General features: G+C 36.6%; 1 protein-coding gene across 1 annotated transcript; it reads left to right on the forward strand.

Moving 5' to 3' along the window:
* Positions 1-20,636: 20,636 nt before the first annotated feature.
* Positions 20,637-78,598, forward strand: cdh2 (cadherin 2, type 1, N-cadherin (neuronal)). The gene is made up of 16 exons (XM_051138210.1): positions 20,637-20,873; positions 23,626-23,734; positions 53,603-53,811; positions 57,115-57,255; positions 57,421-57,576; positions 60,238-60,382; positions 60,468-60,640; positions 62,854-62,991; positions 63,080-63,265; positions 63,840-64,093; positions 65,471-65,613; positions 69,183-69,416; positions 69,500-69,733; positions 71,714-71,853; positions 73,233-73,397; positions 76,554-78,598. Exons 1-16 carry the CDS (start codon positions 20,826-20,828, stop codon positions 76,758-76,760), a joined length of 2,682 nt encoding a protein of 893 aa, XP_050994167.1. The 5' UTR covers positions 20,637-20,825; the 3' UTR covers positions 76,761-78,598.
* The last annotated feature ends 65,581 nt before the right edge of the window (positions 78,599-144,179 follow it).

Raw genomic sequence — 144,179 nt, forward strand, 5'->3', positions numbered from 1 at the left:
AAATAATTTGGGAGACAAACTTTTTCAAATATTAATGAACAGTTAAGCAGTTTTGTTACTGTATTTTCTATATATTCAATTAATATCTAATAAATAATAATCAAAGATTGTTAATGTGTTACTTAATGTTTAATTTTAAGATTAGTGTTTAATTTCAAGTATTTCATTCTGATGTGTTTAATTTTATGCACCAAAAAATATCAAAATTACTTATATTAAATTACCATATATTAAAGAATTAATTTACTCCAGAATAAAAATTTCCTGATAATTTACCCACCCCCATGTCATCCAAGATGTTTGTGTCTTTCTTTCTTCAGTCGAAAAGAAATCAATGTTTTTGAGGAAAACATTCCAAGATTTTTCTCCAAATTGTGGACCTCAGTGGTGGCCAATAGGTTGAAGGTCCAAATTGTAGTTTTAGTGCAGCTTCAAAGAGCTCCACACAATCTCAGCCGAGGAATAAGGGTCCTATTTAGCAAAAAGATCTGTCATTTTCTAAAAAAAAAAAGTACTTTTTAACCACAAATGCTCATCTTGCACTAGCTCTGTGTCCACGACTTCACGCATTACGTAATCACGTTGGAAACGTCATGCGTGGTGAGTTCTTCATCTGTGTACTTCGGTTCAAAAAGGTAAGGTTTGGGCAAAACCTCCCATCCCACTTTATAGTAAGTGGCATTAACTACTATGTACTTACATCAAAAAATAAGTACAATGTACTTAATGTGGTCATATTGTATTGCAAAACACTTTTGCTGCTATTGAGGTGGGATATGGGTAAGGTTAGGGAGAGGTTTGGTGGTATGGCTAGGTTTAAGGGTGGGTTAAGGGGTCAACAGTGTAATTATAAATGTAATTACAGAAATTAATTACACATGTAATTACATGCAGGTATTTTTTAAAATCTAAGTACAATGTAAATACATGTACAAAACCTTAATATTTCTTTTTCTTGACATGGGGGTGAGTAAACTATCAGGACATTTTTATTCTGGAGCGAACTAAACCTTTAAAAACCTTTATAAACTGCATATTTTAAATAAACTGAAATCTGGATAAAAAAGAAATGAGCATCATCTCATTGTCCCACATATAACACACTTCTGTTAACCAAGCTACAGTCTAACCACAATGAAAATTCGCAAGCTGCCTGTGAAATCTGAATTAAATATAGGAATATGTAACAATGTGATTTAAGAACTGAATCCTCCAGAACCTCCAGCACTATTTGCAGATTTTGAAAAGCTTATGACAGACATCACTGTCTTCACATGCCGCCTGGTGTTTTTTGCCTCTCATTTGCATAAACTTGAGTGTTTCTCAACTTTTAAAGCTCAGTGCTGTCAATTCCACAATACCCCACATGAGCCTGTCACTCAGCTGCCACAGAGAACAAACTGAAAATGCCTGCTCAGCTCTACGCCAGTGAACACGTACGGTTAGCCAGTGACCAAGGTCAGAGGTCGAAGGTCTAATACCAGGACGTCTGATAATGCTGATAACAACCAGGATGTCTGATAATGCATAATGGGGAGGGGGCTATACGTGCAAGGAGCTAAACTGCAAAAATTATCAGAAAAAGGTCTAGTGAAACTAAAAATAACTGAAGAGTAATAATAACATAAAACAAAGAATGTGGTGGTATTGTTACAAAAGCAACATCTGCAGACTCGGTTCGGCAGTGTATAAGTGTAGTATTTGTCATAATGTATGTGACTCAAAAGATGTCATGCAGTGCAACCATCAAGCCAAAAGTAAGTACTTTTCTCTTTCTTCTTTTTCTCTTATATTTCACTTTGAATATGTGTGATACATGTCAGTGTACACATCAATTAAATATATTTGTTTAATACAGTTTTGCTGGTTTTTAAAATACTAATAAGCAGTTACGCATTTTTTTTTTTTTTTTTTTTTTTTTTGGTGAGTTTTATTTATTTATTTTTATTATTATTATTATTATTATTATTATTTTTTTTTTTTTTTTTTTTTTTTTTTTGGTCTAAAAATGTCATGCGGTGCAACCATTAAGTAAAAAGTAAGCACTTTTTTTTCTTGCATTCATTTTGAATATGTGTGATACATATAAGTAAAATGTATTTGTGATTAAATATATTTATTATTTTTATATTTGTCACGTATCCTTATTGTCATCGTGTGTTTATGTTGTGATTTCACCATGTGCTCCCTGGACTCAGCCCTCTCGTCACCCTAGTCACGCCCTCCTTGTTTCTTCCTGAGTGTTTCATTGTCTTCACCTGTGTATGTTCTGATTAGTTTGTGTATTTAAGTTCCTCCTTGTGTTGAGTTCCCTGTCGGTCTTTATTGTTGCATATTGTTGATTAGTGTGTTTCTACGTGTGTGGATATCGCTCTGTGTTCCTGTCTGTTCCTCGTGAAAGTAATTAAAATTAGATTTGTTCCGTACGTTGTATCCTGTCTTCCATCCTGCAGCAACAACGTGACAGAAAGACCGACCCTATAAAGAGAAGATGAGTTGGGCTGAGGACGCTTTGTGGAGACTGCGGCAGGACGGTCGTGAGTTGGAACGGTATGTGGAGGAATTCATCGAACTCTCCCACCAGGTAGGCTGGCACGAAACTTCTCTTGGCGCTGTGTTTGTTTTGGGGCTGGATGATGAGACAATACGCTGCGAGCTTCCCACTTGTAGTTTCCCCTTGATCGAGCTAATCAATCTGATTCTCTATTTAAACGGATCTGATTTTGAAGTAGAAGAAGTTCAGAGTCCGATTAGGTCTCATCCTCCAGTCTCCTCCCAGACACAGCGCAACGCGCCCGCCTGCCCTAAGCCGAGAACCTCCACATACCGTGTCAACGGCTCGAACCGTCAGCCCAGTCCCAAATCCCCAGTCACCCTCCAGAGCTCCACCGCTGTCCTCAGCCCGATGCGGCCGGCCTCATCCCCGCGCTCTAATCCGCCGGCCACCGCCCAGAGCCCTGTCCCTCGGGCCGCCACGCCAGCGTCTGCTCGCAAGATGGCCGCCACGCCAGCGTCTGCTCGCAAGATGGCCGCCACGCCAGCGTCTGCTCGCAAGATGGCCGCCACGCCAGCGTCTGCTCGCAAGATGGCCGCCACGCCAGAGCCTGCTCGCAAGATGGCCGCCACGCCAGAGTCTGCTCGCAATATGGCCACCACGCCAGAGTTTGCACATAAGATGGCAGCCGCCACGCCAGAGCCTGCTCGCAAGATGGCCGCCACGCCAGAGCCTGCTAGCAAGATGGCCGCCACGCCAGAATCTGCACGTAAGATGGCCTCCGTTCCTGAGCCCCCGGCCAAGATGGCCTCCATTCCTGAGCCCCCGGCCAAGATGGCCTCCGTTCCTGAGCCCCAAGCCAAGATGGCCCCCAAGCCTGAGTCCCCAGTCATGATTGCTGAAATGAACATTATGGACAGGGCAATCCCACTGGAGTTCACTGCTCCTATTATCTCCCCTAATTCTCCTGAGCCTCCGCTGGTTCCGTCCAGCCTTCCTGAGCCTCCGCTGGTTCCGTCCAGCCTTCCTGAGCCTCCGCTGGTTCCGTCCAGCCTTCCTGAGCCTCCGCTGGTTCCGTCCAGCCTTCCTGAGCATCCGCTGGTTCCGTCCAGCCTTCCTGAGCCTCCGCTGGTTCCGTCCAGCCTTCCTGATCCTCCGCTGGTTCCGCCCAGCCTTCTTAACCCTCCGCTGGTTCCACCCAGCCTTCCTGAGTCAAGTCAAGTTGTAGCTGTGTTCCCCGGGTCAAGTCAAGTTGCAGCTGCGTTTCCCGAGGCAAGTCAAGTTTCTGAGTCACGTCAAGTCGCAGCTGCAGCTACTGAGCCAAGTCAAGCCACGGCTGTGGTTCCTGAGTCAAGTCACGTCACGGCTGAGTCAAGTCACGTCACGGCTGAGTCAAGTCACGTCACGGCTGAGTCAAGTCACGTCACGGCTACATCTCCTGAGTCAAATCAAGTTCCTGGTGCTTCTCATAAGCCGGAGCTCTGCCCAGCTCGCCCTCCAGAGCCGGAGCTCTGCCCAGCTCGCCCTCCAGAGCCGGAGCTCTGTTCAGCGCGCCCTCCTGAGCCGGCTCCTCCTTCAGCGCACCCTCCTGAGCCGGCTCCTCCTTCAGCGCGCCCTCCTGAGCCGGCTCCTCCTTCAGCGCGCCCTCCTGAGCCGGCTCCTCCTTCAGCGCCCCTCCTGAGCCGGCTCCTCCTTCAGCGCACCTCCTGAGCCGGCACCTCCCAGCGCTCCCTACGGCTGGCAGTACAGTAAATTCCCCCAAGAAAATTTTGGGGGGCTACCCGCCATGGCCACCTGAACTGTCTGTCCGGCCATGGCCTCCTGAACTCCCTGATCCGCCATGGCCACCTGAACTGTTTACCCGGCCATGGCCTCCTGAACTCCCTGATCCACCATGGCCAACTGAACTGTTTACCCGGCCATGGCCTCCTGAGCCCCCAGATCCGCCATGGCCACCTGAACTGTTTACCCGGCCATGGCCTCCTGAGCCCCCAGATTCACCATGGCCTCCTGAACTCCCTAAACCACCATGGCCTCCTGAACTCCCTGATCCACCATGGCCTCCTGAACTCCCTGATCCGCCCTGGAGGTACGCCCCTAAGTACCTGGTGTCTGTCCAGCACGGACCTCCAGGGCGCCCACCCCCCCACCCCAGTGTATGTGTTACGGCGCGAGTCGCGCCTTGTGAGAGGGGGGGGTAATGTCACGTATCCTTATTGTCATCGTGTGTTTATGTTGTGATTTCACCATGTGCTCCCTGGACTCAGCCCTCTCGTCACCCTAGTCACGCCCTCCTTGTTTCTTCCTGAGTGTTTCATTGTCTTCACCTGTGTATGTTCTGATTAGTTTGTGTATTTAAGTTCCTCCTTGTGTTGAGTTCCCTGTCGGTCTTTATTGTTGCATATTGTTGATTAGTGTGTTTCTACGTGTGTGGATATCGCTCTGTGTTCCTGTCTGTTCCTCGTGAAAGTAATTAAAATTAGATTTGTTCCGTACGTTGTATCCTGTCTTCCATCCTGCAGCAACAACGTGACAATATTTAGTTTTTGGCCAGTCATAACACACCACATTTTACAACTACAATTTCCTGTTTAATGCATGTTGCATTACATCAAATGACTTTAATTTGGAAAGACAAACCAAATATTAATAAGCAGTGAAGCATTTATTTATTTATTTTGTTATTTTTATATATGATTCTAAAAATGTCATGCGGTGCAACCATCAAGTTAAAAGTAAGCACATATTTGTTTCACTTTGAACATGTGTGATGCATGTGAGTGTACACATAATAAATAAAATATATTTGTTATTAAATATAATAAATTATTTTTATATTTAGTTTTTGGGCGGTTATACCAATTCAAATTTTACAACTTTAACTATTATTTCCTGTTTAATGCATGTTGGTCCTATCAAATGACTTTAATTTGGCAGATAGACAAATGTTTTTCAAATATTAGAAGCACGTTTATTTATTTATTTATTTTTATATATGATTCTAAAAATGTCATGCAGTGCAACCATCAAGTTAAAAGTGCATAATTTTGTTCTCGTATTTAACTTTGAACATGTGTGATACATGTGAGTATACACATAATAAATAAAATATATTTGTTATAACTATTATTTCCTGTTTAATGGACGCTGGTCACATCCACTTTAATTTCGTGAATATACAAATGTTTTTCAAATATTATAAGCAGGTCTGTTTATTTAATTATTTATTTATTTATTCATTCATTCATTCATTTATTCATTGTTATTTTTATATATTATTCTAAAAATGAATGTTGGTCACATCATCACATCAAATGACTTTGATTTGGTAGACAGACAAAAAAAATGTATGTATATATATATATATATATATATATATATATAGATTCTGCCAAACTGCTTTTCATTTCTTTCTTTCTTTCTTTCTTTTTTTTCTTTCTTCCTTTTTTAATGCAGCTTTTTTCCTGCATTATGATATCAGGGAATTTTTTTTAATTTATGCCTGCAAATGTGCACATGTGCAATAATGCTATATGCTTGGTACAGCAGCGTATGAGTGTAATAATAATATTTGTCACTCTTATATATGATCTTCTTCCTGTAGGCTGGTGGTTAAAAGATGTTTATCCCCAAGGCAACTCCTCGTAGCCTCCAGCAATAAGAACCTTGTGTATATATCGGTGCAGTTTCATTGCTTAGCACACTGAAGTCTCCTGAGCTCATTTCTAAAGCTCTCAAATCACAGAGACAACGTTCACGTGAACAGTAAGCCTCAGATATCAGCCTTAAATAAATTCACATACAAGTTTTGAGTCTTTCACAGATTGTCTTTTCTCCGTGTTTAGAGTTGTTCCACGTCTCAGAGAGAGGCTGACAGAATGAAAAGCTCAGAAGAGGGAGATGTGAGAATCCTTCGCCTAACCTCAAAGCTACGCTGATAATTAGGCTGAAGAAAGAAGTGTGTAAAGTGAACAGGAGAAAAACGGGGGATCTGTTCCTTTTCTTCTCAGCTCTTTTCTTGTTCTTTACTGCTCCGGTGTAATTATCTGCTCAGAACCCCATGCCACCTACCTAAACCTTGTGTGAGCGGGAGAGTGTGTGCTAGTCGACACACACTTATGTGTTTGAGAGCTCACCAACCTCCAAAAACAAGTCACCTTAGTACAGTCAGCTGAACTCCTTTGCACAAGGCTAATTAGGCTCATCCAGAGAGTGGGAGATGCAGAACGAATGGGTGCCACCATTAGTGAGGCGACGGAGAGGAATACGTTGAATTATAACTAGTTTTGTTGGCTTACAGAAATAGTTCACCAAAAATAAAACTTTTTTGAGAAATTTAACATTGTCACTTGCCAACCAATGGATTCTATGCAGCAAATGGGTGCCATCACAATGAAAGCCCAAACAGCATAATCCACTCCATCAATTTACATCTTGTAAAGTGAATAGGATTACTTGTGGATTATTGTGATTTTTTTAATTAGACTGTCATTCTGACCATTCTGTCATTGGTGAGCAAATGATGTACTGCTAAATTTCCCCATATCTGTTCTTTTGAAGAAACAAACTCATCTACTTGTCAAAAAATTGTTTTTTTTTTTTTTCATTGAACTATTCCTTTAACATGATGCACAACATGTGCATATCAATGTCCCAGACATTAAAAATGGAACTGAAAATGAAACCTCAAACAGTGTGTTTCTGATTCAGCAGTATGACTTTAAGATACAACATTTGCTGAATCATTTTAAGCTGAAATGCTGAAAATTGTCATTTTTTAAAATTAGAAAATGTTATTTAATGGACAGTAAAAAAAACTCTTATCAAGAAACATTTTTTGCTGTAAGGGATTTTTGAGTTTGCTAAGCAGTTCTTTGGAGATTAAAAAAAGTTGTTTCATGCTACGTGTCAGCACATTCAGGTACAGTCAAAGCCAGTATTGCTGATATCAATGGACCTTAGTCAGAATAGCGCCATATTTAATTTTTTGACATGCATGAAAACAAGGCTGTGAGGGATAGAAGTACAGTGCGTTCAATGTACGGGTGTTTGACAACATACTAATTGTTCAGCTGATGAGCTGTTTTTCTGAGAGGAAAAAAAAAAAATTTCAGGAGACACAAACTCCATAAAATACTTTTCAAACTTGTGAGTCGGTGAAAATAAAAAAAAGCTGTCACTGGAGCATTAAGCATTAATCATTATTAGCATTAAGTGGAAGTAAATTTTAAAATGTCAGTTCTTTGTTTTACATTTATTAATAATTAGATTATGATCAATCAACAACTTCTACATTTCTACAAGTCAAACAGCACAAAAACCTATCAGCCCTTGCTGTATGGAAGCCTATTTGGACCACTGAATAAAAAACAATACAAAAAAAAATTTCACAGTTCTGAGATATGAACTCGCAATTGCGAGTTATAAAGTCAGAATTACGTGATATAAACGCACAGTTCTGAAGAAAATTCACAATTACAAGATATAAACTCACACTTCTAAGACAAAAAGTCACAACTGCGATATTTAAAGTCAGAATTGTGTGATATACATTCTTAAAAATAAAGGTGCTTAAAAGGTTCTTCACAGCGATGCCATAGAAGAACCATTTTGGGTTCCACAAACCATTCAGTCAAAGGTTCAACCATCTTTTTTTTTTTTACCTTTCTATAATCTGAAGAACCTTCTTTCACCCCAAAAGAAGAAAGAAAGGTTCTTCAGATGTTAAAGGTTCTTTATGGAACCATTTAGAGTGTAGTTTTTAGTTTTTTGGGGGTTTTTTTGCAAATACGACTTTTTTTCTGATTTGTGAGTTTATACCTTATATAAAATTATAAAGTCCAATTCTGAGGGGAAAAAAGACTGATATGTTCTCAGAATTGCGAATCGCAATTGCGTGTTATAAAGTCACAATTGCAAGATATAAACACACAATTCTGACAAAAAAGTGACAATTGCGAGACATAGACTTGCAATTCTGAGAAAAAAGTCACAACTGTGTTATATAAACTCGCAATTCTAAGAAAAAAAAGTCAGAATTGCGAGATATTAACAATTCTGAGAAAAAATAGTCATGTTTGTGAGATATAAACTCACAGTTCTGAGAAAAAATAGTCACAACTACGAAATATAAAGTAAGAATTGCGTGATATAAACTTACAATTCTGACGAAAAATAGTCAAAACTGAGATATAGAGATATAGAAAAAAAGTCAATTTACAGATATAAACACAATTCTGAGAAAAAAAATGGTCACAATTTTGAAATATAAACTCACAACTCTGAGAAAATGATCACAATTTTGAGATATAAACTCAGTTCTAAGATATAAAGTCACAATTGCAAGATATAAACTCACAACTCTGAGAAAAATGGTCACAATTTTGAAATACAAACACAATTTTAAGAAAAAAAGTCACAATTTACAGATATAAACTCACAATTCTGAGAAAAATGGTCACAGTTTTGATATATAAACGCAATTTTAAGAAAAAACTCACAATTTACATATATAAACACACAATCCTGAGAAAAATGGTCACAATTTTGAAATATAAACTCACAATTCTGAGAAAAATGGTCACAATTTTGAAATATAAACCATTTTAAGAAAAAAGTCACAATTTACAGATATAAACTCACAATTCTGAGAAAATGATCACAATTTTGAGATACAAACTCACAATTCTAGAATATAAGTTGTAATTGCAAGATGTAAACTTACAATTCTGAGAAAAAAAAGTCACAATTGACTTCATAACTTGCAATTGTGAGTTTATTTCATGCAATACTAACTTCATTTTTCAGAATTGTACGTTTATATCTCACACTTTTAACTTTATAACTCGCAATTGCAAGTTTATATCTCACAATTCAGAGAAAAAAAGTCAGAACTGCGAAATGTAAACTCGCAATTGCGAGAACAAAGGAGTGAAAGAGTTTTCAGTGGTGGAAACGGCCTTCCATACAGTTAGCTTTATCATTGTTTAGTGAAGTGAAATAACTCCATCTGATGCTTCTTTTTGCTGTCATGACCTCTGGCAAGACCTCTGTTTGAATGAGTGCTGTGAGTGTGACTGAACGCTGTCTGACTGCTGGTGCTTTTCAGCATTTTTGTGACCAGACAAGCGGAAGGACAAGTTGTTCTGATACACAACTAATGGCTAGGCATCGCCATCAAAAACCCTTATCAACTGGCATAATTCATGTTGACAATATCAGCACATTAGAATGATTTCTGAAGGCTCACGTGATACCGAAGACTGGAGTAAAAACAGTTGAAAATTCAGCTTTGCCATCAAATAAATTACATTTTAAAATATATTAAATAATAGTTCACAATATGACTGTTATACTAAGTTTCTGATCAAATGAATGTCAATCAGTTCACTCATTGCTAGTATTTGTTCTAAGTATCATCTGTTATGGGAAAAAATAAAAAATAAAGCATTCCTAGTTTGCCTGAACAACGCAGATGGTTTTCTGATGAACAACTGAGCATAATAAAAATTTTCCTCTGGCATCAGACTGTAAAAAAAAAAAATATCTTTTTGTAATGTTTTTGTTCATTGTTTTAAGGTGTAGGAGTGTTGTTATTATTTAAAAGTGTCTGATGATATTTCCAGTCACTGTTATGACAGATTTCATGTTTACAGCCTGGATGTGACAGGCCAATATTGCACACAAATTGTCAGATGGTAAAGCAAATCCACTTCATGTTTAATATACAAAGATGCGAAGCGATGCTTAAAGGCATGTGAAGGTGAGCATGTCATATGAGCTTGTAAGATGATGGTTTACAAATAGTTATAAAGAGTGGAGCATTGAACGCAAGTGCATTTCTGCAGCTCACTCTCTGACAGAGACACTTGACATTTAGATCAGAACTGCAGTGCCATTGTTGTTTTTTTACAGTCGATATAGTGTGATACTTTCTTTTGACTGTGACTTTTAGAAGATTGTTATTAATCCTTTCAAACTGGATTGTCTTTTTCAGGTTTCTTAGTGCTTCGAGGCCTAAAAGGTGAAACTCTTTTAAAAAAGTAAGCTGGAGGAAACCATGAAAGGGAGAGATGCTTTGATGGAAAAAGGGAAGGAATAGATTTAGAACGTCGACTGTTAGACACACTGTAGTGAAGTGTACGAGAATGTGACCCCACTTAGCTCAACGCACACACACACACGCATACGCAACATGCAGAGCATCTCAAACTCACTAGAAAACACACAGTGGCATGCTAATGAGATAAGTAGGAGATAGGATCAGAGCTTACTCATAACTTACCTCCCTCAGGGAACAATCGCTACAGAAAAAGAGAGGAAGAGAACGAAACTGAAGTCATTGACCGTATGTAGCCTTAATCGCATTTAGTCTTAAAGGGATAGATAAAACGAAAATAAATAAATAAAAATTCTGTCATCATTTACTTACACCCATGTCGTTGTTTTGTTTTGGACCCCACTGACTTTCATTGGACAAAAAAAAACTTTCTTTAAAATATACCCTCAGGCCATCCAATATGTAGATGAGTTTGTATCTTCACCAGAATAGATTTGGAGAAATTTAGCATTGCATCACTTGCTCACCAATGAATTTTCTGCAGTGAATGGGTGCGATCAGAATGACAGTCCAAATAGCTGATAAAAAAAAAGATCACAATAACCCACACAACTAAATTAACAATTTGTGGCTCTTTCGCCACGGAAAAAGTCATTTTGTCTAAAGCAGGAGTGAAAAATACACAACTCATGCATCATTATAAGTGTAAACAGTCCAAACATTTTGATGTGAGAGGACAACATGGGATGGACTTTTTCACTGGGGGAAGAATTGTTATGGATTATGGACTGTTATTTTGGCCCGAAGTGGTGGTTAAAGTTAAAATGTCTTAATTATTAATTTGGTTATCACAAGCACACAGCTTTTCACTTCACAAGATGTTAACTGATGGACTTGAGTGGTGTGGATTATTGTGATGTTTTTATCAGCTGTTTGAACTCAGTGATGAGCAAGTGATGTAATGCTAAATTATTCCAAATCTGTTCCGATGAAGCAACAAACACATCTGCATCTTGGATGGCCTGAGGGTGAGTACATTTTTTCTCCAAATTTGGGTGAACTAAAACATGAATCTGGTGAAAAGCAACACAATGGTCACATCCATCTAATTAATGCATGTTCACGCAGGAAAACAACTGAAAAACACCAAGGATAGACTCATGAATGCTGTGAGTGTGAATGGCCGCTTATTCCCATGAAAACAGTAGCTGAAGTTTCTCCGCAACTTTCTCAGCGAGGACCCTATTGACATCGCTCAGACTCTTCTTCTTCTTCTCCAAAATAAATCACATTTTTGAAAGCCTAAACATGCTCGAAAACTCTGGCACACACTGGCAAAAGTGAAATGGGTTTCAGAAGTGGGTGTGGCAACCTAGCGCCACCTATAAAATTTCAACAAAGTGCCCCTCGGGTTATGTTTCACGTACATGTACGAATTTCGCACCAATACCTACAAAAAATTCCCCTGGTATGACGATATTTTCTCAGCAAGTTTTATGTTTTTTGCCATTTTCAGGTGTTGTATTTAAACAAACTCCTCCTAGAGATTTAAACAGATCAACACCAAATTTGGTCAGTGTAATCTAAAGCCCTTTGTGATGTTAAATCTCAAAGATCTTGAGTTTTCATTGAAGGGCGTGCTCGTGGCAACCTGACAAACTTCAATGTTTTGCCATGAAAAAGGAAATTGTTATAAATCAGGGCATACAAATCTGCACCAAAATTCAGATGTTTGATAAGAGTCCTGTCCTGAACACATGCCCATGACCATATTCACTTACATGTATAGCCATAGCGCCACCTGCTGGCAACAGGAAGTGACATGTTTAAGCTCTAAAAGCCTTTGCAATGTTCAGTTGCGAAGATCTTGGGTTTTCGTTAAAGGGCGTGTCTGTGGCAGCCTGACAAAGTTCGATGTTTCGCCATGGGAATAGAAGGTGTTGTAACTCAGCCATACAATGTCCGATCTGCCCCAAACTTTACACATTCGATATGATTCCTGGCCTGAACACATCTAAAGGCCAATATTGCGCTACATGCTGGCAACAGCAAATGACTTGTTTTACACTAACTTAAACATGCAATGTCTATCTGCACCAAACTTTACATGTTCGGTAAGAGTCCAGGCCTAAAGACATCTAAAGGCCAATATTCAGTTAGAATTATAGCGCCACTTGTTGGCAACTGGATATGTCATGCTTTGCACTAACTCAAACATACCATGTTCTATCTGGTGGCAGCAGGAAGTTTAGCACATATAAATGACTTTGACATACTCCTTCAATATTTACCACTTTAAATGCATATTGCCCACCGTTCGCTGTTTTCCTAAAGCCACCAGATGGTGTTGAGCCCTGGTGCGAGGGCCCTTTCAACGCTGCTTGCGTTAATTTTCTCTGTTCATAAAGGTCCACTGAAGGGCTTTAAAACACACAGCATTATACTATGTGTTGACGGAATTTAAACTAAAACAGGAAGACAGGACATACCATGCAGTCCCACCCCCTTTTTTTTAAAATAGCCAATAGTGTTTCATTTATCACAGCTTGAGCAACAGTTATTGAACTGGGTAAAGCTGCATGTGACAGCGTATGACTGCTACAGTCTCATCCATATTGCTATAAAATATAGCATTCTGTGTAGAATTCAAATGGTCCAATACCTTTTGTGATCTGTCCCGATTCACGCATATGATCCGCACTATGCTATCATGTCTCTGGATCAGAGCAGACTGTGTACGTGCTGCAGCAGTTTGCATGACATGTTTACATGCATTTGTAATCGGATTGACGGCTCAATCGGACTGAAAAGGCTTCAAGTAAACACCTTAATCGGTCCGATTGAGCTTGATCGGAATGAAATTTCGATCGGATTGAACGACGTGTGATGTGCGGAACAAGCCGTTCTTCCTTTTTAATAAAATGTTGTATAAATGCGTGTCCTGTTATTATAAAACTGTGAAGTGGAGCAGGACAACGTCCCACCTTGTTTCGGATTCTCATCCACAGGCAACCTATTTTAGGTGCAGAGAGAGGCATTTTTACTGCGTTATAATTATGAGCAGCACAGCACAGCGGTTTATGTATATTTATCCAGAAATGGATACATATTAATTCTGTTGTTAAAAACAATATTAACAGTGAGAAACTCTATATCTGTGCAGTGTGCGCATGTAAAAAAAATCTGCTTTGAAGCTCGTGACATATAAATACGCATATCAACCTGATCACTTTATTTAGTGTTTATGTAAACATTACATTCAGATTCATCAATCGGAATGAATTCAGTCCGATTGAACCAAAAATTATGCATGTAAATGTAAAACCAGACTGTGAAACCAGACTTATTTTGCCTCAATGGAAAGCATATTTTATTTATTAATCATTCCATATCCCCTATATCACCATACAGAAAATACTAATTCTGTGAACAATTAACCAATTTTAGCCGCAGCTTCAGCATCTATTTATAGTGTACACTGTAAAAAAACTATTTGTTGAGTCAACTTAAAATAATTTGTGACCTGGCTGCCTTAAAAGTTCAGTCAACTCAAAAAAAGATTATTCAACTTGAAATGTTAAATTATACTATGTGACAACTTAGATATTTGAGTTGATTCAACTTAAAATTTTAAGGCAGCTGGGTTACTTACCCATTTGTTAAGTTTAGCAAATACAAATATCTTGATACTTAGTAAAACTTAACATTTCAAGTTGACTGAACTTATTTTAGTTGACTGAACTTAAAATTTTAAGGCATCAGGGTAACAAATTATTTTAAGCTGACTCAACAAATGGTGTTTTTTATTTTTTACAGTGTAGGGGATTTCGGGACACTTCGGATTTTAGAGAGCATTTGATTGGACAGAAAGTCTGATGAGAAGCTGAAGTGCATGGTGATGTCATCAAAATTTTTGATCTATCTTGGCGGAAGTGAGAGACTGTAAGTTTTGAATGGTTATATCTTGCAAATTTTGTCATTGTTTTGGAGCACACTAGCTTATAGATACTCTTAAGGCTAACATATTCATACTAAAAGCCAGAAAACTTGGGTACTTTAAGTATCCTGACACTGTTTTACAAACTGGTGAAGCACATCAGACGTGTCAGTGAGAAAGCAGTCGGAATGAATGTGAATTGATTCACCCTTTTGTAAACCCTTTGGTCAATTCACTGAAAAGAACGAATCAAGTCAAAAGAATGAATAATTCAAAAAGAAATTTCACCATTTCAGTTGACAACAATATGGGACACACATAATAACTGTTAAAATATTCACACAGAAAACATTTCTCGGGTCAGTCAGAGCACTCATGCACTGCAGGCGCCACTGTTTGGAACGATAAATGATGACAGATTGTTTATTTTTGAGTGAACTATCTCTTTAAGACTGCCCTCTGTAAGACAATAAACTATTGAAAAACATCTCGTATAAGCTCTTATGATACAACACAGAAACACTCTCAGCGCAACCTTTAGCCCTAATAACTGTTAAAGTACTCTAATACATCCATATCCATCCCTCAGCGGACCAATGAGACTCTGCGTCCCCATTCAAAAGCCAATCACTGTGAAGTAAATTAATAATGAGCTACAGTTTCCGGCATGTCTCCTGCATCATTAATGCGTGGATTCAAAATATCTCTAACTCATGGAAAGACCAGATAATAAATCTCCATATATCTGTATGGGACAGTGTAATATTTACACAATTTCACTTTATTCATATAGCAGATGCTGTAGTTCAGCATGACTCATGACTCAAAGGGACGCCAGGGCATGGAAAACATGGTCTGGTTGAAATATGGTTCGGGGCATGGAAAATGTAGTCTGGAGGAAAACAAATTATTTCTGGAGACTGTAGGGAGTCTGAAGCTCAAGTGAGGGCCGGCCTCCCATGAGGAGTGATGGCTAGTTAGCTAGCTGACCATAATGTTCTGCTCTGACCATAATGCTTTTAGCATTACAGGAGTAGTGGAGTGCATCTACATATGGATTTTGAGAGGACCTTGCTGGTCATTTGTTCCCAAATTATTCATTAAGCAGCTAAATACGTGTGACTATTAAGTAGTCGCTGTTATTAGTTGTACATAATGGGCCAGTCAACATTTCAACCTCAATGAATTGCCATTACCATAACAATTAAGTAAGGCACGAGACTGCAGAAATGCATGTCTTAAGAATTGAATTAAGAATGTCTGTTAAATTCCAATTCACTTCCTGAATTTGAAATGAGGTGGACAAACAGGGTGCAGAATTGCAATCTGAGGTTAAAGAGGTAGAAATTAAATTAAATTAAATTAAATTAAATTAAATACCTGAAAATTAATAAATGTTAACTGAAATAAATGTAATATAATACTTTTATTTCAGCAACATTTATCATTTTGATGTACTAAAATAACTGAACTTAATTATATAACTTAATTATAGACAAAATTAATATAGACATTTAAAAAAGAAAAAAAAAAACTACCGAAAATGACTAAAAGACAACAAAATTGCTAAAAATAAATAAAATAAAAAATGAAAACATGAAATGAAATTATTTGATTAAAAGTATTACTAAAACTACATTAGTATGTAAATAAAGTAATAATAAAGTTTTAAAATCTTCTCTATTCAATTGCTACAGGTATAGGTTTTATGGGGTATTTTTTAGAAAGATTAAATTAAATAAAATTTACAACTAATGTTTAAAATTCCTTGTATAGAAATATGTATTTGTATATATTTATTTGTATTAATTGCACTACATTTACACTATTTGTATCATAAAATAGGTTAATATAATAACAGAGAAATACTTTTAAAAACATATATTTAAAAAATGTATTTTAAATAATGACAAATATAAAAAATAAATAAATATAATAAATATAATATAATAATCATTTTATATTAGTAATTGAATGTATTTTAAATAATATGACTAATATAATATAATATAATATAATATAATATAATATAATATAATAAGAATCATTTTAAATTAGTAATTGAAAAGTGCAGATTTAGGTGCAGTTTTTTATTTTATTTTCTATCTATCTATCTATCTATCTATCTATCTATCTATCTATCTATCTATCTGTCTATCTGTCTATCTATCTATCCATCATCTATCTATCTGTCTATCTGTCTATCTATCTATCCATCATCTATCTATCTGTCTATCTATCTATCTATCTGTCTATCATCTGTCTATCTATCTATCTATCTATCTATCTATCATCTATTTTATTTTATTATTTTTATTTATGTATTTATTATCAGTGAAATTATTTACTGGTACTTACTATATTTAAAGAAATCGATTTAAAAATGAGTTTTCTACGTATCAGGAAATATATTTGCATTATCTGTAAATTGGGGATGTATTCAGTGACTGTATTGAAATCCTTCGAATAACAACAGAGAAAAATCCTCTTCTTGTCATTGCCATTCAAATTACAATTCAACATCCTGTGGAATGAAACCAATTGAATTCAAATTCACACTCATTATATGAATGGAAGCTGGTTCTTACATTCAGAATTTTGCCTAATCCTACAAGGCAGCACTTCTTTATTAACTTTCCAGTATAAATTTGTATCAGGTAATGAGCTGATAGAATGTAATAAGGGTCCATGAAGCAGCTTCAGTTTCCTTAATGAGATGGAAGAAAGATAATATTCCAGCTAATTTTTTGGTTTGCAGTCCAAGTAACTTTAAAACCCTCGCTAAGCCTTTGTGTAGAGAACACAAGATATCACTTGTCCATTTCTTTTAGTATACTGGTCAAAAAAAAAGAATTCAGAGAAAAATAACAGTGCCAAAGACAATACACAATCATAAAACATACGAATGTGATGAAACTCTCAGGTAAGACCGACGTACAAAGGCAGGCTTTGTGAATAGACTTTTTGAAAATTCTGTCATCACTTACTCAACCTCACGTCATTCGAAACCTGTATTTCTTTCTTTCTTCAGTGGAACCCAAACGGCAAATTTTTGGGTGAATATCTTCACTTTTTCAGTTGTAAATGTCTAAAATAACAACAACAAAAAAAGCCATAAATGTATAATAAAAGTCTTAGCTTTGTTTTATTTTTTAAAAATTCACCCTGTTGCATAAGAAATAAATTCATGTGGGTTCTGAAGGAGTAAATACTGCAGTTTTCATTTTTGGTGAAGTACTCCTTTAAAAATTGATGGTAGGACTACAGGTTCCCCTTTGTTCCTCCCTCTTTATCGCTTATCTCTCTCGCTCTCTGTCAAGGCCAACCTCTCTGACGTCACTCAGACAGACCGGCGGCTGCACGGTTCGTGTGTGTGTTTGTGTGTTTCGGCCGGGCCGGTAATGATGAGCAGATGGTGGTGCGCGCTGATGACCGGAGACTCTCTCAGAGCGCACAGGACATCTGCTCCGTAGACATTCGCTGCTGTCACAGGCACTCCAAGTGCCAGTTTCCCCATCCCTGTCCCTGCCTGTCACGACTAGAGACGCAGTCATGCCCATAAGACAGCAGTGGAATAAGACATCACCTGAGCAAATTCCCTAATCAAGTTTCAGCACTGTCATAAAATCCATTTACATTGTCAATTCGCACTATTTAAGATTCACAGCATAAGACAAGCATAATTTTCCCCATCTGATACTCATGAGATTTTTGGCGTAACTAAAACCAAATTGGCCTATATTGAATTACTTTATCTGAATTTATTACAGAGATTGCTGAAATGCTTGATTCTGATTCTGACCATTCATCTCGAAAACTAATGATCACTGTGTATGAATAAAGGTTCTAAGTGTTGATGGTTCCATAAATAACCTTTAACTTCCATGGAATCTTTCCATTGTATGCTCTTAAAAATAAAGGATTCAATAAAGAAACTTTAACATTCATAGAACCTTTCCATCATGGTGGAAAACAAGCTTTTTAAATGATTAAAATGTTCTTCACATTAAGGGGAAAAAAAAAATTCTTTTAGGTTCCTCTGAGAATTGTTTTTCTATTGCATTGCTGAAAATAATAATAATAATAATAATAATAATAATAATAATAATAATAATAATAATTAATCATAATAATTAATAATAATAATAATAATAATAATAATACATTTGTGAGATACAGTCGCATTTGCGAGAAAGTTTATATCTCGCCTTTCTCACAATTGTGAGTTTATATTAAACAATTCTTACATTATAATTTGCAATTGTTAGTTTTATATCGCAATTCTGACTTTATTTCTTGCAATTGTGAGTTTATATCACACAATTCTGACATTATAACTCACAATTGCGAGTTTATGTCTCAATTTTGAGGGAAAAAGTCAGAACTGCAAGTTTATATCATGCAATTCTGAGAAAAAAAGTCAGAAATGTGATATACAAAACTGCAATTGCAGAAAAAGTCAGAATAAAGTTTTTATTTCTCGCAATTCTAAATTTATTTCTCACAGTTGTGAGTTTGTTACGCAATTCTGACTTTATAACTTACAAATGCTAGTTTATATCTCACAATTTTGAAAAAAAAAAAAAAAAGTCAGAATTGTGAGTTTGTATCATGCAATTCTGAAGGACAACAGTCAGAATTGTGAGATAAAAAGTTGCAATAACATTTTTTATATTTGTTATTCAGTGGCGGAAACAGGCTTCCGTAGAAAAAAGGTTATTTAGATTAATAAAATATTATAATATTATCAGATTATATATTCACATTCGATCATATAGATTATATTATTATTTATATTATTATATAATTATATTATTTATATTATTATATATTATATTATTATATAACTATTTTATTATTTATAATAAAGGGGAAAAATCTTTTACTAAAAGGTTCTTTGAGAAACCTAGAAATAAAATTTGTTTATTGGCACTGATGGTTCCATGACATCCAGGGGAAACTTTCCATTACACATAAGGTTCTTTATGGTAGAAACAGGTTCTTTATCATTCAAATGTTCTTCACACTGTTCACTGAAAGGCTCTTTGTGGAACCAAAAAAGGTCCTTCTATAGAATCACTGTGAAAACCTTGTTTTGAAACCTTCAATTTTAAGAGTGTAAGGCACTGCTATTGAAGCCCGTTTTCACCACTGAAATGTAAAAAAAAAGGCAATTGCGACTTTTTATTTCACAATTGTGACTTTTTTTTTTTTGCAGAATTGCATACTCACAATTGCAAAAAAAGACTTGAGATATATACTCACAATTGTGCAAAAAAAAAAAAAAAAAACCTCAGATTTGCGAGACAAAACTCATAATTACAAGAAAAAAAGTCAGAATTCTGAGATACAAACTTGCAGTTTTCAGAAAAAAAGTTTTCCTCAGAATTTGACAGTCAGACAGTTTGTATCATGCAATTCTAAAGAAAAAAGTCGGAATTGCAAGAAGTAAACTCTCAGTTGCGAGGGTAAAAATACTTGTGATATGAAAAGTCACAATTACCTTTTAATCAGTGGCAGACACAGGCTTCCATACATTGGTGCCAAAAAAAAAAAAAAAAAAAAAAAAAAAAACATTTTTGAAGCCTTTATTTTTAAGAGTGTATATGTTTCTACAAATTCCATTTCATCTCCATGCATTCTAAAATATACCTGTAATAAGTACAGTCATTACAACAACATAAACTTCTCGTCAGTGTCTCCTCACATAATAAAACAATCTGAACTCCAATTCCAGGTGCATATATTTATTTATTCTGTAGTAGATGAACTTCCAGAGGGTCTTGATTACCCTTTCGGGTTTATTTTGCAGTAACGACCGCTGACTGTGCATTATTATCCCCCACATGAGGTCGTTAACAATGCTTTCAGAATGACTACCACAACATTAGATTTTCAAAATAGCCCACCAGCATGAGACACATGCACTTTAAATCCAGGAATTCTCAGTCCCTCTTGCCGATTAGCGGGCATTAAGGGGTTGGGTGGGGTTAAAGAAAGAAGATCTTCCTTTTGTTGTAGTGAAGAAGGCGGGGTCTTGTCTTCTTCGCTGTGACTTCCGGAGGCTGAAGGGGGTGACATAAGGAAAGGAGCCCCCTCTCCGGCGCAGTACCACTAAGCGCGGATAGAGGGCGTCGCTGAGAGCGCCGCTCTGCCGTTGAACTGCACGAACGAGCGGAGCTTCAGTACCAGACCGAGAGCAGCACGGATCAGTGCCAGAGAGAGACGGAGGAACGATTCTGTCGCTACATGCCGCCGCTACCCTACGGAACATTATAACGCAGCGGAAAACGGCCAGCTCTATCGGTTACTTCACAAAGGACGGAATTTAAACGATGTACCGTTCGGGAGGCGTGATGCTGGGGCTTCTCGCCGCTCTGCAGGTAAAATTGAGGGTCCGAAAAGCGATGTGCGCTCGGGCACGAGCTGTGCGTTGTAGCGATGCTGCTTTATGTTTGGCGTATTTGCTATTATTTGCGCTCTGTGGTGTTTGTAAACTGTGGAGGGATTATGTGTACGCGTTTACCAGTCAAAATACAAATAAACGATTTTGCTTAGTGGCAGAATATTTAAATAGAGCGAGAGTCCCTGGATCAAATTCAGTACTATGGGTTCTTCGGTTTGTCTCGAAGGGTTAAAGACTTCATGTCGCATCTAATTTGCTTCCTATGCAATTCTACAGAGTCTTTATTGTGTTATCATTGCTTCCGAATTATTCACAAGAGATTTCGACTCCGTGTGCGATGGCTTTATGTTGTGTAGCCGTTAGGTTGTACTAGCAGCCCCGTTTAAACCGTCCCGTGCTGAACCGGAGCCAGTCGCAGATGAATGCGGGTTTTCAAACGCGCTCTCGCTTCTTTTGGCACGAGATGGAAAAGTTGCCCTCGGGGAGGTGATTAGGTCACAATGGTCCCTTTCCGACTGATGAAACAAATGTAACAATAATCAGTTAATGAACAGCTCATTGAGGTGGCCGCGAGGCGAGTGATGTCCTCTTCCGCTGACTCTGTCTCTTTTAGATGTGCAAATGCGAAATCTCACGGCGAACAACGGCTCTGCGCGTAACCCAAATATGACAAATCACTCTGACCCGAATCAGCGATCGGAGAAATGGATCGTGCTGTCAGGTTTTGGGTCTGCTGATCTCCGAATTGCTGAAATTAACATTTTGAACATAGGGAGCAGTCATGCTTTGTTTTCATTAGCCACAGATGAGAAATTGCGAGCAAATTGTTAATGTTGTGAGGAAACCAAACGTGTGAAATCTGCATGGCAATAAAGTTACCATTTGGCCATCGGCCATTTGGCCCGGGGTTCAATGTTTGTATTGTATTTGTGGTCTGCAGCCGCAGAAGTTGCAGTCCTGACCTCGTAAATGTCTTATTGCGGCATGTTTTAAAGTGTAGCATTAATGTCGCGTTTTACTACTGTTTGTGTGTGATATAACGGTTCCACATGTTTAAGAACCCCTAGCGATGTCCGATGGTTGAACGAATCGTTCTATGGAGTCGAATCTTTCCAGTGAATCTTTTGAACTGGTTCTGTGAGCGAACTGGGCTGAGTTGTTTTCGAGCCAACTGCTCAGTGATTTATTGAACCGAGAACCGTCCGATTCACAAACGTGCTGAAAATAGACTTGTTATAGCAAAAACGTTTTCATCCAAAAAACACGAATGATTTTTGCATTGTTTAATGTGAATACAAACCATATTTACGTTCTAAATGGCTTTTTATTACTTATTACTTAGATTTATTAATAGCAGCATGATTAATGGAATGTTTAGAGCACTGTAAGTGATGACGTAATTAGTGATGATGTAAATTAGATTTTAATTTTAACTTATAAACACAAATCTCATTATGATTGTCAGAAGCCATAGTGGCTGTCTTTATATGATCACCATTGGCTTTATAGCGTCTGCTGCCTCTGATTCTTCATGTCAGCAGGGCCGCTGGTGCGGCTCCATCTAGAATCGTTCGCTCTGTGTGGATGTGCCGAGGCAGCATATTGCTAAGCAATTGCTGACAGGACAGTTTAAAGTCAGATTTTCAAACACACCCCTGTAGTGCCAGCTTCATATAGGCGTTCTGCAGATACATCATCAGCGGGGCAGCTGGAGATGACGACATCGAAAATCTGATCAGCTCACGGTTGATGATGATCTTTGTTAGCACGACAGCAAATGCTTGATGGGTCGTTGTGCGTAGGACATTAAGTCAGCATCCACCGAGATAACAAGTAATTAACATGTTTGATAAATTGACTATGGGGCCGTTAACAAACACAGCCAGCCGTCTTCTTCAAGCCTCTGATCTTATTCCAACACAAAGAGGCTGTTTCACAGTGGACGTCACCTTTGATCTTCTCAAGCCTCTTTTAAAAACCAAATTCACCTATTTGCCTACACTGTGATCCTGAGTTGTGTCATATCAGATGCTATCAAGACGGAATGGCTCAAAGCTGGTGGTTTATTTTCCTAATAAACAAGTCAAGAATGAATAAGGCTTTGTCCTGAGCGTCAACCGCTAGGTGTAAGCCATAAAGGAGGGTTTGTGACTTGCTTTCGCCAGCTGTGTGAGTGTGTGTTTGTGTTTTTATGTGATAAGTGCTCCAGCAGACCATGCCATTCAAGGTAGAGTATGCGTAGCCTGGTCAGCTCTGCTTTTCTAACGTCTCGCCCTCCTGACCTCATCAGTCTAATTACACCCACCTCAAAATAACAGATGCCCGGAGGGGGAGGAGGTGAGATAGAAAGCCCTCACCATCCTCGAATGAAGAGAAATGGAGCAACGCAGTAAATCGTCATGCAATGAACCTTATTTAATTTTGCCGATCTGCTGCAAATTAGCGAGTAATCGGTGAAAAATACAATAGCATTGCTAATTCAAAGAGTTCATTTGGAGAGTGATCAATGGACTCGGCGGCTCTGGAAAGTCTCATCACGGTGCTTTTCTTGAGAGGAGTTCTGCCTCATTTCCTCTGTTTATGGTGAAAGAGCGTGATCGTTATGTCCATCGATTCCTCTCGGGATTCTGGATATTCGGCTCTCACCGTGGTGTAGGTTGGCTCGTGCTGTTTATTAATCACCATTAATCGGGGGATTAATTTGTCTGGTGCTTTTGTGTTTTTGGCAGGTGGCGGTCCAGGGCACGGGGGCGATGCCGTGCCAGCCGGGTTTCACCGAGAATGAGTACAACGTCATGACGGCCGACGTCATCACCGAGGGACAAGTTCTGCTTAAAGGTAAACAGAGATGTTTATTCTCCTAATAAATGCCAATCGGACTCCAAACGCTCCCTCACCAGGCTTCGGTTTCCACCCTGATTCTGTTGGGAAGAGAAAGAGAGAGAGAAGGGACTATGGGGGAAGGGTGGGCTTTATGTGTGTATGTGAAAGAACGAGATGGGGGAGGGGGGTTAAGTGTTAGGGTTGCTTTAGCAGGGGGTGTTTATAAAGGGGGATATGAGAAAGAAAAAAGCAGGAGGGGGAGAACGGCTCAGTGTTTTGGTGGAATGTGTTTTGAAGGGTCACAGTGTGAAATATTTGGGGGGCTGAATCGCCCTCCACCACCGTGCTTGAAACCCCCCTGTTGTGATCAATAGCATTGATTAGACCAGCTCGTATCCATACAGTCAGTCGATGGCACAGATCCCAGTCAGCCATCTCAATACATTCAGTCAATCCGGCAGGGGCCACATTTGTGCTGCGGTTGTAAACTTTGGAGGCCTTATAACATCCGTGCATCACGTCTAATTACGACGCCGTAAAAAAACACAACTGTGTTTTGCATTTCCAGTAGATAAACGAAACTAAACCACCAGTTACACCAGTGGCATGTGATTGAGTCGAAATATGTTATAGCAAAATTAGTGATGCACCAAAATGAAATTTTTACCAGGACATCGAAATGTTTATTTAGCTAAATTAAATTTGGGTAATTAAACTGTGCCTGCTGTTTACGGTGTCGTGTTCTCTGGTAATGAATTAAACCAGTCAGTTCTTTGGCGCATGCTATCTCCTGATATGAAACAATGGTGAAACAATTTTTACTCAGAAATTTCTAGTTAATTTCACAAATAATTACAAAGAAATAAGGCAACACTTTGTAATAAGGTGTCATTTGTGGTCCTGGACAACAAGATCAGCTATAAGTAGCATGGGTATGTTTGTAGCAATAGCCAACAATACATTGTATGGGTCAAAATTATCTAATTTTCTTTTATGCCAAAAATCATTAGGATATTATGTAAAGATCATGTTGCATAAAGATATTTTGTAAATTTCCTACTGTCAGTATATCAGAACGTAATTTTTGATTAGTAATATGCATTGCTAAGAACATTTGGACAACTTTAAAGGCGATTTTCTCAATATTTAGATTTTTTTGCACCCTCAGATTCCAGATTTTCAAATAGTCTTGGCTAAATATTGTCCTAGCATAACAAACCACACGTTAATGGTTATCGAAGCTTATTTATTCAGCTTTTAGATGATGTATGAATCTCAATAAAAAAAAAAAGACCTTTATGACTGGTTTTGTGGTCCAGGGTCACATTTGTTAGCATTAGTTAATGTATTAACCGACATGAGTGAACAACAAACAAAACATTTATTACAGTATTTATTAATCTTTGTAAATGTTAGTTAATTAAAATACAGTCATTCATTGTTTGTTCATGTTAGTTCACAGTGCATTAACTAATGTAAACCCAATGGTGATTTTAGTAATGCATTAGAAAGTGCTGAAATTAACATTAACCACTACAGCATTAGTAGCATTAATAAATTCTGTAGAAATATTGGTCATTCGTAGTTCATGTTAACTAATGTAGCTAACTAATGAACATTTAGTAAAGTGTTACGGAAATAACACATTAAATGAAACATTGAAGAAATACAGAAAACATGGACGGAATTGCGGAATCCAGTCATAAAAACAGAATTTAGTGTATAACGTGGAATATGTCTAACTCTGAATTAATTAATTAAAAGTAGGTCATTACACTTAAATGAAATCATGATATGGACTAGTATCTGTGAATATTAAGCCGCAAAATTACTATTTTAATATGAATCCTGCATTTCTGCATGTCTCTCTGAATGAATGAATAAAGTTTGTTTAATTTCCAGTAATTAAAACAAAAATTATACAAATGTTTTATGCTTTCATTTGATTAACCAGAAAATTGTAAGAATTTCTGACGGGAAAAAATGTTTCAAAAGGCTATTTTAAAAATAAATTGTAATAAATTAAATTGATTTTATGCATTCAAATAATTAGATTTGCTAAAACAAAGAATTTGGTAGCAATAAAACATGGTGGGAAAAAAATTAAACTTTTCATGGGGCCCTACACATGCAATTTTGTTAAATTATTAATAAACTAATGTGAAATTGTATCTATTTCATGATTTTAATTAATAAGACATGCTTTTTGATTAACAATATTTAATATAACCACTGAAAAGGAATAAAGAGAAATTAAAATGGAAAAAGCTAAATCCAGGAAAATTAAAATGGAAAAACTCCAGTATACTCCATACTTATACTCCAATAAACTTCCAAAAATCATTTTTTATGATTCATGGTGAAATGCGTCCACACTGCTGACACGTTTGCCTGTTGAAGGTAATGAAGTAGATTCTGAAAGAGTCAAAATGTGCCATCAGAGTCATTGATTTCTGCCCTCAAAAACTACTCAGTCTGAAACCAAAACTGCTTTTTTTGCTGTTTCGGCTGAGTATTTTTTTGGTTGTGCGTCACTAAGCAAAATATTTTTGTCCCAAAGAGCCTCGGAGTTGTTCTTTCTCTTGTCTAAAAGTGTTACGCGACTTCTAACAAGCGACATATTTTTACATTTCCATATCGTTGACTTATTCATGGGTTACTGTGGAAGAGAGAGTCGTGGAATATGAACAGACGGTCGCAAGCTGTAGCTTTGTGCCTCTTGAGGTCTATTTGCGAACTATGGGACACACACTCACTCACAAACACACACACACCTGTGACAATTACAATAAAAGTGCTAACACTTGCTTTAAATTTCACACTGAGAGTCGACATATCACACCCTGATAGGAATTTCCCAAGTGAGTGAGTGTGTGTGCGTGTGAGTCAGGAACTGCTGATGGCCGAGTTGTGTCGGGCTCACAAAGACCGGTCATTGGATCTCATAGTTGACTCACTGATTCACTTCCTATGTCCTGTTCTCTGGAAAGGTGAGCTGTATCGCACTGGCCACACGAATACAAAAGCAGCTCTCGTTTCATTTCCATTTCAGCCTGTACGGTTAGCAAGTCAATGTGAACTCTGTTACGCACGGTGGCTTTTGCCAAAGGACGCAAAAATTCGCTTCCCATCATTCTCCTCCCTCCCCCATCACTCTTTCTCCATCTCCCCCCTCCTGATTGAGGAACGGGGGAGTCTCTTGTTAAACATGAGGTGGATGTTTTGTGCCGCTGACATTCATTCATCACATCCTTTTTAGGCAAATGACTTAGGGATGAAGACTTTCTCTTCTCCCCTGCAGCCTCTCTTTCACTCTCTCTCCCCCTCGGTCCCTCCTTTTCTTTTTAAGTGGGACAGAGGAATGTACAGTTAGTGCTGTCTCACTGAGCCCACTTGGTGATTCCTACCCAAAGAATGTGCTTATGCAGTCTTTGCTGCGCTAAAGGATTTTAATTTGTTTCCTGTGGGTCTGGAAGATGTAGATGCAAAGTAAAAACATGGCTTTTTTTTTGTCTTTTGACTATTTATTGTATTTTGAATACTTGTGCGTCAGCTGACACCAGCCATTGTGCTAAGTAGAGGTAAAATGTGTGATGAAATGTGTAAAAAAAAAATCAAAGCATGATTTTTCCATCTCTTTTCTTATTTTTAATAGACATTCTCATTTATGTGCATTAATATGCATGCAAATAAACAGCAATATTTACATATAAATACATTTATAATTATATAATGTTTTTATTTTTTGAATACAGCGCTGTTCAAAAGTTGCATTTATTTTGATCAGAAAATTGTAATATGAATATTATTACACTTTTAAATAGCTGTTTTCTATTGTAATATATTTTTAAATGTAATTTAATGCTTTGTCTGCAAAGCTGAATTTCAGCACATGATCCTTTAGAAATCATTCTGAGATGCTCTTTTGTTTTCTTTGGTCAAGAAATGAGTTTTGTTATTATTTTTTTTACATAATTTTGAAAACTGTTGCATGGCCTAACATTTTTTGTGGGAACTGTGTTTTTTTCAGGATTTTTTGATAAATTGAACTTGTGTCCTTGATTGTGATTTTTATTTATTCATTTATTTATTTATTTACTTTGTGCATATACAGTAAATTATATCACAAACAAATGAGTAATGAATTAATTGGACAGTTTAGACAAGAGAATAATTTGTGGGAAATTAATTAAAAATACCAACTCACCAAGTCAATTTTGTTACTTTAAAGTTAAAAATACTAGGTCTGATACTTGATGATCCTTTGGAAATCATTTTAATATGCTTATTTGGTTTCTTTGGTCAAAAAATGTATTTTTTTTTTTTTTTTTTTTTTTAAGTAATTTTAAAAACAGCTGCACTGTTTTTTTGTGGAAACAAAACATTGTTTTATTTTTAGGATGGATTTTTTTGATAGATTGAACTTGTGTCCTTGATTTTTTTTTTTTTTTTTTTTTCTATTTATTTTTATTTAATTTTTGAATACATACAGTACAGGATGTCACAAACAAATGAGAATCAGTAATGAATTAATTGGACAGTTTAGACAGAGGGATAGTTAAAAATCATTTGTGGAAATTAATCAAAAATACCAAGTCACCAAGTCAGTTTTGTTACTTTAAAGTGTAAATCTGAGACATTTAAGGTAAAAAATTAGTCTATTTTAGTCTGACATCCTTTTTTCGGAAACCTAATGGCCAAATAAAGCTCGTGTTAAAATCTTTGTGTTATCCAAGTTGCTTAGGTTTGCCAGCAAAACCATCTGAAACATATCATGAATATTCATGGTATGCACAGCCCTACATGCCAGTAAACCATTTTTTTTTTCTTTTGGGTCTCCTAAGCCTCCTCTCCAGCTTTCATCTGTTTTTCTTTTCCTTATATAATTCTCCCATCTCTTCTGAACAGAGATACTGCTTTGAAGTTTTAAGACAAACTTGTTTTACTAGACGAGTCATTTTGTAACTTTTTTCCCATGAAATACCTTACTCAAGCCTCTTTTAACCACTGAGAATGTGCACTCCACGAATTTCTCTCTCTCCGTGTCCTCCTTGTGTTCACAGGAACCTGTTTTTTTACCTCGTTTGATCTGTTTTAAAACAGGAGAGAGCAAATGATCAGAGGAAGATGCAGTAGGTGAGAGGTGATTACCGTATCGCACGCAACGCACCGCGCCGGAAGGCGGTGTTTGTTTTTGATCACTTCCGATCAGAGCGAACGAAACCCAACTTTCAGCTCTGCCTGTTTTTGTGAACACGTAAAAGAGCTGAAAAACAATAATGAGTCAACACAGAGAAGGGGGGGGGAGAGAGTGACAGAGACAGAGTGGCTTTTTTGTCTGGCCCATGTGGGGGCTGTTGGTCACTGACATTGACCAATCAGATCCCGGCTGTGAGGTCATCAGCATTCGGTTCACTGCCCCTCAATGGGCTGACTGAGGTGGAATTAAACAAGGGTTACGGGAATACAGAGAGCAAGGGGAGCGAGTGAAAAAAAAACACACTGAGAGAGGTAGATTTGGGGGGGTGGGCACTCTTGGTGCTTTGTCCCTTCAGTGTTTTTAAATTTAATATGAAGTACCTAATGAGCTGTCTAAAGATTACCAAGCGTGCTATTGTCTTATTTGTTCAGGCACTGAAATTCTTTGTTGTGTGCGTATACATGTGATAATGAGCTGACATTTTTAATTAACCAAAAAAGAAACATAAAAACCCTGGGTGAGAAGGAGCTTTGCAGGAGTGGATTGTTCTCTACTTAGTGTACCATCAAAATTTGAGTCACAGAGTTCAGTTCAGTCCTAATTCACCGTTTACTTGAGTGACAGCACGAGTCACCCAATTTGGCCTTTGCTGTCATAGTTTTTAAAGATCACACCGCCAAGGACTATGCTTTCAATCTTCATTTAAATCCATAGTTCACCCAAAAATGAAAAATGAAATCATTTACTCAACCTCACTTGTGTGACTTTCATTTTCAAAAATAAAACACACACACACACACACACATATATATATATATATATATATATATATATACACATACATATATACATACATACACACACTACCAGTCAAAAGTTTTTGAACAGGAGAATTTTAATGTTTTTTTTAAAGAAGTCTCTTCTGCTCACCAAGCCTGCATTTATTTGATCCAAAGTACAGCAAAAACAGTAAAATTTTGAAATATTTTTTAATATATTGTAAAATTTAATTTATTCTTGTGAGTTTAAAACTGAATTTTAGCATCATTACTCCAGTCGCATGATCCTTCAGAAATCATTCTAATATTCTGATTTGCTGCTCAAAAACATTGTTATTATGTTGAAAACAGTTGAGTAGAATTTTTTCAAGTTTATTTTGGATGAATAGAAAGTTCAGAAGAACAGCATTTATCTGAAATATTAATCTTTTGTAACATTATAAATGTCTTTATCATCACTTTTGATCAATTGAAAGCATTCTTGCTAAATAAAACTATTAACTTCCATACTTTCTTTCCCAAAAAATAAAAAGTAAATAAATTTGACTTCAAGCTTTTGAATGGTATAGTGTTATTGTTAATTGTCCATTATTTTGGGGGTAAATTAATTTTGAACATTGCAATTTGAGTCTCAGTTTAAACAGAGTTCGATCTTCATTTAAAGCGATATAACGCTGGATAAATAAGCTTTTTATTGATGTATGGTTTGTTAGGATAGAATAATATTTGGCAGAGTTACAATGGTTTAAAAATCTAAAATCTGAGGGTGCAAAAATCAAAATACTGAGAAAATTGCCTTTAAAATTGTCCAAATGAAGCTCTTAGCAATGCATATTACTATTCAAAAAATAAGTTTTGGTATATTTACAGTAGGAAATTTGCAAAATATCTTCAGGTTTGGAACATCATTAGAGTGAGTAAACAAGAACAGAGGTTTAATTTTGGGGTGAATTAATTTTGAACATTTTGAGCAGTTCTGAACAAACAAAATCTCTGAATTTGAGTTCAGTTCATTCCAAATTGGCCTGTTTACTTGAGTGACAGCGTGAGTCACCGAGTTTGGCCTTCACTGTCACAGTTTTGAGAACCAACGACTGTGCTTTTGATCTTCATTTAAAGGGACAGTTCACCCAAAAATGAAAATTCTGTCATCATTCACTACCCTCATGTCTTTCTGAGTTAGTTTGACTTTCATTTTCCTGTGAACACAAAAGAATATGTTGTCAAAAAGACAATGCTGTCATAAAGTAATACTGATTTAGTTTTCATTTTTGGGTGAGCTGTCTCTTTAAGAGTGAAAAAATGCACAAACCTGCACAATTCTTTAAATGCAACAAAAGGACGGGACGTGCTTAATTAGTGGTTGTGTGGAGAGGTAGTCTGTGTTAAAGAGGTAAAGTAGAATGGATGAGAGTAAAACGTGACCTCTCTAAAGCCTCAGCTCTGATCTGTATATGGTCAAGCCTCTAGGCTTGACAACCACTCTCTCTCTCCCTGTAGGATTTGGCCACATGGACTTCATTACCCTAAATCGATCTGGCAAAACAAAGACCCTAAGAGTATTGATCACAGCATGCATATGAAAGAGAGCTGATGCATGTGAGAAACAAAAGAAAGAGGGATGAAATAAAAGATTAATCTTTGGTAGTGAACCTGGGAAAGACAAAAAATGGACATTTGGATGTTATAGTTTAATATAAATTCGGGTGGTCTGTAACAGACATAGCAAGATTACTGTGAATTCCGGCGCTCTCTCATTAGCGTCTGTGTGTACGTGCACCTGTTAATGTTGCGTTAAATCGCAGTAAAAATCTCAGTTTCAGCACCGCAATGTTTCTTTAGTCAGCTGGTCTCAAGGTTTGGTGGCGCGGGGGGAGGCGTGGAAGCCGTCCAGTGTGACATCAGCCCTTTCCACAGATATTTTTAGTAGTGCTTTGCTCTAACACATAAGCTGTATTTTCAAAGAGTAAAGAATGACATCAGACACGACTCAAGCTGTGTTCGATGGTTATCATTGGCTGCTCATGGAGCTGGATTGTAGTTTTGGCAAAGCTTAAGCAGGGATCATCAATAAGGATTTTTTTTTTGTTTTTTTCTCTCTCATGGCCCAGTCTGGCCAGTAGATCAGATTTGCACTCGCCCTGCCAACATTTTCACTGGGCCCACAACAAATAAGATTTCTGTTTTTAGCTTTTCTAAAAACAGCAGAGTGTAAAAGTGTCAAATAAAATAAATAAGTAAAAATTAATATAATATAAATAAAGTATATAATATAGATTATGAGCAACAAAAAAAGTAGTAAGTAAATTGTTTAATTTTTAATATTTAAAAATTTGGTAATGAGTTTAGCTAACATTAGTTAACTACTTTAGTTAACATGAACTAAGAATGAACAATCATTAACAATAGTTAATGATAATTTCAGCATTTATTAATGCATTATTAAAATCAAAAGTTGTGCTTGTTAACATTAGTTAATGCATTGTGATTTAACATGAATAAAGAAACGACTGTCTTTCATTAACTTACATCAACAGAGATGAATAAATACTGTAATAAATGTATTGTTCATCGTTCATTCATGTTAGTTAATACATTAACTAACAATAACTAATGGAACCTTGTTGTAAAAGGATTACCAAAATTTTTAATAAAATCATTTTAAAAACATGGAGAGAAAAAAAAAAAAAGTCAAGCTGTAGCATTACCTACCTGCATATTTAAATGTGCTAGAAAATATGAATGTAAAATATAAAGTTTATTATAATTAAATGTAAATATACTATAAAATACATTTAAATATAAAATGTAAATATAAAATATTTAAATATATGTATATTCAAAAATTAAAAAAATAGGAATTAAATATGCATTTACTGTAAATTTACCCAAAAATAGTAAATGAAAATAAATGTTTAAATTAGAAATTAATATAACATAAAAATATTATATACTAGAAATTATGAGCAACGAATGTAGTAAATAAATTGTTTAATTTTAAATATTTGAAAATTTTAATAAAACCAAGGAAAAATATGAATGTAAAATATACAATTTATTACAATTAAGAATATAAATTTACATATAAAATGTCTATATAAAATATTTTATTATATTTATATTACATAAATGTAATATATTAGAATGAAATATAAATATACCATAATATGTGAGTTTTATAAATGTAAAATATATATACATTTAAATATAAAATACCCATATAAAAAACTTTAATATATTTATATTAAATATCATTTTTAGAATTAAAAATAAATATACTATAATATATGAGTATGAAATATAAATGTAAAATAAAAATATGTAGTATTTTAATATATTTATGTTAAATGTAACATAATATAGTAACATAATATAGTAATATAGTTATATATTGTTAAAAAATTGCAAACAAATCCATAAAGTTTATCATTTTTAACCTATTTTAACTTGCGTAAGACTATCACGATGATTATAATTAAATAAAAATAAAATAAAATATTGATATGAAAAATACAATATAATAAAATCAATATATATAAAGTAATTATTCAGAAATAAAGTACATTTTATATAATATATTTATATTGATGCTAATATAAAATATTTTTTTTAATGAAATAATAAAAAAGTTTTAAAATCAGCAGTATTCAACAATCATGTTCAGTATATCTCACACACACACACACAAAAGGCATAACAACACCTGAATAACGAACATAATATGTAGTGACAGTGCAACAGTGGACCGACCATTAGAGCAAGTGACTGTCCTGTCAACTGGCCTGAAACTCTCTCCCACTGGGCTCTTTATTGTTGAACCCTGCTTGAGGGTGTTGGAACGCTAAGCAAACACAACGCCAAGTCTTTCCGTCCTTCCCTATCAGTCTCTCACGTGCACACGTAAGCCCCTTTTGACTGTTGGGGGATTATTATTGGGTGCTTTGGTGTCATGGCAACTGTCTGATTCCATTCTTTCAGGCTTTTTGTTGTCAGAGGTCAGGTGACCCAAAAACTCTGTTGTCTCTAATTTTGCGCATGACTCTATTTCTCACACGCATACACAAGCACTCACTCACACACGCTTCAAACGCACTACGCAAGTTCGTACGGGATGCCCTAGTTTCCGTAGTAATGATGGATTCCTTCCCACTGTGCTGACCATATTGGATGGAGGGGAGGGGTGGAGAGCGCAAAAGAGAGAAACGGAGGAGAAAAAAGAGGAAACATGGGTGTGGTTTGAGTTTACGTACTCAGAGGATTATTGATCGTTGAACAGAAGGCATTTTAGACATAATTTGCGCAGTAATGGTGTTTAACCACAGGAAACGGGTAATTATGTGGCGTGTATGCTAATCGTAGCGTGGTTACGCGGTGAGACTAAGAGATCCCCATCGGATCGCGACTCTCGCTCTGTTTCCGAGCGTGTTCGAGTGCGTGTTTATGCAGTACTGGCTGTAAAAAGGCTGTTTTGGTGTGTTCGGGCCACACTGTGTCATCGTAGGCTGACCGCTGCTAAACAGAGCCCGCGGTTCAGAAGCCCACTGCTCACGATCTCTCCCACACACACACACTGGTCAGCACCGCTGACCTCTACGTGCCTGGAGTTTGCGGTTGGGTGCATGCCTGGGTGACTGCGTGCTGGAGCGCTGGGAGAATGCGGGGGTGGCTGAACAACACTGAAGTCTGGTTTCAATCATCAGGCCGAGGCAGGGGCTTTTGGGGGAGAGCGTGATTGAGAGATATGAAGGTTTGATCCAAATGCTGGAATGGAATGGAGAGCACAGGCAGGGTTTACAACATGGGATCAGTCAAGTCAGTTAGTTGAGAAGTAGTTCATTTAGTTTTTCATATGTATAACAAATTATATATATATATATATATATATATATATATATATATATATATACACACACACACACCCACAAATATTAAAAAAAAATTGTATTTAATGTCTTAACACACACTTTGTATGTTTATATCTCTATATTGATGCAGTGCAGAACAATAGTAGTAATAATAGTAATAATAATAATAATAATAATAATAATAATAAAATAGATCAATTACTTAACTTGTTAACCAGCTAGTTTTTTTTTTTTTTTTTTTTCATGGTTTTAAAAGAATTTAGTTACTTAAATGAAATTAAATGAAAAGAATAATTACTAATTCATATGTATATAACAAATAATAATAATTTAAAAAATATTAATCTATTTTGTTCATATAATAATAGTAATAATAATAATATAATTTAATAATAATTTGAGTGATAAGAAAATAAAATTGTAATTTAGATAAATAAATCTAGATGTGGTTGAATTTTTTAATCATTCTAATTCATATTTATATAAAAATATTTTTTAAATATATATTTTTTTCTGTAATATTATTAAATTTATGAAATATTTATTTTTTTACTCACACATTCTATGTATATATCTTTATCTCCGTCTGTCTATCTATCTATCTATCTATCTATCTATCTCATATAATACTAATAATAATATGTATACAATATATTTTGTTCATATAACAATAATAATAATATGATTTGAGTGATAAGAAAATAAAATAATAATCTAGATAAATACATCTAGATGTGGTTGTGATTTTTTTTTTATAATTCTAAATTATAATTATATAAAAATAATAAAAATAATATTTATAAAAAAAAATTTGTGTCAGCACACATTCTATCTATCTATCTATCTATCTTATACACAGAGATCAATTACTTAACTAGTTAACCAACTAGTGTTTTTTAATAGGTTGTGTTTCACATTTCTAGTTAAAGGAAAGAAAACAGTTCACAGGGGGGAAAAGGCAGAAACAAATGACTGGATTTAATGTTTTTCTTGTTCGTTTTAGATGGTGGTTGTGAATTTATGAATCATTCCTAAATCCTGTTAGTGTGTCGCAGTTACATGGAAAGGCCAATTATGATGTCATCAATACCATCCCAATGATTCACAATGCTCATAAACAACACACCACAGTGCTAAAACAGCCCACTGAATGGAGCCATGCTTTTCTCCCTATGTCTGTGTGAGTGTATGTGTGTGTGTATAGATGCGCTCCTATGGCCGTGGTCTATTTCATGCTCTGCCAAATCTCTCCTTCTCCTATCCTGCAGAGGGAAGATATGGGACACACACTCTTAGTGTACAGTTGTGTGTGTGTGTATGTGTTGGATGGTTTAAAATGCCTGGCAGCAGCTCTTTTAATGTTTTATTAGTGTTTATGTTGCCTTGACTTGTGGCGAGTACGGCTACCGCAGACGTGAAGAATGCAAGTCGGCACTCTTCAAATACACAGACATTCCAGCGAACCCAGCAGACGTTACCCCGTCTCCGTCTCCGTCTCGCCAACCGTCCAAAACACCCTCCTCCCCCTCACCTCTAATCTGGCTGGTATTTGTGTTATTCTAATCTTCATCCATAAAGGGTTACAGCCGTAGACGTAATTGTGCATGAGCGTGCGAGCTATTCAGGCCGTTTATTCGATAATGGTGAACGACGGGTTAATCCCGTCCTAATGGCATCTGACAACAACGCTGGATTTCCGTTTTGCACATATGCATGTGTATGTATCTGGACGTATAATGCCATCAGAGCCCACCGGTTGACAGCTGTAAGTACCCCCTACCCTCAAGCCCCCCGACAATCAGGATAAGCCTAGATCGGTATGTCTCAGACAAATGCGTCATTTTTTCCCCCTCCGTCTAAGTGTGTGTGTGTGTGTTTTTACAGGAGTTCAGATAGGCTGCATCAAAGAGGGGACAGCTGGACTGGCATGTGTCCATCTCCGCTTCAATACGAAAGCTCTCTTCCCCTCATTATTACACTCCTCTCATTCCCCTTCTTTTCACACCTCTGCTTCTGCTATCAGCTCGCGCACCGATTTAGGTGTGTCAGCAGCTAAGCGAGGGGAGAGAGTGTGAAGTGGAATTCTTGCGTTTTCCCGTAAGATGGAGGGATATATTTGGATTGGGGTAAAGCTAGCATGACCTTAATACAGGACAATGGATCGCAGCTGTGCCCGATATGGGTCCGCTTCTTTAAACGCACACACGCACAACAGGAGAGGAAGGAGTGGCGATTAAAAATGATTTCTCTGGTGTTTAATGAGAAAAGACATAGCTGGCACAGGAGTTAGCGGGTGCAGAAGGTGATAATTGGACCGGCTCATGTGACTTCTGTTCTCTGGCTTAAAGCAGTAGCTCACCCAAAAATCATTTACTTAGCCTGGTGACAGTCCAAACCTGTGTTGTTTTCATTTCTCTGGTGTGACATAACTGAAAGAACTGAAAGTCAATGGTAGTTTGTAATGTCAATCTTTGAAAAGCACAAAATCATCAGAAAAGTGTCATAGTTCATACTAATTGTGTGTTGTGTTTCATATAAATCTGAAATTATTCAGTATATTCTTTGTTTTATGTCTGGTTACATCCAGCATTAAAAGGCGCATGTTGCCATATTTTGGCCTAAATTAAGACTGACATACTGACATATTTAAACTTGTTTCATATTTGTCAGTCTTACGTAACAGGTAAGAAACAGGTTGGATTTCTGTAATAGGCTAATAGGACCCCCATGATTTCCGCGATGCGGAAAACGCGGACGGAATCGCAGAATCCAGTCATAAAAATTTACTGTATAATGTGGAATTTCATGGAATTTGACAAATTTTGTATGGTCACTACACTTAAATCAAAATGCAATATGGACTAGTGTCCATGAATGTAAAGTTGCAAAAGATTTTAAATGTGAATGTTTTACCTGTCTCTGTGTGAATGACTAAAGCATGTTTGTCGCTGCACCTCAGTATATAAGGACATAAATAGAATTTGTAGAACTGCTCTGAGAGTCACTTAATGAGCATTTACCATTTCTTTAGAAAGACTGTCGTTACATCATATACAGGTCTTCACAGCAACCCGTCAAAATAAAAGTCAGGTTTAACTAGAAGAAACTGTGACAGAAATATATTAGGGCTACTTAATGCAACATTGTACTACTGCTAATAATAAAATTATTATTAAAACCATTTTTAAAGAATATTTACCAGAAAAAAAATTAAATACACAACACTTCTGGGAATGAATGAATGAATTTTTTTTTTTTTACAAAAATCAGTTAGTTAGAAATGCTTTTGATGATTAAAATAATGAAAATTAAAATGGAATCCAAAAATGATTGGAAAACACAGAATTTGGGAAAATAAAACTGAATTTGAGAAAAAATTCAAACATTTTATAGGGCTTAAAAAATAATTTTTGTTACATTTTTAATAAATTGTTGTTAAATTGTGTAAGTTACGTGATTTTAGTTAATTATACATGCGTCTTGGTGAATATTTTTTAATTTAGCTGGAAAAAGTGGAATCCAGAAAAATTTAAATGGACAAAAACAGAATTTGGAAATAATAAATAAACTTTGGGAAAAAATATAAATATTTCATAGGGTCCTAGACTAATAAATTGCATGTGTTTTACATACTCAGTAACCATGTCTGTATTTATCATCAAAAAATCTTAACTTGTTATTAATCTTATACATTTTAACTATATAATTCTTGCTTGTTTCGCAGCAAGCCATATTTTAGCTATGTTTATATTTTTTAAGTGAATTTTTTAAATTGTTTTCACAACTTCACAAATTCATGCAAACAAACTATGCCATGATTTTTATGAATGCACATACTGTAAGTGTGTAGCCTCATTGCTTTCAACTCATTACACAAAATACTGTTAACTGTGTATTTTGTGAAAATTGAAGAATCACCTTATTATTTAGTTCTCCCTGCTGGTCTTAGCCGGCCATAGCTGGTCAGCAGGCTGGTTTTAGACCAGCTGAAACCAGCTACCTCCAGCTTAAACCAGCCAACCAGCTTAGGCTGGTTTTAGCTGTTTTTTTTTTTTTTTTTCAACAGGGACCTGATTATCACAAAGTTTTAACAATCCCCTTATATTCAATTTTCTTCCTGTTTTGTTTATTACTTGAAATTGTATTCTGTAGCCTATATTTTTATATTTATCTTTATTACATGTTCTACGTTTTCCCTACATTTACATGTTTCCCATTCATCTTTCTGTGATGAACACTCGATAAAGCCAGTTACATTTTCACACTTGATTTTAAATATGTCACATTACAATCATAGTAATTACTGTAAACATCTTCCTGTTGGGGTTTTCAAGATGGCTGCAAAGTGAACTGGCATATTTGATTTGTGAGCTGCGAATTTTCTTCTGTTCCTTACAGTATTTTTCAAAATAAGACTTAGATAGCATTACTGTTGTGGTTTTTGGCATTATAAATCACCATTCACTTTCGCTGTCTGAGAAACGAACAGCTTGGGCCTGGATCCGTCTTTCCTCAGAGGGGCCATCTCAAAACTTACAACGCTGACATCATCTCTGTCTGTCTGATCGCTGTGTTTCTCTCTCTCTCTCTGTCTCTCACTCTCCCACTGCCTGTCTCATCCTGATATTCTCGTCTTTGTGTTGTATTGTCTCACCCTTTCCTTTGAAGCGTCGTTTACTAGTGTACGCTCTTGCGGTTTTTACACTCAAAGGAGACAAGCTTTTGTGTCTTTTGTTACATTCTCCGTCGCCCCTTCTCCGAGCCCCGCTTTTATTCGGCTATCACCTTTCCGTCTTTTATTTTCACGATACTCTATCACCTGTGCGAATGCCACGGTTAATACGGCGCCGCCCGTGTGCTGCAATGTTTCACCTCGCATGTCTGTGCCGGCCGAGCATCGCGGCCACGTTATTGCGATGTTTCCCATATGGCCGGAGAGGTGAGAGAGTGGGCTTCCCTCAAGCGAGATTTATTGGCCCCATATTGATGTCCTTGGGCGTTGCCGATTGATTTGACACGGCCGACATTGTTTTGCGAGCCTGGGGGGAGGTGTTTTGTGAGAGCATGCGGCCGAATGAAACTCTATTCCGCCCCTTTGCGAAAAGCCTTCCCAAGCTGGAGGCCTTGGGGTTGTCAGGGGCGACCAGCATGGCGCTAGGCAACCTGGCCTAATTCGTCCCATTTGGCTGAGCTCGGTTGCGCAGGGACTATTGTTCCTGAGTCAACAGAAAACTAGCCAGGCGCAAACGTGACCGCACAGCCGGAGGAATCTTTGACGTCCACTGCAAATCAAAAGCGTATGCTTGTTCGCGAGGGATGTTTGATAGTTTTATCTGCGTGTTACATCTGCGCATAGTTATGTAATTTGAGAATTTTGAAATATATCTCTTGCTTATTTTTTCTTCAGCTCGGTCGGCGATAATCCCCACACACACACGCACCTCCAGGCACACATATCAAAGTACTAAGTCCGCCCTTGTCCGCAATACTGTATCCCACTGTCTCCCCAGCTGTCACCGTTCACACACAGAAGCTGACACACTTATGCTAACAGACACCAAACGCGTTTGTTCTTCTGCTCGCAGCGGATGCTCGAACGTCCGCTAAAACAAAAGCACATGTAACTTTATTCCAGACATTTGCTTTCTGGTGCTTGCAAAGGCAAATCGCAGTGCGTTTACACCCTCACACACACACACACACACACACACACATGCACACTCCTCCACTGCGGGCTTGGTTATCTGGGTCAGTGCCTGTACAAATCTCATTACACTCTAGTCTGCCATCCTGATGCATTATGGGTAATGTAGTTCTGACCCAGTATTGGAAACAACACCTCAGGCAGGCGCATTACTTTTTTCGCATGGGGTTCGATTTGCTTTTAGCATTTGTAGTAGGCATACGCCCTCCCTTTGCCTTTAAAAAGGTATCGAGTGTCTCGCAGAGGAGCGTCGATAATGAAAGACGATCCTCCTTTGCTCATTTCGCACCGTGTGTGTGTGCGCGAGCGCATTTGAAACCTCTGTAGGCTCGCTGGAGTCGTGTTTCGCGTATCTTTGACGCACCTGAGGACAGGTACTTGACTTTCCCACACACCCTGTTCAAAAACATTTTAGCTTTATTTTTTAGTGGCCACAATGGGGATGTTTCTCTCTGAACTGCAGGATCTAATGGGCATCTGTTATGAACAGGAGGTTATGGATTTCTGCTAGCCAAAAAATCAATATCCGCAATTCTGCACCCTCACCACATCCGAGTGTGCGAAAGAGCAAAGGTGGTTCGTTCACTATTTCGTTTGCATCGCGTTCGGGCCTAAGACGCTGTATCGAAAATATCGTTCCCTCAGGGTGTTTTCTGTGTTTTGTGTTACGGTTTGCTTTCTTGTTTTTGTCTGTGTGAACGTACCTTTATTGACACAGGCGGTTTTATCACCCTCGTCCTCGGCTGCTGCGTGTCAGATGAAGAGATCAAAGAGGAAGAACCTCTTAAACAAATAACGCCGGGATGCCAACACACATGCCACGCACACACTATAAATTTAATCAGGGCTTGAGCACAAATCACTATTATTTTCCCGGGAACTCAAGATTTGAGGAAGTCTAATCCTGCTTTTGTCTTTGTTTGTTTGCCGTTTGCTTTTTCAATCTGTGCTTTCTAAATACAGATTAAAAGAAGCAGGTACGGCATGCAGGTACATACACAAATACCGGCATGTTTTTTTGATTATACAGTCTGTCGCAGATTGAAGTGGCTGTTTTTTACAAGGTGTGTTACCACAGCAGTCAGATATGTTAACACACACTGGAATTTGGTTTGTTGAGCAATCTTGGTGAATTATAGTATCATCTGCATTCAGCGCTGTGAGAGGGAGTGCAGATGTTTGCAATTATTTACTGTTTGTTATTTCCTGTCAGTCTTTGTGATACACAATGAAGAGCGATTACAGTGGTCAACGTTGCTGACCCGAGGGAGTCTTCAATCACTCACACACACATAATCTGAAGCCTGTATAATCCCCTCCTCCCTCCATCAACCTCCAATTAATGATTCCTGTGGCTTACCATCCATTTTGCATCAAACTCTGAACACTTGAGAGAGTGTATGTGTTTGCAGGTTCACAACATCCCAGTAAATGACTTAAAATTATTTATATACTTCCCTTTTTTGAACGGTATTTACTGTTCTCATGGAGAAACTGAAAATATCACAGTTATTATTGTTTTACATAATAACTGTATATTATAAAAGAAAATAAATTAAAAAATATATAAATTATATTTATTATTTAAAGGGTATTTACTGTTCTCATGGAAAAACTGAAAAAAAAAAATATTGGTTTACATAAAAAACTGTATATTATAAAATAAAATAAATGTAAAAAATATATACATTGTATATTATGTTTATTATTTAAAGGGTATTTACTGTTCTGATGGAGGAACTGGAAATATCACAATTTGTATTATTTTACAAAATAATAATTGTATATTATGAATTAAAATAAATATATATTATATGTATTATGTAAAGTGTATTTACTGTTCTTATGAAGAAACTGAAAATATCACAGTTTTTATTGTTTTACATAATAATTGTATATTGTAGATTAAAAAATATATATCATATTTATTATTTAAAGAGTATTTACTTGTTTTTATTGAGAAACTGAAAATATATATATTTTTTATTGTTTTACATAGTAATAATTGTATATTATATTATTTAAAGGATATTTACTGTTCTCGTGGAGAAGCAGAAAATATCACAAATTTTTATTGTTTTACATAATAATAATTGTATATTATAAAATAAAATAAATGTTACAAATATATTATTTATTATTTAAATGGTATTATTGTTCTCATGAAGAAACTGTATAGATCACAATGATTGTATATTATAAAATAAAGTAAATGTAAAAAAATATATTATATTATATGTATTATTTAAAGGTATTTACTGTTCTCATGAAGAAATGGAAAATATCACAGTTTTTATTGCTTTAATAATAATAATAATCATCATCATCATATATATGTATAGAGAGCGAGAGAGAGAGAGAGAGAGAGAAAGCGAGAGAGAGAGAGTTCAAAGGATTTAAAGGGTATTTACTGTTTTCATGAAGAAACTGTTTTAAATTTATTTTATATAATAATAATAATAATTGTATATTGTATATTATTAAATAAAATTAAATTTTGAAATATAAATATACATATAATCTTAAATCCATAGTAATTTCTTCAGTGAATATTTCTGTAGTTATTTTCTTATTTATATAGTTAGAATGTTCTGGTCTGATCAGCTAGATATTGAGTAAAGCTTTTAAAAAATTAAGATAAATATGTTTGAAAGATCAAAGTGGTCTGAATAAGTTGTTAGTGCATAAATCCATATTGTAAAGGTCATTGAAAAGTCATGGAAATTCATTGGTCAAAGGGGGTGGTTACCCGTCTGTTTTATTCTTGTGCTTTAAGTCAACATGTCATTTTTTTTTCATTTATTTATTTCCTCCTTTGTTGCTGAACAATCATAAAAGAAAACCTCTCCCTGAGTTACTGCAGTAGCCCTGTCTTTGTAACAATGTCCATTCATGATACTGCAGTGCTTTGTGCTGCTATAATGCAGCAGATCAGTGTTTTTTCTGTCGTGTCACTGTCATGGTTCTCCCGTTGTGCTCTGATCCTTAAGCAAAATCAGGGCTGTTACCACCGTAGACATCGAGAGGGACACATTGATATTCAGATCAATATGGTTTTCAATGAACCATTCTATAACTCGTACATTCACTACAGTCTTAGTTACATACTTGCTTTAGATCAAACTACAGTAACCACATTTAAGAAACAGCAGCAGAGAGATGCTTTAAAGACAAAATGAAATCAAAACAAAATTTACTTTATTAATAAACATCAATGGTCATATTGCAAATCAGTGTCAAAGAGAAATGTGCGCTTTCATTAAATTCTAGGCCTTTTCAACCTTTGAAACATACCCAAGGCCAGGTGCAAAATAATATTAATATCATAATCTAACATGTTTTCACTTTGCGTGATCCAATCAAATACTGAGAGATGTAATCCTGCCCTACATTATCGCCAGCTGAATGTTCTGCTTCACCCTGAAATACCCTCATTACCGCACTTAAATGAGTTGTGAATGCCGTTTTATGTTATCTTTAAGTATGCTTTTCTGAATCCCTAATAAGAAGAGATATTTCTCACATTTTTATGCTGTATTAAATGTGAGTACTTTAAGTGTGTAGGAGACATGATAACGTACAGGAGGCAGGGGAAGAAGGTTGCAACTGTAATGTCTGTCCATTGACGCGGCAAATTTCGTGACCCAGTCAGCGTCCCCACAGGCACCGTTGTCACAAAAGCAATTTTCTGGCTTTTCAAACCCAAATAATAGTAATTGTCATGGACGTTTGGTCACACATTATAATAGGCTCCATGTTATAGAGCAATTATATGAGTAAATACAGAGTGAAAGTCTCAAACAACATGTAATATGGAATTATGTGCTCTGTAATGAATACCATTGCAATTAATTTGCCTAAATGTTTGAATTAGCTCACAAAAGATGGGGCCATTTGCTGTTTTTAAGGCCCAAGATGTGGTTGACAATTAGCCAGAGGCCTTAAACATCATTTTTGTTTGTATATTTTCTAAAACAACAGTTTTTCTGTATATGTGAGGACAGACAGCAAAGGAATGCGCTGCCCGTTTTAGGTCCTCAGGATCGGGCTGGCGCGGCGCCCCTGCCATATGCTGCATGTGTGTGTGTGTGCTTTAGTGTGTGTTTATGTGTGTGTGGCTCTGCGCACGGCCATAAATCCTAAGTCCTCCCAGACACCACCAATCTAGCGAGGTCAGAGGTTAAAAAGACTTTGCACGCATGCGTACATACGCAAACACACATGCAAAACTGGAGCGTCACTCAGAGAATTTATGATTGAAAAAGTAACCTAAAGGCCTTTAGTGCTATTATGATGCAGAATGAATAATTGAGTTTGCCTGTGACAGGGATTATCTGGTGAATGCCAGAAAATGTTTTTTTTTTTTTTTTTTCACAGCGTTTAGTATCGCACATTTTATTCGTGTCTATTTTGGAGGTGTGATTTATGGTAAGAAACTGACAAGTGCTGTGCATGTGAAATGTGGTGTTTAGTTGTATTCTGCATTTTGTTAAGCATCCATGTTTTGTACAAAACATTACTACACACCTTCTTCCAGTGGAAAGCATTTGTCAAAACTCAGAATTTGCATGTGAATCCAAAATATTCAAATGATGATGTCAGACTTGTAAGCAGGGAGTAACCAAATGACCCATTCAGAAATATGCTGTGGTGCAGTGACAGATCAGATGGTAGATGGTAATTGGATTACCATATGGTATTTACATGGTACTCATTACATTAATATAAAGTCCTGCCATGGTACATGGCTCCATGGCTCAACAATTTGTAGAAATTACAATGAGTTGTGATAATCTTAGAAGCATCTGTAAGAATGTGTCAATTTCATGGAGTTAAAGTTATATAATATACTATATAACTACTGTTTAAAATAAAACATAACATTTAATTAGGGCTGCCACGATTCCTTGAATCAATTTGAGTACACAATATAAAAAAAAAAACTCGACTACAATTTGCCCGTGTCGAGTAACCGGCAAAATACCAGAAGTGGCGCATTCCATGAACAGGAATCCATGAAATGGATTTTTAAACCATGTTTGACTCATAATGCTATTGCGACTTCACAAACACTAACATTCAGTTAAATAAATATATGCAATGCAGGTTTAATATATGTGTTTTAAGCTCTGTTCACAGTAAATGCTGCTTCACACAAACTGTTAGCATTTACTCGTGTGGACCATCTCAAACTTCATCTCTGCATATTGCTGTGAGTTTGGGTTTATTATAAAGTTCATCTGGGAACGCAACATGTGCCTTTTCATCAGATTTGTAAGGTAAATCATTTATAAACCTAAGCAAACACAAGAGAATACATCAGTGTTTTTCTAAACATGCTAACAGTTGATCACTATTTCAAAATAAAAGCTTAAACCCTCACATTTACACGTTTTGATGTCCACAAATTCAAGAGATTGCAGTGGCTATAGCATTTCTGTCATAAAGAAATGGCCAAATATTAAAGATAAAGTGGACATTTGAATTAAATGTTGTTTAGTCAATATTTAGCAAGTATTAGATCGCACAGTAAATTGTAAAAACAATTATCAGGCTGTTGGCACACTCTGCAGTCATTTGTTATAATGTAAAATGTACATTAATACATCATGTATTTTAACAGTTTTGTTCAATAAATCCATATGATTACTTGCTTCCGATTACTTTATTTAAACTAATTGTTATTTCTATTGTATTTAAGTCATTTAAAAGTCTATTGTTCACCTACACTGTAAAAAATAAAAAAACACAATTTGTTGAGTCAGCTTAAAATAATTTGTTACCCTGCTGCCTTAAAATTTTAAGTTCAGTCAGCTAAAATAAGTTTATTCAACTTGAAATGTTAAGTTGTACTAAGTAACAACTTAGATATTTGTTTGCGAAACTTAACAGATGGGTAAGCTGCCTTAAAATTTTAAGCTGATTCAACTCAAATATCTAAGTTGTCACTTAGTATAATTTAACATTTCAAGTTGAATAAACTTTTTTATTGAGTTGACTGAACTTAAAATTTTAAGGCAGCCAGGTTATAAATTATTTTAAGTTGACTCAACAAATTGTTTTTTACAGTGTAGGTATATTTGTATTACCACCATATATATATAATTATCCGATTACTTGATTAATCATTAGTATAATCGTATAATTGTAGTTACAGCCCTACAATTAATGAAGTTACATTAAATTGATATAGTATAGATATTTGTTTTATTTTAAATAAAATTTAACATTTCATGGTACAGTATAACTTCTATTTTTTTTTAATTATTTTATTCACTGCTGTTTTTATTTTAAACTAATATTTTAATGACAACAATGTTGTTACAAATAAAAATGATGAACACCTCCTGTTGAGCTATATACAGATCACTCAGTCCTGTGGATGAATTAAGTAAAGCATTCTGTTACACTGACATTACATTAGTATGAGGAAAAAGGTACGAGGCAGAAAATGAGTGTAATGTCGCCGTTCACATGTATTTATTTGAGCGCGCATGCATTTGCATGTGATCAAGTCATTTAACAGGTTGAGATCGAGCTTAATCAGCCGTGAGATTCACCGTGTTCTTTTGATCTGAAATATAAATCTGAACAAATGAGGAAAGAGACGAGAGGATATTTTAAGAGGGAATGTCATATTCTCTTTCTATGTTTTACTCTTTGCTTTGTTTTTTGAGGGGAAACAGCATGAGGCGAGTAGATACGATATGTTGTTAGTTGTACTTTTGCATCAAAGGCTTAGATGATTCACATTAACAGAGGAACACATAAAAGCAGCTGTTACTCACCATTATAACATTTTGGCAACTAATCAATAGCCATTGGCTCATTATAGGAGCTACATATTGTGCAGCTTTCCAAAAGAGATAATGAATCCCTTTATGAGCTGAAAAGCTCTAACAGTTTAATGCGCACTTTGGTTTTCGAATTGATTTAGTTCCCATTGGTGCATTTTCTCAGTCTGTGTTTAGGTGTGTTTGTGAATGTGTCTGTCTTTGTGTGTGTGTGTATTTTTGGCAAGAGAAGTGCATACGAGTTAAACCTAAGTTGCCATGCCCACCGAGGGATGTGTCTGAGCGATGTGGCCATTAGAGGAAGCTCACCCTTAGAAAAGTCATGGAAAAAGGGCAATTATAGGCAGGCGGTACAAAAGACAGCTCTGCTCGGTGCGGAGTGGGGTCCTAAGTGCCACATCCATCTGAATTCTTTCACAGGAAGGCTCAGTATGTCTCGGAGACCATGAAACCCCAAACGACGACATTAAGACAGCTATTTTACGCTCTCTCATGGGGGCGGTGGGCTAAACAAAACTATTTTTCCATTACTTTCCTCATTTATGTCTTGCTGTTACTAAAAGCTCATACCAGTTGAAGCCGGCTCGTATTAAAACGAACTAAGAGTCCCGTTGGGAGGGAATAGCGGGGACATTTTGAGTGGTAAAGATGTGATGTTGGTGTTGAATGCTAAATGCTAATGGGAAAAAGAGATTGCTTACAGAGCACATCACACCTCTGCTGGCTCACCAATTCAGCACTTCGCCTTCAGTGTGCGCGCGTTGCCAGGTCTTCATTTGTGATTTTGGAAAAGTATGAGATTCACCTAATGTCTTATGTCACCTTTTTTTCGGTGGCGCACAAAATAGACATTTGTTACACAGCTTTTGTCATACTACAGCAGTTTAAAGGCTGTCAAACCCAAAAAAGCAGTTCAGTCTTTCTGAAGTTGAATTATTCACTGAAAGTTTTGTGTTTTGTCCATGTCCACAAAGTTGGCTAGAGCTTCTGGGAAATGACTGAATAATGACTTTTCAGCCTGTTCGTCACATAAAGCCCACTGTAAAAAATAAGTAGTTGAGAAAACTTAAAATGTAAGGAAACTTGATGCAGTAAGACTTTTGAGTTCTCTCAACAATAGTTTTTTAGTTTTTCTCAGTAAAGTTACTTTGTCTTACTTAGCCAACATAAATTTGTTTCTTCATGCAACGTCTTGTTTTGCTAATAGAAAAGCCAACAATTACTTTCGCTGAGTAATTCATTTTTCTATGTGTTAATTTTTGGTTTATTTACAAATGACAAACAGTGAATTGTTATAGAATCCTTAATGGATAACTAATATGTAGACAACATTGTCTTTGTTTGTAAAACATCTTACAAGACTAAGATATCCAACAAACAGATATAAATGGTTGAACATACTCTAGGCCTCAAAACTAGACACACAAACCTCAAGAACGGTTGCAATCAACAAATGTTAAAAGATGAGCTCTTTACATCACAGTGCAACAATTAACTAACAGTAATGACAAAACAACAACGAGGAGTTTAAATTAAGTCAGCAAACAGCAAACAATAGTCCTATAACAGTAACTACATAATTCATTCATGCTGCAGTGCATGCTGGGAACTCACAAAGCTTTAACTTTTCCACAGTATGAAATTATTTGTTCAGACAACTGTGTTGTAGACAACATTTGGGGTAATTTTGTTGGTCTGACAAGGGTTTTTTATGTTGTTTCAAGAAAATAGCACTTTTGAGACTTGAGGAAAATATGCATTTGCATTTTTAACAGTGAGCTGTTGTGTTTCTTCAGAAGAGTTGGGATACAGTACACGAGTCATATGAATAATACTTTTTATTGTGTTTTTTGTCCTTTTTGGAGCTTGACAGCCTCTGCTTACAAAACAGTGTGGTGTAGGACAAGAATTGCGTAACAGTTCTTCAAAGATTTGTACTTACGTGCTCCTTCAAAGAAATAACAGCATACAGGTTTGAAATGACTTGATGGGTGAGTAAATAATGACAGAATTGCTTTAAATTCTCAGTTCCCCTTCAGTCTGCCTCTTAAAAATCATTCCGGTGATTTTCAAGAGACATAGTGAAGGGCAACCGACTCTCGTCTTGCTTTTCAAACACGTCTGTGGTGTCTGATCACCTTCTCACACATGCGCATATCAAGCCTCCTAAATCTCCAGCTTGCATTTAGCACTTTGACAAATTATTTTTCATCTCGGCGGTCAAGCTGACAGAAAATAGATCTTTTTTTTTTTTTTTTTAATTGCCTCTTATTTAGATTGTATCAGTTCATTACAGATAAATCAAGACCTTGTTTGTCCCATGATTTTGTAGCTGAAGGGTTGGATTTTTATTGTTGTGCATTCTACATCGTCAGTACTTAAATCCATAAATGTCATACTCACACACTTAATGACCGTCAGGTTCACATTAAATGTACCCGGAGAAACCTGGTTTGTAGAATAAAATCTTTTCACTGAAGACACATAAATGCGCTCATTTGTTGAGAAAATCCATGCAAGCTACCTCAGATGTAAATGAATGAATTATTTTAAGCAAACTCTGCCTCACATTAAATCACCCTTATAATTAAATCACTTTCCACTGTTTTTGCCGTAACTGTGTTTACTTGCGAGACGCGATGAGTAATGTGGCTTTTACGCGCCGCATTAAGCCGAGTTTGCAGGGACGCGTAAAGAGATAGCGACGAGAAGAAAGACTCAAAGACACTGCTTTCTCCGTTTCATCCGTTAGAAGAGCAGTGCTCGGTAATGGAAGGAGACAGCGTGGTAGACATATAGCGCTCGACAACACCCTCCCCCCGTCCTCATGAAAACTGCACAAGAAAATGCAGCTGCAGGCGAAACTGGTGCAGCCATCTAATAAAACGTACTCGGTGCACTTCGTCAAGCTAGACTGACACGCACACACCACAAGCACCTACCTCACACCTGCCGAGCGGCACATCTTGTGCCATCAGGGCAATCGCGTTACATTAAACGCATTACTCCGTGATGGGTACCATTGCGCCAGGGGCCGGCAAGAGGAGTCTTTTAATTTGGAAGAACTAAAATTAAACAACATAGGAGGCGCTTTACGCAAGTAATGCACAAGGACACCGGGACTACCAATATTAACAATCAGATAAACGTAATAATTGCTTACCCCCTTCAGCAGGTCTTTATCCAATAATCAGTAATAAGGTCTCATTGGTTGCCATGTCTAATAATAGTGAACCATTTTTTTAGCCTACTGTAATACCCTGAGAGGTCCTCACATAATAAATGGTGATTAACACGAATGAAAGGTGTAATTTACCTACGGACCTACCTAATTGCTATACAGCAAATCAACGTTTTGCCTCGCACATATGCGTGAGAGCACAGAATCGCACTTGCGAAAACAACGCAGCACACACGCGCTGAAAGCAGATGGGTTGAAAGCCACCTATGAGAGAGAAATTCATCTGTGAGGAGGAAGTGTAGCCTGTGCTCGCTGGTGTGTGTTTCTCAGTCAGAGAAAGGATGGAAATTTCCATGGAGATGGAAAATTGGCTTTTGCACCGTTTTTATCGACAGTGATAGTAGAGGAAGGACAGGAAATGTTCAGGGAGTGACATGAGCTCAACTTCCTGTATGAGCATCAGGACTCAATGTGTTACTGCTAGGCCAAGGCACAATTGTCGAGCTTTGTGTAAAGCAAACAGTTGTTTGTATAGATTTGGGGTACCATACTCCACTAATCGCATTGATTCACTAAAAGGATTCAATTCATAAGAGTCATTTCTTTGAAAATTGGACTACATTGGTCAAGGCCTGTGTGTGTTTTTGCATGCAAGACGCAAAGACTGCAAATTAAATTTGTGAAAATGTAATTGTATAGTTTGTAGATCTGTGTATCAATACAGATTTCCTGATTCGATTTAGATTCAGAAAAATTTGATTCCATTTGATGGCAATTTTTTTGGATGCGTTTTTTTTTTAGTTATGCTGTCCATTTTTTCTGATATGAAAGAAATTCTCATTCTCTGCTACTCATGTAAATTATACTTATATAGGCTAATTTGTTGTGTTTTAGACTAATTTAGTCATTTGTAATTGACTTTTTGAAAAAGATCCAGTTCATAAGAGTCATTAATTTGGGGTATCAGACTACACTAATTGCACTATGTATTTTTGACTCACTAAAAGATTCGCTTCATGAGAGTGGTCAAGTTCTGTGTGTGTTTTTGCATGCAACAACCAAGAACTGCCAACTGAATTTGTGAAAAGTTAATTGTATAGTTTGTAGAGCAGATTTCTTGATTTGATTCAGATTCAGAGGATATTGATTCAGTTTATTGGCAATGGATGTATTTTTTTGGTTCTAATGTTCATTTTGCTGACATTAAAGAAATTCTCTGTCTGCGACTCCTGTAAATTATATAATTTGTTGTATTTCAGACTAATTAAATCTGTAATTGACTTTTGAAAAAGATCTGGTTCGTAAGAATCATTAATTGGGGGTATCAGACGACACTGGTCACACTGCGTATTTTTGATTAACTAAAAAGATTTGGTTCATAAGTGTCATTTGTTTGTAAATTGGACTACATTGGTCAAGTTCTGTGTGTGTTTTTGCATGCAACATGCAAGAACTGCAGACTGAATTTGTGAAAAGCTAATTGTATAGTTTGTAGAGCAGTGTATCATTATAGATTTCCTGATTCGATTCATATTCAGAAGATATTGATTCAATTTGATGGCAATTCATTTGGATGTATTTTTTTTGGTTATAATATCCATTTCTCTGACATGAGAGAAATTCTCTCTCTGCTACTCCTTTAAATTATATAATTTGTTATATTTCAGACTGATTCAATCTGTAATTGATTTTTTGAAAAAGATCTGGGTCATAAGAGTCTTTAATTTGGGTATCAGACAACACTGGTCGCTCTGTTAATTTTTGATTCACTAAAAAGATTCGGTTCATAAGAGCCTTTTGTTTGTAAATTGGACTACATTGGTCAAGTTCTCTGTGTGTTTTTGCATGCAACACACAAGCACTGCAGACTGAATTTGTGAAAAGTTAATTGAATAGTTTGTAGAACTGCGTATCAATACAGATTTCCTGAATCGATTAAGATTCAGAAGATGTTGTTGCAGTTTGTAGCCCATTTATTTGTGTGTGTTTTGGTTACACTGTCCATTTTTCTGACATGAAAGAAATTCTCTCTGTGCTACTCTTGTAAATTATATAATTTGTTATATTTCAGACTGATTCAATCTGTAATTGACTTTTGAAAAAGATATGGGTCATTCATTTGGGGCATCAGACTACACTGGTTCTGTGTATTTTTGATTCACTAAAATATTCAGTTCAAAAGACTTATTTGTTTGTAAATTGGACTACATTGGTCAAGTTCTGTGTGTGTTTTTGCATGCATCACGCAAGGACTGCAGACTGAATTTATGAAATTCTGAGAAAATATAATGTTATTTGGTTAATTTAACTGGAATCTCCAATTTTAAAGTAAATTTGGAAAATTTACTGCAGTGAGCCATGTGATGGCCATTTGTTTATAAATTTTACAGGCGAATAGCTAATTAACTCTGACTCGTATCTGCCCACACATGACAGATTTCATGTATATTTCAATGATTAGCCTTGTAAACATTCTTGCTAAATGATATGCAAATCAGTCTATGCATATTTGCATCAAGGTGGCCAAAACTTTAAGTAGCAAACCCACCTTAGTGTACTCACAGGTGTTTTTATTAATAGTTCATGTCCTGACAGGACTGATGAGCGGTAAAATGAATCCCTGTCAGTAATCGCACATCCACTGAAGCTATACCATGTCACGTTAACGCTCAGCGAGAAATCACGTGCGCCGTCCACCTGGCCTGGATAATGAGAGTTGGCGTTCTGCTTGAAAGATGAAAAATGTCAGACAAATGAGCCCAGTCTATACTAGACTCCTCGCAAACAAATGCGTCCTGATAGGAGAGCGTCCCGGCGTCTCTCTCAGTTCTAGGCGTGTAATTGTCTGTCTGTGTTCTCTAATTGCGGCATAATAAATAAAGCACATTCATTTGTTTATGTCTGTACTTCTAATGCGATTCCCTCCAGTGCTGTGCCGCAGATACCTCTCAACTCTGCTTTTTCTCCATTTTCTCTCTTTTTCCCTCCCCTCATCCCTCTCTCTCTTTGTCTCCTCGTCCTCCTGTTCCTCCGTTCCTCAGCACACCTGGGGGCCTGCAGGGGATGTCTCAGCATGAATAATGCAGGAGAGCTTCAGAAGTTGTACCTGCTCTCCTTTCCTACCATCTCTCTCTTTTCTCTGCTTCTTTCTCGATCTCTCTCTCTCTCTTTCTGTCAGTGCACACTTTCCATCTCTCGCTCTCCTTGTCCTCACTTTTCAAGTAAAACCATTATTCCCTTGCGGAGGAGCGGAATGTGATTTCCTGTGTGCTTGTTTTTTGTAAAAAAAAAAAGATGTTTGCAGTTTAAAAACAAAAGCAGGCCTGCACTCAGTCCACCCTCTCTCTCTCTGTTTTGCAGTGGATTTCGTGGACTGTGGCAGAGGTTCTGGCTTGCGTTTCGAGAGCGGAGACCCTGCTGATTTCCGGATAGAGGCCGATGGGACGGTTCTCGCAGCGCGAACCCTGCAGCTCTCTGACAGGAAGGGGCGGAGCTTAGAGATTAAGGCCAAGGACGTGAAGTCTCAAGAGCAATGGCTGGTGCACGTCAACTTCACCCAACCCAAGCAGGTAGGAAGTCATGCGCTCTCGCGCGTTAACAAAGAACACCGTCTGCGTGACTGCGAATTCACACTAATTATAACCGTGTCAGATCGCTAACGGCGCATGCCGTTTCTAAACTAGCCTCACGCTGCAATTACACCATCAAACAGCCATTGTGCGAATGTGAGCTCACAAAAATGTCTCTCTTCATCCGTAGGCCCTCTGTGACAAAGCCAAAGCTCTAATAAAACTATATTAGAAAATTAGCAGAGCACTAACACGTTGATAGTAGGGCTGTAATTAATGTTTAACGATGCTAAAGAGACATTAAGGCAGGAGGATACATTAGACAGCGGAGATCTGGACCCTCAGCTTGGGAACACTAACCATATGTCTCATAGCCCTGCCTTCTGCTCAGAGACATGGAGAATTTACTCTTTATTACTGATACACACATGCCCACACACTGCCGCCAAGGGGAAGGAGGACGAGAGGAGCCAGCGGGGGAGAGAGAGCGAATAGGGGACGCGATAAAAGGCTGAGATGGTCGAGGAGGCAAATGAGGAGAGGGTGAAGGGTTTAGACTAAGTCTGTCCAGTCACGATGCATTCCCTGCAATATTTAAACCAAACAACACTGGGAATATCACTGTGTTTTTAATGAGCTTTTAATTTGGCCATTAAGTTTCCTAAAGAACGTGTCATTAGACTAGTTTTGCAACCGGTCTCCTTTCTTGTCTTATGAGATTTAACTGCGTCTGTGATTTAAAGTAGCAATGTTAAAATGGGTACGTTTGATTAATTTGTGTATTAATGAATCGATTCAGAACTTAACGGTTCATCGTTACTCAAATGTGGTATGAGTCTGCATGGCATTTTTTTGTGTATTCAACTGGATTAGTTCCGTTCCAGAACAAAAATTGACAGATAATTTACTCACACCTTTATCATCCAAGATGTTCACGTCTTTCTTTCTTCAGTCGTAAAAGAAATTATGTTTCTTAAGGAAAACATTTCTGGATTTCTTGCCATATAATGGACTTCAGTGGTGCCCCCAAGTTTGAACATCCAAAATGCAGCTTCAAAGGGCTCTAAATGATCCCAGCCAAGGAAGAAGGGTCTTATCTAGTGAAACGATCGGTCATTTTCAAAATTTGATCTTCTTTGCATGTTCACATTGTAAACACTGGGTCGGTACTTCTGCAGCAATGTAGGATGATTTTGAAGTTGGGGAAGAAAACAAGTTTTTCAACATGCCTTAACTGTCTTGAACCGGAAAAAAAAACAGAGTTCACACAGAGCTAGACAAGACGAACGTTTGAGGTTATGAAGTATATAAGTTTGTTTCGAGATAAGACCCTTCTTCCCCAGCTGGGATCGTTTAGAGCCATTTGAAGCTGCATTTAAACAGCATTTTGGAAGTTCAAACTTGGGGCCGCCATTTAAGTCCACTATACAGAGAAAAATCCTGAAATGATTTCCTCAAGAAACATAATTTCTTATCGACTGAAGACAGAAAGACATTAACATCTTGAATAACAAGGGGGTGAGTAAATTATCTGTACTTTTTTGTTCTGGAAGTGAACTTCTCCTTTAAAGAATCAAAAATTCCTGATAATTTTCTCACCCACATGCCATCCAAGATGTCCATTTTTTTTTCTTTCTTCAGTCGAAAAGAAATTAAGGTTTTTGAGGGAAACATTCCAGGATATTTCTCCAAGTAGTGGACTTCAATAGGAATCAATGGGTTGAAGGTCCAGATTGCAGTTTCAGTGCAGCTTCAAAGGGCTCTTCACAATCCCAGCCAAGGAACGATCGATAATTTTTTTCTTAAAAAATACAAATTTATATACTTTTTAACCACAAATACTCATCTTGCACTAACTCTGCATCCACAGCTTATGTAATCACTTAGGTCAAATGTGATATTGGCTAAAGTACCAACCCAGTGTTTACAAAAGGAACGTGCAAAGTCAGTCAAACGCCCTTTACAAAAAGGTAAACGATGTTGGATGATGAGTTTTTCACCCTATTCTACCTTTTTGAACCGAAGTTACCTTTCCAACTTGATTACGTAATGCGTCAAGCTGTAGACATGCATCGCAGAGCTAGTGCGAGATGAGCATTTGTGGTTGAAAAGTATATACATTTTTATTTTTTTGAGAAAATGGCAGATTGTTTCACTAGATAAGACCCTTTTTCCTTGGCTGGGATCGTGTAGAGCCCTTTGAAGCTGTATTGAAACTACAATTTGGACCTTCAACTCCCCATTGAAGTCGACTATATGGAAAAAAACGTTCAAAAACCTTGTTTTAGACTGAAGAAAGAAAGACATGAACGTCTTGGATCTTTGCTACTTGCATCGCGTATTCTGAATGTTTACTGCCAATGAGATGTAATCTCAGAGTAATTAAATAAACTAAATAAATTAAATACCATATATATAAATTGAATATTATCAAAAGCCCAGCCTTGGTTTGTACAGCTAGAGATAACAAGAAGCAGAGAGGCAGGAAATGTGAAATGAGAGTGAAATGGGAGATATGAAAAGTTAACGAGAAGGAACAGAGGGGAAAGGTGTTTTTCCATCAATTCAGTTGATGTTTATGTTGTCGGTGAGTTCGTTTGGAGGGATGGTGCGACTGTGAGAAGGTACAGGGGTAATGAGTTAGCTCATCACCTGAGTCACAGTAGAGAGAGAGTATCTACCTCGCTTTGTCTACACCGAACTGCCACCCACCCTCAAGTGTCTGTCATTACCAGCAATATATCACCACCGAGAGGAAGAGAGAGAAGATGGGTCAAGAGAAAGCGATGCTTAGGTGATATCAACTGAGAGGAAATATTGAATCACCTTATAACGAAAACACTTCGAGATTTTGTACTTGCATAAAGAATTCAGTCTTTGTATTGTGCCTTTAGCTGGAAATGAACTCTTAAATGGACACTCGGAGGGGTTTTGTTCTCTATAACAGTAAGAGCAGGGCAAATGTCTGGTCAAGCACATCTCTGACTGCCTTTGGCTCTGAATAACAAGGCTCAGGAAGAAAGAAAATGGAACAATACTGCAAACTCGACACACACTCTCACATTCACTATGTGGGTGTTACTGCTGTGGGATTTAACGATGGAGCCGCAGTGATATTTATGACCCCATTACAGAGGGTAAAATTAATTCTGTAATTATTTGGGGCCGGGGCAGATGTGTTGAAAGTGCCGCAGTGTGGATGTGTATGTGTGTGTGAGTGTGCATCACCTAATGTACATCGAGCGTGTGGGTGTTTGTGAATGTAACTGTTGTTCTTTTCACTGTTTTTTTTTTACTTGCCAGGTGCCAGAGATACTGTTTCCGCGGCACAGTGTGGTTGTCAAGGGCGACGGCAGTGTGAATCGCGTGAAAAGAGACTGGGTCATTCCTCCTGTCAACGTGCTTGAGAACTCCAGAAAACAATTCCCTGAAGAGCTTGTGAAAGTGAGTGTGTACACAAAGACAAACAACACTGGTTCATCATGTAAAGTGTATTCGAAAAAATGTACGATAAAAATAAACGGTAATTCATTCATCGGGTTGTTACTCAAGTGCAGAGTAACTCAATTTTGTTTATCCTGCAAACTTGTGTGCTTGTGTGTGTTTCAGATCCAGTCAGATAAGGACAAGAGTAACACACTGCGCTATAGCGTGACCGGACCCGGAGCCGACCAAAACCCCACCGGCCTGTTTATCATCGACCCGATTACAGGAATCCTGTCCGTCACCAAACCACTGGACAGAGAACACATCCCAAATTTCCATGTAAGTGTGTGTTTATGACTCCATGTTCTGAAAATCTACTTTTGTGTAGATTTCATCTAAAAATATTTATGTTTGCAACATTTTTCAGATTTATGAAATCTTATTAAATGCCTGTGTAAGGTTTTTCTCTTAAAATATCTTTTTAATGGAAGATTCCATACTGAAATAACCACATATTTTTCTATGCGTGATCATATAATTTCATATGCATATGCATCCAGATATGTGATGCAATGCATTTAGCAGTATTAAAACTGGGAAAGTAGGTGATACATACAGATGGTATGTCAAACGTGCCCATAAATATACATTCAAAATACATTCACGTTCAACAGTTTGGGATCTGTAAGATTTAAAAAGGTAATATTATGAAATATTATTGCAATTTAAACTAACAGTTTTCTATTTTAATATACTTTAAAATATAATTTATTTCTGTGATGCATCATTACTGTCATTTATTGTCACATGATCTTTCAGAAATCATTCTAATATGCTGATTTATTATCAATGTTGAAAACATTTTTGCTGCTTAATATTTCTTTGGAACTTGCAATAATTTTTTCAGGATTCTTTGATGAATAAAAAGTTCAAAAGAACAGCATTTATTCAAGATGGAAATCTTTTCTGATTTAAATGCCACTATTTTAAATTGCAGTAATATTTCACAATATTACTTTTTTTCTGTATTTTTAATCAAATAAACGCAACCTTAATGAGCAGAAAAGACTTCTTTGAAAAAGCATTGAAAATATTACTGATCCCAAACTTTTGAACGGCAGGGTATATCATATTTATGCAAATATATACTGTATTATACTTAGAAATTCTTAGTTATTTCCCATTAAATATCTATATATATATATATATATGTTTTTTTTTTCAAATGTATGAAACCTTATGAATATCTGCGTAAGATTTCCTTTATAATTCTGTTTTAGTGGAAGATTCCCTAATGACTATTACCATATATTTTACTATGCATGACCTCATCTGCATATGATTTCTATATGCATATTAAAATCCAGATATGTAATGCAATGCATGGCTGTATTATAATTGTAAGATAAGATATATGTATTATACTTATAAAAAATATATTTTTCTCAGTAAATTACAAAAACAAAAATCAAGATCTATTACCAAATTTTCATTTTTATAGCTGACTTTCTAATCCATTTTCAAATCATTAAATAAAATTATGTCATTTTATCTCCTGCATGATGATAAAAGTATAAAAATGGCATTTTATTATAAAAGTTGTGTATGAAGGTGAAATGGATAGTTTTGTATTGTTCAGTTCAGTATTTGGCCACCAAATCACCCAGTAAAGGGTTAATTTCTTTTGATTTTAAAGAGGACATTGGATGCCTGTTTTCTACAAGTTGGTATGATTCTTTAGGGTCTTCATGAAATATCTGTAACATACTTTGGTTAAAATTCCTCAATGGTTGTGTGAAACGACATCCGGTGCATCTCTCTTCAAATGATAATTTTTGGTGTGTATTCGGTGTTGCGTTACAAAAAAACAAGACTAATCCACTATACCCTCAGTGGCTCTGATGTTAGGAGCAAATGAAGACTCCTATGTTCACTTTTACATTCAACTAAACACCTGCATTGCTTACGAGACATTGTTGAAGCTATAGCTGCGCGAGCGCGGAGAAAATGGCAGATAGCATACCACTGGCTGAGGGAAATATGCTAATACGTAACAGTTTGACATCATACTGCTCAGAAAAACAGCTTGATAATTGAGAGTGTTTAGGTTTTTAGAGGATTAAAAAAAAAGAGTGAACGATGCTTGCCAATACATTTTTTTATGCAAACACTATGTAAAAGTGATTTTTGCATCTGATGTCTCCTTTAAAGTTTTTTTATAAATACAAATGTATGCATAAGATGGCGTAAGTGCTTTCCAGTGCCCGTTCTGAGCGCACACATTGTTTAAAGATCAGACCTTTGTTCTTTAGATCCATGCATTCCATCTAGGATAGAGAGAAACTCTCTAAAACTCCCAATAAATTATGTGTGTCAGGGTTACCATGGCAGCCAGTCTGAGAATGTGACCTTTGACATCCCTCTAATCCACTGTACCATGAAGAGGAGAGCAGACAAAATTAAACTCGGAGGAGCTTATCCTAGCACTAAGTCACACACACATACACATTCATTCATTGTGCTCGCAGGGGGGCATTCCCTAAATCTGGCTTTTCCTAAGTAAGAACAATCCTCAATCTCCCCTGGAAGTAGTTGCAAACTTTTCCTGCCTGGTTTCAATACCCTTTCACTTCACTACTGGACCCGAGAGGCTGTTAACCTCCCTCAGTGTCCACCTAATCCACATTCAGATTCAAATTATGCAGAGATTACATGAATATGAAATGATTTGCTTCCTAATGGTGCCAAAGGTGGAGCATCAGGCTGCTTTCTGTTAGCTCATGCATATATGCAGCAGACCTAAGACTGCTCTAGCACACAAATTGCAACCGAGTTAGCTGCAGCAGTTGCTTAACGTGAATAACCGCTGTAAATAAGTATGGTGGTTAAGAGCCTCTTCTCTGCTGACAGTGTGTCAAAAATTGTGTAACTGCTCAGATTGAGTTTTGTTCTTCATGTAGGCTAAATGGTGACTTCACAACTGTGTGTTTGTATTCACAGCTACGTGCTCACGCTGTGGACATCAATGGGAACCAGATGGAGAACCCCATCGACATCATTATCAATGTCATCGATATGAATGACAACCGGCCCGAGTTCACACACCAGATCTGGAACGGAACCGTGGATGAGGGTGCCAAACCAGGTAACACACGTCCACATTCACGTTTTTAATACACAGTTTATGACACCAGTGAAGTGAAAACTGACATTTCTTGCTCTGCTTCTAGGTACTTTTGTAATGACAGTGACCTCCCAGGATAAGGATGACCCAAATACAGCCAATGGGATGCTTAGATACAAGATCCTCTCCCAGACCCCAGAGAGCCCCTCCTCTAACATGTTCACTATCAACAACAAGACTGGCAAAATCATCACTGTGGCTGCAGGTCTAGATCGTGAGGTATGATGTCAACAATATACAACAACAATACTGTTAACCAGGGGTACACAACTAGTGTTAACACCAAGAGCAATAAGTATAATGATAGCTATATTAGTGTTCACACTAATGAACTAAAACGCTGTATGTATTATGAAGACTTATTACTTTTAGAGGCGCACTTGCTTTAAATGCTCAAGCTCAGGTGGATTCTGATTGGCTGTCAATGTTTTTAATTGTTAATTAAAAATTAGTATTGGGAGTGATTCTAACAATATTGTTTCTCTCTGTCTTTATTGTTGTAGTTGTAGTGTGGACTTCTTTATTTTTGGAGAATGATTATTAGCAAGGGTGCACATAAGTGGTTCGCAGATGCGTATGCGTAAAAAAAGTGCTGTGTAAATAAGTTCAGACTGCTCGTTTGACAGCTGTAATATTGTAATATTGTATAAGACTTCCATAAACTGTAAGCATAAATCTAGGCTATGCGCTGCCAGTTTCAGAGCAAAATGCAAAACTGACATTTAATTCACTGACACGCTTCAGCACTAGACCCAGAAGCACATACACTTACTTGTTGGCAACCCACCAAAATAAAAGCTTGTTGATTTTAGGTTTGAAAATGGTGACAATTCATTAAAAAAAAAAAAAAAAAAAATATATATATATATATATATATATATATATATATATATATTTTAATATATAATTGAAAACAAATGTATTTTTTGATACATTCTAAAATATAATAGTATTATCACACTTTATTATTTTGTATATTAAAAAATAAAACGTAATAAATAAACTGCAGTAATGTTATACTATTGTTGGTGCTTTTATAAGAACCACGCCAAAAAACGTATGTGCACCCTCGATTATTAGAACTTATTGTTATAGTTATTTTCTTTGGTATAAACGCACATTGATTTTAGTATTTTTTTCATACTATTATAGTGTTTATTACATTTTTACATTTTATTTTGTTTATGAACTATCTATTATTTTTATATTTTCAGTTTTTATTTATTCACTTTAGTTTAAGTTTAGTAATATTGTTTGTCATTTTCGTTATTTTGTTATTTTTTATTTCTATTTATCTTTGATGTATTTTCGCTTCAGTTTTTAAGCTTTAGTAATTGTAGTACTTCAATTTAAACTTATTTTATTTCAATTAATTGCCAAAACAACATTTTGAACATTGTTTTTGTGTAAGTTTTACATCTAATATACACTACCAGTCAAAAGTTTTTGAACAGTAATTTTTTTTATGTTTTTTAAATAAGTCTCTTCTGCTTATCAAGCCTGCATTTATTTGATCCAAAATACAGTAAAATTTTGAAATATGTTGTAATTTAAAATAACCGTTTTCTATTTTAATATATTTTAAAATGTTATCTAAATTCTTTTCTAAATATTCAACATCATTAACTACATTGTCACATGATCCATCAGAAATCATTCTAACATGCTGATTTGCTGTTCAGGAAACATTTTTTTATTATTATTATCATCATCAATATTTAAAACAGTTGAGTACATTTTTTCAGGATTCTTTGATGAATATAAATATCCAAAAATCAGTATTTATCTGAAGTAAAAAGCTTTTGTAACATTATACACTATATACCACGTGAAAGCTTGGAGTCAGTATATTTTTTTATTTATTTATTTAATTTTATTTTATTTTTTGGAGGGGGGGAAGAATTTCTAGAAATTGCAAGGAACTTTCTATTAATCAAAGAAACCTGAATAATTCAACATAATATCAATAATAACTGTTTTTTGAGCAGCAAATCAGAATATAAGAATGATTTCTGAAGGATCATGTGACTGGAGTAATGATGCTAAAAATTCAGCTTTGATCACAGGAATAAATTACATTTGAATAGAAAACAGTTATTTTAAATAGTAAAAATATTTCAAATTTGTACTGTTTTTGCTGTACTTTGGATCAAATAAATGCAGACTTGGTGAGCAGAACAGACTTAAAAAAAAAACTTTCGACTGGTAGTTTATGTTTTATTTCTATTTCAGCTTTATTTTAATTACCAAAAACTATTTTTAATTTTGGTTACCAATAACAAAACTGTTATCAATGGTGGGTCGGAACCAAAAAACATGCCGCTAGTCTGTTTCTAATTGAGTGAAGTAACAAGATGCAAACATGTTTCTCAGTTCCCTCATCTTGTGTTTTCAACCTAACTTATCTCAATTTTGTTTTTGTTGCCGAGCAGAAGGTGCCTCAGTACACCCTGATCATTCAGGCTACTGACATGGAGGGAAACCCCACGTATGGTCTGTCCAACACCGCCACTGCTGTCATACGCCTGCTGGATGTCAATGACAACGCTCCAGAGTTCACCCGAGAGACTGTGAGTGACACACACACACAGACACTTGAACACGCGTCTCGCCAAAGCCATCTTTGCTGAAAATCGATCTCTCTGTCTGTCTCTGTAGTTCCATGGTGAGGTCCCGGAGAACCGTGTGAATGTGATAGTGACGAATCTCACCGTGACTGACAAAGACGAACCAGGGACTCCCGCCTGGAACGCAGTGTACCGGATCATATCAGGGGATCCGACCGGACGCTTTTCCATCCCTACTGATCCCGTCACCAACGAAGGCCTCGTCACCGTCGTCAAGGTAACACTCACAATGACACATTAAAAAACTTGTCTGACAAACGGACTGGAACAGAGTATGTAAGTGCTTCCGCTCCAGGTTTTCCACTTGCGGGCTTCTCATGAGAGACATCTGAGCTGCAGAAAATCACTGTACTTCCAAATACATAACCCTCACATAGTCCACTCTGGAATGTCATAAACAGAAAAGCGGAGTGATACAAACAGTGAAAAGTCCCAGGACTCGGCTCAACCAATCAGATTCATGGACCGGAACTAACTGTTGTATAAATGCTTTAATTGGGTTGCGCTGCTATTCGCTAGATTCTCGCTAGAGTCCCTTAGGCACGGGTTCAAATACGGAGCAAAAGACGGTCTCCATGGAAACAGCTTCCACCTGCTGTTCAGCTGAGTTAATGGTTTATGTCTCTTAATTGAGAATGAGTCATTCATTAATTATTATTCAAACATTTCTCCTCTGTGTATTTAATTGCAACACGATCCATTCATTGTATCATTTTGATTCTTTTTCCTGACAGATTATGGCACTCTGTTAACTTGATTGTGTGTGTGTGTGTGTGTGTTCTTGTGTACAGCCGATTGATTTTGAGATGAATCGATCATTCATGCTGACTGTTGTCGCTGAAAATGAGGTGCCGCTGGCGAGCGGGATCCATCGCACACGCCAGTCTACATCCACCGTGTCCATACGTGTCATCGACGTGAACGAAAGCCCAAATTTTGACCCCAACCCCAAACAAGTCAAACTGGAGGAGGGCCTTCCACAGTGGTCGATGCTAGCCACTTTCACAGCTCATGATCCAGACAGATACATGCAACAGACTATTAGGTACCGAAACACACACAAGCTCTTATTATGCATTTTAGAAAGGATTTTTTTTTAAATAGCAGAGTTTGATGCACTGTGAAGACCAAAGCAAAGCCAGAACATTTATGGAAACTAAGCTGCAAAAATGTATCGTTCAGTCAATCATATCAGAAGTTATTTACATGTAAAATATATTTTTTTAAATATGCATTATAACTATACGCAGTACACACATAAATATTATGAAACAAAATCTTTTATTTTGGATGCGATTAATCACCATTAATCATTTGACAGTACTAATAAAAGTCTTAAAGGTGCAGTAGCAAAAACAGATTGCAAAATAGTCATATAAAATGGATGGTCATGAATATGGCATCTTTAATTAATTGTTAATGGCTTTGTTCTGGAAAGAAATACTACCTTTCACGTACTGAATATTTCATAATATAAGTTTTCTACTGGCTAACGTTTTAAAAAATATAACAAAAGAGTAGGTATAATGTAATTATAAATGTTTAAACTACTTTTTTTGTCACATGACCTCACTATTTATTTTATTTAACTGATTTCCAGTAATAAAAAATCATTATGGAGTCATTATTGATAAACAATATTTCTAAAAACATTGATAAGCATTTTTTAATCAAATATAAAATAATTTAATGTAAAAATGCCATTTGACAGTGCTGTCAAATAACAGTTTAAAATAAAATGTTAAAATTGATTATATTTCTGATTCATGCATCAAACTGATTGTCATTTTAGTATTATTTATATACTAGTATAGTGTTTATTAATAATTTGCAATTAATTAAATTTTTTGTATATTTTCAGTTTTAGTTTTAAGTTTAGTTTTTAAGTTTTAGTAATTTTATGGGTTTTTTTTATATTTCTGTTTAGCTTTCATTTATTTTAGTTTCAGTTATATCTAACTTAAACTTATTTTATAAATTTCAAAAATCATGTTTTTTTTTTTATTGTTGTTCATGTTCTTTTTTTATCATGTTTTATTGTGTTAGTTAGCTGTATTTTATTATTTTTTTTTTTTTTTTTTTTTTTACTTTAGATCAAAATAACCCAGCTGCAGTTTGATTAAAATTAATTGGAGTGCACAATGAAAAAACATGATTTTCAAAAACTGTTAAAAACGGAGTTATTACAAATGATCTCTTCAGATAGATAGATAGATAGATAGATCAGAAAGAAAGAGTTCAGTTATTCAATTGCCAAAAAAACATTTTAATAGTTTTAGTTATAACAATAACAACACTGGTCACACTGAAAAAAGGTCAGGTTAAATGTATTGCATTGTTGGATACATTCCCCAGTTATTGTACCCCTTTTATTTTGACAAATGACCTAATGTTAACCACTTTTGTGTTGTTTGTTTTAAAGTTACTCCAAATTGTTTGACCCCGCCAACTGGCTAGAGATCGACCCTAACAACGGACGAATTTCCACCATTGCTGTCCTGGACCGAGAGTCTCCATATGTCAAAAACAACCTCTACAACGCCACATTCATGGCCCATGATAACGGTAGGAGCAACTGTGTTGGAATGTGTATATATGCAGAAGCAGTTGAGATTGAGTGATTCCATTGATTTTAGCTCTAGGGAGGAATTGCAACCCGAACAAACTGCAACCGAGATGCACACATGCCCACACATCCATGTTAATGATCAAACCAACAACATATGCAAACTCATTCTGAATGTCTATGCGTTCACTTTCTCAGTTTTTTTTTTCTTTTTCTTTGAAGCAACCTCTCCCTCTCTTTCTAACACACACATATGCACATACACTACCCGCTGTGTGAAAGAGTCTACAGAAGTCTGCTAGGCCCTATTCTGCTGTGGTGTTTAACATTCTCGCTGCATCAGAGCTGTGAAACAAACCCCCTCTCACACACACGCTGTAAATTTAAAAGCTTGTCTCCAGAAACAGTCACTAACAGTTGTGCCATTTTTGCATGCGGTATTTCAGCGGCAAAACCGACCTGTAATCCAGTTTAACCAGATGCTAAACGCAATGAAATAGCGATGCACAGTATGTAAATTAAATCATTGTCATTCATTTTAGCACAAGAACATTGTGTAAATTAGGCTTGTCAACACGGAAGTAAAGCTGTGGACGAGACTTCTGGTTAATTATCCGCTATAGGGAAATAACGAGAGGAATAACAACGTGCAGTAAATGGTAAAACTGTTTGCACTACAAACCAGTGTGCTCAATAATAAATTAAAATAATATGTTAAGACACAGCAATTGCAATATCAAGCAGGAAAACAAGTTGTTTTGTACCGCTAAAAATAGCTTGACATGGATGAGACCGGAAGCCAAACCTTTAAAAAAAATTATAAATGATCGCTCCCGCTCTTGCATGAAAAATAGGTGGATAGATCAGCACTATTTGTGCAACTCAACACAGTTGCAAGCCCAATTATCACTGAGCTGGAAAGCAGGGGGTAAATTTATGAAACTATTTTATTCAATTTCAAAATTAGACACGTTTTTTAGTTGAAAGGGTTGTTTGTGTACATTTCCTAGTGATAACTACAGCTGTAATTCATGAATTCATGATGGAGATTAGTGTTATATTCAGCTGTGAGGTGTAGTCAAGTGCACTTTCTAAATTTTAAAGGTATCTAGATTGCAGTGGAGGAGTGATGTTGTACAATTACTGCAAAGTATTTTATATTGTAGTTGTCTGCTGTATCCACCATAACCAAGCACCAATGATTATTGGCTAACTATGGGTGCAAGTTCCATCGTTACCAACATATTTCAACGATCCAGTGTTACATGAACCCATAGATCAACATTCTGTGATTAGTTTCTTGATAGAACAACACAAACTTTTAGTTGTCAAGAGAGAAAGTGTGATTTCTTAATACCCCAGAGCAGAGTAAGACCCTGTGATTAAATCAAACATCTGTAAATAAAGCAAAACAAAATTAGCGAAGAAGTACTGTGAATTATCCAAAGGATAGTTCACCCAAAAATGAAAATTCTGTCATTGATTACTCACCTTCATGTCATTCCAAAAACTGTAAGACCTTTGTTCGTCTTCAGAACACAAATTAAGATATTTTTGATGAAATCCAAGAGCTTTCTGACCCTGCACAGACAGTAACACAACTACCACGTTCAAGGCGCGGAAAGATAGTAAGGACATCGCTACAATAGTCCATGTGACATCAGTGGTTCAACCGTAATGTTATGAAGCTAAGAATACTTTTTGTACGCATAGAAAACAGAAATAAAGACTTTATTCAATTTCTCCTCTTCTGTGTTGGTCTTCAACGCACGTTCACGAGCATTCCCTGAATGTGTCAGTTGCGTTGCTGTCTACGCAGGGTCCAAAAATCTCTCGGATTTCATAAAAAATATCTTTAATATTTATAATTTGTGTTTTGAAGATAAACAAAGGTTTTACAAGTTTGTAATAAAGTATTTAGGTACGTATTTAATGACAGAATTTTCATTTTCTATCCCTACGCTAAAATTAAGCAGACAGTGTGTGCAAATACACAACACTAACTTAACATTCTTAATGAATTCTTATCTCAGTTCCTCTGAGTCCCCTAAGTCTCTGAGCTCCTCTCTGCAAGTAGCAGTGTGGTGCTGATCGGCTCTTTTTCCCACATAGAAGCCTTTTCGCATCTCGTTCAATTCTGATTCGCACACCTGATTCAATAAATTAAGGATACTTAGTTGTACTTGAGTTAGTTGTTTTCAGGGCTGGAACGGATTAAAAATGTGTTGTGAATGCCAGGAGTAGAACAGAAACCAAAGCCACTGCTCTGTCAGCCTGCCGCACTGCTCTGCCCGTCTCTTGTTCTTTGTTTAAAGATCAGTGAAGTTGAAAGGTCTTGTTACTCTTGTTGAAACAGAAACTAAGCTCTTTCCTAAGTAGCAATGGTCCAGTCTGTGCTGGGTAAAAGGGCTCGTGTTCGCAGATATTTCATGGACGTGGGCAGGTTGATTGGATCTTATAGGCTGTGCATTATGGGTTATAAATGAGTTATCATACCCAAAAGAGAGAGACATAAAGTCGTTAACTGCTGTAGTTCGTCTGTATCGTCAGTTTGCAACTATTAGGCTTGAGCTCAGATGTCACGCCCACTAAACCTTCACGGTCATGATGCGTATTGCACACAATAACGCCAAGAGCTGTATGGAATTAGTTTCCAGGACTCCAGATGCACAAGTTTTGTTAATAATCATCTTGTCACGTAGGTTACATTTTTTAAGCTACGTGTTAAAAATAGTGTTTGGAATTTTTTTAATTAAACTTTTAAAGAAATAGTTCACCCAAAAATTTGAATCCTGTCATTAATTACTCCCCCTCATATCATTTCAAACCCGTAAGACCTTCATCTTCGGAACACAAATTAACAAAACTACCATGTTCAAGGCCCAGAAAGGTAGTAAGGACATTGTTAAAATAGTCCATGTGACATCAGTGGTTCAGCAGAATACTTTTTGTTCGCAAAGAAAACAAAAATAATGACTCGAACGTGTATCAAAGACTGACATGGAAGAGAAGAAATTGTTAAAGTTGGTATTTTAGTTTTCTTGGCGCACAAAAAATATTTTATTCTAGTACTTTCATAATATTACGATTGAACCACTGATGTCAAATGGACTATTTTAACAATGTCCTTACTACCTTTCTAGGCCTTGAACGTGATAGTTGCATTGCTGTCTATGCGGGGTCAGAAAGCTCTCAGATTTCATCAAAAATATCTTAATTTGTGTTCCGAAGATAAGCAAAGGTCTTACAGGTTTGGAACAACATGAGGGTAAGTAAAACAGTACAAAATATTTGTTAGATATTCAAGTTGAAGCACAGTACTTACATTTACAAGTGTAATCCAGCATTTTCTCTCAAGAAATCCTGTCGTCACCGGCGTATATTGAATCTTGGGATAGTCTGGGCCGTGAAGGATCCATCTGTTGTATCCTTCATGGCCTGTGAAACAAAGGACACATTTTGATGGAGCCTCCAAATTACTGGTGCATTTGGTCTTCAAATGCAGCCTTCAAAGGATGTAGCCTCTGTGTTTGTATTGACTTCCCTTTTCCCTTCTGTCTGTCGACAGGTATCCCCCCTGCAAGTGGGACGGGCACTCTGCAGATCTACCTGCTGGACATAAACGATAACGCACCTCGAGTCTTCCCTCAAGAAGCAGAAGTGTGCGAGCGTCCCGAACCCAACGCCATCAATATCACAGCCGTAGACGGAGACCTCAATCCCAACGCTGGACCCTACGCTTTCGAACTGCCCAACCGACCCTCTGACATCAGAAGGAACTGGACTCTGACTCGAATTAGCGGTACGCCACATTAACAATTACTCAATTCTAGTTTTATTTTTCTTGCCAGACTTTTTCTCATGTGTTCTGTGGTTGGTTTTTAGGCGATCATGCTCAGTTGAGTCTGAAGATTAGTTATCTGGAAAGCGGGATATACGAGCTCCCCATCAGCATCACCGATTCGGGTAACCTGCCCATGTCCAACACCACCTACCTGCGCATCAAAGTGTGCCAGTGCGATCATCACGGCGACTGCGTGGATATGGAGCGCATCATGGCAGCCGGGCTGGGCACCGGAGCCATTATCGCCATACTTATCTGCATCATCATTCTGCTGGGTAAGACACACTAGACAGAGATTGTTGTTTCTTCAAGGCAGTGGAGTTCTTATCAGTTGGTCACATTTCTGCTGAGCACATGTGATCTGCTTTTGGTCGCAGAGGCGATATAGTCACAAAAGATTTCATAGCAAGGCTGTTGTAGAAAGGACAGGAACGGTTCTGTTCACTCACACCGATGTTATCAGGCAAATCAAAAACAAATGGTGCTTTTCTCTTTTCGGGTTGGCTGTAGCTGGGCTTCCATCCATAGATTTGTATCTAATATTTAATATTTTATTTAAAAAAAAAATTGGATGGAAACACCAAGAAGTAAATCCAATTTCTAAAAACTGTATACGCTCTCCTGAGGTGGATTAATGTTTTATTCATCAAGAAGACATGAACACATGAACTGTGATGGAAACACATCATGTGCCTCGAGTCATGTGATTGAATAATTCACTTCAGACCAATATCATTGCATAAATTTGGCTCTGGTGTTTAAAAAACTTTAACTGTCGTCAAAACAATTGATTACTTTCACCTTTCAAAACAGCTTGACACACCGTCGCCCCTCAAAAATACGGCTTCTGCCGTCATTCACTAGCAACAGTGTTTTTCAGAATGTTTTGTCTCTGCGCTCTAAAGTAATTTATTTCATTTAATAAAAGAGCCACGGTAGTTTTCCCAGTAGCCACAACTTCCATTTCTGTTTTGCTCAAACTTATGTGAAAGTGACAGTTTTGTTCTCCCAAACATGAGATGTAAAGCCTGTTTTCTTAAATTAATTTTGCAATGTGGATGGAAACATAGCTTTTTCACTTCCAGAACAAAAATTTAGAGATAATTTACTCACCTCTTTGTCATCCAAGATGTTCATGTCTTTCTTTCTTCAGTTGATAAGAAATTATGTTTCTTGAGGAAAACATTTCAGGAATTATCTCAGTATAATGGACTTCAGTGGTGCCCCAAGTTTGAACTTCCAAAATGCAGTTTAAATGCAGCTTCAAAGGGCTCTAAACGATCCCAGACGAAGAAGAAGGGTCTTATCTAGCAAAGCGATCGTCCATTTTCAAAACAAATTGACAGTTTATATACTTTTTAACCTCAAATGCTCGTCTTGTCTCTGTGCAATCCGGGTCAATACAGTTCGAAAGGTCGAAAAACTCCTGTCTCATTTTCTTCTTCAACTTCAAAATCGTCCTATATCGCTGTTTTACCTTTTTTTGTAAAGGGTGTTTGATCTTCTTTGCATGTTCACTTTGTAAACACTGGGTCGGTACTTCTGCAGTGATGTAGGACTATTTTGAGGAGTTTTTCGAAATACCCTAACTGTCATGAACCCAAAAAAACTGAGTTCATGCAGACATAAACAAGACGAGCATGTGATGTTAAAAAGTATATTTTTCAAATTATTAATGTGTTTCAAAAATGACCGATTGTTTCACTAGATAAGACCCTTCTTCCTCAGCTGGGATCGTTTAGAGGACTTTGAAGCTGCATTTAAACTGCATTTTAGAAGTTCAAACTCGAGCGCACCACAGAAGTCCTGAAATATTTTCCTCAAGAAACATAATTTCTTATCGACTGAAGAAAGAAAGACAAAAACATCTTGGATGACAAGGAGGTGAGTAAATTATCTTTAAATTTTTGTTCTGGAAGTGAGCTACTCCTTTAACTCTGTTTTGCAGTCTCTGCAGTTTCTTTACTTGTAAATCTTTTTACTTGCATAATTAACTTGTTAAACTTAAAAACAGCAGATGAAATACTTTGCAGTGAATAACATGACAGATTATTCATGCTCATTTTACTGAAAAATCACATGAAAATATAGCTTGTCTGAGCAAGCAACTGTTACTGTGGGGGGCGGAACTTAGCGAAACGTCAATTTCGGTTTGTGGTGCTAAAAATTACACACTACACCTTTAACAGTCTGATCTCAAGTCATTTTGCTCGTTTTATATTGATCTATATCTCACTTTCTGTCTTTCTCTGCAGTGCTGGTGTTGATGTTTGTGATGTGGATGAAGAGACGGGATAAAGAGAGACAGGCCAAGCAGCTGCTGATCGATCCAGAGGACGACGTGCGAGACAACATACTCAAATACGACGAGGAGGGCGGCGGAGAGGAAGACCAGGTACGTGCACTCCCACTCTATTGCTATTGCTCTATTGTTATTTTAGACAATCTAGCTTGTTTAATTAAAACATTTAAATTAAACATTTCAGTTAAGTGTTCAGCTGCGTGGTGCAGTTTGCAATCTTGATGAGTAATTTTCAGCACTCATTTTGCAAGTAATGCTGATTCTTGACTAATTTTAAATTGATGAAACGGTTTCTGCTTTTCCTGGTAGTTGGAGTATGTGTGAGATGCACAGATTTGCATTTGAGCCAAACTTTAGCTTTTGTACAACATACACAAAACACTCAAACATTTTGTATTTGATCATTTTGGAGAATTTTCTATTGTTTTTGAGTTAATGATATTTTCTAGCCCTTAAAACTAACTCCCACAGGAACCATTTGGCATTTTTAGGTTTTAATTAAAACATTAAATCTAAAAAAATCCATTAGTAATGTACTCAAGCCTGGGGTGTGCTGTGTTTTTGCCACCTGCTTCTACATCTTGCACATGGTTGGATGTTCTAGCGTTTTCAAAGAAATACTGCATAAACCATGAGCACTTCCAGACGTGTGTCATCTTTTAAACATGTCTTGTTAAAGGCAGTTTATTCTGACCTCCTTGCATATCCATTTAAGTTGTTATAACCTTTAACTATGGTTAGTTTTATTCCCATTTTCTGTTGTCTGTTTCAACTAATTCTTGAAACAGCAGCCCAGCTGCACAGTGTGTATGTCTGTATCGCCAAATATAAAAAAATAATAATAATCAAATAATATTTTTGGCTATCAGCTAGCTACAGTAGGAAAAACCATAGTGTTTGACTGTTTTTATGCAAAAACAATCATATTTTTATAAGGGCTGTCAAACTATTAATTGGGATTAATCGCATACAAAATAAAAGTTTGAGTTTGCCTAATATATGTGTGTGTACTGTCATATATATATTTAAGAAATATTTACAAGTATATGTATTTATTATAGTTTTTATATAATTTATATTATATTTAAATAAAACATATTTCTCTTAAATATATACATTAATTTGTGTGTGTTATATATATATATAATAAGTATTTGACAGATCTAATTTGTGTATTAATTATGACTATTTGCTAACCTAATTGAAACAAATGTATAAATGTTTTTATTTAGTGTTTTACTTCCTCTAAATTAGGACATTCTAACATTTTCCACAAGGAAGGTTTTATTATATTTAACGAACTTCTGAAAACAAAACCCACATGCATATCCTTCATATGGAACAAAGCGAATTTAAATTACATTACTAAGGTCAAAACATTCTTTGTTCTCCATGCCCAGAAAACCAAGGGCTTTGAGCAGACCTCTAACCCTATTTGTGATTGTCTCTTCCCGCTATCTGTCTTTCTTCAGGACTATGATCTGAGCCAGCTGCAGCAGCCCGATACTCTGGAGCCAGACATGATCAAGCCCGTCGGGATCCGCCGGCTGGACGAGCGACCGATGCACTCCGAGCCCAACTACCCCATCCGCTCGGCCGCGCCCCATCCCGGAGACATAGGAGAGTTCATCCACGAGGTACGCCACGCGTCCGCTCTTCTGATGTCGCGCCATATAAAATGGCTCGATGGCACCAGTGATAAGACTTAATGGTGATTGATTGGTTAATTGGACTGAGGTCCTTTTAGTTTTGTTGATCATTAGCCAGGCTCAGGGATTCAATATCTCATGCTACAGTCTGTGGATGCACGCCCTCCCACGCACACGCTCACATGCAGACCTCACAGGCTCTAAGCAGTGCGACTGCGCTCAAAGCAGCGTGAGATTAGCGAGAAACTGCTTAAATCAGGTAATGAATTAAACATTACTGCTAAATGTAATCAGCCTCACTTAAAAGACAGGCAGGCTTTGCATTTGCCAATCTGTTTGACCAAACTGTGTTATAAGAAACCCGGCAGTTAGGATTTTTAGCTGTTTTTTTTTAGCATTCCGACAAAAATTGTCACTTATGAGTTTTGTTTATAACCATTTTATGGCTGTAGAAAGATTTGTTTGGACAAGCGACTTCAGGATTCAGAATAATGTCAACTGAACGTCTATAGAGTGTTTAGTCTATGTTAGCACTCTGCCTGGACAGTGTTATGCCAAGAATAGAATTTTATTTGTACAATATGGCAGGCTTTCAAAACCAAGTGGGCTGCCTACCTAGACAGCATTTTTGGGCACCGGAGACATTTTAAACATTTAAACTGAGTGTGCATTCTGATGTTTGACTCGCTACCAGAATCGGTTGGGAACATGTAAATCAAACGTTTGAATTTGTTAATGATGCCCATAAATGTTGTTGCGTTTTTGTCTTAAAGGGATAGTTCAGCCAAAAATGAAAATTCTGTCATTAAATACTCACCCTCATGTCGTTTCAAACCTGTAAGACCTTCATTCATATTTGGAACACAAATTAAGATATTTTTAATGAAATCCGAGAGCTTTCTAAATCTGCTATACTTTTCATGTTCAAAGAAAACAAAAATGACAACTTTATTCAACAATTTCGTTAACGAGAATACTACCTTTCTGGATCTTGAACGTGTCAGTTGCATTGCTGTTTATGCAAGGTCAGAAAGCTCTCGAATTTGTCAAAAATATCTTAATTTGTAAATGTGTTCCGAAGATGGGTTTGGAATGATTAATTAATGACAGAATTTTTAGGTGACAGAAGTATTGGGTGAACTGTCCCTTTAAGAATGTTTGTGCTTGTTGCATTTTGCTTCTAAATTTGCATCCGAAATGCTGCTCTTTGTACTACTCGTTTTCCATTTGAAGGAAGTGGCATTTCAAATGCTAGCTTTAGCGCATTTAGCTTCCCCTTTAAGAAAAGTGAACGTTATTACCGTTGAGTGCAGGAAGTGTTCAACATTCCACACATCAGCTTTTTTGGCTGAAGAAGTACATCATTCAGGATTTGTGCACTTTGCTTGCATTTTTTTATATTTTGTATAGTTTATACTTTACAGACAAGACAATACAAATATGTACCTCCCCCCAAAAAATAAAATGAGAGTGATGGTTAATATACAGTTGAGGTCAAAAGTTTACATACACCTTGTAGATTCTGCAAAATATTAATTAACCAAAATAAGAGGGATCATACAAATTACTTGTTATTTTGCATACATGTAGTACTGACCTGAATAAGACATTTTACATAAAATATGTTTACATATAGTCCACAAGAGAAAATAATAGTTGGATTTAGAAAAATGACCCGTTCAAAAGTTTACATTCACTTGATTCTTAATACTGTGTTGTTACCTGAATGATCCACAGCTGTTTTTTTTAGTTTAGTAATAGTTGTTCATGAGTCCCATGTTTGTCCTGAACAAACAAGATGCAACTGAGGGACGTGAGGGGGTGAAAACTTTTTGAATTTGAAGCTCAGGGTAAATTTAACTTAGTTTGTCTTCTGGGAAACATGTCAGTATCTTCTGTAGCTTCTGAAGGGCAGTACTAAGATATGAAAAAGATATGATATTTTGGCAAAATAAGAAAACTGTACATATTTTCATTTTGTTAAAAAGTTTTCACCCCTGGCTCTTAATGCATCGTTTTTCCTTCTGAAGCATCAGTGAGCATTTGAACCTTCTGTAATAGTTGCATATGAGTCCCTCAGTTGTCCTCAGTGCGAAAAGATCGATCTTAAAATCATACAGTCATTGTTGGAAAGGGTTAAAATAAATGAAAATGCTGAGAAACCAAAGAATTTACAGAATTAACAGTGGGCACTTTAACTGTTCAGGACAAACAAGGGACTCCTAAGCAACTGTCACTAAATAAAGGAACACAGCTGTGAATCATTCAGGTAACAATACAATATTAAGAATCAAGTGTATGTAAACTTTTGAACAGGTCGTTTTTTATAAATGCAACTATTATCTTCTCTTGTGGACTATATGGAAACATCTTTTATGTGAAATATCTTATTCAGGTCAGTACTAAACAAAAATAACATGCATTTTATATGATCCCTCTTATTTGTAAAACAATTAACATTTTGCAGATTCTGCAAGGTGTACGTAAACTTTTGACCTCAACTGTATTAGCATTTATTTGTTTGAAGATTGCCTTATTCTACTAAATTAATATTAGCTCATAAACGAAACTTCAGACCTGGACCCACAGTTTTAATTTTGAATAGACTGGCACCATTGTCCTCCATACTAGGAAATGTTCAATACACAGTGGACTTTTCGAATTTTCAGATTTCCCTGCGCACACATAAAATACCAGCTGGTACAGAATAGTGTGAAATAGGATGCACGCACTCTTTTTACTTAATGGGTTTCAGTTCTATTGTCGCTCCTTCCTCCTTCCTTCCTTCCTCTTCTCACTTTAGTTGTTTCTCATCCAGTGCCCTGACAGAGCATTCAGTGTTTCATTGTTTAATTGTGCGAGCTCAGACTGTGCTTAGCTGTGCCGTTTCCAGAACGCAGCCGCTTATAAATAAATGCTTTAGCCTGTTCCAGAGCCCAGCATCTGTTTGCACGGCGACCCCAATCCTTCTTCGCTTCCCTCTCCTCCCATCTTCCCTCCTCCTCTTTTGTTCCCACTGCTTTTTTTTCCATCCCCCTCTGCGCTTAAACAGCAATACCAAATGAGTAATTTAAACGGTTGCAGTAGACTAACATTTGAAATGTGTCTATTTTAAACAACATCCGTTCTCATCATGTTCCCCAGGGTCTCAAGGCGGCCGACACCGATCCCACGGCCCCTCCGTACGACTCCCTGCTGGTGTTCGACTACGAGGGCAGCGGCTCCACGGCCGGATCGCTCAGCTCCCTTCACTCCTCCAGCAGCGGAGGCGACCAGGACTATGACTACCTCAACGACTGGGGCCCTCGCTTCCGCAAACTCGCCGACATGTACGGAGGCAACGACGACTAGCTTACGCCATCACCGCAGGACCACGGAAAGAAAAGGAAGAACCGGAGGAGGAGGAAAATTAAAAGAAAAAACATCAAAAAAACAGTGTGGCACTTTTTTTTTAATCGCGGGACGTGGACAGTGTGCAGAATCAAAACAATGAAGAAACCAATATACCCTAGAGAGACAGAGAATGAAGACTGAGAAACGAAGAGACAAGAAAGTGGAAGGAAGATCACCATGGAAACAAAACCAGGTCTCTCCGAGGCCCTCTGTTGTAGATGGAGGGGGTCTAATGAAGGAAATCTGCCTAGTTTTGGTTCAGTCCAGGATTTTTTCGCCCTAAGTTTGAAGGATCATCGGTACGAAACGTATGAAGGAACGCTTACAGAACGTTAAACGAACGCTAAGTTACACTTGAATCTCACAGTACAGAAGCACTGGGATATTACGTGCCTTTTTGTACATTTTTTTTGTTTCATTTTTACATTTTCCTTTCTTTTTCGATCTGTGTTCATTTGATCTGACGATGTTGTTTTTCTGTTCAACGGCTTTGGTGGCTCAGAGTTTTGGAGTGTTTTTTTGTCGTGAGCCTGTTTATAACGTTGATGCTTCTACACGCTTCTGTTCGCGTTTCTCACCATCACGCTGTTCGTTCACGTCACGTATCAAAACGAAGACTTTGGAAGAGTGAGAGCGTCTAGACAGAGAGAACAGCTTTGTACAGTATGCTAGAAAATAGATTTCAGTTTCTCGTTTTTGTTGCGTTTTCCTCTTTTTTTATATATATATCTATTCACCGTTTTTCCACCAAAACGTTAACTTATGCAGCCGGTTGCAAAATGGGAGACGAGCATTATTATTTGGTAGCAGAACTGTTTTTCTTTTTGTTTTGTTCATTTATTTCTCTCTCTCTCTTTTTCTCTCTTTTTTTGGAAGTGATTTAGTATTGCAAATGAAAACGTTTTTGTTTTTTCAAATGTCATCTGCCTTAGTCATCCTGGTATTCTTTCATGCCTGGTATTCTTTCATTTTTTACTCCACTGTAAATTAAATGGTGTGTACATAGTTTTTTGTTTTGTTTCTCCTCTTTTGATGTAGTCTACGAAGAAGAATGGGGCGTGAAGAACTTGTATATGTATAATTTGGACTACAGACAAAAGGATTTTTGCATGTTTTTATCTTTTCCGTATAAAACAAGTCTTTCTGAAATTTATTTACACACAAATAAAGAAATGCCCACCTTGAAGGAGATTAAAGCGAACAAGTTTGGTCCAAATACCCGTTGCTTTTCATTCCTCCCCTTTGGTAACGTAACATTCCTTTTTGCTTTCGCCCTTTCGGCCCAGTTAAAGACCTTCCATTTGCCCGTTCTCTGATTTCATCACTTGACGTTCTTCGTCAAGGATTCCACGCTGACCTTTCGCTTCCTTTGTTCTTCTCTGCTACTACGTTCTGCAATTCCATTGTCTTCTCCCCCGGGCCACTCTCATGGATCAAAGAGGTCGACCGACGTTCGAGGCCATACTCCTAAATGCACGATCCTTCGGGATCTTCATGTTTGAACTAAACTGTAAAGGTGGACCGAAGCCCTCATCATAACCGTCTCTGCCTGTTAGAGAACCGTGTTGGTGTGTGTGCGCGTGTGTGTATCGCCGGATGCCGACAGAGAGGGCCAATTAAAAGAGCAGGATGGAAGTACGAGGCCAGTCCACTCATGAGGCCCACAGCCATAAGATGATTAACAGCTTTTTAATGAACGGTGGCTGTCCAGAGTTCTGTGGGCTCTGTTTGCAATTACTTGTTGATATTATGACCCATTGCAGCCCAAATGACCAATAAAAGTCTAATTTTGGAAATGGTGATTTGTTGGTTTTCTTTGCTACACTGGTGTTCCAAAATCTAGCAAGTCCCTAGATAGGCAGTTGGCTTCTAAGCCAGGAACCTAAGCATCATGGGACCTCACTAGTGACCGATTTAGACAAGCAAATCACAAATAGAGCTCCACATGAGAGACTCGACTCACCATTGATTTAAACAGAGTTGATGTTAGTTGCTGAGCTGAGAGCTTTCGTAATAAATTTTAGCTTAAAGTCCACCATGAAATCAAAATTGAACTTTTTTGGTTTTTAGTATGAATATGTTAGCCGTAAATGGGTCATATGATGTCGCTAAAAAGAACATTATTTTGTGTATTTGGTATAATTTGGTATAATGTGGTTTGCCATTCAAAAAACACATTATTTTCTACATACTGTACATAATTGTTGCACTGCCCCGCTTTTCTAAAACGCTTTGATTTTTTACAAAGCTCATCGCTCTGAAAAGTGCGGTGTGCTCTGATTAGCTAGCTATTCAGTGCGTTGTGATTGGCTGAATACCTCAAGCGTGTGACGGAAATGTTACGCCCCATAGCATATTGTGAATAAAACCTATTTTAAATGAGACATTTGTTGCATCCAATGAGGACATAATTACTGATTATAAGGACTCATACTGTCTTTTTACATGTTGCGTTGCATTACGTTCCGCTGTGTAAACAAAACACCATGTCTGCATTTGTGATCATAAAAACAACATACTTTATATGGTGCACAGCCAGCATTGTAGGATACTCTCCCAGGTTCAGGAAACAATCCTCTGTAAAATGCGCAGCACATACTTGAATATTTGCATTGTACTGTTCTGGAACACTGTTGGTAAATAAAACTTAACCACTGATTTCTAGTTGTATACTCATTTGAAAGGCCAAAAAAGTACTTTCGCTTTCGCTACGAAACACACCGCATCTCTGCAGCAGAATAAAACTTACGCCTTCTTTCATTGCATATACATTTGGGCAGTATTATGTAAATATTCCCACACCGTGATGTAGATATGTGGGGGTGTATTTGAATGAAGGATTATCACTTTGGGTTTGAGACTTTAATTTTTGCAACTTTACAGTTCTTATATATGCATAAACAGCTTGTAACACTCCAAAGACAAAATAAAACATGAAATCACATCATATGACCCATTTAAGGCTATCTATAAGCTAATATGCTCCAAAACAATGATAAAATTTGCATTTACAAGATATAAGCATTGAGAACCTACAGTCTATCACCTCTGCCAATATAAATCAATGATTTTGATGGTACACCCGGCACTTCAGTTTCTGTCCAATCAATTGCTCTCTAGAATCTGAAGAGTCCCGCCCCCTACACTATAAATAGACGCAAATCAGTCACTTGTTCACAGAAATAGGATTTTCTGTAGGGTGCCTGGCACGTAGTGCACTATGTAGGAGATAGGGAACAATTTAGACAGTGTAAGCATGCTTTCCATTGGGGTGAAGGAAGTCTGGTTTTGCACTGTGTCACGCGAACCGCTGTAGCACGAGACACGTTTGCACAAAGTGGTTCATATGCATGAATTGGTGCAGGCCATAAAACGTGTCGGACACATTTGAATTCTGCAGAATGCTATATTTCATAGCGATGCGGATGAGATTGTGGCTGTCAAGAGTGGCTTTACCGAGCTCGACGGCGGGGTTGACAGGTTTTCACAACAAAATCCACCCAATTGCTACTTGAAACTAGCCCAGTCGTGTTTTGGTTGGGGTCCCCTGGTAAAAAATTGTTCTAAGGGGTAAAATATGCGTTTTTGGCGGGATCCCATTTCAGAGAATAAATATCACATTATTGGGACACGGACGTGAAAAACAATCTACGGCAACAGTGTCAAAGTAGCTCAATTTTGTGGGAAAACCACAAACTTGACAACACTGCTCAACGGCTCCGGCCCAAACTGTGATATAAACAAAACTCTATTGGCTATTTTAAAAAAGGGGCGGGACTGCTTGATATGTCAAGTTTTAGTTGAAATTACATTAACACATGCAATAAATACATTAGTTTACATGTAAAGTAATACATACAATATTTTATCAGTACTTTTCAATAGTGAGTAAAGTATGTTTTCTATAAATATACTTATCTATAAATAACATGTCTCACCATATCCACCATTTTCACTAAGCTTGACGCAGTGCATTATGGGATCACCTGCTGCTGCCTTTGGATAAAATTAGGTATCTTAATTAACTAGCCGACATTTTGAACAGGGAAGTTTGTCCTAAAATGCTGCATACGTAGGCAGCTCACTAGGTTTTGGAATGAGATAATTGTATATATGCATGCTAAACGGGCTCTATTAAGTGGAAAAAGGAAATGCCTTTGCATACCTTGACCTTAAAAGTGATTACTGGCAGCTGGGTCATTATCTGGGTCTGTGCGTGCCTGCCTCCATCATTTGAGTCAGTCTACAGTCCACACACACACACACCAACTTGTGTATTTCTATACTCCCTTCAGGGCTATCCTTGCTCCGCCTTCTCTATCTAACGTTCTCTGGGGACTGAGATTATTGTGCCAACATCAAAGCCTGGCCTCCCCACGTCCCATTGTGTGTGACTGAGAGAATGAGAGAGCTAAAAAGTGGAAGTCTTGTCGCTTAAGGTCACATGAAGGATGGGGAATAAGCTTTTCTCTGCGCTGCTATCTCCTTCATTCCACACTCCCTACGTATAGTATATATGCACATATAAAACTCCTTCCTGCGTTTTATATTTAGAGTTCTTTTCCTATTTCCTTTTTATACTCCATATTCCATCCCCCCTTTCTCTGTCCTTTGTTTCAATTTTTCGTGCTTGGTTTTGTCAGTAATGGTCTGGGCAGTCCAGTGGAACACTTGATCCTTTGTTACGCCAAAGGGGTACGTGTGTGTGTGTGTGTGTGTGTGTGTGTGTGAATAATAGACAGAAGGAAAGGCAGTGAGTGCAGCAGGGATTTACTAAGAGATTTAAAATTTGGGATGGGATATACATTTCTGTTCATATGTTTACATATCCATTGTAGAAGCATTTTTATCTTTTTGGTCTGTTTTAAATAAGAGGGATCATATAAAAACAATCTCATTTTAAGTACTGCCTTAGGATCTTATTTGACATAACACATATATTCAGATACACAAGTTACGCCAATAAAAACTTTACATAACTTTGGTATTATTATTTTCTCATAAATATATGTTAGGCAGCTTTGTTATGCAGTGTTTTTTACAGAATAGAGATATATGTAAAATTATGTAAAAATGTCTTTAGCAGACAGGCTTAGCCCACATCTCTGCAGATAAGTAATGAGTCATCCTTTGATTAAATATTGAAATTGTATATACTTAAATGTTAAATATATATATACATTTTAATGGAGATCTTATATTAATGAATGAATGATTATATTTATAAAAAAAAAAAACGGAAGTTAATGCGGAAGTTATGACAGTTTCTTTGTTAAAATTAGCAGCATTTTGTTGCATGATTGACTAATTTTATCTGCAATATTTTGTTGCTTCTTAATTATAGTACAGCTATGATTTTTCTTGACAAAAATTGGCTGACGGACAAAAGTAATAAAATTTCGGGCCCATTCCTGCACCGCCCACAAGTCTTGTCAACGAGTGAATCAAATGTCGATTCAGTGAGTGAGCCGCTGTGATCGATTCAGTTCAGAATAGGATTCATTACGCTGATTTAAAAAGTTACATTGTCTTTTTGAACTATTAAATAACCGTGTCAGGTTATACTGGCTCATAAAAGTCATTCGTTTCGAGACTAGGGTGACGATTCATTAATTGATTCATTAATAAGGGCGGCTCATAAGAGTCGTTTGTCCGTGAATCGAACTGTACTAGTCGTTGCGTTTGTTTGTTTACGCTTTCAGCCCACAAGGACGCCACAACAGAAAGGTGTTTCTTGAGATTATTTTGTGGTAGGTGGTGTTCTGTATCATACAGAATACAGACTGCGGACTCCCATTCACAACACAAGGTAAATAGGCTATGATTTATTTTGCCGTGGTGCTGAAAAGCAGTGCAGGAACACTGTTTTATGTTCTTTCCTATTTTTAACCAAGTAGGTTAACCATCCTACAAGGGGATTCTGCAAGAGGTATGTAAATTTATGAGCACAACTATATATTTGTACAAAAGGACCAGTAAGGGAAAGGGAGGACTGCATGTGTATGTAAGGGAAAGAGTGTGTGAAGGGGAGTTTGAGTTTGAGGCTCTAAAAATAGGACTTTAGTGCTGGCTGGAGGATGGAGATGACATTGATCAACTGATACAGGGAGAACAACTCTCATCCCCCATCTAGCTCTCTCTTTCTCTCTGTTTCTTTCCCGAGGTCTTAACTCTGCCTTTTACATTCCTGCTTTGCCATTGCTGTCAGGGTCAAACTCACTCCCACACAATAGCGAGTGAGTGTGTGTGTGTGCATTTGGGTATGGGTTTGTGTGTGTGTATGACTCAGTTTTTCCTTTATGCTGTAATCCAAACCAAAACGTTTGTTTATGATTCAACGTGATTGGCAAAATTAACAAATCTAAAAAGAATAATCAAAGTTCTGTTATCATTTACTCACCCTCATGTGGTTCCAAACCTCTGAATTTCTTTTTGAATAGCGCAAAAAGAAAATTTTAATGTCAAACCTGTTATAACCAGTCAAAGAGGGTTTTCGGTGACAAATCCAACACACTCCCAAGGCGCACTCTCAATGTTTGTCACGATCCCAACTCGCTTTCCCAATAGAGTGTTATCATGACGCGTCATCAATTGGCCATATTGACAGCACTGAACGTAAACATTTCCACTGAAGTGAACGGAGCTCACAAATATGGTTGATTATTGCTGTTGAAAATAGTCAATTATTGTCTTGTTTTGGGCTGTACTAATCAGTCGAACCAGGAAAAACATTTGGAAAACTATAGACTGCCAAAACAAATCAAGGAGAAGAATGCAAAAAAGAAACTCTCTAAGGAACAAAAGGCATTTGTGGTTGGCTAAAACTGAACCAGAAGAATCCTGAAAACATTCGTATTTGTTCTTAATCATTTCCAGTCAGGTATTTGAAATATTAGACTAATATCTCAAATAATACTGCTCCTACGTATCTTTACCACCTATTAACTTTAGTTTGTCAAAATATTGTGCCTTTTCCTGCTTATTATGTCCTTCTCTATATGATTTAGTAGCTTCCACAATTTTTTCCCCATGGTTTAGACAGTTTAAATTAGTAGAACAACATATTCAGTTGTACATTAACCATGTAATCAATGTTGTTCTTTACATCCAAGTATCTCCAATATGGCCGGCACATTCGGGTAACTGACCAAACCCTAACATAAGTGCAGACCCTCTATATAAATCCCAACAAACTGAATTCATAGCAATTTTATGTGTTGGCAAGCCTGTGGTTCTTTCACATGAATTTGTGCAATCTCAGTTTTCATATGATCTGCTCCAGGGTTGCCAGGTTTTCACAACAAAACCTGCCCAATTGCTACTCAAAACTAGCCCACTAGTCTAAAAACTAGTCGTGTTTAGAGAGGGGTACCCCGTTAAAAATTGTGTTTTGCGGGGTAAAATACACAATTTTTGGAGGTGTTTCCCTGGTAAAATTCGCATTTCAGGGGATAAATATCACATTTTTGGGGTCGCTTCAGCCCGCGGACATGAAAAACAACCCGCGGCAATAGTGTTAAAGTAGCCCAATTCTGCGGGAAACCGCAAACTTGGCAACACTGATATGCTCCCACCCCAGTGACAGTTATGTTTAGGGATAGACTTTAATGCATGCTTTTTTTCTAAAAATAAATAAATAAATAATGCATTTCTGTACAAATCCATCATAGGAATTCATACAAAATTACCACTTTGTAAAAATGTGTTTTCTCTTAAGGGTGGGCTGGCAAAAACACCACATATCTCTTTTTTTTCATATGTGAACCTGGTCCACAAAACCAGTCATAAGGGTCCATTTTTTAAAATTGAGCTTTATGCAATAATCTGCTGAAAGCTGGAAGCTGAGTAAATAAGCTTTCCACTGATGTATGATTTGTTAGGATAGGACAATATTTGACCGAGATACAACTATTTGAAAATATGGAATCTGAGGGTGCAAAAAAATTAAAATATTGAGAAAATCGCCTTTAAAGTTGTCCAAATGAAGCTCTTACTAATGCATATTACTAATCAAAAATTAAGTTTTGATATATTTACAGTAGGAATTTTACTAAATATCTTCATGAAACACGATATTTGCTTAATTTCCTAATGATTTTTGGCATAAAAGAAAAATCAATAATTTTGACCCATACAATGTATTTTTGGCTATTGCTACAAATATACCCCAGCGACTTAAGACTGGTTTTGTGGTCCAGGGTCACATATGGCAAAGTTCATATGGCTTAAAATATAGTGTATAAGTCATATGCATTACTTTAATGATAGTTTTGTTGTTTTTGTAGCTTGACAACCTTAGTCTTCTTTCACTTTCATTAAAAAAAGCTGTGTACAATTGGTGTTGAAACGATTTTCACTCAAAAAATGCTAGCAAATAATGACAGAATCATCATGTAACAATGAAACATGGACTTTCGAAGTACATTGGGGAAAAAAAAATAGTGTAGATTTTTTTTTTTTTTTTTTTTACTCAGTAACTGCTATTCAGTTTGACAAATAATTATAAAGAAACAGAAAGTAATACTGAATTAAACATATTTAAACACACAAATCATATTTTCTTTTAAAACATATTCTAATAATAACTTTGAAAAATCATTTTTTTACAGTGCATAAAACCATTCAGTGCATTATTCAAAAATGCTCTTGCTGTGTTCATCCTTAGAAGAAAGCAAGTCATATGAGTTTGAAATAACTTGCAATAAACTTTTAATAAATATCATTACTGGTTGAATTTTTCCTGTAATTATAGAATAAGAGGGCAGCATGTATGGTGAGTGGGATCTAGTGCTCCCACATAGCTGCTACATTAAAGGATTAGTTCACTACCAGAATAAAAATTGCCTGATAATGTACTCATCCCCATGTCATCCAAGATGTTCATGTCTTTCTTTCTGTCTTCAGTCAAAAAGGAATGAAGGTTTTTGAGGAAAACATTCCAGGATAGTGGACTTCAACAAGGACCAACAAAGCAGCTTCAGGTCCAAGGTCGACGGTCCAACTTGCAATTTCAATGCAGCTACATATATATATATATATATATATATATATATATATATATATATATATATAAAAAAAGCAAGGTTGAGCTAGTGCAATTATTCCTCAGCTGGGTTCGTGTAGAGCCCTTTGAAGCTGCTTTGAAACTGCAATTTGGACCTTCAACCCATTGGTTCCCACTGAAGTCCACTATATGGAGAAAAATCCTGGAATGTTTTCCTCAAAAACCTTAATTTCTTTTCAACTAAAGAAAGAAAGAAATGAACATCATGGATGACTTGCGGGTGAGTAAATTATCAGGACATATTTATTCTGGAAGTGAACTATTCTTTAATGAATCAGACTTAATTGAAACATCCAAGCCAGTATTAATGTGTACCCTTCGATGTGCAACTCAAATGTTGTTACAACTGTGGGTGTCAGCATACATGTTACCTCCACATGCTCGGACATTCAAGATCACATGACAAAAGGGAATGATGCAGGACATTACTTTGGCTTGTTGTCCACAGAAATGGCCTGAAGAGTCAACAAGAGCTTCTCCCTCCCTGTCTGTACTGATGTGAGTGGACATGAGAGGGAGATCGGGCCAGCTATATCATTGTACTGACAGGGTCTGTCCACAGCTCTGGGGAAGAGAGAGTCATTCACATAATGCATTCAGTCCCGTTTTGGATGTAGTTTGCTGAAATGCCAAGTAAATCAGAGCACTTTGCCATGCTGTGTCACAAAAAGAGGCTGCTTTAGACAAATGTCCTCTGATGATATATCATACTGCCTGTTTTCAGGTGGTTTAGGTGCTGCTTGAAATCAATCTTTCATCAGAATATCTTAAACCGCATGCTTGTGGACACTGGAAGGAAAATGACAAATGGGACTTTTTTTTTCTTCTAAGGGTATAGTTCACACAAAAACAGAAATGTAGTGAAAATGTACTCACTTTTTACATCCATGAGTTTGTTTCTTCTTACGAACAGATTTAGAGAAATGCAGCATTACGTTACTCGCTCACCAATGGATCCTCTGCAGTGAATGGGTGCCGTCAGAATGAGAGTCCAAACAGCTGATTAAAACATTACAGTAATCCACAATTAATTCATACGACTCCAGTCAACCAATTAACATCTTGTGAAGAGACAAGCTGTGTTTGTAAGATGTTTTTAATGTCAAACCATTTCTTCTGGCTAAAATATGAGATTACACTCGTATGTCAAATTTGTCTCATTTGTGTCTAATTTTAATCCTCATAAGGAAGTTTCAGAGAAGCATCTAAAAACTGAAAACTGCATTAACTCTACTGAGCTATTAAAGGGCAACTTCTGAGCAGTAAAATTTTACTCTCCGTAACCACATCACGCATATAAATGTGTGTGCGAACAGCTGAATAATTTTATGGCGTGTGCATGTTACAGCAAACTGCTGGGTCGGGAAATGTGGCTTACTGCTCATAATGATATAATCCAGCAATGGGAGCATTACATTAAGCAGACCCAAAGCAAGTGAAAGGAAAGAAAGCAGACCTACATCAAACTAGCAAGCGGAAATAAAGGCCTTGTGTCTGTGAATACTCCTGGAGAATAATGGACTTTTATAAAGGGATATACCACGGTACAAAAGCACGAATACAGCTTAACGCCTCTAAAGCCATATTCTGCTTTCGGACAAGAAAGATTCCCAGATGCTATTATTCCAGCTGAGGTGAAGAGAGTGATTTGAAGAGCATGTTTGTGGTTCTACACTTTTCGAAATGCTTGTTTGTCTGTGTGTTTGAATAATTCAGTCAGAGATGTCGAATGTGCGCTGGTGCCCAAGCCTAGTGCCTTTTCCTCTCATTTCTCCTCTTTAGCTAAGAGATGATCTCTTTTCATTACCTATGACATGTCTTTTTCTCTGTTCCTTTGTTGTTTTCCTCTTCTCTGTCCTACTCTGTTGTCCCTCTTTATATTACAGTAGAGTGTGCTCTTTAAAGCTTATACTTTTTGCTTCCTTAATGCATATTCTTGGTTTCATTGTAAACATTTTATCAGTGTATGTCAAAAACTGTTTATATTCGTAATGTTTGATCAGGTCATGTCAAGAGGAATCAAATATTCATGATGTTTTGACATGCACTTCCATTGTACTACACTGTCACAAAAGGGGCAGTAAATACATTTATAATATTACAGAAGATTTATATATCACAATTTCCACAAAAATATTAAGCACCACAATATTGATAATAATAATAAGAAATATTTTTGGGGTCACGATTCGATTAAAAATTGATTCACGATTTTTCAATTTTTAATCACGTTTCACAATTTTTCATCAAATTTCTTGTGCACACTGGACATGAATGCACCAGTATTTTAATAAAAAAAGACACCATTCGATAGAGACAGAGTGCATTTAGGCCATGCCCACAATTTAACGCTCTCTATTGACTTTGTATTGCGGGAGCCTCCTTGTTATTTCTGACTTATAACAAAAAACAGATCAATGTCTAAAAGCTGCTATGTGACAAGGTGTACAGTAAACAAGCTAAAAAAAAAAAAAAAAAAAACAAACATTTTTTATAAGCCGTTGACCCAAAAACGAGCGTTTAAGGACACAAATAGTTGTAGATGTCAGGGTATTTTATGTTGGGCCATTCACTGGGATCATTTCTCCAACAAAAAGAAGGTAAAGAAATGGAGCACTGATGTAGACCAATAAAATTTAGCTCTCAATATATCCCCTCCTCTCAGGTTCACAAAGGTTGGTGAAATACAAAAAATACAAAAACAAAAACAATGAATGCTTCCTATCGCCGATTGCGTTTCCCTACAGTGGGCGTAGTTCTCAGAGTAATATGACACGTTGCGCTCTACTTTTGTGTCCTTAAATGCTTGTTTTTTGGGTCGACAGCCTGTAAAAACGTATTTCTGGGTTTTTTTTTAGATTGTTTACTGTACACCTTGTCACATAGCAGCTTTTAGACATGGTTCTGTTTTTTGTTATAAGTCAGAAATGACAAGGAGGCAGCTTCCCGCAATACAAAGTCAATGGAGAGCGTTGAATTTTTCCCCCCAGTGGGCGTGGTTTTCAGATTATGACACGTGTCGCTCTGTCTCTATGGGTAGTCCTGGGTAGTCAGTGTTTCCTAAACTTCCTAATAAATAAAAAATATTTTACACTTATGCCTAGTTCACACTACAGCAGTGGTTCCCATGCATCTCTCCTTTGTTTGACACACCCATTTCAGGTCTTGGAGTATCTACTAATGAGCTGATGATCTGAATCAGGTGTGTTTGATTAAGGAGACATGGAAAACATGCAGTGTTGGAGGGCCTCCGGGAATGTGGTGGAACCACTGAACTACAGGATTTTAAGATTTGCAAGTTAACAAGATTGCAGACAGTTCGGGATGTGATCGTGGGAAAATTAGTGGGTGATCTGTCTCAAACTACTCAAACTATTCAAAGATGCATCTAAGAGGCTTGCTGATGCCAAATAAATATCTAGCATGCTAAATATCTGGACCGGTCTGCCGATTCAACATCATGTGGTGTCAGGTGTTGTGATGAGTTACAGCCAATGAGAGAGAAAGGCATGGGATAAGGCAAGTGCAGCTCCTATCTTTTTGAATGGGTAACATCAAATTATCCAAAACTGTTCACCAAGCTTACATTTAAATTTCATATTTGAAATTTAACCAATGAAATCTGACAACAACTGCTTCATAAATGTTGTTCCTCATGCTCCGATAGCATTAAAAAAAGCTTATTTTTCAGGCTAGATCAGCCATTGCGTATATGCAGTCCTAAGTGCACATCTCAGAACGTTGACTGTTTCTATAGCAACTGGGACTTCTAACGGCAGCTGTGATGACACACTGACTTTACCAGTTAGCGATTGGCTCTTTTACTCAGAGGGTGGGGCTTTCTTCGATAGAGTGGCCATAATGAGCGGTGCATTTTTTCCCCATTCAAAACTATCTTGGGTGTTCTATGGTCTTTGCATTAGGTCACTGGATGAACAGTACCAGCAAAATGGCTTTAGTAAAAGTTTGGACAGAAGAATTGGAGCTAAATTTTTCAGAACAGACCATTACGCACAAAGCTTGCAGAGCTAATTTCTTCCTGACTTCCATTTTCAAATAAATTACTCCTGTTTCACGTGTTGTTTCCCATTCCACTTCTTGCGTATGTTTTCATGACAAATCGTGGGTTGGGGACCCACGAAAGTATAATACTGAAAGTATAATACATTAAATTCAATAAAAATAATAAAATACAATTAAATATAAATATGCGTTTTTTAAAATATTAATTTGCAGGGCTTGTTTTGTTTGTTTAATGGAGAGCTTGTATATACAGTAGTCAACATTTGAAGTGGATCAAAACCTTTCATCAGAGTTGTCCCTTTTTAAGATTTATTTATGGGCTTTTTATGCCTTTATTTGTACAGGACAATGTAGAGTAGACAAGAAAGCATTGGGTGAAGAGAGAGGGGAGTGGGATCAGCAAAGGACCAAGAGCCAGGATTCAAACTCGGGTCGGGCCGTCAGCACAGTTGCACTGTATGTCGGCGCACTAACCGCGAGGCTATTGTCGCTGACTTTGAGTTGTCCTAAAACCAAAACAGTACCTGTTCTTCTCTTAGGACAACTTCATGAACTTTCTTGATCCATTTCTAATGTTGACTATTGTAGAGGCCAATAAGAGACTATTGACTACTGCTCATCCTTTTAATTACACACGTCTCATTTAAAATGTCTACAAATTAATGAAACTGATCCGAGATCAGTTAAAAACCATAGACGCTGGTTCATATGGTTCGCCGCTAGGGGTTCTCAATGAACTCACATGATTTACTGGTTTACACAGATCACCTCCCAATGGCAAACCATTTCAATTTCAAAATGTTTTGAACCAGTTTTGACATAATGAAGCCTCGTTTACTGAAATCACTTGACTTTGCCAGTTTTATACATACTCCAATCCCTTATTTCGAAACAATTGATTTACAAAAGTTTCGAAGCTTCACAAAGCGTTTCGAAAGCGCCCATAAATAGTGCAGAGTCATTGGGTGACAGAATTGTTGTTAGATTGTGTAGTGTCATTTATGTAGTGTTGCATAGTGTCAACACCACAACGACTTAAAGACAGACAGTCAAGTCATGTAGTCTGAACAGCACAGCAATCTGACAACGTTTTAAAGTTGTGTAGTGTGAACGTGGCTTTAGTGGCTCTGTTGAACGCATTCGTTTTCTGTGCCTTTCCGAATATGGATTCATACGGGCACATCCCTACTTCCCATAATAACAAAGGATCAATAATTAATAGTGAAATCGGGCAGAATGTTTTTATTTTCATCCTCTATTGCTGTTTTGTTTTGCTGTTTTCATCATGCATCAAAGAGATAGTTCACCCAAAAATGAAAATTGTTGATTCACTTGCCATTTGTTTGTTCCAAAACTGTATGAGTTTCTTTCTTTTGTTAAGCTCAAAAGAAGATATTTTGAACAATGTTAACATTAATGGTAACCAGCATTAAACAGTAGCCATTGACTTACATAATATTTTTCCAGAAGTCAATAGCTACTGTCAACTTAATAACTGAATAGCTAACTGAAAAGGTCAAGGTTTAACTAGACAGCTAAACTTTGTCTCTGTTAGCCCCTGTTGACTATAACAGCTTATAGTATGTAAAGCCCACCATCCCACATAACAACAACATTTTTTTTTTTTTTTTTTCATGTTGCATATGCTTTTTCATTTTAGAAATACAGCAGTTCCCTTTGATTCAGAACTGCTAAATGCCTGTACAGTTAATAAAAATGTATGGCTTTATGAAAATCTCACGCTCCACCATTTTCCTTTTTTCTTTATCCCTCATTTCAAGGTACAATGGCGCCCGGTAAAGCCTGGCTGTAATGTGTGTGTCTCTCTCTCCTTCTCTATTAGAGTATAGCCTCTAGTCATGTTATCTATAGCGTTATTCCACTGAGGGACGGGGGAGGAGAGTCTTAATGCTCCAACATTACATTACAATCACTGATATATTTTTTTTTTCTGTCTGGATTTGTGTGCCTATGTACATTTATAGCTTTATATGCGGTGTGTTTGTTGCTTTCATTTCACCCTGCCTTCCATAAAAGCCTCTAGCTACAGCAAAACTACAGATTCAGGACTGTAACACTCCCTAGACATGGACACATTCAGTCCCACCCTGGAGCTTGTGACAGACGATGAAAGACAGAAATGAGCAAAAAATTTAAGCAAGCCAGCTACACGTCAGGACATTGAATATTTAATACTTCAATACAGACCATTGCAACTATCTAATAACTCTTTTAATTAGCACTGGCTAATAGAATTTGCTTTCTCCATGTTTCATTGTCTATCTCCCGCTCCGTTCTCTTTTCTTTTTCATTCACGCTATCCATCTCTGTTCTCTCGTTGGCCCCAGGGGTTTTCTCTCCTCTTGATTGTGGGCTTTGGAAAACTGGGATTTGAGTTAGAAGACAATGAAGTTGGACTCCATCTTGTGGCAAATCCCAGTGGGCAGTTGGTGGGCCATGCATTATGGAGCATACCTTCACTTCTCTGCACCACTAGTTTTTGCATCACTTGCTTGCCTTCCACTGCTGCACTAACAGTCACTCGCACAAGTTCACACATCACCAACCAAAACAAAATTAGGGGCATTTAGGTGGGCCTTTAAACAAATGAATGGGCTTCCGGGCAAATTGGCGAAGTAATTTGTAGAGGAATTCTAATAAGAGTAACAGAAAACATTTAGAACCGCATTGACCGTAAAGTATGAATCCAGTCAGAACATGAATATGACAATATACGATTTGTCTATGTTCTTTACACGGCCTTGGATATTTTTACATGAATGGAACTAAAGGATGTTCATGTAAGAAATCCACAACGTGAGGTTTCTATTTTTGAAATGGTTTCTGTGGCTATACTTGATGGCTGACAACAGTGATTATCTCCAGTTTATATGTGTGTGTGTGTTTTTTTTTTTTTTTTAGTTTTAAAATGGTTTGAGTTCAAATGTCATTCTTGTGTGAGATATTATGAAAGTGACATTTAATTTACCTTAGATCTTAATAACTTTCAATGTTTGAACTGAACTCTGGACAAACACGTGTTCTGTGACTAATATTGTATCAGTCACCTAGAACTTGTTTTGAATGTTAAAATCATTTAATTTCCATAAATTTGATTACGTACTTACCCAATTTGCTGCATGTGTGAGACAGCAGTGTGCTTGCACAGAGAGCCCGCCCACATGCTCTCTAATTGGCTGATCGCTTTTGTCGAGTCCCCTGTTGTCTGGTGTAGACACAAAAAAAACTGTTAGTGCATCACATCCAGTTAGAACAGGGTTTTAGCTTTTAGTACAAATAAGCCTTGAGGTAAAAATAATATATGTTCTGCCTGAGTCCATAAAAAGAACTCGTTTTAAACACTCAGCAGGGTTATATATAACCCTTAAATGAAGCTAAAATTTTAGCTGACACTGGGAGATTTTTCCGTTATATAAATGTTGCAAATTACATTTTATGTACTGTAGTATAATACATTTTAAACCCCTCCTAACTGCAAGGTTGCTGTTTACACACTGTAAAAACACAATTTGTTAAGTCAACTTAAAATAATTTGTTACCCTGCTGCCTTAAAATTTTAAGTTTAGTCAACTCAAATAAGTTTAGTCAACTTGAAATAAGTTGTACCAAGTGACAACTTAGATATTTGAGTTGACTTAACAAAAAAAAATTGGTTTGTTAAACTTAAAAGCTGGGTAAGTTACCCAGCTGCCTTAAAATTTTAAGTTGAATCAACTTAAATATCACTTAGCACAACTTAACATTTTAAGTTGACCAAACTTTTTTTGAGTTGACTGAACTTAAAATTTTAAGGCAGCTGGGTATTTTAAGTTGACTCAACAAATTGTTTTTTTGCAGTGCACTATAATTTAAACATTTGTGGTTGATTTAGATTTCTTTGTTCTTTTAGTCTTTAATGCTGAACAAGGTTGTATTTATTTTCGCAACAATAAAAAAATGATGAGTAACGTTTGCGAACAAAAAAGTTGGCTTAAAAAAGCCTTGACTGAAAGTTTGAAGCAGTTGTAAAAGCTTTAAGCTTGAAAGTTTAGATATATACATTAGATCTGGATAGCATGTTGTTAACATCTTTTTAGTAAGATTAGCATGTTGATAATATGTTTTTAGCGTGATGATCATGTTGCTAGCATGTTTTGCATGTTGCTAGCATGTTTTTAGAATGATTTGCATGTTGTTATGAACTTTATGAAATATTATTTTAAGTTTAAGTGTGTGTAAGGAATAGCAATCAAGCAGAGTATGGCTGTTTGTAAAGCATGCAGTGCCATCTGCTGTTAAAAACTAAGCTCAGAATCAATTCAAGAGAGAATGCATTTGAAAATCTCAAAATTAGGGCTGCACGATTAATCGAAGGTGATTGTCATGTGCATTTTTTCAGTGAAGCCGGTTGTGTAATCAGTAGTAAATGTCCAGCAGGTGCTTTCAGATGGAGCAGCATTTAATATGCAGAGCCAAAGTTCAATGAAAAGCTATGCTATAGCGTTCATTATCACATTATCGCAGATTTAATCGCACGATTATGAAATTGAAAGAAATCATTTGCAATAATGACAGCTGTTTGCATAGCTTCTCAGTGTATTACAGCTCTGTGTAGAAATGCTACTACATCTGATAACACATGAAAATACCACATTTAATATGTTTTTACTCCAAACTCCCTTCATAACGTCAGTCGAGTGTTTATAATAAATCCTTCTGTGAGATGATGTGGCTTTTTACACAGAATAAGGCATGCATACTATTCTAAGCAGTGATAAAGGCATTGTATTACTGTATTATAAGGAAAATTATAATAAGAAAAACATACATTGTCATAGTCGTGTGTTTATTCAGCTGAATCAACCGGTTAAATCTTCAGTTTATTCAGCTGATTTTTTCCTGGGTGTCTTCTCCGGGTGTATTTGTAGTTTCTGTGTGAGAGTGCTCTCTGGCCTTCAGATGGAGATTTACTGCTGATCACAGAACCGTGCTTCACTAAAAAGATACATATGGCAATCGCAGCTTTTGGTTAATTGCAATTGTGATTTCATTTTGATTTATCGTGCAGCCCTACACTGTAAAAAACAATTTGTTGAGTCAACTTCAAATAATTTGTAACCTGGCTGCCTTAAAATTTTAAGTTCAGTCAACTCAAAAAAAGTTTATTCAACTTGAAATGTTAAATTATACTAAGTTACAACTTAGATATTTGAGTTGAATCAACTTAAAATTTTAAGGCAGCTGAGTTACTTACCCATCTGTTAAGTTTAGCAAACACAAATATCTAAGTTGTTATTTAGTACAACTTAACATTTCAAGTTGACTAAACTTATTTTAGTTGACTGAACTTAAAATTTTAAGGCAGCAGGGTAACAAATTATTTTAAGCTGACTCAACAAATTATTTTTTTACAGTGTACTCAGAATCGATGCAGAAGCTTTTCTCGATTTGCAATGCATCTATTTATTTTCCCAGCCCTAATGATTACAATGTTTCTTGCATGCTTTTAAGATGTTGTAAGCATGTTGCTAGCACATTTTAGCATGATTAGCATGTTGCTGGCATGTCCTCCCTGTTGGAAAAACCAGCATATGCTGGGTAGGTAGGTTTTGATGCTGGGATGCTGGTTTTAGCTGGTCCTTAGCTAGTTTAAGCTGGTCCTGAGCCAGCATATGACCAGCTAAGGACTAGCATAAACCGGCAAAGAACCAGCATAAACCAGCTAAGAACCAGCACCAGCAAAGGACCCGCATAAACAAGCTAAAACCAGTATCCCAGCATCAAAACCTACCTAACCAGCATATGCTGTTTTTTTTTTTCAACAGGGCTTAACATGATTAGTACATTGTTAGCATGATTAGCATGTTGCTAACATGTTTTAGTATGTCGGTAGCATGATTTATCATGTTCTCCTATAGGACAGTCATTAAGCTCAAACACTGTGCAAAAGTTTTGATCCCCTCAATGAAAGTCTATGGGATTTTTGTGGTTTTGATAGTCTGTTTTTTTAAAATCGAAAGTTGGATCAGTTTGTAAAAATATGGCAACTAATTTGAGAACAGTCTGAAGGTCTGACACGAGTTTGGTGGTTGTAGCTTTAAAGCTGTAGTAAAAGATAAATAATGTGAAATATTACATTAAAACTTTTTTTAATCTATTTTAATATGTTATAACGTAGTTTTGTAGTAATGCAAAGCTGAATTTTCAGCAGTCATTACTCCAGTCTTCGGTGTCACATGATCCTTCAAAAAATCATTCTATTAAGCTGATTTTGGTGCTCAAGAAACATTTCTTTGATAAATAGAAAGATCAAAGGCAATAGAAGTCTTTACTGTCACTTTTGATCAATTTAATGTGTCCTTGCTGAATAAAAGTATTCATTTATTATTAATACTTCCAAAAAAATTCTTACAGCCCCCAAACTTTTGAAGGGTAGTGTACATGAAGCTCTCCAAATCGGTCACTTATGAGTTTCCACGTCTGTTGGGATGCCGTCTTACAAGGCAGTTGCCTGTGTTTTGAAAGAAAGCTAGGCTTCCCACTCCTATCCGCACACAGTGCAGTGACTACTAGGTTTGAATCACCGTTCTGACACTAATCTAGATCATTACATAAGCTGATGTATTGTTTTGTGGTAATGTGAAACACCATTTGCCGGAGTGTTGGGGGTTGGAGCTCGGAGTGTGATTATGGGAGATCTGGCTGCGGGGAGAATACAGCAGAGGATCTCCTGCTGGGAGACAGTATGTCTGAGGAGCACAACAGGAGCCCGGGGGCTAGACACGGATGATAGGTTTAATGGTGCGTCTGTGCATTAACGTCATAATATGCTACTCAAACTCGCTTCTGTCTAATTGCCTGATGTTTGATACTTCGAAAATGTCCTAATTCCTGAAAATTAGCCACTGTTACTTGTTTTATTCCTCGTATATTCGCAGTTTGTGGCATGTGTGCGCTGTCTTACCTGACCATCTGGAGAGTATCCTCCCTGACCCAGCAGCCATCTGGGTCCGGGCCAGGATTCACGTCCGTTCTGCTACCATCTGACGCGCCGCACACACACAAAATCTCACAGCGGGGAGAAAAGTTTCAGACTCATTTGCTTGATATCCTGATGAGTTATTGGAGTGACTAAGTGGATGTCAATATATGCTTGTGTGAGCATGTGGGTGAGTTTGTGCATCTGAAGTGCTTAAAGAGCACAACCCTGATGTAGAAGTGTTTATCACGCGTAAGCCGTATTTGGATGCGACTAGTTTTCCCTTAGGAGGTCAGGTAAATATGGAGTTGCGCAGACGTAGGTTTAATTTTTACACAGGCTTGGTAAAAAATTACAGAGCTAATTACAGAGCGTTTTTCAGCTAACTCGGGGGTTCCTCTAAGAAATCTTAATTAATTCCTTCAGTTAATTATATTCATGATACTATAATTATATTGCAAATAAATTCTTTCAATTGTTTTCGTGATGCACGCATCCAGAGCACTTGACCTTCCAAAGCTCCTACTTACAGACAACAAATGCTCTTGGTAATAAAAACTGAATTATGAATACCATAATTAATTGCATACTACTCTTGTTATTTCTGCCATATGTTTACATGTTTCTTCAACAATAGACACTATTAGACCTTTGGTTTAACAACGTCCAGTAGTATATATTCATTCATGCACTTTTTTTATTTTCCTTTTTCTGAATTTCACAAACATTTCCACCACATCTAAAATTGTTTTATTTTTAATAGCATTAAAAATTAAAAAAATAGAGGAAATGATGGTGAGAGCACTAATATTATTATTATTATTATTTATTTATTTATTTATTTTTACATTTTTTGGAATAAAATGGATGCCTTTTGTCTTGCTAATGTTGATTTTACACATAGCATTTTTGTATCCTTTATAATATACAGTTTAGGTCAAGAGATTACATACACCTTTGCAGAATCTGCAAAATATCTTTTTTTTTTTTTTTTTTTTTTTAACCAAAATAAGTGGGATCATACAAAATGCATATTAGTTAAAATAGTTGAATTTATAAAAATGACCCCATTCAAAAGTTTACATATGCTTGATTCTTAGTATTGTGTTGTTACCTGAATGATCCACAGCTGTTTTTTGTTTGTTTGTCTGTTTTTAAGTGATGGTTGTTCATGAGTCCCTTCTTTGTCCTGTAAAGTTGTTCTGTTCTTCAGAAAAATCCTTCTGGTCTCACAAATTCTTTGGTTTTTCAACATTTTTGTGTATTTGAACACTTTCCAGCAAAGACTGTATGATTTTGAGATCCACCTTTTCACACTGAGGACAGCCAAGGGACTCGTATGCAACTATTACAGACGGTTCAAACACTCACTGATGCACCAGAAGGAAACACGATGCATTAAGAGCCTGGGGGTGAAAACTTTTGAACAGAATGAAGATGTGTACATTTTTCTTATTTTGCTAAAATATTATATATATTTTTTTCATTTAGTATACAGTACAGTATTAAGTATATAAACTTTTGAACTGGATCACTTTTATAAATTCAACTATTATTTTCTCTTGTGGACTATATGTAAATATCCTTTATGTGAAATATCGTATTCAGGTCAGTACTAAAAAAATAAATAAATAACATGCATTTTTTTATGATCCCTGCTATTTTGGTAAAATAAACATTTTGCACATTCTGCAAGGTGTATGTAAACTTATGACCTCAGCTGTATATATAAATGTATATATGTAAATTCATGTCCCAGTCACATTTTCGTGGTTAAATAAACATTACTTACAATACCAGAAAAAAAGTATGAATCTCATCATTTTAGTGTTTTTAAGCATTTTACATTTACTCCAAAATACAATTTAAACAGTATATTTTATTTAAACAATTATTCAGGAAATGATGTTCAGTTGTTCGGTTTCAGTCAGACTGATTCATGAAAACAGATCACGCATGAACACCAGAGGTGGAATTTATTGCATGAACCAATCACAGCTGATCCCAACAAACTCATTGCACGCTTTAGGGGGTCTGTTAAAACCAGCAGGGGAGTGTCACACCGACAGAGGCTGCTCCCATGATACCTGATTGACATGAGAGTCTTACCTCAGACCCGTCTTAAATCAGCTGTAACAGTCGACCTCCATCGTTTCGATGCCGGAGCAGGGATGGAAGTTAGACAAGAATATCTCCCGACTAAGCGATTGAAGTGTTGTGTTAATGATAATATTGAACATAGTGGTCGTCATTTACTCCCGACATCTGAGCCGCTGAAGATACAGTGGATTACATTTGTTTGTGAATGAATTCCGCCTCCCGATCTACATATATCTATCTGTGTTCGCGCAAATCATTCGTGATCCAGCTTCACTTACAGCAGAAGTGAGTATAAGGATTTTTTTATGAATCTTTGCGATCGCCTTTCCTAATAACGTGCCAGCAAGTTTAGCGGCTAAAGTAAACAGGCTCGTCACTCCACAGAGAGAAGAGAGGGGTGGGGCGAGCAGAGCTCATTAACATTTAAAGCAACCTCGACCAGAACAGGATGAATTTTGCTGGTTTTGTCAAGGTAAAAAGGGTGTTGTTTTACACTACCATTGAGAATTTTTAACCAAAGTATATTATAGACTTTTCATTAAGACCCTAAAGAATCATATCAACTTGTGGAAAATGGGCATCCGATGACCCCTTTAACATTAGTTAATGTATTAACTAACATGAACAATTAAACCATTTAATAATCTGTCTTAATGTTAGTTAATAAAAATACAGTCATTCATTGTTTGTTCATGTTAGTTCACAGTGCATTAACTAATGTTAGCAAACACAACTTATGATTTGCATTAGTAAATGCTGAAATTAACATTAAGATTAATAAATTAATGTTGACTAATGTAGTTAACTACCGATGAAAATCCAAAGCCAGCATGAAATAAAAATGGACAGTTCTTATTTTCTTTCAATGGAATGTTGCAGTGTTTATTATAAATGATTTATTTGTGTGCATCATCATTTTTTCATTATTTTCATGCAGAATTTAATGTGACCTTCAAATGACAAATAGTTGAACAATGTTTAAAAGGTTGAAGAAATACCAAACTCTCTGGAAAGAGATTGCTTTCCAGTCAGATTCAGTACATGATGTCCTTTATAAATAATTGTAGCTTTAACATTTTTTAAAAAACGACCCGTGTTCTAGTGCTTGTAGTGCATGTGCTAATCTTGTGTAACCTCCTGTAAGGTCGCCGTGACCACTGGCACTCTCGCCTTCTGTTTCCAACCCCTGTTCGACGTGCCGTTTCTCTAATCAGCAGAGTTAAAGATAAAAGTATCTCCAATGGGACTGCATGTATCTCATTATTAAAAAAGCGTTTTGAAAGTTCCTATCCTGGCCCACAGCGCAAACTGTTATTCTAATGAGATGGGTTTGACCTTTGTCACGCAAACTGCTGTCCTGAAAGCGCATGTGCTCCCGGGGCATTCGGATCCTTGCACATTTGCTATGCTGGCCTGAGGAAAGCTTTGCTAGTGCTGGCTTTCATCTCGGTGCCTTTCAGAAGACTGTAAATATTGAGCTCCCAAAAGAGGGTATAGTGCCTGGATTCTGTTTTATTTCAGGAACGCCACGCAAAAACGCAGTACGTTTGGATCCATCATTTGAAAACAGCCCGTAATGTATAAACATGTTGGCATGCAGAAGGTTATGTTTTAATGATTGCTTCTGTTAACAGCAGCGTTCACGAGTAATTGGTTCTAGCGGAAGACGCTAACCTTTTCCGAGAACAAATAAGATTGCGAGAAAGCGGGATGTGCTGATCTGTGTGTGTATGCCTGCGTAACCCCTCGCTACACGCGAACAGAGTTATAAAAACAATTGAAAATATGCATCAGGGAACGCTAACCTCAGACAAGCACTCTTGCATTAGCTTCTCGACCACTGGAGAGAGCATTGATTGCTGCCACAAAAACTAATTAAAGAAGCATTTGCTGTGCATTCCCTAATCAGGGGAAAACTTTTTAAGAGAGCAGCTTTGCATGTCATTAGCTTCCATAAGAGAAACCCTTGCGAGAGGCTAATTGAACACAGTTGCCTGTGAGCAGACACTGCTACGACTGCGCTAGTGTTATTGAGAGATTTTAGCTTTAGCATTTATTTAGCCAGTGAAGGGGAATAAAGCTGCAGGAGACTGAAATCATCATGGGATGAGCGCTAATAACCAGGCCTTTGCATCTAGCTAATGGGCACCGCGCAGCAAACATACACTTATGTGAGCACAATGCCTGACTAGCGCAATCACACAATCGGTCACACACAGATGAATAAATATAATTTCATCCCAAAATTGCACATAATCCTCTTGAATAAACAAGCGGAAACACAGCAGGGCTTTAAAGAAAATTGGCAAGCTGTTCAAGCTAGCGGTAGCATAACTATTCACCATTAGCAAAACACAGCTAACTGGCCGCTGTTAGCACTATACTATCAAACTAATTTTGCTCAGTTCCAAAAACGTACCAGTACATTAAATTCATTTTGGACACTACATCTACCTGTGCACTTCTGTTCTATCCCGAACGGACCTCAAAAACTCCCAGAACTTGATCCTACAGTTCAATCAATGTAGTAACATATCTGCTTAATTATTGACAATTTGGACTGTATAGCCAGAGGAGAAATGTAATTCTCCCAAGCTTTTCCCCCTCTATTATTCAAACATCACATGAAGTTTTTGTTCCGTAAAATTTTGCCTTTGGCTTGTACACTAGGAGACTAAATATATTGTGTGCTGTGTACAAAGTGTTATATTATTCCATGACTACTTTCAATTAAAGGGATAGTTCACCCAAAAATTCTGTCATTAATTACTCAAAATCATGTCTTTCCAAACCCGTAAAATCTTTGGAACACAAATGAAAATATTTAAAAAAAAAAAAAAAAAAAAAAAAAAAGCTTTCTGATCCTGCATAGACAAATATAGAACTGACATGTTCAAGGTCCAGAAAGGTAGTAAGGACATCATTAAAATAGTCTGTGTGACAGTGGTTCTCAACCTTTTTTTTCCACTGGGCCACACTGTGGTCCAAGTGCTAGTCTCGCAGGCCGCATATCATTTACATAATACGTCACCATTACAAACCAACCAGATTTAGAATATTATAAATATTATGATATCTAAACGATTCCCCCAGAATAAATTATTCACTGGTTTAAGAAATTTCTGATCGTAAAAACTTGCTTCTTTTCATTTTTAAGGTATTGTTTTCGTTTTAATGTACTGACTCAGATTAGTAATCATTAATAATAATTATTATACCAGTCTGCGCGCCTCCCCTGACATGCTCTCATGTATGAACAGGCAGCATTTGGGTGGAGGAGTGGACGGAGCGGGCGCATCAGGTGCAATCATCAAACATATGTGACCCTGGACGACAAAACCAGTCTTATGTTGCACAGTTATATTTGTAGCAATAGCCAAAAATACATCGGATGCGTCAAATTTATCGATTTAAATTTTATGCCAAAAATCATTAGGATATTTAGTAAAGATCATGTTCCATGAAGATATTTTGTAAATTTCCTACCATAAATATATATTAGAACTTAATTTTTGATTAGTAATAGCATTGCTGTGAACTTAATTTGGGCAACTTTAAAGGTGATTTTCTCAATATTTAGATTTTTTTGCACCATCAGATTCCAGATTTTCAAATAGTTGTATTTCGGCCAAATATTGTCCTGGAAAAGCTTAAGCTGGAAAGCTTATTTATTTAGCTGTCAGCTGATATATAAATCTCAGTTTTTAAAATTTACACTTACACTGGTTTTGTGGTCCAGGGTCACATATTTTAAAGTAAGCCGGCGCTACGGCCCTGACCGGGTGTTTTAGGGAATATTTGCATTTATTCACATGCAACTGAAATAGCTATGTGGTGGACTGTCATGATTTTGGCTAATGCAGGACACTACTGAATGATGCACATCAAAGAAATTTAGAATTGGGTATAGGCAAAGCCAACTGATAAAGAAGTGGGTAGGCTATACGCCTGCACTACACCACTGTAAATAAATAATTCTACTCACTATCACATATGTAATATCCCAACAAGATATTAAAAGTTGGAAAGCAATATATCCTACCTGCATACATATAATCACATATTATAGCAAATCTCTATATTATCGCAAATTGTAAACTCTATTATCACACAGCTTTATATATGAAGTTGGATATGCATTATTATTCGCAGACCCACAGTAAAGCCAATGTCAACCACCTGATTTATATATATCCACCTAATTCTTCAATATGGAAGTATGCTTATGGGTGAGACTTACGGTTCATTAGTATACTTTAGGGAAATAATGAGAAGAATAACAACGAGCAGTAAACATTTGCACTACAAACCAGTGTGTTCATAATTAAGATAATACGTTAAAATAATATGGTAAGACACACCAATTTGCAATATCAAGCGGCAAAACAAGCTGTTTTGTACTGCTAAAAATAGCTGGATGTGGATGAGACCGGAAACCACACCCATAAAATGTACAAATGGCCACACCCACTCTTACGGCAAAAATAAGGTGGATCATTTAACTATATTATTTACCAGTGATAATAAAAATCACTATACAAATAAATTTGACTTGACTGCAGTTTCCATCTGAAATGAACACTAGAGGTAGTAAAACACCAACAACAAGAGTAAAGGGGCAGATTATTGATTAATAAAAACCTCAAAACACTTGGTATTGCATGATTTGTAAACAAATACATGTTGACATTCGCATCACAATACAAGATCCATACGTACAGCTTTTTTAACTTCGGGTGCTTGCTTGTTAGCGCACCCGAAACAGCATTGCACTTGCAACGTGGAGCACTCAGGTACAAGCCCCGTAAAACAACACTCGATATATGAGATCAAAGAGTTGTAAAATAGCCTGGTTCTTTCAGCCAATGTGTGTTCATCTCACATTTGCTTTTGTTAACACTATCAGTTAGGTTTAGGGTAGTGTTAAGTACATTATTTTCAAACACTTTATTTAGCATTAACTTTTTAAAGCCACTCACCAGACTGGATTAAACTGCCATGATACAAACAACTAAATAAAAGATTGGCATTTCATGTAAAACTAAACACAATTTTAGCACCACTTACTAGAAAGTGAAACTCACAATGTGACGCAAACATCATTTTGCAGAATTTCCACCGCAGGCACATTTTTCCAATGAGTCTAGATTGTATATTTCACACTTTTCGAAATACTAGAGATAACAGTAAGAGATGTTCCAAGCGCCCATAAAACTTTGAAGACCTTCCATGCTAGCTGGAAGACATAGGAGCAACATCTAAATTATAAACGCTATATTTGACATGGGCTGCGCTTCATCTTCCAATCACACACACTTCAGCCAGTTTTGGAGCTCTTTTTGATGTTGAAACTTTGAACAGAAGTTCTTGGAGGCAGTTCCTATGGTGGAGGTCATTTCATTCTGTTTGAAAGCACTAGATGTGAGTAAGCTAGAACAAGGGCAAAGACGGCTACTTCTGACTTTAAATGAGGAGGGCAGCCCTTTAAATCTGATTGCTTGCCATCTTTTGTGCCGCGATTTAGACGTTCTTTGCAATGGGGAGCTGGAGATCTTTTACGGTAGATCGGTTTAGCAGGCTTTATCGAGTTTCAGCCGGGCTGCAGTTGGAGTACGGCGTCAGCTGTCATAAAATGAGACGGCTTCTTGCCCTCTGGTCACCTATCATAAGTGATGTATATCACCCTATCATTGTTGTAAGATAGCAGGATAAATTCTCAGAATAAAATCTATAATGAAACTCCTGTCAGAACATTGTGACTCTCCAAAGGCTCTGTTACATCATTTCAGGTCTGGATTTCACCATTGTTTCTGCACAGCATGGCTGATGTGCTCAAATTGCTCATATCTCTCTTAATGTTCTCTGCAGTGGGCCGTCGTCTCAGAAACCCTCATTAGATGAACTGCTTGTTAGTGTGCCTCCAACACCCTTGCATTCCCTGCTGAAAAATACATTGCTTATGGAGGGAGTTCCATTACATATAAACACACTGGGGTGGATTCACTAAACAATTGTGGCATGCTGTATTTTAGCGCAAACGCCTGCGTCTTATTCACTAACCACCCGCAATCCAGTTTAATCAGCCGCTAAATGTGCAAGAATACCTCTATTTAAATGAAGAATTGCCATTCTTTGAAGCGCAAACATGCACGTTCTGTGCAAGTGAGGCTTATTACAGATAAATGCACTCTTTTCACAAAACTCAGCGCTATTTGCCTGGTGCAATTAACTTTGTGCTGTTTATGCCCGTGGAATGAGATTTTTATTTAAAAGAGATGTTTGTATGCATTTTTCGTTGATCTTAATGGCTGTGGTAAATCATCAAATGATGAGCATTATAACTGCATATCTAGATGTAGTCAAGCACAGTTTCTGCATTGTGAATAGCTGATTTAGGTGCTTAATCACAGTGTTGCTGTATGGTTCCAGTTAAGTACGCTCAATCATGGTAGTCTGTTGCATCATCCATAACCTACACTCAGTACTGGGTATTAACCAAGTACATGTAATCTAAATTATTAATTGTTAGCTTTTCATTAAACTCCAGTTTGGGAATCCTTGACGTAATGTTATATGCACTTCATGTTGTAAATAACAACGAATGGAATATATCTTTCTCTTTGTATTTTTTGTCAGTATGGTACAAGATTATCCTATTTAAATCAATGCCATAAATGAGTTAGGTCAAAAGTAATCTAAAGTAATCTGATTATATTACCTAAAATGTGTACCGTAATGGGTTACGTTATTAACTACAATGTTTGTCATGTAATTCGAAATCAGTAACTGACTACAATATATTCTAAGGCTACATTCACACTGTCAGTTTTTGGGATTGACAACTGCATTTACTTGCAGGTGTGAGTCACGCAGTGTCCCGTTCACACAGCAGCTTACATCTCAAATACTGTCTGTATGAACATACAAACTGGAGTCAAGCCTGTATTCCTTACTACCAACCATTGCTGCAGTGACCAAAGTAATATCAAACATGGTGACATCCATAAAAATGAAAGTCTTATCACTTTCTGACATGACAAGAGTCCAATCGAGCTGAGTTCATCTATCAGACCTTCACTAACCGACAGCAGCTTTTAAATTTGTGTGACGAACAGAGCATTTGAGCCACGCACAGAACACAAAACTGACGTGAGCAGCTTCGGTCCGGTGGAGACTGGATATAAAACTTTCAGATGACACGCAGGTCATTTCTTTTTCACTGTAAGTTATCGAAACCACATATGCGTTAGACGCGTGTTTGTGTGGCAGAGCGGCTGTCTTTCGCACTGAATGATGTGATGGATAACAAAGTTTTGTTCTGTTCACACAGCGCTTGTGTTCCAAGAGTGCGGTTGTCACACCCGTAAATAACCATACTGTGTGTGATCGTAACCGTAATAAGGACTGAAATACAGGACTGACAACTGTATTCTGCTGTTGTGTGAACGTGGCCTAAGTATCTACCCAGCATTGCTTAAGGCCGTTTAAAATGCGAAAATGCAAGGCGAATCGCCAGCTAACGGTGCTTTCACGCCCATGCGCGAAATGATTGATCTGCTAATTCACGCCTGCATGCTAGGTGGCACCAACCAACAATGCATTTCCCTCTTATATGTATCTCATATCCACAAGTTTCCAGGGGGCGCTACTGTAAAAAAGAACGTGGGTGGACGGACGGCGGACGTAGTATACCAATGGTATTTTGTGTGCTAATTAGCAAGAGGCTAAATGTTTTTCAGACCATTGCTTACTTTGTAAAGATGCACATCTTTATGAGAGATGTCATTACGTTCTTATGGACAACATATGCTTTTTGAATTTGTGTTCCCACATCATTAGCAAGTTTGGATCGCTAAATCTTGAATGACTGTCAACAAGTGAAATGACATTTGAACCGAGACATCAGAGCTTGTGTTAAAGGGCATGCCAGATGAAGCCTCGATTCGAGGCTTGTTAACATAAAAAATACCTAACGTATAAGCCTCACTTTCTGTCCAGACATGTGCGCTATTCACTTTGCGTGTCCTAATGTTCGACCCCCAAATCTTACTTTGCGAGTACATTTTCATTGGTACCTATTTAACAATTACATTTTTAAATACCCAGTCATACAAGTAATATAAAGAATACAAATTATTTCAGAAAAATTAAATGTATGCCATATGCAATTAATATATGTGTACATTATTCTTCTGTTACATCATATTGATATTCGTACTGGCATTTAATGGCACTGTTCAATGGGTAAATTAATTTATCAGAGTCAGAAATTCAACAAACTAACACACACACGGTTAGGCTTTTATTTGTGCATATAACATGGATCGATCTATGGAAATTGTGGTGAATGATTCTTCCGATGGAGCTTCACAGGCTTTTGGCTCCTTTATATTTACTAACCATCAGATTGCGCTGTTTTCGACACTCTCTCGGAGCTTTGAATCTTTTCCCGAAACAGTCAGGGGAAAGCGTCGGTGCTTCACGAGGCTTCATTTGCCCATCACTCCTGTCAACTGTTGAAAGAATGAGTGTCACATCCGCTTGTTTACTTTCAACCGGAAGACGCTCCCACTTTTGACGCAAGGCCTCATGGGGCGTAGGAAACTTGTGGATATCGTCTGCTGCTCAGTATACAGAAATAAATTAAGATAAATAAAGTTTGGTTCTACACAAGAAACAGAAACTATTTATAATGGTTACAAGAATAGGCTACATCTTAAAATATAAATAGAGGCATTTGCATCAAGCCACATTTACAAATTTATGTGATTACTAATGTTGTTGTTGTTTGCTTAAAACTCACTTTAAATCATCATCAAGTGCTTGTAATAATTTCCGATTGAGATCTAAAGTGGATTTTAGGTCTGTAATAGGCATTTTATAATGGATTGAATGCGACACCTGCGACAATTTGTATATTTGCTTTCTTGTTTCATGCATAGACAAGCGTTTCTCTCATTTTTTTTCATATGTAATGACTGGAGATATGATCATATGAAAGATCTTGAATGAACACGCTCTGACTCGTAACACTCACGCACATGAAAGAAACGGACAGTGCTCTTCAGATCACATAACACAAATGAAGAATTAAAAGAAATGATAATCTGTATACAACACATAAATCTGTTCTCAGATACTAATGATAACAAGAGCTTAGCATCCACTTAGAATACTCTTCTTCGGTGTTTGTTTACACTGGTTTTTGAAACAGCACCATCACTCTCGTGCTTTTGTGCAACAGCAGCTGCTCCAGGGCAAGTGATGTAATGCGCAAATCTTATTGGACAGGCAGTGTTTTTGCTTAAAATATTCATCGGACTGGTTAAAAAAAAAACTTCATTTTTGGTGCACAAATGTTTGCGGTCTATGTGGAGGAATCTGTTGTTTTATTTTAGCGTGTCATCGCATCAAATATTTCTTGCGCTTTTTCACGCTCAGTGTGGAAAGGTCTTTATGCTGTATTGATTTATGGCAGAGGACTGTAAAAATGCTTAAGTATACAGAGCTGGGTAGTAACTGATTACATGTAATCTGGATTACATAATCAGATTCCAAAAATTAACTACTTATAATTAGATTAAATTACATTTTCCTTCACGAACCCCAGTTCGGGAAACCCTGACATAATGTAATGTTTAATGCACTTTGTTGTTAACAGTGAACAGAATATATTTTCTTACTGTTTGTATTTTTATATCAATATGGGACTAGATTATCCTGTTTAAATCAATGTGATAAACAAGTTAGGTCAAAAGTAATCTAAAAGTAGTCTGATTATATTACCTAAAATGTGTAATGTAATTATTTACTTTATTTATTACAATTTTGTTGACATGTAATTTGGAATCAGTAACCGACTACAATTTATTAATAAACTACCCAGCCTTGAGTATAAATCTGTTAATTGGTTAAATGTACAGTGCCCTCCACTAATATTGGCACCCTTGGTAAATATTAGCAAAGGTGGCTGTAAGAATAAATCTGCATTGTTTATCCTTTTAATCTTTCATTCAAAAAATTCACAATATTCTAACCTATCATTTAAGTAAAACCATGGAAAGCAGGGGGAAAATCTCTTTATGAAATAAATGTTTTTCTGTAGTTCATGTTGACCACAATTATTGGCACCCAATTATTGCAATGTCCTTTATTCAAGATAACAGCTCTGTGTTTTCTTCTTTAATGCCTGAAGAGTTTGGAGAACACCTGACAAGAGATCAGAGACCATTCTTTCATACAGAAACTCTTCAGATCCTTTAGTTTCCCAGCTCCATGCTGGTGCTTCTTCTCTTCAGTTCACCTCACGCATTTTCTATAGGGTTCAGGTCAGGCAACTGGGACGGCCATGGCAGAAGCTTCATTTTATGCTCAGTGACACATTTTTGTGTTGATTTTGATGTTTGATTTGGATCACTGTCCTGATGGAAGATCCAACCACAGCTCATTATAGAACTTCTAACAGATGCAGTCAGGTTTACATTTTTTATCTGTTGGTATTTGCTAGAATCCATGATGCCATGCATCTGAACAAGATGTCCAGGACCTCTGGCAGGAAAATAAGCCCACAACATTAAAGATCCAGCAGTATATTTAATCGTGGGCATGGGGTACTTTTTGTACCTAACCTATCTTGAGTGTTTGCTGCCAGAAAGCTCTTTTTTTTAGTTTCATCTGACCACAGAAGCCATTCCTATTTGAAATTCAAGTTGTGTCTGACAACTGAATATGCTGGAGTTTGTTTTTGGATGAGCAAGGAGGAGTTTTCTTAAAACCCTCCTGAACAACATGTGGTGACGTAGGGGCTGTTTGAATTTTTTTTGTTTTTTAGTCTTTTGGCCCCAAGACTCAACTAATCTCTGCAATTCTCCTACTGTGATCCTTGGAGAGTCTTTGGACACTTAAACTCTCCTCACCATGCATTAGGACGATATAGACACACATCCTTTTCCAGGCAGATTTGTAACCTCTTTAGTTGATTGGAATTCTTAATTATTGTCCTAATGATGGAAATTGGGATTTTCAATGCTTTAGCTCTTTTCTTACAGCCACTTTCTATTTTGTGAAGCTCAACAATCTTGTTCTGCACACCAGAACTATATTATTTGGTTTTATTCCTTGTGATGGATGATTAAGGAAATTTGGCCTTTGTGCTCCTCATATTTATAATCCTGTGAAACAGGAAGTTATTGCTGGACAATATCATACTCCTAGTCATTCTAGTGTGCTAAATAAATGCAAATATGAATGGGAATATACTTCAGAGATATTTTACTCATTATAATTTCTAAGGGTGCCAATAATTGTGCCCAACATGCATATGAGAAAAACATTTATTTCATAACGTAAGTTTCCCCCCACTTTTAATTGTTTTACTTCAATGAAAGGTTAGCATTTTGTGAATTTTTTGAATGTAAGATCATAAAGATAAACAAAGCAGATTTATTTTCATAGCCGTCTTTGCTCATATTTACCAAGGGTGCCAATATTAGTGGAGGGCACTGTAATTCACCTCATTGTATAGGCTATAGTGAACAGTTTAAAATGATTTCACATTGATTTGATGTAATTTTAGCATTAAAATTAACATTTCAGGTGTGTGTGTGTGTGTGTATGTATATTTATTTATTTATTTATTTTAGGGTGTTTTGTACTACATTTTGTTATATAGTTGCTTATTGTGTTATTTTAGTGTCTTGTATGCAATGCTGATTATACGTTGTAAAATATATAGACATCAAAATGCCATCTCATAATACCAGAAACACTGTCAACATTTTTATAGTTAATTCCTGACAAGATTATTTACATTTTGACAGTTTTTACAGTTTTTACAGTGTAGCACTCAACCAGCCTGGATGATGAGAAATTGCTCAGTTGCTTTCCGCACTAATCTAATAATAATTTAGGTATGACGTTACCTGATTCTTCTTGTAAATCGAATGCTAAACATCACAGACAGCATGTGCAAATAAACAACAATCAGCAGTGCAATTCATTCCCAGTGTGTCCCACCATTGTTGAGTCTCTATTACTAATTTAAATGAAATGCATGTGCTATATTTAGGCTTCGTCTCATAATACATGCTCTCATTATCTTTAAGTGTATCTTTCTCTTACTCTTTTTATAATCTTTGCCCAGGAACTATCTTAAGGTTATAGATTGTGAACATGTCAGTTTGTTAGTTCCTGTACATTTGGCTGCTAATGTGCTCTGCTGGCTCTCAGCTGTGAGCTCCAAGCCCTTGACTCTCCTAGTTAGCTCATTTGAGTCTCAAGCCTGTGGATCCAATCCAGCACTGAAGTGTGACGATAATTACCATTATATACTACCATAATCAACACATTCATTCGCTCGCTGCTCCCCCTTTTTCTCTCACACCCTCTTCCTCTCCAAAAAAATAATGGAACCCAGTCTGGTTGCCGTCCCATATGTGGAAGCACTCTGGTGTTACTGTGATGCAGTGATGATGTTAGAAATTTGTGTCATGATAACATATGCTTGTCCTGTAATATTGTTTTCTTGTTGGAGTGGGGGTTGTGCAGAAGCACTGGTGGTTAATTATTGAATGTTAATTATTTGTGACCTTTTAATGTTTTGATAAATGCATATTAGATTATTTGTTTCCAAGTCAAAACTCAAACATTAACAGTAGAGTCATTTAAATAACCCTTGTAATACAGAGTATTTTTCAACATAAAACTTCTCATTACACAGTGATTTGAGGCAAGAAATTATTCTTGCTTAAAAATTCAAGTGGGTAAATTAATTTGTGACATTTAATTTGACAGCTTCAATCCGACATCTGCCGCTGTCAGTCCCGTTTTGTAGGTCAGTGGATAAATGCGCATATCAGCAATCAAAAGTTATGAATATTTTTGAGTTAGTAGTAACATTTTTGCTTTGAAAACAAGTGGTTTTGGATTCTAATATAGAGTTTCTTTCTATTAAGCCAATAATTAAAATAATAATTTAAAAAAAAAAAATGGTGGGGACAGAATAATGATTATGGTTTGTTAATGGTTCCGTTAATGATCCAGAGTGCTTTTAAAGAAAAAAAAAAAAAAAAACATTTGGGAAAAAGAAATGTGATTCCTTTGAAAAATAACAAATATATTTTAAAATATTTTTTTCCAAGACTTTTTAATGGCTTTTCATTCATTTTGGAGGCGGCATAAATGCAACCTCATGTAAAAACAATACTTTAATCCATGGGTGCACTATCAGTCAAAAATTCAGTCAAAAATTTTGAACTGCAAGATTTTTCTCTCTTCTCTGTAAGATTTTTCTTGTGTCTCTATTTTTTTCTTCTTCGTGTCTGCATTTATTTAATTCAAAATACAGCAAAAGCAGTAAAATTGTGACATATTTTTACTATTTAAAATAACTGTTTTCTATTTGAATATATTTTAAATAAATGTAATTTATTCCTGCAATCAAAGATGAATTTTGAGCATTATTACTCCAGTCACATGATCCCTCAGAAATCATTTTAATATGCTGATTTGCTGCTCAAGAAACATTATTTGTAATTATGAAATATATTTTCAATATTTAAAACAGTTAAAACAGAGTACATTTTTTCAGGATTCATTTTTTCAGGATTCAGTCAGTATATTTTTTATTTTATTATTTTATTTTATTATTTAGAATGAATAAAATTTACATTTATAATGTTACAAAAGATTGCTATTTCAGAGAAATGCTGTTCTTCTGAACTTTTAATTGTCCACCACAAGGATAGTAAAACCTGAATTTTTTTAAATGATTAAAAATAGTAAATGATGTTTATTGTTTAACATGTTTTCTGTAAGGGGTAAGTTTAGGGTTAGGGTTAGGTTAGGGGATAGACAATATGGTTTGGTCAGTATAAAAACTATAGAAATTTATGGAAAGTCCCCACAATTCACAAAAACAAACGTGTGTTTGTGTGGAGAAATATCCGGCCCCCCCGGTGTGTCCAGGTCATCAAATCTGGCCCCCTTTAAAAAAGCCTACTTTAAATGTAGCACCCATAATTATAGTAAAATATGTGCTGATTTTAATTACAATAAGCAGGCATCTTTTCCACTATGACCAAAGTGTGCATGTGTTTGTGACGTAGACAGATGATGTGTCACTTGCCGGGTTTCCATTACAGATTTGTGCAAAACGTTTGTGATATTTTATAAATGTTGATTAAAAGCCTATTGTGAATTGACGGCGTTTCCATAAATTGATGTTATGCGACTAAAGCAGAACTTTTTCCTCCCGCGATACGTCATGGTGATGGCTCTGGGTAGGTTTAAACTAACCATTATATTTAATCGCTGGAAATGTATGTGTGTATCTTTGGTGAGGCAGCACGGACAGCCGCTTCTGAAACATGCCATGGCAAGGCTGCTATAAACACCAGCATTGACTAGTGTGGCCAATCAGCTCTGCTTGACATGTTAGAGACATAATGCACTACAGACATGTGCAGTGTAAATAAGGGGTTATCCAAGAAGTAATGGCAAGGAAAGCGCATTATACTTGAAAGCGGTGCTTTGGGGTGCTAAAGAGTTAATGTTGATTAATGTTGAGTATATTGATGGTATGTGATTAATGGCAAGAAAAATAACCACAATTTTTATTACCAATCAGAATAGTCAAAATTGCATGTAAACAGGAGTGAAGAGGTTTGAATGTGTCATGTAAACAAAGTACTCTGTAATACATCCTCACTCTGATTAATGGAAATAGTCACATTATTGGTGTACGTGTAAACATAATCAATAGCTATGTTTCCATCACCCTGTTTTTATGTGTATTCTGCAAAAAAATCACTTAATTTGCAAAAATGTTTTAACGCTCAGGTGTTTTTTGACTCTGAAAAAGTAAATGCAAATAATGGGAGATGGAAAAGCCTTTGCTGAATAAATTCCTCCATGCGTATCAAAACATGGAAAGTCATGTGACTTTGCTCGATGGGACGGCGTAGCCTGACTAACCAGTGGACCGATCTTATTGCACAGCATTTGAAATGTTACGGTCATTCTAACATGCCTGAGCAAAGTCTGTCGTCAAAGGATTTCTGTATAATTGCCTCCCAGAACTGTCTTATACGACTGCGTTCCCAAACAGCAGGCATCCACCTCCAAAAGCAGTGACCATATTTATTGTGTTTCACCTGCTCGCTCTGAGGCACAAGTTATTGTGAAATTTCAAAAATGCGATATCCCAATTTTACGCATGAGTTAAATTCGGAACTTTGGATGCAAACACAGCTAGTGACCACTGATTTGAGTCTCAATGTTTAGTGGGTTGTAAGCTGCATCTCTTTGATTCACTGAAAAGAATCAAATCATAAGAGTGATTTATTTGGGAATCAGACCAAACAGCTTGTGCTATAGGTTTTGTGCTGTAGATTCATAGCGATTCGTAGATTTTAGCACTGAGTGGAAATGCCCATGCATGAACTTTTAACAGAACCAAACATTATTTATTTATTTATTTAAAATTTTTTAAAGGGACATTGGATGCAAAATTCGCTACATGGTGTTTGCATATAAATGTATCTTAGTAGCATGTGGACACAACCACCCTACAACAAAAAAAAAAATACATTCACTCCTTTGAATGTAAAAGTAAACATAAAAGTGAGTTCCAAATACACAAAAAATAGAAGAGGGGGTGGAGTGAGCAGTAGCTCATTAGCATTTAAAGAGATATGCACAGAAACTGGTCACTGTAAACAGAGGTGTTTTTGACAAGGTTAAAAGGGTGTTGTTTTACACAACCATTGAGGAATTTTAACCAAAGTATTCTGCAGACATTTCACGAAGACTCTAATTATACCAACTTGTAGAAAATGCCCATCCAATGTCCCCTTTAAAAACGTTTTTAGAACCTCTTATTGGTTCCAAATTCACGTCTCCCCAAATGTTTGGATTAGTGGTGGATCATTGTGCAGTTTTCAGTAGACGAACCCTAAGCTTTGTCATTTATATTTCCAAATCTCTCCTATCTGGAATATTTGGTTACATTGTTGAATCTGAATAAACAGTCACACAGCTGCATCTTTCACAAAGCAAACTGCTGTTTTATCATCACAGCCTTGCCTTTCTATATACATCCTCTTAGATAAAACCCCTCCGAGATGTATTGGGCCTCTATGTTTTTTTCAGATAGGTACATGGTAGATGGGAGAAGATTAACTTGGGGAGGCTGTGTCTGCTTCAGTGTATCAAGTTGTTCCGCTCTAGGTGTTTCTCCCAGTGCTGGAAAAAAAAAATAGAGGTGAGAAGAGGAGAAAGCATGAAGGAATGCTGCAACACTGCAGCTCTCCATGAATAAAAGGACAAATACACTACAAGAAAACACAAGCTCGTTCTCCTCAGCGTGTGGCGGGTGCGTGGGTGATCAGATGTGCATATGCTTAGGGGGAAAGTGTTTTGAATATTTGACTTCGATTGCGATAGTATTACAGGAGTTCTGCAAGTATGTTTTTGTTTGAAGGTTGTGGTCATGACTTCAAATTATTCTTCCAGTTTTGTGTGTGTGTGAGAGAGAGAGAGAGGGAGAGAGGGAGTAAGAGCTCAGTTCTGCTCCAAGATCATGAACAGGATTTAAAGTCCTGTGGGAATGTTACCGCTCTGCACTATCACTTTGTGACACCTCGGACAGAACAGGCTCTAACCAGACACAAACACATACACTCTCACACACACACAGACCTAGTCCAGCTTCTTATCAGATGAGACTTTGATGGGTTAATTTGATCAGTCCTTGAGGATTAAGCACTGAATCTTCTTGTTTGGTGTAGTCGGCCAATTTGGAAGCTGCTTTCAAACATCAATCTGAAACAACCACAGTTGGAGTCCAAAGGTAACGCATGCCAGCACTCGCACATGTGCACATTCACACACTGCCTGCTGCAGAGTTGCAATTTGAGGCACATCTGCTGCAGTTGCGTGTTGCAGCGCTGCATCATTAAACTAGTTAGAGAGACATTTGGCTAATTGTCTTCATCTCCGCTGCTTGCTGTTCTTTTGCCCTCCTTTCCTTTTTTTAAATGTCACCTACCAAGAGTCCAGGTTTGGCTGGCCTGCATAGCAATTTAGCCCCTGCTGGCAGATGTTGTAACTACATCATTATGAAGGCAAAAGGCATCTTTCTCTATAATTGACAGCCACTGAAATCTAACTATGCAGCTTTCTTTCTTTCTGTATTAAAGGGGTCATTGGATGCAAAATTCACTTTTGCATGTTGTTTGAACATAAATGTGTGTTGGCAGTGTGTGTACACATCCACCATATGATGATAAAAATCCACGTTTGTTTGTTTTTTTTAAACCCTATAAATAATTTCCCCTTTCTCAAATCAGGCCATTCTCAGCTTCTTGGCTATGTGATGTCACACAGACCAAGGATGCTCCCACGATTGTTGATTGACACGGCCGTCTTACCTTAGACCCGCCCTGAGTGAGCTGTGAACAGTCCACCATAGTTTCGCAGCCGGAGCAGGAGTAGATAAGAATGGCTCCTAAGCGATTGAGGTGTTCTGTTGTTGGATGTAATAATGATCATAGCAGTTGTCATTTTATTCCTGACATCTGAGCCACTGAAGAAGCAGAGGATTACTTTAGTTTCTGAAGGAACGCATCTCTGATCTGCTTAAGTGTGTCTATGTTTGTAAGAATCATTCATGTTCCAGCCTCACCTACAGAAGAAGTGAGTATAAGGTTCTTCTATGAATTTTTGGAAATCACCTTTCCTAATAATGTGCTAGTTAGCAAGTAGTTTCACGGCTAAAGTAAACAGGACGGGACCCCACAGAGAGGGGCGGGGTGAGCAGAGCTCATTAGCATTTAAAGAGACATTAAACAAAATAGGTTGCTGTGAACACAGCTGATTTTAACATGGTAAAAAAGGGTGTTTTTTACACTACCATAGAAAAATTTTAACCAAAGCATATTATAGACGTTTCATTAAGACCCTAAAGAATCATATAAACTCGTGGAAAATGGGCATCCGATGACCCCTTTAACAGTATACTGTATATGTAATATGTGTTATTTTAGTACATGTATTATTAGATTAATTTTTAACATAAACGTTTAATTTTTTAAGCAGCAAGTATATTATTATTTATTAGTGGTGTAAGGGTTAAGGTTAGTTTTTATTAGTAGTATTTATTTATTTATTTATTTATTTATTTAATATGAAATTAATATTTTTCACTGTTGCCTTTGACATCAAAGGTCAGGATAGAACTAAATAAATCTGGTTCCTTAAGTTTCTTCTTTTTCTGTCTTATTTTTTTACTAAATACAGTAATAGCAGGATTTAAAAATACAGATTTATTAAACATTATATATATATATATATATATATTGTACACACTCCACCCCAACAACCCCAACAACCCCAACTTACCCCCCCCACACACACACACACACACACACACTTTAAAAAGGAAATAAATAAATAATTAAAAATGTATAATTGCAATAAGAAATGCTATTGCATAACACAATTACAAAATCTTTCAAATAATAAATACATTTAAAATAATTCTTGCACAAAAGGTGTTTACACAGATTTTTTCATGTAGTTATAAACAGCCCTAACTATTTATTAAATCATAATACTATAAAAAAATATATATAAAATGTGGTAATATTTATTTATTTATTTATTTATTTGTTTTTTTTTTAAGAAAAATATTTTTAAAAATCATAAAGGCATGAAATTAGCTCACAACTCATAAGTATTACAAACATTTTTCACTGTTGACTTTGACATCAAAACTCAGGATAGTACTAAAGGGCTAAAGGATTTAATAATTATTAAATAATTATTTATTCATAAATAATAATTAATTATTTATTTATTCCCCTTACTTTGTTCATTACATTTTTACGATAATACCAGGAGATTTATTGAAAAAAATATTGTTCACACTCCAACAATTATTAATGAATAATAATTTGAAAAAATGTGATTAGAAAATCATTTAAATAATAGATACATTTAATATAATTCTTGCGCAAATTACTTTATTAATAGCCCTAACTATTTATTAAACTATACAAAATGATTTTTTTTTTTTTTTAAATCATAAATAAAGCATCTTTAATTAAACATCATTTGAACAACCATTTAACAGCTGCACTGAATCTAAACCTCACATTTAACTGTAAACTGCATGTGTTTAATTTCCTAAAAAGAATCAGCTTATTAGAGTCATTCGTTTGGGATTCAGATTGGTTGTGTTACATATTTTTAATTGACAAAAAGGAACTGGCTGGCAAGAGTCTAGTAGTTTATATACAGGCTACATTGTTCACACAATATTTTTTGCACTGTAAATTTATTGCGGCACCAATGTGAGAACCATTAACGAAAACAAATGTTAAGATATAATTTTCTTTTACATCACAAATCAACTAGTGTCTTGACAATATACATGGCATCAGTTGAGTGTCTAATGAGTAGTCGTTCAAACTGACCACAGTATATCCATCCTCCCGTCAATCTCATTCTTTCTGACTGCACTGATTCGGATGAGTGTTGTTGGCGCCCCATGGCAAAGCTCTGTCTGATCACATGGGCAGCACTAACAGCTGAAGAGGACTGATCCTGTGTCCTTCATGTCTCAACACACATGGACTCATGCGCTGAAAATAGGATTAGTTCTCACAGAGAGTGAGTGTCTATGTGTGATGTCTTTCATGTGGTCATGAGACACACTCTGGACCATAGATGAAAGCCATCTTTTTGTCATATGTCAAGATCGGTTTTATCTCTCCAATGACATACACACACGCATACGCTTGGAGCAGTTTTTCCCAACCAAATTACATATTCTACACAGCTAGTACCATTTGTTTCTGTCGTGTGTGTGTAAAAAAATAATAATAACCTAAGGAATAATAAGCAATGCCAGCTTGTACTGTTAATTTACTGTGGACATTTTTCAAAAAGCATTAACAAAAATCCAGCAATATTATTTTATTTTATTTTTTCCTTCCTTTTTGTATTTTATGAAGAATTTCTCCTTGATATATTAGCAAGTATGCACATTTTGATTAAAACATGCTTGCACCAGCATTCTTTCACAAAACGAACACTTCAAGGACAAGCAAATCTATTCTTTTTATAGCTTTATCTAAAGTTTTTTTTTTTAAGTTTGTCAGTATCGAATGATCTTAGGGAACTATGAGTAAACAATTGAAAAGTAGATACATTTTCATCAGAATAAAATAAACTTTCAAAGAAGGACCTTCCAACGTCAAATTACTGTACAGCAAACCCTGTTACCTTTCTGTAGACATAATCATTTAAAAGGTTAGTCCACCCGAAAATTAAAATTTTCATCATTTATTGATTTATCACTGATGCTGGTTCAGGACAAAAACGTATCTGTGAGAACTTTTTCGCAAGACGTGAAACACATAACGCCATGTACGTTTCGTGATATATTCAATGTGAAATGTCAATTGAGTGGCACTGAAAGAGTGTTTGTTTGTTGTTGTTTTTTTCCCCAAAAACAGATGAGCGTATATATGGTACGTTTTATGTGGCGTTGGTTTTGTACGTGTCACCGCAGCTCTGACTTTAAATATCCACTGAGTGGAGCTATAATTCCAATGCTCTGTGATGTTTTAAATAACATACCATCTGCACTACACCTAAACCTACATAATGCAATCACAAGCATGTCGTTTTAGCTTGTTTTCCAGTCTCTCATCTTTCACCTCTTTCATTGTGAGTCATGTTTTTCACAGGATTCGTACCCAAGGATTCCACATCCTTTGTCCAATTCTGTGCCGGCTGAGCTACCAAGTCAGCTTGTTACGTCCGGTATTGTGCACATTTTTGACCCCCTGGCAAATTATTACCCTCTTTTGTTGAAATTGGTACATGATTGCCTAATCCTAAACCCACACCTAACCCTAAATCTACCGATACTAGGGAGGTAGTAATCTGGCCGGGGTCAGAATTCGACACAATATCGGAAAGTCGGAAACTATTACAAATGCTCACTGTTTTACTGCCTCTAGTGCTCATTTCTGTTGGAAACCGCAGTGATATGTACTTATTGGTACGTATTTTGCATCTTGCGAAAACGTTTCCACAGGTGCGTTTTTGTCATGAGATCAGGTAGCAATAGTTTGAATGAGCAATTTCAGTCTGCCATGGTGTTGAGACTGCATTAGTTAAGAGGTCCAGTGACTTATTGGCAGCTGCTGATTCAGGACTTCTATACTTATTCTGCTTGATTTGAGTGCAGCTTTTGATACTATCTCAGATACAGATTGGAGTCTGTTGGAATCATGGGCACTGCCCTGACTTGGTTTCAATCTTATCTAATGGGTCGTACTCAAATTGTACAGCTGAAGCAGTTTACATCAAAGCCTTCATGTGTTACTATGGGGTTCCGCAGGGCTCAGTTTTGAGTCCTCTCTTATTTATTATTTATCTTCTACCTCATGGCTATATTTTTAAGAAGTTTGGATTTCATTTCCACTACTATGCTTATGACACCCAACTTTCCCTGTCTTCCAAACCTCTACTTTTCCTCCATCTATCTTCTCAGACTGTGTAGCTCAGATTAAAAAATGGTTTACATCAAATCTTCTTAACCTAAGACTGAAAGTCTTCTTGTTGGCTCAAAAAACAAACTAAGTCTAAATGGTCCTCAGTGAATATCGATACATTTTCAGTGTCTGAACAGGTTAAAAGTTTAGGTATCATATTTGGGAGTACTTGATCATTTGAACCAAATATAAATAGTGCTGTTTGCTCTGCATATTTCCACATATGTAATAATAATCAACTTCATCCGGCTCTTTCCAACATAGGCTAATTGGAAATGCATGCCTCAATAGATTCCTGCAGAACTGTAAAACGTAGCTATATGTATGAATCACTGCAGTTTCCAGTTGAAATGAACACTAGAGACAGTGCAAAACCCCAACAACTTTTAATCCTTTTCAAGCCAAGTATGATTTACAGGTACAGAGTTTTGATTAATAAAGCCTAATTTTCACACAGTTACTTGCAGAATATTATATTATGACTTCAAAAAAAATTTAATATCCTGTGCAATTTGAAAACTGATGCTTTTGAAAGTTGTTATCACATATACAGCTGCATATGCATGAGTTTTCTAATTTAGTAGGTTTGCTCTAAACTGCTGCAAAATGTGCAGTAAGGTATGTAATTACAAGTGTTGCAGAAATGTATATAGAGGCACGTATTTTCATGAGCCTGGGTTGGCTCTGTGGGTAAAGAGCACAGTGTTTCTTGATCATGCTTTAGTCACTTCCCGTACTGATTATAATTGTAATGTTCTTTTTTATGATCTGCCTTCAAGGCTTCTCTATAAACTTTGGTTAGTACAGAATTCAGCTGCAGTTACAGCACTTGCATTGGCTCCCAGTTAAATGCCGTATTAACTTGGATATTGTATTGCTGCAAAGATTTTAAGATAATAACAGCTTAAATTTTTTTCTGTTTCTAAATGTAATGGTTTAAAAACTGCAGTTTTCATTAATCCTAGTTATGAATGACTAGTACATTTATTCAGAATTTCTCTCTTTGTGTTCATCACAAAGAATAGAAAGTCGCACAAAGGTTAGATTGACTAATGGTTCAGCAAATGATTACAAAAATGTAATTTTTGGCTGAACTATCCATTTAAATGCGTCATTTGTCTAAAATTTGCTTCAGATTCATATTTTCGAAATGGAAAAGACAGCCATTTCATAGAGTGACCCATATACTGCTCTGCAATTTTGTTCCATTTTTGGCATCAGAAACTTTCTGTCTACCATAACATTTCCCTAATGTGATAGAGCTGCATATCGCCTACACGTAGTGTTTGAAGATGTACAGATCTATTAGTTTTATTAGCTTTATAGGTTCTTTGTTTTTTACAGTTTTGTTCACAGACAATATTAGCTCATAATCTGCCCCCCTCTGCTCGCATGAATAATGAATAAAGTTAATAGCATTAATTTATCCTATTCATTCTGCTAAGTCGCAGTAGATTGAGTTCCAGGCATTCATCGCAGGAGGAGTTTTCATGTCTTTGTCCTTCCTTTCTTAATTAAACCTGTCTTTAACATGAAGGCCTTTTTATTTCTCAGTCATGCGCGGAAACGCTTCAAGTCAGACAAAAGAGAAGGATTGAAGAAAAATAATTTTGTCCCTCGCGCAGACTGCATGACACCAGCTCAGCATTCTGACCGCATGCGTGTCGCTCTTGCTCTCACTGTATGCAGATAAGAACTTGATCTTATCAAAGCTAATCAATTTTTAGCCAGAAGAGATCACAGCCAATTAAGTTGACATGCACAAACACAGTCGCATGAGAGTTCATGAGCTTGTAGAATGTTTTACAGGTCACAATGGCACAATTGATTCATTATTTGCTGAAGGAATAGTTCACCTAAAAATGGAAATTTGATGAAAATGTATTCACCCGCAAGCCATCCAAGATGTAGTTGAGTTTGTTTATTCATTGGAACAGATTTGAAGAAATGTAGCATTACAGAATTGCAGCATTACATCACTTGCTTTCATTCATTGCAAAGACACTCAAGCGAGTTGTGTTCAACCAACTCTGTATGTTTCTTGCACAGAACAACCTACTGGACAACAACCAATCTGGCTTCAAAAGGGGCTACTCAACTGAGACTACCCTACTCTCGGTACTGAAGCCTTGAGACTGTAAATATAGCAGCTTCGAAATCATCAATACTCATCTTGCTGGATCTTTCTGCTGCTTTTGACACAGTTAACCATCAGATCCTCCTATCCACCCTCATGAAGATGGGCATCTCAAGAACCGCACTCCAGTGGTTCAAGTCTTACCTCTCAGATTAGGTCCTTCAGGGTGTCTTGGAGGGGTGAGGTTTCTAATTCACATCTTCTTGCTATTGGTGTTCCTCAGGGCTCAGTGCTTGGACCACTTCTCTTCGTCATTTACATGTCATTATTAGGATCTGTCATTCAGAAACATGGCTTTTCACTGCTATGCTGATGACAGTCAACTCTACTTCTCATTCCAACCAGATGATCCAACGGTAGCTGTTCACACTGTTTACACTAACAACTTAAATAAATTAAAGTCTTGTGAAGCAAAAATCTGCATATTTGCAATAAATACTGGCACTTGTGGCACTTCTTTTACTTGTGGATTATTGTGATGTTTTTATCAGCTGTTTGGACCCCTATTCTGACGGCACCCATTCACTGCAGAGGATTCATTGCCGAGCAAGAGCACAAATCTTAATCTGGGGTTGGAGAATGAGTGAAGTGAAGCATGATGTTTTTGACACCGTTAACCACCAGGTCTTCCTATCCACCCTCATGAACATGAGCATCTTAGGAATCGCACTCCAGTGGTTGAAGTCTTACCTCTCAGGTTGATCCTTCAGGGTGTGTTGGAGGGGTGAGGTTTCTAAGTAACAATTTCTTGCTACTGGTGTTCCTCAGGGCTCAGTGCTTGCACCATTTCTCTTCTCCATCTACATGTCAGCATTAGGATCTTTCATTCAGAAACATGGCTTTTCACTGCTATGCTGATGACACTCAACTCTACTTCTTATTCAAAGCAGATGATCCAACAGTAGCCATTCACATTGTAGCCTGTCTCACAATAATCCACAAATTATCAACACAAAATCAAAAAATGAATGTCTTGTGAAGCAAAAAGCTGTGTTTGTAATAAATAATGGCACTTGTGGCACTTCTTTTAATTGTGCATTATTGTGATGTTTTTATCAGCTGTTTGGACTCTCATTCTGATTGCACCCATTCACTGCACAGGATCCATTAATGAACAAGTGATGTAGTGCTAAATTTCTCCAAATCCGTGGATGTAGAAACAAACTCATCTACATCTTTGATGGCCAGAGGTTGAGTGCATTTTCTACAAATTTTCATTTTTGTTTGAGCCATTCCTTTAAAAAGGGATTATCCTTGTAGTGATTCTGTATTTTAATGTAATTCTTGTAAACACACTCACTCTCTCCAAACACATTCATATGCACAAAGAAATAAAGATGCTAGCTGCAGCCTGTCTGACAATCACAATAATCCACAAATGATCAACACAGCTAATGCGAAGGAAAAATATTGGCACTTGTGGATTATTGTAATGTTTTATCAGCTGTTTGGACTCTCATTCTGACGGCACCTATTCACTGCAGAATATCTATTGATGAACAAGTGATGTAAAGCTAAATTTCTTCGCACTGTAAAAAAAAAAAAAAGTATTTCAAAAAGTTGTTTCAACTTAATATAATTTGTTACACTGCTGACTTAAAAGTTTTAGTTTAGTCAGCTTGAAATTTTAAGTTACTTAATGTTAATTTAAGTGACAACTGGAATATTTTCTATTTTTACATTGAAACAACTATTTATTTATTCATTTATGTATTTATTTTACAGTGTGGATGAAGAAACAAACTGCAATCTTTGATAGCCAGAGGTCGAGTACATTTTCCGCAAATTTTCATTTTTGGTTGAGTCATTCCATTAAAAAGTGATTATCCTTGAGGTGAATCTGTATTTTGGTGTAAATGCAATTCTTGTAAACACACTCACTCTCTCACTTACACAATTCCAAACACATTCATATGCACAAAGAAATCAAGCACTAATCTTGTTCTGGGGTTGAAGAATGAATTGAAATGAAGCATGATTCTTTCACACATCCTCGAGAGGCTGCGAATGTGAGAGCGCTTCACAGTCTCTATAGTTAATTTATCAGACTTTCTCTGCCCTGCGTAACGTTCTGGCATGTGGTTGCTATGGAATTAGCAGAACAAAGCAAGCCGTTCTAAAGCCTGATTACCCTATTTTGAATTATTAAGACATGAGAGGACACACACACACACATACACACACGCTAGATGACGAGATACTGTATTTGCTGCCTTTGTTCCTCTTCTGTCTTTTCTTCTTATTAATTCGTAATCTTCTAAAACGTTACCCTGGCACATGTGAAGACAGAAAAAGCATGATTGTGTTTAGGATAAAATATTGCATACTGCCTACTCTGTTTTTTTTTAAATACTGTACAATGTTTCACAGTCAATGACCCTTAAATGCAAGGTCATGCTGGCTGCTTTAGAATAAAACAATTATACTAATGGGTTATAATAGGCTATATGTTGTGTACGAATATATGTAACTGAATGCAATTAAGGCTGTGTGAAATATTGTTCTGAATTGTACAAAAACATTATTCCATTCAGCCTATATCATATATGTTATGCCTTCAAAAATTCACCTATGGAAAAAAAGAGAATCAGGGCTGTAATCTCTCAACAAAAATAGATCCATTACACTTTTGACTTATAGAAATATGTACTTTACAAAAAATGCTATTGATCACAACTTACTTTTGTATTTTAGAAGTGGATTGCAACAAGCAGTCAGGGTTTCGCAGAATAATTCAGAGGAAAAAAAAATTTACTACTGCTGCTAATAATAGCAGAATTTAATAATTAAAGTATTTGACATTTACTTACTGGTACATTCTGCTTTCTAAAGAACATAATCATGAAAATGTACGTTGACAGGCCTAGTTTGGTGGGTTATGTACACTGCCGTTCAAAAGTTTAGGATCAATAAGATTTTTAGGCCTGGTTTCACAGACAGTGTCTCGACTCACTGTAAAAAATAAAAAGCACAATTTGTTGAGTCAGCTTAAAATAATTTGTTACACTGCTGCCTTAAAAGTTTAAGTTCAGTCAACTAAAATAAGCTTATTCAACTTGAAATGTTAAGTTGTACTAAGTAACAACTTAGATATTTGTGTTTGCTAAACTTAACAGATGGGTAAGTAACCCAGCTACCTTAAAATTTTAAGTTGATTTAACTCAAATATCTAATTTGTCACTTGTATAATTTAACATTTCAAGCTGAATAAACTTTTTTGAGTTGACTGAACTTAAAATTTTATGACAGCCAGGTTACAAATTATTTTAAGTTGACTCAACAAATTGTTTTTTACAGTGTAAGCCAGGATTAGGCCATAGTTCAATTAGGACATTTAAGTAAAATGTGAAGAAAAAAAAAAAAAACATTACTGGTGTCCATCTTAAGACAAAACAAAGGCGCTGATATATTGTAAGATCAATCAGTGAAGTTTCTTTCAGTTGAAACAGCTCAGATTTACATTTTAGTCTGGGACTAGGCTAAAGCCTTGTCTGTGTCTGTGGGGTTAATTACTTTATTTTTATTTTTTTAAGTTTCTTATGCTCATCAACACTACATTTATTTGATCAAAAATACAGAAAAAAACAGTCATATTGTGAAGTATTATTGCATTTTAAAATAATGGTTTTCTATTTTAATATACTTAAAAATATCATTTATTTCTGTGCTGCAAAGCTGAATTTTCTTCAGTCATTAATCCAGTCTTCAGTCTCACACAATCCTTCAGAAATCATTCTGAAATGCTGATTTATTATCAGTGTTTTAAAAAAAAAAAAAATGGGCTGCTTAATATTTTTTGGAACCTGTGAAACTTTTTTCAGGATTCTTTGATGAATAAAACGTTAAAAAGAACAGCATTTATTTAAAATAGAAATCTTTCTTTTAACAATATACCCTACTGTTCAAAAGTGTGGGGTCAGTAAATCTTTTCTGTCTTTTTTGACAGAAATTGATACTTTTATTCAGCAAGGATGTGTTAAATTGATCAAAAGTGATAGCAATGACTGTTAGAAAAGATTTCTATTTAAATAAACATTCTACAACTTTTTATTCATCAGATAATCCTGAAAAAAAGGATTCCTAAAAGTATTAAGTGACTCAACTCTGATCATTTCCAACACTGATAATAAATCAACATATTAAAGTGATTTCTAAAGGATCATGTGACGACTGGAGTAATTATGCTGAAAATTTAAGCTTTGCATCACAGAAATAAAATGTATTTTAAAGTATATTAAAATACAAAACCGTTATTTTAAATTGTAATAATATTTCACAATATTACTTTTTTATGCATTTCAGCAGTTTTTTTACTAAATATTTTACTTACTATTTTAATATTTCACTCACATTTGTAATATACATTTAAATGTTCACAATACAGATATTTATACATTAAAAAAATATATACCCTTACACATGTATATAATATATTCTTTAAGATTTTAGATAGTACTGTAGGTCTTATCTCTACCCAGGGTGTGCCATAAAAAAACTTTTTGGTAAAATTACATGCCAGCATCTTGCATGTGCTACAGTAGTACACAGTATCAAGCCATAAGTGGTTTAAAATATAGTAGAATCAACCAATTTATTGAAGGTAACCCAGAATTTTAAAGATGAGTGCATTGCATTTCGGGAAATAGCACAACTGCATGATAGCTGGTAGTATACTGCAAGCGACTGTGGCGAGTGTCATTATGTCATCTGGAAATTACACATACTGATTTCCTTTCAATTTTTGGTGTGATAGCATGCTATTTCAAACACAGCAAGAGAGAGCGAGACTGATATCATGGAGTAGGGGATGCAGACATTCATCTGCAACTGACAAGCTTCTTGTTGATCATAAAAGATCACTTACAATCATTTTTTCCCACCTGCTCTGTTTTTTCTCTGTCTCGGCTACTAACTGTTCTTTTGTAATTCCATCGGCTTCTTTAAAATCTCGAGACATGCACAGGCTAAGCACATCCCATAATTACTGCCTTATCACCATGGTGAAAGACGAACTAATGAGGCCAAAGCAAGTTTGCTGTCACCTTCGTTTTCTAAAACAGACGTATTTCTCTTACTTTTCTATAGGCTCGTTTTCTCAAGGCCTTATCCATGATGAGAAGATTATGTTAATGGAATAGTACACCCCGTACTATACTATCCATCATTTATTCACTGTTGTGTTACCGTCATTCCAAACTGGTATGATTTTTGCTGTTCTCATAAAATGTGAAATTTTCTAACATTTGCTATGTTCCAGCTTTGTGAGGAATGTACTAAAATTGGTTACTCACTGAAAATACTGACATTTTTACTAGCTCTTCTTCAGCTTGGCTGACTCATGAATGAATCATTCTTTTGAGGCAGTCTTTTCAATGAATTAGTCAATCCAGTTCACAAAATTAGAGTAATTTGTTCACAAATAAAACTGGCTAAATGATATGGTCACAGCGGTTAGAAGCTCTCTGGATTGTTATAATGTGATCAATGGCATAATTTCACTCTGTTTCTCACAGAAAAACGATTGCATGGCTTCACAAGACCAGACTATAGTGTACATTTGTTTCAATCTCCCTTCACTATAACTGCATGGAAAAGAGGCACCAGCATATTCTTCATAGATTCTCCTTTTTTGATCTACAAAAGAAAGCAAGCCGGTTTGGAATGGCATGAGGGTTAGTAAACAATGTTTGAATCTTCATTTTTGGGTGGACTGTCTCTTTAATAGCCTTCTTATACCAGAAAGTAGGAAACATAGTAAAGCTAACAGAAGGGTCTGAAATATTTCTGGTGATTATATATAGAAGGTCATGCATTTGTTATAAACCTCCTTGCCTGTCTGGAGATTGTTGGCTTAGGTCACTTCAGAAGAATCCATTAACGGCTTTAACATGTGGGTGTATCTTTCTAGTTCTGTTTGGGTGGGCGGTGAGGAAAAACAGAGCGCTGTGTGTTTCTACAGAAAGTGTCCACTAATCATTCAGCTTATCATGAGGAATTTGGAGAGGGGCAATCTTCCAAAGAGGAACCCACCCACACTCTCACACCACTGCCTCAATCTCGCACTCGCTCTCACGCGCATATGCATACGCGAACGGGATCCTCGAATGGGTCTTTAATGAAGCCGAGTGAAGCGATGAAGAGGGGAAGGCGATAAGTCTGTACCATCAATAGTAGGAGATGAGAGAAACAAAGAGAAAGAACATGCAGAGCTTTAAAGAATCTGAGGTGAAGGTTGTGGATGGCAATAAGAGCATTTTTTATTATTTCATCTTATAAAATACAATATAAAAACCTATTGCTAAAGTCACAAATATTAAGAAATGTGAATGTTATTCCAATAATAATTCTCCAAAAATCGTGCCAACTGGGATAACATTGCTATCTGAACAAACTGTTTCATACTGAAGGGTTTGTGAGGTCTCAGCATGCATTGATGTGTGAATAAATGATGTGGTTACTGTTATTTGATTATTGTTTGTGACTTTAAGCTGCTGTTGTTTTTATTGTCCTGCTATTTATTTGTTATCTGTGAACTTTAAGAGCTACAGTAAGTGTGATCATGGTAGTTTAAAAGGGTCTGAAAGCCTATTTAAGGCCTTAACCCCATAAGGAGCATAAAACAAAATGTTTGGAGTGGATCTTAAAGGAATAGTTCACCCACAAATGAAAATTGCCATCATTTACTCACCCTCAGGTTGTTCCAAACCTGTATGAGTTTCTTTCTTCTGTTGAAGATATTTTGAAGAATGCTGGTAGTCAATGTTTTTTTTTTTTTTGTTTGTTTGTTTGTTTGTTTGTTTGTTTTTTTGTTTTGTTTTTTTGCCTATATTCTTCAAAATTCCAAAAATTGTATTTTTCTTGGAAATACATCTGAAAAAAATGGGGTTGTCTTATATTCAGGGTCTAGACTTCAAAAAATAATACAATAATACACCCTAAGCTGGTGGCGCCAAAGAAATAAAAGGTGTTGATTACAGCATTAAAGAAATAATTTACCCAAAAATGAAAATTACCCCATGACTTACTCACCCTCAACCCATCCTGGATGTATATGACTTTCTTCTATCAGATGAATACAGGTGTTATAATAAAAATATCATGGCTCTTCCGAGCTTTATAATGGCAGTAAATGGGGGCTAATATTTAAAAGTCAGACTGAAGTCTTAAAAGTTTGCGGCATGAAATATTTAAGATACAAGAGGTTTATACACTGGTCTGTTATTGTGGGCACAATTTCAACCCCTAAAAATGACTTGGCACAAAACGAAACATGATTGGTTGCTTTACCTGTCAGTCATATGGCCTCTTGCAGGTCTTGGCCATTTAAAGCATCCCAAACCTTCTGCCGTGAAGGTCTGGCTACACCAGATTACCGTAATATAATAAGTTAGTCAGATAATGTATTTTAATCTTACTCTAAATACTGTAGATGTTGGCAAACCAAATGTTTGAAGAGGGAACCACATCAACTTAAATAAACAATGTATAGATGAACTTATTACATGTATATCACTACCGTTGTTCATCAAATTTTTATAGACAAAATCTAGTCATTTCAATAGAAATCCACTCAATCTGGAATTTCAAGTGATGGTGAAAGATTTCCCCATTTAGATATTGGAATGGGTCCAAATTTAGCTTTTTGCCTGCAAAAGTTTGCCAATACTGCTAGTGATGGCAATGTTTACACTGCACAAGACAAACCACAATTAAACTAGGGCTGCCCCTCGACTACAGATTTTTCTGGTCCACTAGTAGTCTTTCATTTTAAGCATTAGTCAACTAATCGCACATCATTAATAAACCATTTAAATCATAAAAATGACCCTTTAATTGCCTACATAGCCTAATAAGCACTCAAGCATACACATGAAGCTTGCACACTGGCAGAAGTAAAGATTATGAATGTGTAAGGGAAATTTTTGGATAAACTAGTGCTTTTTTGTTTTCGGCTTGAGAGATGAAGTCACTATACTACTCTTCATCTTCGCAATATAGTGGATTCGCCTGTATGCATGTTTCATACGGATTACATAATCTGAGAATATTTGTTTTCCATTTGAATTGGTTCATATGAAGGTAGACATTTCACTCTCTATAGATGTATTTTTCATGTCTGTACACAGAGTTTTGGTTCATTTTTGTTCGCAGAGACAGAGACGCAGAAAGCGCATCCTGTTTGCTTTCATTATTTTACAAAAGCGCAATGTTTCGTTGTTATTGTGAGTGCACACAAATAAACATAGAGTCTTTACAGATTCTAAAGATGTATTAATCTTATCTGTAAGACCAAAAATGAAGGAGTATTTTAAGAGCAAGTGACCGCATCGGTGCCTCCATCTGTCATGCACTTAGCACGTTACTGTTCAGCTTCCACTTAGCGCACATTTTTCTAGATTAACGTTAGACTGAGCGGCCATGTAAAGTTGCAACTACTTACATATTTCAGATGATTAGCCATATTTGAGGCTAATCATCCGCAGACTTGAGTCTATCTATAAGTTGGATAGACTGAGCCTCTTCTCGCCAACTAGCGGTTAGTCGACCATTGGGGGCAGCCCTAAAACAAACAGATAATTCACACAGGAGTAGAGAGCTTCGATACTAGGATACTAACAATAACATGTAAGACTTCATATTAATAGTGACGTAAAACCATATAAGTTTATTGTTTTACTTGTTTTATGCCAGTTATCAGTATATCTACAGTTGCCTGAACAAGAATTAGTTGCAGACGAGATTATGGCACATATAACAGTGTATTACACTGTCTTGTTTTTTGCTTTTCTCAACAATCCTTTTCTTACAATGCATATGCAGATATGTTTGTTTATGATTAGCGTGTAATTTACATAAATGCGGTATTATAATCATTTTGCTTCTATTTTATTCAATAAATTATTAGGTAGATTGCTGAATGACCTCTTCACTTGAGTTGCTTCCATAATGATGTTTACTTTCTCGAAATGAGATTTTGAGAAACGTCTTTCATAAGCGCTACAATAACACTCTGACCTCTGAAAATATTCATTGCATTCATCATCAATACCGCAGTGTTTTTAATAAATTTGCAAGGACGACACCACAAAAGAAGCTCTTTTTTTCCTCTCCAAGTGATTCATCAGTGCCGTTTTTTCACCCACCGACAATGCGGCCGTTCTTCTGCAAGCTTCCGCTGACCATGAAAATTAAACAGTGATTACGCATTGTTCGGGTTTACAAGGCGGCATACAAGTTTCACCAGCGATATCCCATTTACAATGCTGAAAAGGCCCATTTTGTGGGTTGTCAGGATTGAAACATTATGGAGTGTGTCACTTCTAGTCATGACAGTACACTCTGCCTCTACCACTATCCATCAGAGCTGTCAAATACCCACAATGCCCGCAGGGTACCAAGCCATGGTGACTCCAAAAGAATCCTGCTACACTGTTTCCTTGTCTCCCGACACACTTCTGCACTAGTTTGAGCTCTGTAACCCCTTCGGTGATGGACTCCACTGTCAGTCTGGAAAGGTGTGAGGGTCACTTTTCCACCGCATGGTAATTTATTCACTCCAGCGGTGACCTTAACAACCTCTGCGCTTCCAGAACGTTCATGCAAACCGTGCGTGTTTTCTTGATCTGGGTTTCATTATTTGAGGACTAAAATTAATAACCGTCATTGTGTCCCTGAGCCTTGCATATATAAGCATGTGTTCGTGAAAGCGTGTGTGTGTGTGTGTTGTCTGCGTACGTCTGTTGGCCCTGAGGCTGTGATCGTCTTTTTGAGGGACAACAACAGGAAATTAATTCCTGGTGCTGTGGCTTGTACTTGGGGGAAAAACCGAACACCCAATCTTTAGTGTGGTCATGATGTGTGTTTTACACTGAAGGAGATCTGGGGAAGTGGTTTGTTTATTTTTGCTACTGTGAGCGATTCTGAAGGCTCATGAACATTACATGCTTTTTTTTTTTTTAAAGAAGGACTTAGTTCCTCTTTTTGGTTATTTTTGTGGTATGAGACACACTGGCTGACCTTTCGTAGTCGACCCAAGAGACAGAATGGAGACTGCTTCTGTCAAACATGTACTGTCCTGCTGTAACACAATGGGCGGCTTTCATATGGTCACCCCAGCTGTCTCATCAAAAGCCGTATGAATGATGTTCAAGCTACAGTCAATGTGAACAGAGCCTGAACAGACGTCTGAAATAGTGAGTGTGTATGTGTGTTTGGGTTTATGCATTCCTTGACACAGTAAGCTGGTTTGCTAGCTGGTCTATCAGTTAATTTTTACAAAAAAAAAAAAAAAAAAAAAAAAAAAAATGTAAACATTTAAAATATTTTAAAATTCATATTTTGGTGAGGGGTTAAACTGTCCTGATATCATAATCGAGAAACAGTATAATTAAAAAAATGAAATGTATCAAAAAGATCATTAAAATAGGAAAAGGTCATTAAAATAGTAAAATTTATAAAATATTAAACTGTAAGTGACATACTTAGTAGTTCTTAAAAAATAATTAAACAAAGCTGCCTCACTGCTTATATATATGTGTATATATATATGTGTGTGTGTGTGTGTGTGTGTATGTGTATATATATATATATATAATATTTTATATATGAGCAATATCAAACAAGTAGCCGTGTGATATTGCTCTGAATCAGCCTACATTTGGATTAGGATTTTTATTTTATTTTATAAATTATATTTTAATGTTTCTTAAAGGTCTCTTATGCTCATGAAATGTCCATTTATTTGATCAAAAATACAGAAAAAAGTAATATTATAAAATATTATTGCAATTTAAAATAACTGATTGCTACATTCCTATATTTAATATTTTTTCGAACCTGTGATTCTTTTTTCAGGATTCTTTGATGAATAAATTTAAAAAGAATGGCATTTATATAAATATAAATCTTCCTTTAACAATTCTTTGCCATCACTTTTTATTAATTTAACACATACTTGCTGAATAAAAGTATTAATTTCTTTCCAAAAAAAAAGAAGATTAGACCCTAAACTTTGAATGGTAGTTTATATTGTTACAAAATATTACTATTTTAAATAAATGCTTTTTAACGTTTTATTTATCAAAGAATCCTAAAAAAAATAAATCAGCATATTAGGATGATTTCTGAAGGATCTTGTGATCTGGAGTAATGATGCTGAAAATTCAGTTTTGTATCAGAGGAATAAATTATATTTTAAAATATATTAAAATAGAAAACCACTATTTTAAATTGCAATTATATTTCACAATATTGCTGTTTTTGCAGAAAAGACTTCTTTAAAAACAATAAAAATCTTACTGCTCCCAAACCTTTGAACAGCAGTTTATGAGATATTGTAAAAGATATTTTTCTTGACCAATTGACAGTTGACTTGTCCTCCAGCAAGGTGCTACAAAACCTCTCTTAAACCAGCAAACCACACCACTTTGACCAGCAAACCAGCTTAGGCTGTATTTTTTTTTTTTTTTTTTTTTTTGTACAGTTATGCAAGATGGTAGCAAAAATCTGATCATTGACCTTGGGCTAATTTTCACCATAACAAGCAGTTGCTGCTCTACTGCTATGTGTGTGCATGTGTTTGAGTGTCTTTAATTCAAATGGATCTGCAGTCCTAGCCTTCACAGATGTTCGAGAGGTTCAGTGGTGACAGCTGCGATCACGCTAACATCCTGAAACTTCACATCCAATAAGAGAAAGATAAGAAATAAAGCGAGCAAGAGAGAGAGAAGCTTTTTTTTTAAATTATTGAGTATTTACGCATCCCACCTCCGTTCATACTGCGCTCGCTTCATACATCAAAGATGTTAATAAGTGGAAATACGCTCCTGGAATTGATTTATATTCAGCATGTAAATCAGATGAAGGACCTCTACATCCACCACACACATTAAACATTTTCAGTTTTAGCTTGAGCCTTATTTCCATTATGTATTCACATGTGTTTGCTCAATAATAAAATAACCTAATAGAGAGTTTGAGGCAAATGGATATTGCAGAGATTGAGTTCTAGAAACCAAGAATGGTCTAAATGGATCACAAAGAGGTCTGTAATGCTCGTGAGCATTACCCTTCATCTCAGTTGCACTTCTTTGGGGAAAAAAATGCATGAGTCTGAAAACATATATTTAACTGTATTTGAACAATAATCTTCCTTTCACTTTTTCATCAGGGAGCTTATAGCTTTAGCATTTTAGCTTTAGTGCTAAAACAGCATAATGAATAGCAAAGGATTTGTTTTATCTGTGGCTGAATTCAGAACCTCATACTAGTATATTACCTATGCTAGTATACTGCTAATATTTTTACTGTATTGTATGTTTCAAATTCAGATTCAACAAAAATAATGGGAAATATTTTTTTTTAATTCAAAGCTGTCAAAATGAACAAAATTAATTTTCTGTCTAATTACAGTTCCTACAAAAACCACATTGTGTGTTGTTGTTATAATAAGCATTAATGTCTGTTTTAGTTATCTTACATACATAGCATACAGATGCCTGATAGCTTGGCTTATACACTACACACTTGCACTTGCCTTACATGTATTCATCACAGTCTTTAAAGGAGAAGTCCACTTCCAGAACAACAATTTGCAGATAATGTACTAACCCCCTTCTCATCCAAGATGTTTGTGTCTTTCTTTCTTCAGTCGTAAAGAAATTATGTTTTTTGAGGAAAACATTTCAGGATTTTTCTCCATATAATGGACTGATATGGTGCCCCGAGTTTGAACTTCCAAAATGTAGTTTAAATGCAGCTTCAAACGATCCCAAATGCCGTTGTAAACGATCACAGCTGAGGAAGAAGGGTCTTATCTAGCAAAACAATCTGTTACTTTCATAAAAAATAATACAATTTATATACTTTTTAATCTTAAACGCTCTCCTTCTCGCTCTGCCTGAACTCTTTTTTTTTTCTGGTTCATGACAGTTAGGGTATGTTGAAAAACTCCCATCTCATGTTCTCCCTCAACTTCAAAATCGCCCTATATCGCTGTTTTATCTTTTTTGTTAAAGGGTGTTTGATCTTCTTTGCATGTTCACTTTGCATAGACTGGGTCGGTACCTCTGCAGCGATTTAGGATGATTTTGAAATCATTTTTGAAGTTGAGGGAGAAAATTCGGGGCACCATATCAGTCCATTATATGGAGAAAATTGCTGAAATGTTTCTCTCAAAAAACATAATTTCTTTACGACTTAAGAAAGAAAGACATGAACATCTTGGATGACAAGGGGGTGAGTACATTATCTGCCAATTGTTGTTCTTGAAGTGGACTTCTCCTTTAAGTGTACTGACCTACTTAAATTTTTTTTCATCCAAAATTTGGCAAATTCCATGACATCAAAAATTTTGAAATATATGTTGCATGCAAGCAATTTGTTGTTAGAATACACTGCTGTTTTCGAACAGCTGCCAATGAAGAAAGATCCTGTTTACCTGTAAAATGCTGCAGTTACAGCATCTACCAAGGTCTAACTTTGCCATACTAAATAGCTCCTCAACCCCAACCAATCAAAAGGGCTGTTTTGTGTTCCGACCAATCAGCTTCAGTTCTTCTTAGTCTCTTTGTATGAAGTAAGGAATGTTTTGTTCGAGCAAACTTTTCAGTAGTTTTTCTCCAAACTTTGCTCAACCCAAAGGTGACCCTATTAAATGCAACAGCATTTGTTCTCACCTGGGTGTTAAATGTTTAATGTTCTGCATGCAGCATAACCTTTGTGCGTGTGAGTGCTGAGTTTGCACCAAATGGCACCGGACAGGTTCAAGAGAGCAGGTGCACAAACACTCACAAACATCGCAAAGAATTATGTGCAGCTGCTCTCTGCCAAACAGATAACCTCATAGTTGTTCTCTGAACCCAATCAGATATATTTACCTTATCTCTATTGGTACAGCTCTGTCCCACAGGCTTAAGCACAAAACTTCCGATGTTTGAGCTTTTAGCAAGTCCTAGAAGAGAGGAGGACAATCATATATTTACTTTATATGCTGCCTCTTCTCTTTGCCGTTGCTCCCCGTAGAGGGAGACAGACAGAAGTGAGCGATAGAGCTGGTGAGTTTGTAGAGTTTGCACTCACTCCTTTAGCTGTGGGAGTTGAGGATGAGGAATGCTGAGTTTTTAATGGAGCCACGAACAGATTTTTTAATGGGTTAAAGTTTTGGAAGTGAGTTTGTGCTTTCCACCAAACCGTCCTTGGTTATTAGGACTTGCGTAATCAGGACACTCAGCACTCAGAGCAATTAATTATTAACAATAATAAATAAATTACTGGCAGCAGAAACGCATGCCCTAACCCTGACTTTTGACCTCAACTCCAGTCCAAATGTTAGCGCAGGAGTACAGTGAACAGATCGCTAATAGAGCAAACATTACATCTCATGCTGTGCATGACTTCCCGGAGACAACATAATAATAAAAATAATAATAGTAATAATAACTAGATAAAAAAAAGTTTGTCAAGACAAACTTTAGGTTGGCTTGAGAAAGCCGCACCAGAAAGTTTGAAAAAGTTTTAAAAGTTTGAAGAAAAAAAACTTTTAAATTTGATGGTTTTCAGTCTAAAATAGTGTGAAGTTTAAAATAGTTTTAAAAGGTTAAAGTTTGAATGTTTTGAAGACAAAACAGTCTCAGATAGATAGTCTCATAGTTACTAGCATGTTTTTAACATGATTAGCAAGTTGTTAGCATGTTGCTACCATGTTGCTAGCATGATTAGCAGGTTGCTAGCATGTTTCTACCACATATTTTCACTATCTATATCTTGAAAATTATTGCAATTTTATTTCTTGGAGTTGCAACATTATATCTCACATAATGACTGTATATTTCCCAATACGACTTTAAAACTTAAAAGTGCAGTCTTATTTCTCTTCACTTTTGACTTTGAAATTCCTCATATGACTTTCTTTTCACTTTATCCTGACATTGCAAATTATTGCTTGTAATTGCAACTTTATCAAAATGTGACTTTTTATCTCTGACTATATCTTGAAAATGCATTTATATGTGTACTTGTCACTTTATTACAATTTTATTTCTTGGAGTTGCAATATCTCACATTGTGACTTTATATATTTCACAATATGACTTTATTTCTAATGCAATCTCATTTCTCTTAATTGTGACGTTAAAACTCACATATGACTATTTTATTACTTCATTCATCTTTATATTGCATTATTTCTTGTAATTGCAAGTTAATTTGCCGTTGCTCTATTTCTTGTCTATTTCTTATGTTTAAACTTTTACTTTCTTTTCAGATTTTTTCACTCTTATGTGCAAACAGGCTTATAGACATGTGACTGAAGCAAAAACACTGAAAAAATACAATAATAATAAAAAAAACATGTACATGCTGAACTGTTTAGCATAAACACCACATTTACTGCATATCTGGGTTCTCCAAGACCCCAAACATATGTAATATGCCATTTTTCAAAGAGCACAGTTGAAGTATGTTACAAAGTTATAATTGTATTCATAATCTGTTCTTCTAAGATTGTAAAAGCCATTAATTATCAACCAGATATCATGGAGTATATTTTTCAGCTATTAAAATGGCCTTAGGTTCTCTCAGAGCCCAGACAGAACATGAGTGTTAATATAATCCTCATAGACACCCACAAGACATGTTAATTAATTTGGACAACTGCCTGAATGTTTGATGTTTAGCCACATCATCCAGTCAGAGCATTTTAAAGCGTTATGTTAAAATAAATGACAGCACATTAATGAGTATTTTTATATCTCCCAACATTTTTAACCTGAACAGCGTTTATGGCCGAAAGGAAGATCTCGCAAATAATGTCGAACAGCTGTTACTTATGAATATTTACGTGTATAAACTTGTTATGGAGACAATGTCTGCATTAATGTAACATGTAAAGCACAAGCCCTTCAAGCTATCGGTGACATTTAATCATTTAATTGTGTTATCGGGCCGCTTGCTCCCCCTGGACACACACTCACTCGACGGCTGGTGAAGAATCACCAGTCTCATCGGATTTACAAAGTGTGTTTGAGCTTGAGCTGTTTGTTCTAGGACTAGGGAGTAAAAAACATCCCTGTGTTTGATTAAAACATGGATGTGCATTTACTCTGAGTGACAGCTGGATGTGGACTGCAGGGGATAAATGTTGAGAAAGAAGACTATGGGATAGAGGAAGACACACACACATATATAGGTGAGGTTTGGACGCACAAAAGAACACACTTACAGGCACCACTGCAAGTCTCTCTAGGCCGCCCATCAGCCGAAACGGAGAGACGTAACGCCTCACCGTAACCACGGAGACTAGTCCAAAAGGGACGTCTCCCGCCAACCGTGATTGATGACTGATACGAGGTGATTGATGGTGTTCGCGGATTTCAAAGCGTACGTGCGTGGTTACGCTTGTTTGTCTAAGCAAATATGGCATAAAAACAGAAGTTTGCGTGGATGCATGCTGTCATGAGGTGTTAGGTTTGACTGACACGCTCTTTGACCTCTGTAATGTGACAGGGTTAAATCAAAGACGCTATGTTTGGCTGAAGAGCTGTGATGGAATCGTTCTTGTCACGAGGAAGTTTACTTATGTGTTGAGTGGCATTTAACTGAGGTGATGTGGACAGAAAGCTAGGAGAGTTTTCCCAAAAGTATTTGGACACTTCGGGACAGTCAAGTCGCACTGAAAAATGTATGAATTTCATCGTATTAGATGGCAAAATGTCAAAGCAATTGGCATCGGCAAACAACTGCTCCTAGAGCTTTTCTCACAACTAACTAGAGTTTTTTGGAGTATTTTTTGCAGTGATTTTTGAACAACTCGTCCCAAAGTCTTTTTCAGTGGATGTATAAAATCAATAGAGTGCAAAAGCAAGTGGCCATTTTCCCCACAGAACCAAACCAACTCTGAGACATTATGACATTATAAACTTTGATTTGAAGCCAAAAAAAAAAAAAAAAAAAAAAAAGGCTATATCGGGGGTCACCAAACTTGTTCCTGGAGGGCTGGTGTCCTGCAGAGTTTACCCCCAACTTTCCTCAACACACCTGCCTGGAAGTTTCAAGTATACCTAGTAAAACCGTGATTAGCTTGTTCAGGTGTGTTTGATTTGGAGCTAAACTCTGCAGGGATACCGGCCCTCCAGGACCGGATCTGGTGACCCCCGGGGTATATGAATACCAGGGGGAAAAGACAAAGGTACAAGAATATACTACAGTCCAATGAAGCACTGCAAATGATAAATGCTAAAAGAACCATAGCTATTGGTTAAAATTATAGTAATTTGGGTCCCACTTAATAGATGGCCTTAACTACTATGCACTTACATCAAAAAATTAAGTACCATGTATGTATTTTGTTCATATTGTATTGTAAAACACTTTTGCTGCTATTAAGGTGGGATACGGGTAAGGTAGGTACAGGTAGGTTAGGGTGGGTTAAGGTATAAGGGATGGGTCAACAGTGTACTTATAAATGTATTTACAGAAATTAATTACAGATGTAATTACACGCAGGTATTTTTTGCACAATAAGTGCATTGTATCAAATTAATAATTTGAATGTAAGTATTGTGGCGGGAGGAGCAAAACGACAGACACAGTGGCGTGATGTTTATTAAACATAAAATAACCAAAAGTGTCCAAAAAGGGGTAAATAAAAGTGTCCAAAATAAACAGGGGGTCTGGTGTCCTCGACGTGCAGGGAAGGAAAGGTCCAGGTAAGGGGTGGAGTCCAGCGGCCGCACGCGCTCCCCTCTGAGGTCCGCGGCTTCGTCCACCTTGGCCACGGCTCTTCCTGGAGATTAAACGGCCCGGCATCCTGGCCCGCAGCAGTCTCACGGGTGCGGTTCACGTCCGGACCGCGGGTCCGGCAGCTCGTCATTTGGCGGCATTCGTCCCCTCAACGCTCCCTTCCTTGACCCACGAGGACACCAGCGTGCAAGCAGGGGGAAGAGACTGTTCTCTGGAGGAGAGGCGCTCGGCACTTCAACAGCGGCGGTGATGAGGCTTCATTCGCATCAGGTGTGCCTCATCACAAGCCGCCAGACCTGGCTGTTTCGGCGCCCCTCCTCTCTCGCACGCCCACTCCCGTCAGGAGCATGGTGAAGGGCGGCGATTACGGACGGGGTGACAATGATAATTAGGGGGAGGCAGCCGACTCATCACATTATGGAGTAGTTAAGGCCACCTAATATAAAGTGGGTCATTTGTTATAAAACATCTATTAACATGTACTTGTATTAATATATTTGTATTTAATATACTGTTTTATATACACTATACTGTTCTTTTTTTCTAAGAAATTAATATTCAAAAGGTTTTCAATATTAATAATAAGAAGAAGAAATTTTTGTTAAGCAAATTACCATACTAGATTGATTTCTGAAGGATCATGTGACACTGAAGACTGGCATAAACAGGAATAAATTTCTAAAAAATATATTAAAATGTTAAATAGTTTTTAGATTGTAATAAGAATTCACAATATTACTGTTGTTACTGTTTAAGAGCCTTCTTTTAAAGACAAAATCTTACAAAAAAAAAATCTTATAAACAGTATATATATTATATATTGTTAAAGTTACACTGACTGATTGCTGCAACAGAAGCATATACTATTGATTAACAACCTCTGAGATTCAGAGATCATGGCACATTTGTCTTGGAAGCTTTAGACAGAAAATACATTTCTCTATGGAGAAAATAAATGAGATTTGTGCTCACAAAACCCGACTGTTGCGGTCTATTCCTGTCACATTCACATGTGTCCTAGAGTAACTCACAGGTTTAGTTCATCATCATTCACAATATTCAGTATTCACAATACCAACATTTGACAGCCATAAAGTGTGTTCATTTGGATTTTTCAAATAATTTAATACCTAACAAACATCTTAAAATGTTTTGTTTGAAAAGGGGAAAACCTTTCTTTAGGCAGTAACAATTTAAACAATATATTTTGTGTGTTCAGCTAATGTTCAGTTAATTTATTAGTTAAGCTGATATTAGTAAAGCTGATTACTCACTAAAAACGTGATCATATTTTCAGGCTGTTAAGTCTTATTTTAACATAAAGTGGTTATAGCTAAGTGTGTGAGTTGTTTACTTATTTTTTAATTTAGTCTTCCCATTAACGCCATTATATTGCTGATTTGTGAACGCACATGAAGACAAGAAGCGGGATTTAGGGTTAGGGTTAGGGTTGAACCAATCACAGCCAAACATAACCAGTCATATCCTATCACATTGCAATGGAGGCCTTGCCTCCTGTCACGTGACTTTCCTCCATTCATTCTCAGTTACCCCCCCATCAAACTCACCGCACACTTTAGAGGGGATCATATAACACAGATCAGGCATAACATTATGCCAACCTTGCTAAAACAGCCCTGACCCGTCGAGGCATGGACTCCACTAAACCCCTGAAAGTGTGCTGTAGTATCGGGCACCAAGATGTTAACAGCAGATCCTTTAAGTCCTGTAAGTTGTGAGGTGGGGCCTCCATGTATCAGACTTGTTTGTTCAGCACATCCCACGGATGCTTGATTGGATTGAGATCTGGGGAATTTGGAGGCCAAGTCAACACCTCAAACTTGTTGTTCTGCTCCTTAAACCATTTCTGAACCATTTTTGCTTCGTGGCAGGGTGCATTATCCTGCTGAAAGAGGCCACAGCCATCAGGGATTACTGTTTCCATGAAAGAGTGTACTTGGTCTGCAACAATGCTTAGGTAAGTGGTACATGTCAAAGTAACATCCACATGGATGGCAGGACTCAAGGTTTTCAAGCAAAACTGCTTCCGCCAGCTTGCCTTCTTCCCATAGTGCATCCTGGTGCCAGGTGTTCCCCAGGTAAGCAATACACGCGTGATTTATCAGACCAGGCCACCTTCTTCCATTGATTCATGGTCCAATTCTGATGCTTATGTGCCCACTGTTGGTGGACAGGGGACAGCATGGTTACCTTGACTCGCCGGTTCACCAGTGTTCCTTTCTTGGACCATTTTTGATAGACACTGACCTCTGCAGACCTGGAACACCGCACAAAAGCTGCAGTTTTGGAGATGTTCTGACCCAGTCATCTAGCCATCACAATTTAGCCCTTGTTAAACTCGCCAATTGCCTCATTGGTGTATAGAGGGTATGGACACGCCCCCTCAGCCAGACTAAGTGGTAAAAGAGCCTTCAGCGTGAATGGACTTAATAGGGAAGATGCGAAAACACGAGTAAAACAAACGATAATCAGTTTAAACTAAATGTTGCTGAACATGATATAATGTTCCTAACAACTTAACAAATATTCAGTGGTCAATGGATATTGATGCAGTCAGAAATCATGTTTTCTAACACGTATATGTGTCTGATTTTGATGCTGGGGAAAATAAATAAATCAAATTTGCCTGTGAACTCATTTTGCAAATACAAAAATAGATTGGTCTAAACCCTGGTGATCACTTGTATCAATGTTATATGTATCGTCATATCGGCCAGCTGAGAAACGTATATAGTTTTTATCAGTGTTTATTTAAAAACATCTAGTAATGCAGAATTTAAGATGGAAATATTTAGTTGATGACTTGTCAATACGATATACTACAATACAATATATAGGCTATCATATATGATTTTACTGCACAATTCAACATATTACCATGAAATGATAACTGCAAATCCGTTTCGCTGCCTGGAGACCATTTGTTTCTTTGAACTGCAGCGATTAATTTGCTTCTCTTCTCAGCAGTCTGTGAAAATATACCTCAGGTTTCTTGTCAAATCGCAAAGCACGTTCTGGTTTTAGAGGTGTTTTGTGTGTTCTATCACAGCATTTGCGTTGAAACCAATGCTGCCACTCCAGCTGACGGTGATGTCACATGCATACCCTCTATATACACACACAAAGAAATTAATGATTAATTGTTAATTTTGTATGTAGCTTAAGTGTCCAAGTTCTTATTTTTGTAACCAACCATATACATATTAAAACAACTGAAACTATAAATTTAGATTTCACATGTCTAGCGCTGGCATTATGAAAGCAAGGACAGTCTATTTCTGGATGTGCTGTAAGGTGCTTTTAATGAGACTTCCAGATACCCTGCAATGTTCTCCACCAACCCAGCATGGCAGCACCTTCAGACCAAGCAGAACACAGACCGCGGTAATTGGGCTGCAGTCGACTCCACAAGCTGCGTGCGGAAAATCTTCTATAGTAGATGCAATGACCATTGAGAGCTAATGGGGATATTAAAAATGATTCATTTCAATTATACACCGCTGCTAAAGGAATTAGTATCACTTATAGCGTGCCGTCAACGGCGCAGAGGAAAAGCCTTACAGGCTTAGAGCCAAATGGATCAAAGAACACCTGAGAACGAACATTTATATGTATGAATGAGAATGAAATATTGATGTTTTCCGTGGAAAGATTTAGTGAAGTGCTAGCAAGTTTGTAGCTGGGCTACTTTGAAGCAGGTGCCTTTGAAACAAGAGCTTTGATTGGTCGGCCCGCCAGAGTGATGGTC

This window comes from Labeo rohita, chromosome 20 (assembly GCF_022985175.1).
Source record: "Labeo rohita strain BAU-BD-2019 chromosome 20, IGBB_LRoh.1.0, whole genome shotgun sequence".
NCBI lineage: Eukaryota > Metazoa > Chordata > Actinopteri > Cypriniformes > Cyprinidae > Labeo > Labeo rohita.

Excerpts from the sequence above, each read along its gene's own strand:
- cdh2 (XM_051138210.1), top strand. The coding sequence starts at position 20,826 with ATGTACCGTTCGGGAGGCGTGATGCTGGGGCTTCTCGCCGCTCTGCAG. Across the intron at positions 65,614-69,182 it reads ATTCATGGCCCATGATAACG|GTATCCCCCCTGCAAGTGGG; the intron begins GTAGGAGCAACT and ends GTCTGTCGACAG. Across the intron at positions 69,417-69,499 it reads GACTCTGACTCGAATTAGCG|GCGATCATGCTCAGTTGAGT; the intron begins GTACGCCACATT and ends GTTGGTTTTTAG.